Below are 144,179 nucleotides of genomic sequence, written 5' to 3' on the forward strand. Positions count from 1 at the left end.
TTACACGTCAACAATCAAGTCTACCTACCTTAAAACTGCTCAACCAAATCTAGTAGAAACAATAATTAATTAAATTTAGTAGGATAATCAATTTTAATAAAATAATATTTTATTATCATAAAAAGTAAAAATTAATCACACTAATGTATGATAAATTTTAAGGCACATATTATAAAATTTCATTATGTATTCTATAATTTAGGTATCATTATATTTTAAATTTTATTATTTCTTTTTTGACATATTTTTTAATTATCTAATATTTTATCAATCAAAATATGATATTACATCAAGTTCTTCCATTAATGCTAACTACCTCAATTTCTTTCAAATCAATAATTTACTTTGGACGACGTAATCAATGAGTTACCATCATAAAAAATCTATATAAATATATGGGTTAAGTATGTTTTTCGTCGCTGTACTATTATCATATTTTGGAAATGGTCCCTTCTAGAAACCTTAAACCATTTTGGTCCTCATGCTTTCAAAACTCATGGTTTCTGTCCTTATTTTTGGAAGGTGCTAATTATGTGACTTCGTGGCAAATGGCAATCCAGGTGGGCTCATAATTTTGTGACACGTGTACACGAGGATGCTGGCACGTGTAAAATTATTTTATTTTATTGATTTTTTTAATTGATTTATTTAATATATTTAATGTTAAAAATTAATTTTAACATGTGTTTTAAACTTAGCACGTTATCATTTGAAGTTATTTGAAGTGAGAGTGGTGTTAAAGAAAGTGGTGTTTCTAGATTTCGTTCTTTTGCGTGGTGAAAAGGAAAGATGAAGGCCATAGACATTGGCATTATTTGCATGGTGCGCAATATGTGATTGACATCGTGGTCGAGGTTACAAGACTAACATTGCAAGGAAATAGAGGTAAGGGCTTTCTTTCGTTTGATTTTTTTATTTAGGATTTTGATGGGTTTGATTTGAGGGAACATTAATTTTGTGTTTCCATTTTTTGTGTTAGTATTTTTTGGATTTATTATTGGTGTTTATGGATTTAGGATTTTGTGTTCATTGACGCACAAATGGGTTTCTAAATCGTGTTCCGTCACATGGGCAAGTTTGAAAGATTTAGGGGACACTAAAAGAAAAAATGGTTTTAACGGAGGTTTATTTTTACATTACCTAGGGTTAAAACCTCTGCTAAGTTCTTTACTCGGGGTTTCGATTTCTCCCGCTAAACCATATTGGAGAATGTGTTAGCCGAGGTTTTTACGAACCCCAAGAAGCACCAATCAATAATGGAGATTTTTTATCCTCTGGTATTTAATAGAGGTTTTAAAACCCCAGTTATGTTTTGTGGGTTTAAAACCCCCGGTTAATTACCATGAATTTTGAAACCTCCATAAAATATCGTGGATTTTGAAACCTCCGTAAAATACTATGGGTTTTAGAACCTCCATAAAATACCGTAGGTTTCAGAACCCCCAAAAAATACCATGGCTTTCAAAACCCCCTAAAATACAATGGACTTTAGAACCTCCATAAAATACTATAGGTTTCAAAACCTCCGTAAAGTACCATAAATATTTAAATTATTAATATTTTATTTTTTTACTCATTTATCATTTATGTATTCATATATATTTTTTTAATCATAATTATTTTCAATTATTATATTCTTTTAATATATATTTAATGAAGTTATACATAAATAAATATAAACTCATCAAATTGATAAATTATTTATAGATGACTAAATGTATATCAAAGTATAACAAATATACAAATTCAAATTCAAGTACATTATTAGTCAACAAAAACTATCATGAAGTACTGCAATGGTTCTCAAAATATAAAATGATTTAATTAACTTTAACATTATATTATATTCTTCAATTATCACATATGATTTTCCTCATGTCCATAACTTGTTGTATTATTTGGCACACTTCCTTGATCAGAAACCTATAGTATAAATGTGAATCATAATTAGAAATGTAAACTCTAAAAAATAAAAGAAGTTATGCAGTCTTAAACTTACCGGTGCAGGATTTCAGGGGGCAATTGAACTTGATAATTTTGAGAAAATAAGTTCATGATTGCATCAAGTCTTTTGTCACATTCTTCATTTCCTTTATTTTGATCATCCAAGTGTGACTTTAATGTAGTGACCTATATTAGAACACAATCTATTATTGAAATCGTAAAAAACACATAAAAATTATAAAACACTCAATCTATCAACAAAAATTATACTACATTTCTTACTCCTACTTATAGAAAACAATCCAAAGTAACACAACAACAACATTAATAATGTCCAATAATATTCAACACAACAACATTTACAACCTTGGCATGACAATCCAAAGCAAACAACATCATATTGCTACACATGAAAATGAATGTTCAATAACCTGATTTTACAATTCTGAATACGAAGGACAAGATGAGGATGTCCCAATCTCTCTTGCTCCATCATTCACAAATTTCCCATTAGCATGTTTATGTGTTGCTATCCAAACTTCTCCCCTACTAACTTTGCGACCAAGCTCTTACTCCTATAAAATTTAAGAAAATCATGAATCATATATGATATAACAAAACTGATTGAAGAATAAAGTTACCATCTCATCCTTCCTCCGTGCCAGCTCTTTGATCCACCTGTGTGAGGATCTGTTTGCTTCTTTCTATTATCCTTATTTTTTTGGGCAATTTCCTAAGCATATATGTAGAAAATTACTAAAAATAAGTAAAGTAACACTTAAAACAATATAAAAGATAGTTTTTATTACCTTAGTCATTGAATTTAAACGGTAGTCAACAAAAGAAGCCCATTGGTCTCTATTCATTCCTTCTAGACACATTGTAATAATTTCATCTCTTTTACATGTTCTATCATCTCTTTGTTGCCATAATTGTTGTCTATACTCACTCCATTTTATGTTAAGTGATTTGAAGATATATGTCACATGAGCATCAAATTCCACTAGAAACTTAGCCTTCAAAATTATTACACAACTAGTTTAACAACAATTGCAATCTAATAGGAATCAAAACATATAAAAAAATTATAGGTCAATTACTTGAATGGTTTTCTTAAGTATATCTTGTTTGTAATCATTGAGAATCTTCCTCCAACTTTGATAGCTAAGTGGAAAGGCATTAACATTTCTTGCAACACGACCTAAAAACCTATTCAACAATGCTCTGCTATCATCAATTGGTTGGTTGTCACTATTCCATTTCACAAGAATCCTTTCATTGGGAGATAAAAACCAAACATCATTCAATGTTAATTGTTTTCTAACTTGTGTGCCTTCATCATTTGTCAAAATACATGTGAAATATATTGTTGGTTTAAGACAAACATAAAACACAAATACTATATGGCTTTGACAATTACACATAAAAATCAATAAATTAACAATCTTACCAATGACATCAACAAGCCATGACCTTTTACGTGATACATGCTTTGATTGATTACTTTGCATCTCAATATCCACATTTTCTTCCCTTTCACTATCAGATTGTAACCTTGGTGTTGATTCAGAGGTAGAATCATGCACAAACTCATTTCTAGGTTAATTATTAAATTCAAATTCAAATTCTTGTGTATAATTGGTCTTGCTAGTGGAGAATAACCTCTTCTTCAAACATTCTACAAATTAACTAAATCACTAAATAAATAGATAATACATGAAATTTAAAAGCACCAAAATCATAGGCAAATGAGACATCTTACTAGATTTAGATGTTGAAAGCATTGAATTCATGTGAGGTGGGGGGGGGGGGGAGGTTGCTCATTATTATTCTCTATAGGATGGGAATTCATGTGACATGTTTTATAATAATTAGATTAATACACAAAAAAAGTAAGATACTTTTTAACATGGAAATATAATCATCATACCAAATTAAGATGCACATTGAGGTGTTATGTTGGACTGTGGTGGAAACGGAAGTTGAGGTGGATTACTAGGTCCTGGAGTATGAGTAGGTGAAACTTTTCAATTCTTACTGTAGGTGAAACCCGTGGTGAAACTTAGTCAACTTACTTGGGCAAGATGGATGAGGCGCATGTGGACACATTGTAGATGACGGTTGGCCACTTCTATTTTGGGTAGGGGTTGAAACTTGGTCATTAGTCTTCTCCATGTATATTTTCTTCATCATCATGAATTCTATAAACAATAACATTAATACAAGTCAATTCACATTCATTAAATTATGATTATCTAATATAATGCATGTATAAGTAATATGGATGATAATTTAAACAAAAACTAATATAGAAATGTTCAATTTCTCTATGACCTTGTTAATAGTATATTCCCTTCTCCATCTGGAAATAAAGTTTCCAAATTTTGTTATTCAAATGTTCACATTCATGGAAAGTGACATCATTATCTCCACCAATGTCATATAAGTCTCATGGCTTTAAATGTAGAGGAATGCTCCAATTTTTATCTAATTCATCCACTACATAATAAACCATTTGAGCTTCTGCAGCCTGAATGTATGGTTCATCATCATCATTATCACCAATGTGTATTAAACGTGTAAAGTTTACTAATCTAAATCCCAAGTCATCTATTATAATCCCTCTAGAAGTAGTTGTATTAGCCCACATACATTTGAACAAAGTAATAGAGAATCGACCATTATAGTTTATCTCAATTATGTCTACCAATTTTTCATAATAAGGCATACCCCCAAATTGCATTTGATTGTCAATGCTACTTGCATAGCTCCTTGTCCTAAAAGTACCAAATATTCCACTATTTTTGTGTTTTAGGTCCATCATCTCTCTCTAACGTACGAAACTTGAAGCCATTAACATTGTAAGCATTGTAGCGTTTTGCACAATCAATTGGACCCATAGCTAAGAACTATAAATCATCTGAGTAAGGTCCATTTAAGTCATTCTTTATCTAAAAAAAAGGAAAATATGATCAACATAATTGGATATCTTTAATATTATCAAATTTAAGAATGTAAATTAGACATTCCACAAATTCTCTATGAACCCTCTTATCTATCATAGAGGATGATCGTGTACGACTTCTTAATTGTCTTGGTACAATTTCTTTAAATTCTCTAATTTAAATAAATGAAATAATTACATGGTTAGTCCTCAATGTAGATGAATTATAAAAAGTTGTAAAGATAAAGTACTTACTGAAGAAAAAGGTTAACTTGGGCACAATTAGTCAATACATGACGATGTGCTTGTAACTTTTCCTTTGTTGATAAAGAGAAGTAAGTAAAACCCCCAACTGGTTTTTCAACTAGTGGAAACAAACCACTTGTACTAGATGCCATGGTGTCAGGTTCGTCATCAACATGACTTATTCAATTAAATATAGTCTCAATTCCATCTAATATCTAGAACAAAAGATTAAGGACTCTTTAGCTAGGTAGCCTTCAGCTATTGAGCCTTCTGCTTGATCCTTATTACGCACATAAGACTTCAATTTTCCCAAATATCTCTCAATGGGATACATCCACCTATATTGGACAAGTCTTCCAATCTTGGCATCTTCCACCAAATGCACAATCAAATGAACTATAACTGTAAAAATGCAGGAGGAAACAACATCTCCATGTGACATAATGTGAGAACAACTCTATTTTGCAATTGGTTGAGTTCATCCACTTTTAAAACTTTATTACACAAGTGCTTAAAAAAGGAACACAGATCAATCAAAATAGAGCACACTTCTTTAGGGAGCGTCTTCCTCATTACTAAAAGTAGAAGTTGCTCCATCAAAACATGAGAATCATGACTTTTCAATCCTCCAAGCTTAGATTGTTTGACATCAACACATCTACTAATGTTACTTGAGTAGCCATCTGGAATAGTGATGTTCTTCAATGTTTTTAAAAATATATGTTTATTTTATTTTGTCAATGTATATATAGTCGGAAGATATCTGTTATTTGCATCAGGCCGAAGATCGGTCTAACACCCCAATCTTTTAAGTCATTTTTGTGCCTTTAGGTTGTCCTTTGACTTTTTACCTTGGTTCAATAATGTATAGACCACATTATCACATACATTTTTTTCAATGTGCATAACATCTAGATTGTGGTGCAATAAATTGTTCACCCAATAAGGAAGTTCGAAAAATATACTCTTTTTTCTCCATTGTAGAAGGCCATCAATAGGGTGGTGACCTTTCTGTTGCCTTTTCCCCCGTTCCTCAACTTCCGGTTCTTTCCCAAATACAATATTAACATTTTGAAATTGTTGTAAGACACTTGTTCTTGATATTCTCAAAGGAGGATTTCTACTTTCAACACTTCCATCAAAATGACTACGACATAATCTAAATTTGTGCCCTACATTTAACGAACGCCGATAATTCGTGAAATAAAATTTACCATGAATCTTCTTAGGAGTTGTGTCAAAATTACACCTAGGGCAAGCCAACCCAGTATGTGTGTTCCACCCAGATAAGGTTCTAAGACCAGGAAAATCACTAATAGTCCATAATATAGCTGCATGCATATGAAACACTCTTTCTTATGTGAATCAAACATTTCAACCCTAGTGTTCCATAGCTCTTTTAATTCTTCTATTAATGGCCTTAAATATACATCAATATCATTTCTCAGTGCTCTTTTACCAAGAATGATCAAGGAAAGAATGAATGAACTTTGCTTCATACACATCCAAGGAGGAAGATTGTAAGGTATAAGTACAATAGGCCAAGTACTATGACATGTACTCAAATCACCAAATGGATTGAACCCATCAGTAGCCAAACCAAGTCTGACATTTCGAGGGTCTGAAGCAAATTGAGGATTCATTAGATCAAAGTTCTTCCATGCTTCAGAATCGCTTGGATGCCTTAATATGCCTTCATGTGTACTTCTTGATGCATGACATTGCATATGCTCAGCTATTTTAGAAGACATAAACATTCGTTGTAAACGTGGCTTCAATGGAAAATACCTTAAACCTTTAGCTGGAGTTTTCTTTTGTTTTTTAGTAGCACCAATAATACTATTGCTCTTCTTTGTTTTCTTCAATCTAGATTCATTGCATTTCATACAAAATTCCTTATCTTTATCTTCTCCATAGTATAACATGCAATCATTTGGGCAACCATCAATTTTGGTGTAATGAAGGCCAAGATTATTAATGATTTTCTTAGCTTCATAGAATGAAGATGAGATTTTAGCATAATCAAAAGCATCTGCTAACAACTCTAATATCATTGACAATGCCTTGTTAGTCATTCTACATAAACATTTGATATGGTACAATTTGAGCAAGAAAGAAAGTTTAGAATATTTGTCACATCCTTCATACAAACTTTCTTGTCCATCATGCATAAACTTCATATACTGAGCAATTTCATCAGGCATCATTTGGCTTGATTCAGGCCGCATATTCTCATGATTGTCCACATTCTGATTGTTTACAAAATTCCTGAATGCATCATTAACTATGCCACACATGGGATCATTAGCAAAACCTCTATCCTCATTCGATTGGAAAATTGGAGGTGTTGAGATCGTATGTTGTACATAATTTGTCTCACCATGTAGAAGCCAAAATGTATACCCTTTTGGAAAAGGATGATGAATTAAGTGTTCATATGTGGCTCCTCAAGTTGCCATTTCTTAAGATTGTATTTCAGACATGGACAAATTATCTTACCCTCAACGCTCTTATTAGCAAATGCAAAATCCAGAAATTTATTCAATCCATCCATGTATTGTTGTGTATTTTGAGACAAATCAATCCATCCAAATCCATTAAGAATACTCTATTTATGAGAACAAAAAAAAAATTAATAAAGAAAAAAAAATGTAACTAATGGTATAAGAATAGAAAAATGTATTGATTTTCCCACCCACGATCAAAGGAGAATAAGGGTCAAAATAATTTTACAGTGGATAATAAATAACAGATAATGTCTTCAATCACAGGACATAATAACAATTTTACTTTTTACCAAGATTAGATTTAATTTAATGGAGCAATCAGAGCAGGTTCTACCACGTGATGTGATTACTGATACATGTACGTTTGCTTTTTCCTAGAAGCAGGTTTTGTGAAAAAGATTATGGTGTTTTTATGAAAATGTTTTCATTTCATTTTTTTTCCCATGTAACATGTTCCCTTTTGATTCAAAATGACATTTTCTTGGAAAGGTTTGGTGTTCTTACAGGAATTGGACACTAACAACATTTGAGGGTAATGGTATTCCTTGAATAACTTCTGTCATTCAAATTCAAGCTTGGATGGTTTGAGATTATAAGGAGCAACTACAAGAGTTTCATCTGTTTTGAAAGATGGGGTCAATTGACTTTGAGCTCTTAGAGGCTTCATCATAGTTGTAATCTTATGAAGTGGAGCTTATCTGAGGTACATGTTGAAGTAAGATGATTGAGCAATTCATCAATTTCATTATTCGCCCCCCAAGTATTACATTTTTCAATTTGTAGTGGCATGTCATTAATGTATATGCATTGCAAGTTTGACTAATACGTAGCTTGTGTTGTCAACAAGGACTTGTGTGTTTAAGTTGGTAGATTCATCTTTTTATTTAATTGAAATTCGGTCTGCAATGTACTTATCAACCGAATGCCCCAATCATTTTAGACAAAGCTATTTAGACAACTTTCACTACATAATTAAATCGCTGCTGTTTTGAAATTTTTTCTAGTGTTCAACTACCTAAATGCCCTTGTGTCCAATGCTCAACCCGTGGTTTTTTTTTCTGTAGCTAATTGAATTACAGTATCAGTGTATCACTTTGTCAAATATACAAGGATGAATATGATCCAAAACAGTACCTATGGGAAAAGGAATTCACCTTTGCAAGAAGAACATGCCAACGACAGAATTTGGAGGCAAGTATGGACAATTTTTTTAGATTCAACTACTAGTGTCCATTTTTAAAAGTTAATTTACTATTACATTTACTGCACATTTTCTCTTCCTTGTGTTATATATTGCCATGAAGACCATGTTAGCCTTGGTTGGCATGAAGTAAGTTACCCATGTATTTATTTCTTTATTCCCAAATTATATGTTTATCCATCTAATTAAGTTTTCTCTTAAGTGTCTTTAAATTTTTTCTTTCACAAAATTAACAATGCAACAAATGTATACACTTGCATCAGTTTCCCATATTATGTTTTTGTAGCTCTTTGTTTTATAATTTATATATTTATGATTGAATGTTTGTCGCAAGAAAAATAATGTGAATAAAGGTAACAATGAATGGAAGCCACCACCAAAAATCTGGTACTAGGAAGTTAATTCCTACCATTATTTATTAAATATTAAGAATTATTTATAAAAATGTAGACCTTGCATAGTTTATCATTATTTATTAATTATAGAGAATTATATTAACAATTGTTATAATGTGTTAATAATCTAAAAGTTTGTATACTTACATTAAATACTTATCAACTGGTTTTTTAATTAAAACACATTAAAACAATTATTATTTATTTTATTTTTTTAATTAAAACACATTAAAACAATTATTATTTATTTTATTTTTTTAATTAAAACACATTAAAACAATTATTATTTATTTTATTTTTCTAATTAAAATACATTAAATACTTTCACTGCAAAAGCTAACCTAACGACCCTAGTTTTTTATTTTCTTCTACCCTGTAATGAAGGCCCACTTAGTTATGCTCCTTTCATCAGATATGAGACTTTTGTGTGTGTGGAAGAGAAGATTTTGACACTCCATCTCACTCTCTCAACGAAACACACCTTCAACTGTCCATCAATAATTCAAGAATAATGATCAAAATACAAAATAAAATTAATAATTTCCTTCAATTATCCGTCCTTTGTATAAACACTATACATTTTCTTTATTTCCTACTCATCCACACATTTTTGAATCAAAGATCAGAGAAACATTTCACGCCCATCCCTCTTTCTTATCTCCATCATATATTCATATTTTATGTAGTAACCAAAAAGAAATTTAACAAGCCCAACCCCAACCCCATTTCTTCAACCCAAGAAATAAACAAAATAATCCAACTTCATCCCCATCTTCATGTACAAGTTTTCCCGCCCTTAATCATACCGTCACCATGGCTCTATTTTTAAAACTAGGCCACAAAATAATCCCAACTACCGTGACCTTCAGTTAGCCACATCACTATATAGTGGCATTAACCAGTCAACTCCAAGATCATTGTAGGGTTTCAAAGGCCTTTTGGTGTATGAAAAGGATCATTTAGATTTTCTTAAATTTAATAAAGGCTTTTCCTTCCATCTCAATGCACTCAAAACTATTATCCTTAGTAGCAGAATTTGGCTCCATAGCTGCCATGACAGAGAATATAAAACTCTAATATCCACTTACATGTAGTGATTGTTTACCAAACTATTAATTTGCTCTTAGTCTATCTGTCAAGTATTACTAATAAATAACTAAAATTTTGCTTTGTCTAATTAAGGGTAGGCTAATAAGGGTGTATTTGATAAATTATGTTAGTTGACTGGAATAGAAAGTTAGAACAAACTACTTGCACTGTGACAAGAAAACATGATGTCATCTCGTGACTACTGAAGTACAATAATTCGTGTTTTATTCTTTCAGAGGAGAAACAATTTAATTTTAGATAGTGAATTACTTGCAATGTTTTCCCTAGTCACATTTCATCTACTAAGAGTAACCAATAATTTAAATCTAACTCCATCAAGCATGAGAGTGGGAAATCTCAAATTTTCATTATTCACTAGTAAGAAGACTTAAAGCACAAGGTTTTAATACCTCTTTAGAAGATACAATATACTATGGCCTCTAGATGCTGAACTCTTACAATGCTCCAGATATGTACAAGAATGTTTGATTTTATAGTTCATGTACCTGTAAAATAGAATTTACCCACATGGCTCAGTTTCACTATGAAAATACGAGATACACAATTCATCATTGTCACATATACTTGTAGACTTATGTAACAGAAGAAGCATATCTATATGTGTAATAAAATGACTTGTACATGAACTAGCTCTACAAGATAATGCTCTTCTACTAATCATCACGAGAACATTAAATCTATAAAATGTAATTTTCATTGAAGATGATCAGTCGAATAAAAAATGCACATAGTTACTAAACCATTCACACTCATAAATGCACGTATAATGTATATATTCTTTTGATTGGAAACTTGAATTGCAAATTGGTGTGCGAAATTGGAAAGTCATAGCTAACATATTGTAACTAGAAAAATGATTCAATCTTCAAAGAAATATATTGTGATTGCGTAGTTTAATGGTCTTGAGCCAAAATAACGTAGCTATATGACTTTTAAGATTCAATCTTTACACTCTACTAACCTAATTTTTAAGAGCTTTGGATGCACTTCCACGAAATGCAAGATCCAAAGCAAGCAAAGTGCATCAGGTTAGTAAAATTATCCCCTTTCAAAATTTTATCTAGCTCGATGCATTAGATGAGAAAAGTTATCCACTTTCAAAATTATTCATAAAGGCAAGATCAACCATTATCCTTTCTAAAATCTTATGATGATCCTTAACACAAAGTTCTTTTGCAAGATTTTAGAAATTTTGTATTGAACTTTTAATTTGCAAAAATTTCCTACTATCCACTTAGCCACCTCTAGTTATAGCACTAAAATATATAATATCACCTTTTTTTCCAAGTCTCACCACCACACGACTACAATTCTTTATGCATATTACAACATTACTTCCCCCTTTCACTAACTTTTACATTGTTAAAAGATACCAAAAAAGTTAACCTATAAAATTACCACAAGGATTGTTGTGTAAAGGATTAGAATATGTCTGTGAGAGAGTTACACAAAAAAGAAATACACTTAAACCACAACTGGAAATGAAAATCAAAGAAAAAGTGAGAAAACCTACGTGTGAAAATTGTAGAATCTCTGAAATGACAAAACACAAGAACCTGTAAAAAATAAAATGCTAGAACCATTTTGATAACATGTGAAAAACACAATAATAATGTGAATCACGGAGAGAACATATGAAAGGGGAGAGAGAGCAAGAAGAGAAAATGAAAGTGCAAACAAAAACTTAAAAGAGAGTGAACCACTAAGATAAAAATTCAAACCTATGTGCCAGGAGCGAAAGACTGAGAAGAATGATGTTGCCAGGAGCAAAGGAGAAAGCAAAATGTGTATGAAGATTATTGCTAGGAAGTGTGAAAAATATTGTGTCGTGCTCGTGTGAAGTAGTTGAAGAAGAAAAATGGACAACGTTTGACAGATGTGAGAGGAAGAATGTCTTATAATTTGAAAAATGGATCTTTAGTTTGCTGCAAATTAATTTTATTTATTATAAAATTACTTTCATATTTTTAAACTAAAAATTATGATAAAAATAAAACACCTTTTTCTTTAATTTGATAAGAATACTTAATTTAATTATTAAAAAAAATCATAATAAGTATAATTACTTTAGGACAATTTTATATAACAAAATCCACGTGAATTAATTGTGGAAGGTTTTTAAAAAAAAATAATCTACGTGTATTCTTTTAATAAATAATTTTTAAGGAACATTACATATATTTTCATTGAAATAAATTGGCAAAAAAGATTACACGTAATAATTATATACATTTCATGGAGTTTGAACTTGGAGTTTGAAAGAAACCTAGACTATTTCTTAGAGGTTTAAAAGGTTTTAACAAAGGTTTTAAAATCCTATGCTACTTTATAACACTAAACCTTTGTAATTTAAGGGAGGTTTTAAAAACCTATACTATTTTTTAGAGGTTTAAAGTTAAACCTTTGTAATGTAATAGAGGTTTTGAAAACCTACACTATTTTATAGAGGTTTAACACTAAACCTTTGAAATTTAACGGAGATTTTAAAAACCTTAGTTAGGTTAATCCATTGCTAAATAACCCCCGTTAAACGCAATATTTTTGTAGTGGGGAGGTTGTTGCATTACGAAGGTGGAGAAAAACATGTAGTGCAAGGAGTGGATCTAGATATGTGGTCCTACTTCGAAGCATTGGGTATAGTCAAGAAGGATTTTAAGTATGATGGATAGGTGTATATGTGGTGGAAGCCTAAGAAAGGGAGAATAGATAGAGATTTAAGGCCATTAACTAAAGATAGGCATGCTTTGCAGTTGGCAGAATACGCAGAAAACAAAAAAGAAGAGGTTGAGATATATGTGGATCATTTGGTTGATTATGCTAAAGTCATTGAACTTGTTGAAGGAGTGAATGAGGGGGCAAATGAAGAAAGCAGTAATGGTGGTGTTAATGAGAGAAATGAAGAAGGGGACAATGTTGGTGGGCAAATGAAGAAGGGGACAATGTTGTTGTTAATGTTGGTGGGGCAAATGAAGAAGGGGACAATGTTATTGTTAAGGTTGGTTGGGCAGATAAAGAAGATGGGAGTGCTGATTTTGTAGGAGAGGGAGGAATACAACAAGAGGGGGATGATGATGTTGTTCAGCAAATGGAAAATGATGAAGAGGTGACTAATTCTGGTGATGAATCTGGTGTTGATTCAGGGGATGAAGAAGTTGATGAATTGGATATGAGTGAGGATGAACGACACAAATATGATAATGATTGTTTTGGGATGGAAAATATGTCACGTAAAGATGTATCTCAAGTTTTAGACTGCTGGAAAAAATTCAAAGAAGGCTGAAAAAATAGGAAGAAGTCAAGAAATGAAGGTTTGGGTACTTTTGAGCCAAACCAAAGTGAAGGTATGAGTACTTTTAACACACAACAAACTATTGATAATCATGAAATAGATTCCACCTATAACACTAATGAGTTAGATAGTGATGTCGATATTGATGATGAGGAGGGTGTGAGGAGATACCCAATATTTAAGGGTGAAAAAATGTGCAAAGAATTCAAATTCAGATTTGGGATGGAGTTTTGTTCCTTGAAAAAATTCAAGCAAGCTCTGATGGAGCAGTCAATGTTGAATGGAAGAGAGATTAAATTTATCAAGAATGATAATGTCTGAGTGAGGGCCATTTACAAGAAGAAGTGTGGATTTCTAATTTTATGCAGCAAAGTTGGAGGAAGTCAGTCTTTTCGAGTCAAGACCTGGTTTAATAGACATAATTGTGGCAAAGTTTTTGGTAATAAAAATGCAAACAAGGAATGGGTTTCTAAAATTGTAGTAGAAAAGTTTAGAAATGTTGGAAGAATGACAGCGAACGAAATTATTGATGATGTGAGAAAATTAAACAGTGTTGAGATAACTCCTTGGAGGGCTTGTAAAGCAAAATAAATAGCCATGGACATTCTTGAGGGGGATGGGCAGAAGTAATACACATTGTTATATGATTATGCGACAGAGTTGAGGAGAGTGTCTACTCAAACAATAGTCAAGATTAAAATTAACCAACCTCAGCCCACATTGCAACCATGGTTTGGGTCCTTTTATTTATGTCTTGATGGGTGCAAGAAAGGGTTCGTCAATGGCTATAGATCATTTATAGGTGTAGATGGATGTCATCTAAAAACTAGTTATGGAGGCTAAGTATTAGTGGCGGTTGCAAGGGATCCAAATGACCATTATTTTCCACTAGCATTTACTGTTGTGGAGAAGGAGTGCAAGGTGACTTGGAAGTGGTTTCTAACTTTATTATTGGAGGACATTGGAGATATTCAAACCAAACACTGGGTATTTATTTCAGATTAACAAAAGGTAAATTAAAATTAGTATAATTAATTTTGAATAATGAAATATAGTCTGTTAATGACTAAGTCTTTGTGTACATTTGATAGGGATTGATGCAAGTATTTGATTGCATGGAGTTGAGCACTGTTTTTGTCTAGACATTTATACAACAACTACAAGAAGAAATTTGGTGGGGGGGGATATGTTTGAAGTCACACAAGGATTCACAATGGAAAAATTCATAGTTGACCTCACAAACCACACTTGTAGTTGTTATTTTTGGGACTTAGTTGGAATACCCTGTAGACATGTGGTGGCTACATAATTCTAGAGTAGAACAACCCTCTGATTATGTGCATGCATATTATAAAAGGGAGGCTTATCAACCTTGTTATGGGTCACAAATTTCACCCATTAATAGCCAGTAGTTATGGCCTAAAACAAATGCACCCTGAATCCTAACCTCAATATATAAGACTCCACCTGGTAGGCCACGAAAATTAAGAAGGAGAGAACCTGGTGAGCATATGAGTCACTCTAGATTGGGGAAGAAGAATCTTAGAATGAAATGTAGTAGTTGTGGACAATTTGATCACAACATCAAAGGCGGCAAGCAGGGAAAAACCAGTAAGGTACATCTTATTTATCATATTCACTTTATTTCTGATATAATTACAATGTTGAAGCTAATGAATGCATGTTATTAATAGGGAAAACAGAAAAAAAAGGTCTACAACAACTGCAAGTACTAGTGCATCTTGAAGGAAGACGAACTTGAGATCTGCTACCACCACCATGAGAAGGACAACTTCTAGGAAGGGAGGAAGGTCATCCAAGCCCCCAAGTGGGGCATCTATTTTAGGTTCTCAAGCAAGTTCAAGCAACCCACCCATTGGATAGCCTATGTGAAGAATATTGGGAGATGTGTTTTTTAGTTGTGGTGACAAAGCATATTTTGATTTAAATGTATTTTTCGGTTAGTTGTGATGAACTTTCTAGTAGTTGATGTTTTAACTTTAGAAGACCGAATTGGACCACTTGGACCACTTGGACAACCACTATCTTTATGACTAAATTATGGATATTGTATTAAGTATTACAACAGTGTTTACGAGTTTTTTTCCTTGCTTTACCACTTTTTGTAGGGTTGTGATAAAGGAATAATAAGTTCATGGAATTGCTAGTTTTTTTACTGTGATAGTGCAAAATTTTTTAATCAGCATCGACTAAGTGGAGGGATTCAAAAATTCTTCCATCAGTGCTAATTATGTTCATGGAATTGGGAAATATAAGTGTTTGAAAGAGTAGTCTACAATTACATCAGACTTCGTAATACTGCATAAATGTTATTCCTCAAATATTTTAACAATCCAACCACTCAAAATTCATTCACTTAACAAGTGGATTATGTCGCGTGAGATCTCCCCCTGTGGTAGTCAATAAATAAGTAGTATAAGAATTCAACATGATGTATAATGTTTAGTGCCAAATCATAACTTATATAGTTTTATAAGTACCATATAATAAGTTGTCAGCTATAATAAGTACCATATGGTAAGAGTAGCAACATCTCCTTGATCACATTCTTTCTTGTCCTAAGATTTACTGCATTAATCAGGTTCTTTGAATTTAAGACTCCAAAATGTAAACTATTACGAAAGCAAAAGTCAGCATCATCTTCAGGTTCTAGTAATAGGTTTGGAAATGCAAACACCACTGGATCACCTACCAGTTCACCTTCAAACATGTTAACTACACTAATGTTTCTCAAATAAGATGATGAATTTAGCCCAAGCCCATTTCAAGGCCCAATACCAAAATAAGGCCCAAACCCAAATAAAGGCCCAATCACCAAAGGAATGCTCAAGAAGATTCAAAATGCTAGTGATGGTCAAAATCCTTCAAGGCCCAATGGAATCAAGCTACTTTTCAAATGGGCTAGGAGGATATTAAAATCCAGATGAACATTTGAGTGCATGTGCAAATTCGACCAATGTAGTTGGGTCATCCTTTGTAAATATTTGTTACTTTGAATAATTGATCAAAAAATCACCAAAGCATTGTTTAATTAGGCTCATGGCCTCATTAAACAAGCTTTGGCTGAATAGGTGTCTAGAAAGCATGCCACACTTAACACATTGAGCACATGTTGCAATGTGGAAGGTGTGACTTGCCACATGGCACTTAATCCACAAAATAAGGACATCTAGATCTAGATTTAGAATGAATTCAACACATGTCATAAACTTAGCCTAGCTGAATTCTTTCTTCTCCTTAGGCTATATAAGAGAGCTCATATGCATTGTGTAAAGGTTACTCTTAATTTGAATGACAAATGCCTAGATGTTGATAGCAGTCCACACATTTCCTTATTGAGAGTCATGAGAGCTAGGAATCTCCTTAGATCTCCTCTAGGATAGCTTCTCCTTCCTAGAACTTCATCACCACACCATCCATTGCTCAAATGCCTTCAACCTTGCTTCCACTCCAAATTCCGCTACACTAATGAAGTTTCTCCTCTCCCAAAAACCGTGCAAGGAGCTTTATCAAGTGGTATCTAGAGCCACTCAAGCCTTGTTCATCCATTTGTCTCGGCTTGAGTAAGTGTTCTTAATCCATTTTCGTTTTTCCTTTGCTTTTCTGTGTGGTTCCACTCTCTTTTCATGTCTTCTTTATGTTTTCTTCTTTTTTTTGCACCAATTATCATTGAGTCTACATGGATCTTAATGGTTCAAATTATAGTTCTCCTTGAATCATTGGTATACAAGTGTTCTTAGGTTCCAAATTATTTTCCAGCACTATTTTTACGTTTTGTTGTTTTCTTTCATTTTTTTGGTGATTCTTCTTCTTCTTTTTGTGTTTAATTTTCAGTTTATCATCTTTTCATGTTGTCTAGTCATGTGTAATTGCTTTGCTTGTCATCAATTCTTAGTTTAAATGTTCCAATTGCATTTTGGAAGCTCAATCATGTTGCAACATCACACAATAAGCAATGATCATTTCAATGAAGCTTGTGGATGTTCATGCACGGATTCAGTCCATTTGCTTGCATTTTCGCCAATTGATTTATGTTTTCTAGAGTCTTAGATGTTCTTATATGGTTCATACTTGAAGTTAGATCACTTTCAAGTTCATACAAATTGATTTCTTTCAAGAATATCTATGATCTCCAAAAACTGCTTGGTGGCGATGAAGGTTGGTGAGGCGACTCATGTGATTCAACTCAGAATTGTTAGTTCTGCGTAGAACCGCCTGACAGCAAGGATGAACAGCTCGACGACACAAACATAAGTGGTTTGGGTGCTATAGTCTTTTTGGAGTTCTGTGATGTTTTTGTATGTAGTGTAAATGCCTATGATTATATGTGAATGCTTGTGAATGTAAATTATTGAAAAAGTGCTACTGTAGAGGGTAGTTGATGATTGAATAATTTTAGGAGTTGGTAAATTTCGACAAAGGAGGGGAATGACTGATACACCTGATTTCAGATTCTGATGATAGTAATTTGGTAAATTGAGACTGTTATGGGTTACGTAAGCATACTACACAATAGGATTGGATGGGTTCTTGTGTTAATTGGATGTGGAAGTCAAAATTTTGGTGATTTAGGGTTTGATTGTAGGGAAAGAATTTCTTTGTGAGAGACCATTATCAACCCCAAGACCACAATTGTTAGCTTGTCCACTTTCTTCTTCCTGCTACTGTTGTTACGCATTGTGGCTGTTAAAAAAATTCATATGCTTTACATTACTTATGTCAAACACCCAATTTCGTTTGGACGAATAACATTGTTTTTTAATATATATATATATATATATATATATATATATATATATATATATTCAAAAATAAGTGTTAAATAATAAAAAAGGATAAAAATAAATTGTTAAAAAAATAAAAAATTAATTAATAAAAGTTTCTTTAATTTATGTTTTTCAGAGTTCATTAAAATAATTTTTTTGTGTTTTAAAATAAAAAATAAAAAATAATAATATTACTAAGTATTTTTCATTTTTTTAATTAATAAATAAAATTCAGAAATTAAAAAATTGAAAATTGAAAATAAAAACGGTTTGCAAGATTAGAGGGAACAGTTTTTTATTCATATTTCAACTTCTACTTCAACTCCTACTCATGACTTCATTTACACATATTGGACATCGTGGTAAAAAGAAAAAAAACAGAAATTGCTTATCATCAAGTCTGCAAGTTCTTCTTCGTTCTTTTTGGGTTACATCTCTTCTAGCAAAAACAAAAAATTTGGGTTATCAAAACAAAAGAGAAAGAGATCTGCCATTTTCTACTTCGTTCACGCACTAGAGGAAAAGCGGATTCACTTTACCGTGTCAATAGCAACAATGGAAATGACACATGTTTTTTTCATAAACGGAGTGATATGCTGAAACCAAAGGAGCATACAGGAGATATTCAACTTTCATTCAGAATTAAGAGTAATTAAGGTACATATAGTTTTTAACTTTGCTATGATGCCCTTGTTCCTTATGTTATGGATGTATTAATTGTATGAATTATGGGAACAAAATCAACTTTCTTAATCTGATACTATAAGATGATTAACTAACCCACCACGTAAAACTAAAAAAAGTAACAGTAAATAAGAACTGGGTTTAGGAATTCAAGTAAAATTGAGGCGAATGCTACGACAGATAGAATGGTGTTTTGGGTGACCTTACGGTGCTGGCGTTTAATAGTAGACAAAATCTTAGTGTGTTTTGGGACTCTCTGCTTGAACATTTGGGAATCCTAGTGTGAACTTGAAAGGAGAAACGGTGGCTAGCATTGTCGTTGGTGGTGGCACAATGATGGTGGCTGACATTGTCCACGTCGTTGGCAATCGTGATTATATGCTAAGTTGGCATTTTGCGTGGCTTGTGACATAATGATGAATAAAGAAGATGGCTCCTTTGTGCGTGTAAGAAAAGTGTCGATGACGGTGGCCTAAATGGGTATCGAGTAATGGCAAGCATTGTCGTTGGTGGTGGCGCGACGATGAAGGTCGGCGCCATTGTTGATCGCGTCGTTGTCGGTGGTCTGGTTGTAGGTCTCAAGTAGGGGCAACAATGGTGTTTTGTGGAAGGAAGAAGATGAAGTTTAAGGGTTAGGTCTCAAGTGATGTGTTTTGTTAATTAGGGCAGATTTAACTTTTTCTTTACGCATCTCCATAATTTAATTCTCGCACCCCTGCTTTTAATTAGGGTTGACAGATTCATTTTTCTTCATGCACCTCCATAATTTAATTCGCGCACCCCTATTTTTAATTTGGGTTCTGGTTATTTATTTACTTCATGCACTCCCCCAATGTAATAACCTCATACCCCTTACATTAAGTTCTATTTTACCTTATGTACCTGCATTTTCACTAAGCACACACCCCACTCCTTTAATTTCCTTTTCTAAACTTGGATGCATTTACTTTATGCACCACACATTTTCTCTTTATGCACCCCGTTTTCATATGTGTAGTTTTTCTCATTGCACTCACATACTCACTTATGCACTCCCATTTTTATTTTATTTTATTTTATTTTTTCTTTAGGGGACCGACTCCCGGACCCTAAATTTGGTTTTCACTGACTTTATTTTATTTTTATGGTTTTCCATAGTTTTCTAGAATAAACTATGGTGGTGACTTCTAATCTTTTTTTCAAATTAATTTATTTTTAAGTTCGTCGTCCCGTCACGATTTAGGTTGTGACAACTTAATTTTCATATTTTCAAATGGCTTATATACCATGATTGTTTGTATAACTTCAATGTTGATAACATAAATGGTAAAAGTTAGTATAAGTTGTAGATGCAATTTTAGGTGTGTGAACCTTGATATTATTATGTTTTGGACTACTCTACTTTACGATCAACATTCCATTATTGTTTGAGGGTTTTTTTTGTTCAACATTTTTGTTGAATCATTTCCTTTCTCTTAATCTTCTTTAACTCAAACTCCTTTTTATAGAGGAATAATGTGACCATTTTTTAGAAGAAGGTAACAGCGAGGAATGGAGGCACAGGTAGCCCCCAAAGCCAACTTTCTCTATTATATAAAAATTGGCAGAAGTGAAAAAGAGAGAAAGAGATGGAAGAGAATGTTGGATAGCTAAAAATTGCTAACTTTTATTATCATGTTTTATTTTTGTCTATTTTTATCTTTAAATGTTATTTTATTATTATCTTTTTAGATATTTTATATTTTATTTAATAAAATTGGAAAAGATAAGTATTTGGTTTACATATTTAGTATTTTGCAGAAAGTTGGAATATCAAATAAATTAAGAAGAATATCAATAAAGTTGGCTACTCTAATACAAAATAAAGTACAAAGTTGCAAGCTCGCTCCAATTTGAAAAATCTATATATAAGTGTTACATAGATGTCAAAAGGAACAACCCTTCGGGAAGGAAAAAAAAATCCTTTTGGAGACAAAACCCTCTTTAGGGGAGAGAGGGAAAAATAAATATTTTTGGGGAAAAAGAAACTTGACCTAAAAGGAGAGAAGGTATATGTGCATTTTGAAGGCTGCATGCATTCATCTTCATCATTATTCTAGTATTCAAAATATGAAGGAGTAGCTAACTCCATCATTCACGGGGCTAGGTGTAATTTATTCTTGACTTTTTTTGTGAATTCACTCTTCAATCACTAGTACAAAAATTATGTTTTACATCGATTTTTTATGGCTTATTATATCGATTTTAGACCCGATGTAATAATTACCGATGTAATAAATTTGACACTCTTTACATCGGTTATGGAACAACCGATGTAACACATGATATTAAAAAAAATACAAATATTCGAGTGCTCCAGTTATAGCAATCTTCATTGAAAAAGAACAAAAACTTATACAACATCCACTTTAGCAAATCACAATGGAACTGTGGGTACTTAATACAAATATATTCATATTAAATAGAATAACAATCCAGCTAGTTCGAGCCAAGATCCATCCAAATATTCTCGACATGAATTCATAAGAAAACATTTACAAAGGACACTCTTTAGCAAAAGATAATCAAATCAAATGTTTAAAATTTAACTAATATTTTAATTAACAGTTATGATGAACAGAGACACAACAACTTTCACTCAGTCTTTTAACATGAAAAAATACCTATGTCAAACTAACAATGAACCAAGAATCAATGATGTTGAACTAAGAAGCCTCGACGTCGAACGGAACAGCAGCTGCATCGAACAGAGCAGTGGCGGTGAGTGGAGCAGCAGCGGCAAGCGGAGTAGCGGTGGCGAGCGGAGCTGCAACGACGCTCGGAGCAGAACCAGCGACAATGATGACGAACGAAGCAGTTCCAATGACGACAACAAAGATGAGCAGAGCAGATCTAGTCGCGATGGTGACGAGCATAGTAGATCCAACAATAACAACGACGAGCGAAGCAGATCCACCAGCAACGACAATGAAAATAGTAGATCTAGCAACGACGACAATGAGCGGAACAAATCTAGCAGAAGCGGGGTCAAGCAAAATAGATCCAGCAACTTAAACGATGAGCGTAGTAGAGCGAAGCACCACTAGCACCAAGCAAACCACTATCAGAGTGAAGTTGAAGAGGAATATGATGAGGAAGGATGTTTCATTGCGGGAGAAGATTTAGGGCTTTGATGGGAGAGAAAATATTTGAAGAAGAAAGAAATAGTGATTGCGTTTGCGTGAGAGTGTTTTTTATATTTTTAATTCAATATTACATTAGTTTTAATTACAACCGATGTAATATGCGATTCTTTAATTATAAAATTGCCACCGCATTTTTATTACATCATTTTTAACTAAACTGATGTAATATATTGTTGTTAAAAGGTAATTTTGCACTAGTGAATATAACTCTTTTTCATAATCTTTTGTATTCTACTCTTATTTTAATTGCATACTCTATATATTGTTGAAAGGGGGAGCCTTTCATCCATAAATGAAGAACAATTTTGATGATGTCTACTGATCTGGGATAAAACATAGCTTGGTCCAGTTAGGATATGCATTAGGATATTAGCTTCTCTTTATCAATTGTATTTCAGGCTTGCTGTGTAACTCTGTATATGATTAGCTCCTTGACTAATTGATTAGCTGTGAGTATTGTACTAAGTAAGTGAAAATATACTCACGATAATCGATTAGGTAAATGGCTAATTGAATTAGTGACAGCAAAAACCTTTGTATAAAAGCTGTTTTGTAATCTGTTTTGGGTCTGGAATTTTTGAGAGAGATCACGCAGTCTTCATCTGAGAAAGAGCAATCTGAGAGACAGAAGAGCTTCAGAAGATTCTGCAATAACCCAAGCACAGATCCAAGAATGATTGATGGTTGACTCTACCATGAAGGATCTTGCTTGATTCAAGGAGCATCAAGTCAAATCTGCACAACTTAGGTGTTTTCGTTTCTTGTTTTGTTTTCTGTGTCTTTGATTACAGTAGCTTCAGTGGTTGAAGTGTGGACCTAGGTGCAATTGTGTGGATGCATTGCTCCTAGGGGAAGTTCTTGATTGTTGAATCAAGTTCTTGGGTTTTGGGGGTTAGAATTACATAGGTGTGCTTGTAATTCTTGGAACCTTTCTGTTTAGTGGAATCCTCCTAAGTGTGTTACTTAGGAGAAGACTGGATGTAGATTCTTTTTGAATCGAACCAGTATAAATTGTGTGTCTTGCTTCTTTCTTCTCTCTTTTAATTCTCCTTGATTGTTTTAAAACAGTCCATTAACCCAGAACTGTGTGATTGATTAACTAAGCTTTAAACCTTAAAGACTCCTTCAAGATACACTTTAAACAAGTGAGAAACTCATTAATCAACACAGATCCCTTTGTGGTTAAGAGTATTAGACAGATCTCATTTAACAATTGGCACCAGAGCTGGCTAATCGCACGATAATCGATTAGAAAGATCCTGATATGTCTAATACATCTCAAACCTTTGCTGAAGGGGCATCCATCAACAGGCCACCTTTGTTTGCTGGTGAAAACTACCCTTTTTGGAAAATTAGAATGAAAATTTTTCTTGAATCAGTGGACAAAGGGGTCTGGGATGCTGTAGTTAATGGACCTTTTCAACCCATTAAAGTTGTGGAAGGCAAAACTGTTCTTAAAGAATTCTCATAATGGACTCTTGATGAAAATAAAAGGGCACACTATGATGTTAGAGCCAAAAATATTATATCCTCTGCACTAACTTTGGATGAATTTTACAGGGTATCTGTGTGTGAATCCGCCAAAGAGATGTGGGATGTTTTGGAGGTCACCCATGAGGGCACGAATGAAGTCAAAAGGGCAAGGAAGAATACTCTCATTCAAGAGTATGAGATGTTCAGAATGAAGGCTGGAGAAAGCATTTGTGATGTGCAAAAAAGATTTACACATATAGTAAATCACCTTCTAGCTCTTGGCAAGATCTTTGACAAAGAAGAATTGAATATCAAAATCTTGAAGAGCTTAAACAGGACATGGCAGCCCAAAGTCACTGCAATTTCAGAATCCAAAGACCTCACTAGCATGAACATAGCTACACTCTTTGGAAAGCTAAGAGAACACGAACTAGAGCTTGGAAGACTCAAGGAAGAAGAGGATGGAGAAAAGAGGCACACAATAGCCTTGAAGAGTGCTGTAAAATCTGCAGCAAAACTGAAGAAAGCAGAAATTGTAGATGAATCTAATGATGATTACAACTCTGACAGTGAAGCCTTGAGACTAATGGTAAAGGGGTTCTCAAAATTTATAAAATACAAGAACAAAGCTACCAGTAATTCTGCAGAAATTAAAAGATCCTCTAGGAAGCAAGAAAAACATGTTCCAACTTGCTATGAGTGTGGAAAAATGGGACACATCAAACCTGAATGCCCTGTCCTCAAGCTGAAGCAAAAATTAGAAGAGAAAGGTGAGACAGACAAGCACAAGAAGAAAAGGAAAGCTTACAATAGTGACTCCAGCTCATCTAGTGAATCTGATGGAAGCATTGAGGAAGAGACCAACCTCTGTCTTATGGCTGGAACAAGCTCTTCTAAGAGTAGTGTGAGTAGTTTCAACTCCAATGATGATGAAAATAATTACTATGAATTACTTGATGCTTTTAATGAATTGCATAAGGAAGCTACAAAATTGCAAAAGTCAAATAATAAGCGTAGAGGAGAAATTAAATGGCTTGAAGGTAGAGTAAAGCAACTAGAAGAGGAAAATGAAAATCTGATAACAAGTCTTGAAAAACTAGAGAAATCTAAGAAACACTCTAGGTCCAAAGATGACACAAGCTCTCCCCAATGTGAAAAATGCCTAGGACAGCTAGAAAAGATAGATTATCTAATGAAAACTCTCTCAAAATTCACTTTGGGAAGATCAAATCTTGATGCAGTGTTAGGATCTCAAAGGAGTGTGCTTAATAAAGAGGGAATAGGTTACAGTGGCAAATCTAATCCATTAGGCACCAGAAGTTTTCTAGATATGAGTAAACCAACATCTGTCATTTGCTCCTACTGTTCTGAACCTGGCCATTTTTCTAATTCCTGCTACTTTAAAAATTGTGGGGTTCCTAAAGGAGAGTACAGATGGGTACCTAAAGGAACACCTCAAACCACTAACATGAAAGGACCCAAGTTCAATTGGGTACCTGCATCTTCTCTTTAATCTTTGTTTCAGGTGTGTCTTGATGCAAGGAAAACAATGTAGCTTTTATATAATGGATGCTCAAGACACATGAAAGGAGATGTGAAGAAGTTCTGCAAGATATCTTACAAAGCCAATTATTGGTCATGTTACAAGAGGTGTTAATAACAAAGGTCAAATTTTAGGCATTGCCAAGGTGAAAAGTTCCTCTTCTATTGTGATATTGCAACTGATTATGGCTGTCTGCACTCTGATGTTAACCTGCGCTACTGATTTCACCTGCTGCGTTGGTAGTATTGTCATACATTGTATGCCTATTGTGTTCAAACTGTGTAGCTGCTTGCCTAACCTTGGCCTTAATCCATTATCGTGCTCTATCTGAAGCCTAGTCTGTGTTAAGTTCTGCATCACATAGTTGCTACTTAATTTCTCAAAAGGAGCCCGCTAATCCATTATGCGAAATTGCTATGCATTCTGGTTGTTATCCTGGTTGTTATGCATTATCTACTGCTGCATCTTTTACTTTGCTGCGCTATTTAGTTGTTTTTTTTTTCTGTCCCATCTTGAATATGTCTTTTTGCTACTGTCCAAAAAGGGGGAGAATTATTTTGCCACTGCATTGATAGGCTATACTGATAGGGGGAGCATAAAATTAAAGTGATATCTGTTATATGCCTATGCTGTTGTTTGCCTTGTGTGCTTGTACTGCTGTTGTGTTTGCTTAATGTGCTGCAGGCAGGCTTATCATAGTCCATGTTTTGGACATCATCAAAAAGGGGGAGATTGTTGAAAGGGGGAGCCTTATATCCATAAATGAAGAACAATTTTGATGATGTCTACTGATCTGGGATAAAACATAGCTTGGTCCAGTTAGGATATGCATTAGGATATTAGCTTCTCTTTATCAATTGTATTTCAGGCTTGCTGTGTAACTCTGTATATGATTAGCTCCTTGACTAATTGATTAGCTGTGAGTATTGTACTAAGTAAGTGAAAATATACTCACGATAATCGATTAGGTAAATGGCTAATTGAATTAGTGACAGCAAAAACCTTTGTATAAAAGCTGTTTTGTAATCTGTTTTGGGTCTGGAATTTTTGAGAGAGATCACGCAGTCTTCATCTGAGAAAGAGCAATCTGAGAGACAGAAGAGCTTCAGAAGATTCTGCAATAACCCAAGCACAGATCCAAGAATGATTGATGGTTGACTCTACCATGAAGGATCTTGCTTGATTCAAGGAGCATCAAGTCAAATCTGCACAACTTAGGTGTTTTCGTTTCTTGTTTTGTTTTCTGTGTCTTTGATTACAGTAGCTTCAGTGGTTGAAGTGTGGACCTAGGTGCAATTGTGTGGATGCATTGCTCCTAGGGGAAGTTCTTGATTGTTGAATCAAGTTCTTGGGTTTTGGGGGTTAGAATTACATAGGTGTGCTTGTAATTCTTGGAACCTTTCTGTTTAGTGGAATCCTCCTAAGTGTGTTACTTAGGAGAAGACTGGATGTAGATTCTTTTTGAATCGAACCAGTATAAATTGTGTGTCTTGCTTCTTTCTTCTCTCTTTTAATTCTCCTTGATTGTTTTAAAACAGTCCATTAACCCAGAACTGTGTGATTGATTAACTAAGCTTTAAACCTTAAAGACTCCTTCAAGATACACTTTAAACAAGTGAGAAACTCATTAATCAACACAGATCCCTTTGTGGTTAAGAGTATTAGACAGATCTCATTTAACATATATATTGCACATGTAGAAGTACCTATTGATACAAAAGATAGTTTGGGAAACCTGATTAGGGTAGAACAGCTAATGGATTTCACATGCTAGACATAGATGTGGAGCATTGGTAATTCATATCATTAGAATATTGGTTATTGATGCGAACTTATAATAAAAATTGATAGACATAGGGTTTTTATTATTCAAGTTTAGATTTGTCGGTAATGCATCATAGTTTGTTATAAAAGGTGTGAATGCTAGATAAGGAATTGGTGTTTTCACTTTGGACTAAATCCTGAAACCCAATCTTAGTGAATCCTTTATCATATATTTTTGCATACCATATGTTTGATAAAAATACAAAAAGTGTTTTATTTTTGTTTTTGTGAAATTTGTTGTCTAATTGAGTTATGAATTGCAAGAGTTGCCAAGTATTTCACAAGTATTTTAGGAAATGATATTTGGACTTTCCACTTTATTACTTGTGTGATTTGGTACACTTGCCAATCCCGTAACAAGTTTTTGGCGTTGTTGCTAGTGACTTTTGTTTAAACACAAAGCAATTTGGGCATCTCTATCTCTTTTAGACTTTGTTATGTGTTTTTTTTGTGTTTTCTTTTATGCAGTTGTTCTATAGATGTTTATGATTTCCATTTATTTGATTTGTGCTTAATGCTTGTCTCAAGGTACGCCTTAGAACATAATCTAGTTGTGGGAGGGTCCTAGACAAGGGATTTAACAACCTAACTAATCAAATCAAACATAATATTGCAATTCACTAGAAGTGGAAAGCATGCTCTGGTTCTTAATACAAGTTTTGATGCATGCTTAGTCCAAGAGATTTGGTAAGGTATGTCAGACTTAGATGGACATTACAAGAGACATCTACATGTCTAATCTTAGAGAATAGGGAAAGTAGTATTCATCATAAATGAGAGTACTGAGTAATTTTGCAACAAGAGACATTTGAGTAAGGTTGCTTAGGAAATTTGTTTAATCATTATGCATATTGGAATTATTGTTTGGTTGTTGTGCTTATGTTTTGAGAAAAAAAATCTTTGTTTCTTATTTTTACTTGTTTCTATAGTTTTACTTGTTTTGTTGTTATTCTTATGTTTATTTCAAATTCTTAACTTTTTTATATAAAAATTGGTATAACTTGTTTGTTTGAGTACCTTTTGTGTTCTTATGAGTGCAAGGTATTGATGAAAATGAAGATAAGACACAAAGAAGCATATGATATTGGTTCAACAAGCGACCACCACAAAAGAAAAAAAAAACTCACAATGAATATCATGCTTCAAACTAAAAGACGTTAGACAAGAGTTTGTAGGGAGGCAACTCATTATTTTTAGTAAATTTTTTCTTTAAAACATTTTTCAGCATCACTCGCTCGGCGAATTCTCTCGCTCAGCTACCATATCGTCACACATTTTTATTCACTAGCGAAGTTTGCTCGTCCAGCGACTACTTGACCTCACATTTTCATTCGCTACGCCAGTTTGCTCGCCCAACGAACATACTGATGCTCACTCAACGAATATTTTTATAGTTTATCTCTAAACATGCATATTTATTAAATTCTCTTTGATTTGTTCTAATCATGTCCTCAAACTATATGAATTGAATGTTTGGATGGTCAACTGAGTTAGAATATGTTTGAGCAATGATTTTCTTGTCTTATAATTATGCATATAGCTGAGATAACTTGTGACATACATTCATTGTAAGATAGTTTGATATGTTTATATTTAGTTAGTCCTTAATCAATGTGAGAGTATGACCATGTTTTTTTGGGATATTTAGTGTGGAAACATTTGAGTGTTGAAAGCATATGAGTGTTATGAGCTTGAGAGTAGAGAGTTTTAAGGAAAGCATTTATTCACATGGAAGTGTTTTTTGCCTAATTCTTATTAATATAATCACATAATTTGTTAGAAAGGATAAAGACATTTGTTTGATATGTTTAAGCTACTTACCCAAATAGTCAACCCTGGTATATGTTAATTGTTTATTGTTACCCTTTTTGAGCCTAACTATTTTATTCTTTTACTCTTAACCTTTAAAGAAAATATATCTTGTCCTACACCTTAGCCAAATAGAATAGGTACATGTTGAGTAAACTAAAGGTATGAGATCATATTAGTTTGGGGTAGACTATAAACATCGTACCAGGGTATGGGATTGAATGAGTTTGGGGTAGGCTTTTGTAAAAATCCTACCCCAGGAAAAAGAAAAACTGAAAGAAGAGAAAAGACAACAAATCTCATGTGATAAAGAAAGGGTTGTATTATGAGAAATATATTAAATTTTTTAGGAAAACTATTTTGTAGAGAATACCAGGATACCATGAGTTATTTACATTTAGTTGTTCTCTTGGGTTCAGTGGTGTTTTTAAATTCCTAAAAAACCATATTTCTTCTAGCTAAACATCATTACAACCTTTGAAAGACCTTTTTGATCTAACCAAATGTGTGCATTGTGTAAATTAGATGATGGGCAAAATTTGATGGAGTGGTTTTATAACATGTTGATTATGAGTGATCATTTATAAACACTTGTGTACAGAGTGAAACACTAATTTATGTAAACTTTTTGATTCAATAGTCTGGTTATTATCTCTTATACTATTTTTAAGATTGAATTGCTTAAACAAAATCATGCCATTTGATCTTAAGGTTTAAAGCCACAAAGTGAAATTCTCTTCTATTGCATGATTAGGATTGATTAAGAAGTCATTTGTTCATATGATATTATGATGGGTAGACCTGAGTTTTTCTTACTTTATAGTTTTAAGTTTTCATGAGGACATGAAAAAGTTTAAAGTTTTGGGTATTGATAATTCACATTCTCTTGTTTCATTTTTTGTTTATTTTTATCTTTTATTGTTATTTTATTATTATCTTTTTAGATATTTTGGGTTTATTTAATAAAAATGGAAAAGATAAGTATTTGGTTTACATATTTAATATTTTGCAGATAAGTGCAAATATTAAAGAAATTAAGAAGAATATCAACAAAATTTAATTATCAAAGTTATCAGCAAGAGGAGATATTGATAAAGTTGGTTACTCCAATGCAAAATCAAGTACAAAGTTGCATGTCTAGTCCGATTTGAAAAATCTATAAATAAGGAGCTTGACAAAGGTCAAAAGGAACAACCCTTCAAGCAGAAAACCTTTTAAGGAAAAAACCCCCTTTTTGGGGAGAGAGGGAAAAATAAATACTTTTGGGGAAAATGACATTTGACCTAAAAGGAAAAAAGGTAGAGGTGCATTTTGAAGGGTACAAGCATTCATCTTCATCATTATTCTAGTATTCAGAATGTTAAAGAGTAGCTAACTCCCTCATTCAAAGGAGTCGGGTGTAATGTATTCTTAACTCTTGGTGAATTCATTCTTCAATATAATTATTTTCCATAATCTTTTGTGTTCTACTCTTGTTTTAATTGCATAGTCGAGATATATTGCACATACGAGAGTACTTACTGATCAAAAAAATAGTTTTGGGAAATCTGATTGGGGTTGAACAACTAATGGATTTCACATGTTAGATATAGATGTGGAACATTGGTCATTCATAATATAAAAATATTAGTTATTAATGCGAATTTATAATAAAAATTGTTAGACGTAGGGTTTTTATTATTCAAGTTTACATTTGTCGGCAAGACATTACGACTTGTTACAAAAGGTATGAATGCTAGATAAGTAATTAGAAGTATATTGTTTGGTGTTTTTACTTTGAATTGAATCATGAAACCCAATCCTTGTGAAGCCTTTAGCATATATTGTTGCACACCATATGTTTGATAAAAATACAAAAAGAGTTTAATTTTTGTTTTTGTGAAATTTGTTGTCTAATTGAATTGTGAATTGCAAGAGTTGCTAATTGTTTCACAAGGCTCTAGGAAAATGATACTTGGACTTTCCACTTTATTATTTGTGCAATTTGGTAGACTTACCAATCCCATAACAAAAATCACTTAACAGAATAGAAGGCAAACACATGTAAGGGGCAAGTGGGACATTTGCTCGAAAAACAAAGGAGGGTCCACAAACCATAAGCCACGTGCATAATATAAGCTAAATGCATTAAGCAATATCATTACTCTCCCATGCGTGCATGAAGAAGAAGTAGAATGACGTGTCGACAATGCAGATGTGGGCTTTGGATGTGACTAACATCATCGTCAATGGTTGGATAAAGGAGGTGTATGGATGAAGATGAAGAATAGATAAAAAGAGAGGAATAAAAAATGGAACGTAAAAAAGAAAAAAAATGTAAAAGAAAATAAAACAAAACCAAAACCAAATATTTTTTAAAAAAATTACACGTGTCAGCCATGTGTCAGTCATGTGTTCACATCATCTTCATTGTTATACGACTCATCAATAAATTAGCATCATTGAAAATGAAGGATGTATTCCACACATTTCAAAGGTATATGAATGAATTTTATATATTTGACACAAAGAAAAATTATAATATCGTATATAAGTACAAGGCCAAAAGCATATTAATCCTTAATAATTTTACTATGCATTATTTCAAAGTTATTAATTATATTGATTTATATTAAATTATTTTTATTTTATTATTATTTTCAATTTATTTCATTATTTAACCATAAAAAAAAAATATAAATATGAACTCTTCTGTAATCAAATTCTTGATATCTTGGACCACTTGAAATACATGTCCATGTGTGCATTAATTTTTTAGAATTAACTATGTTTTTAGTCTTTATACTTATATGTGAAATTGAAATTCGTTTATTTTTCAAAGTTCATATAAAATTTATTCATGTACTTTCGAAATGCGTGGAATACATCTTCATTTTGAACGACGTTAATTTTTTTGAGTTGTGTAACACCAAAAATGATGGGGATGCTTGGCTAACATGTGGTTTACATGTGTAATTTAAATTTTTTTTTTAATTTTCTTTTACAACTTTTTTTCTTTTTCATTTCCCTTTCTTCATTCTTCGTATGGTTAATTGTTTTTAAATATTGTTAATTATTTTTTGCATTATGTGTGTATCTATTGACAATTTGTAAGTTAAAACTGGAATTAGTATTGTATTTATTTTTTACGAGATTCATTCTGCACAAAATTCTTACATTTTACTTAAACAATGATTGTGAATATACATTTAATTTTAATATAATATATAATTCAAAGTTTAATTATACATTTTAATCATATAATAATATTGTTTTACTACATATAATTAATAATATATTATTATTATTATTATTTCATCATTATTATTAATATGTCTAATTATTTAACTACTATTTATTTATTTATTTATTTATTATTATTATTATATTAGTTTTGATATTATTAATATTATATATTAGTATTATTAGTAGTATATTCTAGTATTATTATTAGTATTGATATAATAATTAGTTCTATTTATTATAATATATTATTTAAATATAACAAAACAAATATTAAAATCATATTATTTATTTTTAATAATATTAAAATAAATATTTATAATTATATATAATTGTAATACTTAGATATAAATATATCAATAAATTATTTATTTAAATAATATAATAACTGAATAAATATTTTGTATACAAATTAAAAAAATAGAACATAACACACACTGTCTGCAACTAGTTCTAATTATAAAAAAAGAAAAATTAAAGAGAGAAAAAAAGTAGGAGAAAAGGTTGGAATGCTCTGAGACAAAAGTGCCCACAGATTAAAAAATATTCCAGGGTGCGCACTGCACTAGTGCATTAGATGTTTTCAATAAATCGGTGAAAAACTCGACAAGTACTGAGATGAGTTTAACAATTTATTATAATTAATTAAAATTTATTACATTAATCATTTTCCGGCTTGAAGCTGTGGCAATTTTGTCTTTATGTTTTAAAAAAAATTAAAGATGTGTAATTAAATTTATTACGCTTGAATACGATATATGAGTATGACATGATATGTATCTAATATATTAATATGTTTGTTTTGGAAACAAGAAGATACTAACACGATATATTTATAATAAAAACATATACAAACTTTTTTAAAAATATGATAAATATATAATTATTATTATTATTATTTGAATCTAAATTATTATCATTACAAGCATCCGATGTAGAAACATGATCCAATGCATCATAAAATTAAATATTTTTTTTACTTAGATTTATGATGGAAATGGTTGACCTGCATAATTTGTAATTTTCTTTTATCATATTTTAATTTTTAAGGTAGACAACACTATTTTATTTCATTTTGTTATTCTTTTACTCTATGTTTCAATTCTAAGCTAATTTTCTTACTTGAATTTATTGATTAGGCCATAATTTTTATGAGAGAGACCACAAAAACTAGTCTATAATTTTCGTTAAGTGGACCGAAACCAAAACGGAGATCATCTTCTTGTCATCTACTTTTATTTCGACTAAGACATATTGAACATTTCATAATCTAATTATTTATTATTATATTTTTCAATTGCCATACATTTTATCAATTAAAATTCTAAATCTGCAACAAAAAATCAGTAAAATATAAAACAAGAGAAATTATAAAAAAAAAAAAAACGAATGTAACTATTTTTTTCAATAATCAATTTTATATATCCGTCCCTTCCTTCAATACCAAAGTGTGAGACATTGTAAGAATCACTCCTCCAATGGCACGTATATAACCACAAACATTCTGGATTAAGACGCATTATCACAACGCACTGCACTGCTCCATTCGCTTTCACCTCTCTGTTTTTCCATCTCAGCGAAAATGCCAGGTCTCACAGCACCCTCTGATTACTCTCAGGAGCCTCCGCGTCACCCTTCTCTTCTTATTAACGCCAAGGCAAGCCAATTCACTATCCCTTTCTCTTTCTCTCTCTCTCTGTTCCCCAATTTTTCGAAACGCTAAGCACAAATCGCCGCCGCGTTTTTCCCTTTTCCGTTTCAGACGCCATTCAATGCGGAGCCACCGCGTTCTGCCTTGGTCGCCTCCTACGTCACCCCTTCCGATTTCTTTTACAAGAGGAATCACGGTCCCATACCCATCGTTGAGGACATAAACAGGTTCCTCCATCGCTGTGCCTTAACTTTCTAGCTTTTAGTTTATCTTGCTTTGTGACGCGTTTGGTTCTGAGGAGCAGATACTCCGTCTTCGTGTCCGGTTTGCTGGAGCGTCCCAGACAGATCATGATGAAAGATATCTGGTTAGTGTGTGTTTGGTTTACTTAATGTTTGAACTCGTGCATTGAATATCGTATTTCGGCTAGGATTTGCCATGCACGATTTGAGGGTGAATGTTGGGTAATATGTCAAATTAATCACTTAATTTTATAGTGTTGGTCGAATTAGTCCTTGCATGTTGTGAACTATGCCTAAGGATTTTTACTGATGACCATGGTTTTGAATTAGAGTCTCGGTTGTGGTTTGGTTGCATACCTTATAATTCAGCTAGGATTTGCTCTGGCACGATTGGAGGGTGAATGTTGGCTAATATGTCAAATTGATCATTTAATTTTACAGTGTTAGTCGAATTAGTCCTTGCATGTTGTGAACTATGCCTAAGGATTTCGATTGATGGCCATGGTTTTTAATTAGAGTCTCGGTTGTGGTTTGGTTGCATACCTTATAGTTCAGCTAGGATTTGCTGTGGCACGATTGGAGGGGGAATGTTGGCTAATATGTCAAATTGATCATTTAATTTTACAGTGTTGGTCGAATTAGTCCTTACATGTTGTGAACTATGCCTAAGGATTTTTATTGATGACCATGGTTTTGAATTAGAGTCTCGGTTGTGGTTTGGTTGCTTACCTTATAGTTTGGGAACTTACAAACAAATGCGGTCGATGCAGCCACAGTTGTAATCTTGTTGCATTCCTTGCACTGGGGAATTAGGAACAAATGCAGCCGATGCAGCCACAATTATGGTTGTGTAGAGGTCACTAAAACTCCAAAAATTGACATTGTGGCCATAAGTGTGGCTGTGGACCGCTTTTAAAGTCTTTTTGGTGGCTAAAATGCATATTCAGATGCCACAGGTGTAATTTATATCTTTCAAGACTGATGTGAGTCCATGTCACGAATATGAATCATAAAATTCATCAATTTGATTTTTTTGTTATTTTTTTTCTTCTGTTCAAGGCTGTTTTGTATAAAAATGTTGAAAAGTTAGACTAGCTTAAAATGTTAAAAGAAAAGGAGAGGAAGTAGTCGTGTTGAACGTACCCTATTTGATTATTCAAATGCTATATTTTCATTTTTCTTATACGTTTTATACTGTCACCTTTATTCCATGCACTACATTCGGCTGTTCCATTGTTCTGTTATGTCTTCAGAAATGGAGTTCATGCCCTTAGTCATGACTTGATGTTTTATTTCACGAACCTTGTATATTGTCAATTTCTGGTTTTAAATGTTACTATGTTACTAAACATTATTTTTATGATATATTTCAATCTATATTTTTTTCTGTGACTAAGTTTTATGTTTTGATATCATTTATGAATCACAATTAAAAATTTAGTTGGGTAGGCGATATTCAATAACCTTGCTTTCAAGAATTATTTGATTATATCAGTAAAAAATTGTACAAGTCACATTGATAGTGACATTTCATTTATCTAAGAGTTATGGACAACACGAACGTGTTCTGGGAAAATAATTCTGTTTTTTTAATATTTGTCATGTTTACAATGAAGTGACCATGTTATTTGGTGACAGGATGCTCCCAAAGTATAATGTCACTGCTACATTACAGGTGTGTGCTCTTTTGCAAAACATGGATTGAATTGGAGCCATGGATTTTGTGCTGTTGATAAGATAGTTACATCCTGCAAATGATTTATCTCAGTGTGCAGGTAATAGAAGGACTGCTATGAGCAAGACCAAAACAGTGAGGGGAGTTGGCTGGGATGTTTCTGCTATTGGAAATGGTTAGTATTGTCAGCTTTCTTGGAATAATGTGATGAAAATTGACATGATGAAGGATTGAAGGAGCTGTTTTTTTTGGTGGGTGGGGGTTAAGAAGGAAATCTAAGGCCTGCAATGGAAGGGGGAGGAGGGGGTAGACCAAAGTGTAAATGACCTAGCTTATGACTGAGTGATTGTTTGGAATCCCATTCAATACGCACATGAAAACTCATGTCAAATCGAAGCTTTTATATTAAAGCTATAATGTCTAGCCTCTGGTCCAAAGCTCATAAAGCTTTTATAAAGGTGGAAACAAAAACACGTTGAACTCTTGATTAATTAATTTCCAAAGCAACTTGGATGGCTCTTGAGTACTTAGCTACAAACTAAAGCTCGTAATAGATATCATATTCTAATCACTGTTTCCTTTCTCAGCTACATGGGGTGGTGCCAAATTGTCTGATGTTCTGGAACTCGTTGGAATTCCAAAGTTGACTAGTGTAACTCAATTTGGTGGAAGACATGTGGAGTTTGTAAGCGTTGATAAGTGCAAGGTGATGACTACGGCTATGTCTACTCCAGATACTTTGACTTCATTTTGATTATTTGTACTAACTCAGTTGAAATGTTCTATTGATTTTTTTCAATAAAATTACAAAAACTGATAGGAGGAAAATGGAGGCCCATACAAGGCTTCAATACCACTTAGTCAGGCCACAAATCCCGAAGCAGATGTTCTGCTAGCTTATGAAATGAATGGTGAAGTAAGTAGCTTTGACTATACTATCTTCTTGCAGCACTAAAGTTTTCAAGACTTTTATTATGAGATTTCATTATATTGTTGAAGAAACAAATATAAAAGGGTTCCCTGTTCATGCCACACTGTAGGTCTCTGATATTTTTACTAGAAGTTTTTCTCTGTAGGTTTCATTGTTTAATTTGTTTGTGAGATGTTGAACGAATATAGTGCATGTTTGTCACATGAATGGTTTCCTTTTTCTGTTTTTTGTATGTTTTGGTCATTGAGAACACGATTTCTCCTTTCTTTCACCTAATTCATTATATATGCTGCCAATCTATTGTTTTAAGGTTGTCAAACCTTAGAGTTTACCTAAACTCGTAAGAGCTCTCCCAATTTGTAAGAGTTTACTACGTATAAAAGCAAATATTAAATGCCTATCAATATTATAATAAATCAACATGTCAATCCCACGATGAAGTAAAATAATAAACCTCAGTAAGGAAATAATGAAGTCCAGTAGCACATTGCTACACTATAAGTTCAAACTGCACCAAATAAAACACAAGTTCATACAACACAAATAAAACACAAGTTCTTGACATGATAACTTTTCAATAACTAAATAAAGACAAATGTCTTCAAAAGTCCATGTCTCATCCTCCAATATCATCATCATCATTGTCACCATATCCATTTCTTGTCAGCATCATCACCATCTCCACCATGTCCATCACCATCAAGCTCCTCGTCATATGAAAAAATGTGCACCATCAACGTTGACATCCAAAACTATATTAAGAAGATCAAATGAAAGAACAATTAAACTCTAGCAGGGAAGGCTTTGAATGGCTATTTGTTAGAATAGGTCGTCTTAAATAGACTTTATTGAAACAGTGCTATATGCTTTGTGTTGTACCTAGTTTCTAGATATGACCTTTCTTATTCTTTTCTCTTTCCTCTCATTCATTGTTTTTGAACTTTTAATGTCATTATAAATATAAGAACCTAAGAGAGGGGAATAAATCTCTAACTTATTCTCTATTCTTTTGTATTCATTTCAAGTCTATTAGAACACTTTTGTAAAACCGTTCACAAATAGCCTATCAGACTTTGTACAGGAACGTTTGATGGTTTTACAAAATACATTCGCAAGCCTTTTGAAAGGGACAACTAATAAGTAATGTAATGTGTGATAGAAAGATTAAATATAGTGAAACTAGGTTTGGGATTAATCTCTCTTGTGTAGAAAATACACATAGGGACTGTATTTATAATAAAGAAAATGTGGGTTAAGTCTAAAATACATACGAAGAATGATAATAATAGAAATTGAAAATAAGATAGAGATAAGATATTAATGATATCTTAACAAGTACAATTCATCATAGGCTTTGACATTGAATCATAAATATTTTTAATGTATCTTTCCTTTGTAATGCAATTATTATACATTATACTTTCAGTGTGAATTGACTTCTTGGAGTTTTCTTTTGGCTTTGGGTGGTAATGTATATTATGTTATTGTTATTTTAGTTAGTGTTTTCAGCTTAGTTTAATATCACTTTCATTAGCCTCTTAACAGGGATCATGGATATCCATTACGTGTGGTTGTTCCTGGTGTCATTGGAGCCCGGTCTGTTAAATGGCTGGAAGAGATCAATATCATCGCAGAAGAATGCCAGGTCTAATATATTATTTAGAGTTGTATCGATATATCAAAATATTCCCGTTCGAAATGCCCTATAACTTAACATTATCATGTATCAGGGTTTTTTCATGCAAAAGGACTACAAAATGTTTCCACCATCAGTAAATTGGGATAATATTGATTGGTCCACCCGCAGACCCCAAATGGATTTCCCAGTTCAGGTATTTTGATTATTTTACTGTTTCTGCTTTCCTTTTTAAGTAAAAAACCTCAGTATTTCTTAAACCATGTTTACATATAATTTGTTACATGTTGAGTAATCAGGTCATGCTGAACCAAGCAGAGTAAGTTTATGATTGTTTTACCAAACCTCTTTGAAAGTATTGAAATGGTGACAGGACCCAAAACAAGTGGGGACGACCTTCACAGGTCTATCATAGAAGAAAAAGTTGTAATTAGTTGTAGCCGGGTAGTTAGTATGTGTTTTGCCCTGGTAAATATGTCCTTTGTTGTAGCGGAGTATTTTTCAGCTCATGTTATTACATTGATGTACTGGGCATTTCTAGTGTGAAAAAGACAGTGCTTCCTTTGTGAGGGCGGTTGGGTGTGGAGGAGTGGTGTAATTTGTTTACCCAGGTGTGTGTTGCTACAAGGTTGTGAAGGAATACAAACTCTTAATGTTACTCTTTTTGTAGCAGAGTAGGCGTTGTGTATTAGGATTTCCGTTTCTTGGTTTCCTAACAAAAACTAATACTTATTATTTTTGTGGCAGTGTGTTATATGTTCTCTAGAAGATGTGAGCACAATAAAGCCTGGGAAGGTTAGTTTATTTAATCAAGTGTATACCTGTTTGGATGGGCTTCTCCATAAGTTCCTTTTAGGAGAGAAAAATTGAAATTGGCTTATTCATAAGCTAATTTGTAGAAGCTCTCTCTCATATGGCTTCTCTAATTTTATCTTATTGCCAAATCAAAGTCGTTTTTTTCTTATTTTTCTTCCCTAGTAGAGTTTACTGAGAAACTCATCCAAACATGCCTATAATGGGCTATTCATGCATGAAAACATGGGAAGCATTAATTCTCCTTTGTTTTTTTTATAAGTTACATGAATGTGTTTTTATTAGTAGCTATGAAGTTCCACAACATATAAATTTGCTTTGTTTTTTCTTTATCTTGATCTCATTAAACATGGCATGCACCTTTGGAACTTTGACTAGAATTTTCTAGTGTTCAATTATCATCACTGTATTTTACTTTTTGCTTCAAAACATATTGTTCATGTTCCTTAATTGATTCCTGAAAACAAAATTTCCTCTAAAATAAATTCAAATTATATTTTTATTTGAAGTTTCCTGAAAATGAAAACACGTACACATCCTTTCTTTGGCCAAATGAATTTTCAATACGCACTTATCCATCCATCTAAACTCAAACTTTGGCATATCTTCCATTTCATGAGTTTTAGCTATTTTTTTTGTACATTTTTCGTCCTTGTCGTAATTGACTGAAATCTTAATTCTTGCACATCGTGTGCAGGTAAAAATTAGTGGATATGCGGCCTCAGGAGGTGGCAGAGGCATTGAGAGAGTAGATGTGTCTATTGATGGAGGCAAAACATGGCTGGAAGCTTCAAGATTTCAGAAAAGTGGTGTCCCCTATATATCAGATCATGCCAACAGTGACAAATGGGCATGGGTATTCTTTGAAGTCACAGCTGATATTCGTCAGAGCACTGAGATTATTGCAAAAGCGGTATGTCGTCCCATTGTTGTGATGCTATCATCTTTTTTAATGTACCTAATGGGTCTGTACATTTGTTAACTTGTATAGATATATCATGTACGACCATGAGGGGATAATGGTCATTCGATTCAAATTATAAGTGGTTAAAAGTCATGTATAGTTGGGGTTAGCGATAAACCCGGTTAAAGTAGTGAAAACTAGGTATAAGATTAATTCTCCTTGTGTAGAAAATACATATAGGATGATATATTCATAATGAAGAAAATATGGGCTAAGTCTATATGCACGTAATATTGTAACATAAGATATTGTAACTAACAATATCTAACAATCCCCAACCTTTGTACCAATTTACTGGATACAAAGTTGCGACTTGTTCCATTGTCAGTCAATACACTGTAACTTCGTTTTTAGTCTTTGATTGTTTCAGTGTTTTTACTGTATGGATTAGTGTTGATTGTAGGGTAAGCTGATAGGCAAGGGAAAAAGGATGGTTCTTTTCAGTAAAAAAATATTACTCTTCTTTCTCTTTTCAGTTCTTGGTACCTAAAAATATTACTCTTCTTTCTCTTTTCAATTCTTGGTACCTAACAAAAACCGTGAGTTTATTCTAGGTGAAATGCAAGGATTTGGATGGATGATTTATTGTAAACTGGATTCGCTCTTCAAATGCCAGAATTCTAGTGAAATTTTGTGACACTTTACCTTTGTTCTAATTTGCAGGTGGATTCTGCTGCTAATGTCCAGCCTGAAAAGGTTGAAGACATCTGGAACCTGAGAGGGATTTTAAACACTTCATGGCACCGAGTAAAAGTCCAAGCGAGTCACTCAAACCTCTAAAAGTAGCACCAATATTTGATGTTTGGCACCTCTTTTTGCACTTACCTTTGAGCACTCGAAACATTGAACAAGGCACCAAGGCATCGGAATAAGCTGTGTAGTCTTTATACAAATAAGCTATAGGAAAGGTGTTATATATAACTAATGGCTTTACCCTAGTTTCGCAGAGTTTTTCATGGAATATCTACTCCTCCTTCTCTTCAAGGAAATAATTTGAGATCTTAATTATGATGCTCTTGCTTTTCACTCATTTTATCATTTTCCCCGCACCTTAAATTCTGTCACATCTACGCTTTTTATTTATTGTTATCCTAGTACATTATCATTCTGCACTTTGAAAAATAGAATTAGTGTTTTTGAAACAGTTATTAGAGCAGTAAAAAGTAGTCTAACTAACAAAACAAATATATTAAAGTATATTACATTATTCATCCACCACCGAATAAGCAAATCATGATCCTCTACCGCGTTTTTGATGAAGAAAAAAGATCCTCTATCATGTGTCACACCTAGCACATAAAGAAATTTGCTACAACGTTATAGAAAATAGTCATGTCAGTTTTGTCACGATTCTTTTCTTCTGTATGCAAATGAAACACGTATTCAAAACGTGAATGATTTCACTAGATTTCTTCTAATGGTATGATTGGATAAGACAATTTAAAAGAGTAATTTATTTATTTGGAGAATTTGAATTTTTTTTGAAATAAAATAACTTGTTTGGATGAGAACATTAAGAGAAAATTCAAATTGAAGAATTTTACGAAAGTATTTCAAATAATTAAAATAGTAGAATTTAAAATTCACTCAAAAAAGAAGAAAGTTAAAATTTCACAATTTGTGGAATTTCTCATTGTTCAAGATAAATAAAAGTTGGGGTCGACTTTGCCGACAATTAACCAGGATTGACTCGGTCGAATTTAGTCAAATTTCAATTGGTGCAGAACTTGGCCGAAATTTGGTCCGGACTGACACGGCCGAATTCAGCCAAATTTTGGTTAGGACCGATTCAACCAAATATATGATTAGGGCTAACCCAACCGAATTCGATCATGACCATCTTAGCCAAGTACGGCCAAATTTTGGTTTGGGACGACTTGACCTAATTTGGCCTCGACCGAAATTTTGCCAAATATGAAGTAGTCGACCTCGAGATAAATTCAGCCGATATGACTCCATTCGAAATTTGGCCGAGTTGACCCAGACCGAAATTTGACAAAATTTGGTCAAGTTAACACCAACACAAATTTGGCTAAGTATGACCAAGTTGACCCTGGCCAAAATTTGACCGAATATTAAAATGAAAGTTTATCTAATTTAATTATTTTATCCAAACAAGAATTAAATATAAGGTATTACAATTGCTTTATTCAAACATATTATTTAGAAAATGAAGAGAATTTAATTGCAAGAATTTCAAAGAGAACCAAAAAAAATATAAAAAATAAGAGAAAAAGAAAAAGGTAAATCTTCCACCAAAGTTTGATTTGTCCATAAAAAGAGAATCCCAAAGCAAGTTGACCACTTTTCTTTTCATTCTCCCTTCTCTCTCCAAACCAAAAAGGAGAAGCATATGCCTCTAACACAAAGAAAGGGGGGATAAATTTTCCAAAACTAGGAGATTCAAGAGTAAAGGTTGGGAAAAACCTCATCGGAAAAGGGAGAAATTACTTCCTCAAATGAAGTTAAACTCAACCAAGAGCTTCAAGAATTTGTGGTCAAATCCCAAGAAGGAGATAATGATGAGCCCCTAACCCCTACCAAGGATGGAGACACATGATTTGAAAGAATAAATATCTCTAGAAGGGAAGCATCTTCATCTTCTCTCTTTTATAGGGGTTTAGTTTTGTGCTAACTTTTTTTATGTTGACTTGAGTTAAGTTAACTTGACTTGGGTTGTTTGTTTTGTAGGTCAAGTTAGTGCCAATTTTGTAACATCCCGTCAGGATATTACTAATTTAAATAAATAAAACAATTAAAACATAAAGCTGTCGCATTTATGAATAAACCTCATTTCCCAAAAACACGGGAAATTTAAATTTTATTAACCTCCAAGGAGAAAAGCAAAATCCATAGTTAATAAAACTGAAATAACACAATAAAACCTCTCATAAAAGTTTACAAAATAGTCCAACTCGGAATATTACAAAAATATATAAAACTCCCAAGCTTTTCCCACGCTCCGTGGCTAAGCCTCACCGGCTCCACCTGCATCAACATCCTCTGCTCACGTGTACCGCGTACACGATCATCGCCAAACACAAGTAGATAGGGTGAGCTTATGAAAACAACATACACCATAACAATAGTCAAATAACCAATTATACAACAGTAAACTCTACAAAGAACCAAGATACCATCTCTTACTCAATTCTCTAACGTCTGGCCACAACTAGACCATTCGTGTTCTACCTCTCCTAGTGATTTTCCCAAGATAATTTGCTGCCAAACCTATCGGCCACAACCGACAGAGCACGTGCGGGAACCAATGCCACGGATCATACACCGTAACACCAGGTGGAGTTCCCAATTACGAACATAGTCCGTAATTTCCCAAGACTACCAAACTCATCAGCCAACAACTGAGGAGGGCAATCTATCTGGACCCATTTGTATTGGCCACAACCAACACACTCGCACCGGCAACACTCGCCAACCCAAGCTCAACTCAAGGGTTCCTCGTGTTCATCCGCCATCCCGAGCTCAACTCGAGGGATGCCATTCTGAGCTCAACTCGAGGAATGTACGTGCTTAACCCCTATCCCGAGCTCAACTCAAGGGATACGTTCCGAGCTCAACTCAAGAAACCCAGCAATCTTACCTTGGAGGCATCACCAAAAGCCTTGTAGATCACCCTACAAAGTCCAATACTTAGGACTTACAGCAGCCAAATCGCCTAGCGGAGGACACGTACCGCTAGGCGCCTATCCGCTTCCAGACCGCCTGGCGGGGGACACGTACCGCCAGGCGCCAAGCGCCTCAGAATCGCAAATTCATTAACCACCGCCAGGCAGACGTGCTCCAGGAGACCCCTGATTTCGTCGCCATCGCCTAGCGAGACACTCCCCTCCGCCAGGCGCCACCAATTCCAGAACCCCACTGTTTTCTTGCCACCGCCTGGCAGGTGTGACCCCACCGCTAGGCGCCACACCAGTAATGAACTCTTACTGGTTTGTTCGTGACTTTGATTCAAGTTTCTCACATTAGTCTTGCATAATCATGCATTCAGATAGTTGAACCTTCCTCATTTCATGTATATACACTCTTATCCACAACCCTTCTCAATCTTAACTTACCAAGTAAAAACACCTAACTTCCCTTTTGTATACCATCAATCTAGTTTATCAAATTAGTCATGCATAAGCTCAACTATTCCAATAATCTATATGGCACTCTAAACTCATTCCACTTTAAGTTTTATTAATTACTCAGATTACTGTTCAGGTCTCCATCACTTTATATGTACTTTAACAATTGTCTTACCCATAATTTACACACTCTCTACAAATTCGCAATTCCGATTTTTCCTATAAGCTTACGTAACTGTAGACATCGTCTAGGACCACTAATACCAGAATAATCTGGACCATTGGTTTCTCACCCACTCTGATATTTTCACTCGACTTTACCGGTATTTTCTTTCCTCTCCCAACACTTAAAATCAACCCTAATCCTTACCTATTATCATTCATACTCGCATGACATTACTCATTTCAACTGTTCCCGTAGCATGAACATGACTCCCTTCACCCAGTGCCGCCTGCAACACTCTCCACACGTAAAGACTCCAATTTCTAATACGGCGCCTGGTTCTCAGAACTTCCAGCAGCCATGAAATCCACCTCTCGTTCTCTAGTACTTCTCTCTGTTTCCCCTGATGGTTTTCACCCTCAAAACACTTAACCTTGACCCACACTCGAACTTTATCTATCCATGTCTAAAATGTGAGTACACCCAAGACACCATTACCATTGGTTCATTCAAAACGCCCAATTATAACCCTAAAATCATATTCACACTGTTTCATCAAGTTTACCTATTAATTATACTGTTTTTCAATAAATTACGACGTTAGATCATCTCTAAATCACCGACTCATGGTTTCCCTCCGATCAAAATCTTGTCAAAACACCTCAGAATGACAAAACTCCAAATCCCAACCCCGTGTCGCCTGGCGGAAGTTCATCGCCGCCAGGCAGTGCATCAAGAAAACCCAGAATGGTGTAAAACTTTAAGCATCGCCTGGCGGCTGGGAGTGTGCCGCCAGGCGGTTCCTCTTCCAGGAACCCCAAATCACGTATAATTGCATGCGCCGCCTGGCGGCTATGAACAGCCCGCCAGGCGGTTTCTGGGAATTTTCCAGAAACACAAAGATTCAACCAGACACAAACAGCAATCAACAATTATACATATATTCAGCAATTCAAATACACTTATAAAAATTCTAACGTATAAACTCCCCTAACCTGGATCCTTTAGCTTAAACTTGAAAATTGAGAAATTCTCCTTTGAACACCAACCCTCCTTGGCTCCTCTCTATTTAGCCCCTCAAGTCTCACTCCAAACTCACAGAATTCCAGATTTTCGTGCTCTCTCTCTCTCTGGTGTATTTTTCAACTTGCCAAAACCCTTCCCTTTACCTCACTTTGGCCTTTTAAAGGTGTCCTAAAAACTATGTAATAATATAAAACGAACCTAAGACTTAATGGTGATGTTTATTACCATTCATGGACCCCTTTATGATCTGTTTCCAGCCTCTCCCCCCTTGGCTGCCATTTCTCTAGGGTTTACGTTAACCCTTCACCTTCATGCCAAAACCAAAAATGACAAAAAATGTTCAATTTAGGTTCACCAAGATTTGAACCCCTTACCATGTCAAAGCTAAATCAATACCAAACCACCAAGCCAATTCATATTTCATGCTAACAATTATAATTCAATTATCATATTATTTCGCAACATGATTATCATATATTTAAAATAACAATGAATAGTAACACAAAATGGCATACATGGGACTCGAACCCAAGTCCTCTCATAATTTAATGTCATAATTAATTCTCCTACCCGCATTTATTAATTAATTATTTATTTAATTAATTAAATTTCACAGGTCTTACAAATTTGGAGGAGGATAATACTACATGGAATCGAGGGGAGCCTCACCCTTGGAGCCAATCATTCATAGTGCCTATTTTGGAGAGTATTGGAAGGCATGGTTGACCTTATCTTCTAAAAGGTCAATGCACCACATGTGAAGTCTTGGAGATCAAGCTATGATTCTCTCCTTTTAAAGACACCTCCTTTTGACCTAACTTCTAAAATATTAGTTTGTCTTTTTATGTATGCACCCTTTGTCTTGTTTTAATTTTTCATTAAATGGTTTCTCTTCTTTTCTTGAACTCTTGGACGTGCACCTAAATATCTAGATAACAATCATTGGCAGAACATTATAGGGACAAGGGGAGCTATGGCTCCCCCAAAATTTTTGGAATTTTATTTTAATATATATTTATATCTTTTTTTAAATTATAATTGTATATTATTTATATTAAGTTTATATTATGGAAAATAATAATAAAAAATAAAATGAAAAATTTAATGGAAATATTAATTTATGAAAGAGATTAGGGTTTTTTTCACGCTATAAGATCTTTTCACCATGTAAGTTATTATGAAAGTGTATGAGGAGAAAAAAATAGAAAGAGATAAATTGAGAAACAAATGTTGGAGAACACATAGATTGATATTGAAATATACATTTTTGCATGATCTCTCCCAGATCAAGTTAGTATCTTATAATGATTTATGTATGTTAAATTTATGATTCTTCTTAAGATGTTTATTCCAAATTAGTACAAACCCTAATTATGATTTTAGGGATTTTTTTATGAAATTTGTATGAACCCTAATCATAATTTTTCCCAAATTAGTATGACCCTTTATTATGAAATTTAGGGATTTTGTGTTTTCCTGCGAATGATAAATTTTTTAAAGTTTCAAATTTATACAGTGTTGCTTATTTAATTAAAGTGGTATGAGTTTTGTTATGTTTTGCAATGTAATAATTGTGATTTGTGAATATAAATTTTATCTTTTTCTAAATAGGTGAGAAGTGATAAATTTATACTAGTAAGAGGAAATAAAAAAACAAATCTTTAAAGTTCCTAGAGTTACATATAATGAATTTAAAATCCATTAGAACGTGATCCAGGAAAAGCAAATCAAATTTGACAATACCCACAAAATAAAATTGATGAGGTACGAAGAGGTTATGTAAAATGGTATTCATGGTTTGGTATCATGATATAATAGGGAATGGTAATCATATTTTTTGAATTCTATTATTATGTGTGTTTGTTTTAAGTAGAGGGAATGAAGAGCTTTTCTTTTTAACTAAAAAAAAAATTATATATAAAAATCTAATTTAACATCCCTAAATTTTTTGTCCAAGTTCCGTCATTACTAACAATATTATCTTAATGTCCTCTAAAAATATTTTTAGAATTTTCTTAATCACCAAAACATCATATATTGCTATTTCTAAAATGGGTCTTTACCAGTTGGGAGAGGAGGTTCCACATGTAGTTGTTTTAGGTCTTTCCTGAACAAAATCAGTTTTGTATTTTTTAAAAAGGGTTTTACAAATATTATAACATACAATTTATCCCAAGAATTTAAAAAAGAAACACTAGGATCATTATTCACATTCATATAATGAATCTAAACACAATTTAACTATCACCTACGCAATGGATTTTGGAACTCTATCCTATTGAATCATGAATAGCACAATAAAAAAAAAAAACTATTTGTGTGGTAAACTTATAAAACCCTAAAATTGTGTACACAAATACACAAGGGATACATATTTTATATTTTAAGAAATTAAAAAAAATGATATTTAAATTGTTTGTAATTGAAACTCTTTTTTAAATATTTTGTTTAAATAAAATAATTAAAATATCTTATATTTTATATTTTTGTATAAACTAATATGATCTTTTTTAAACATTTTATTTTTCTGATCTAAACAACTAATTTTTCTTCAAAAAGTTTTAAATTCACCCAATAAAAAAATTGTCCTCTTAAATCCGCATCCGACACTAGATTTTTGTAACTCATAGTGTAATACTCATGTTTTCTATTTATATGCTAATTTTGAAATTCTCAAAGTTCATCCATCTCCAATTTGATTTTCCTTTTCATGTTTAACTTCTGCTCTTGTATATTTGAATAACGGTTTTCATGTATTTTCTTTTTGTAGAAAAGGATGATCATTATATTCATGGTTCAAGAACATATGAACTTCAACACTTAAAAGACAATTCTTTTAAGTAATTCCTGAACAACTAAAATCAATCCACAAGGATAAAAGGTAAACTAATTAGAAATGAATGAGTACCACACCAAGTCAACTTAACAAAATAATGATAAAACGATCACCATACCAAAACATTCGAGTAACCGGCCAAAATCGGTAACCTAGACGTCTAGAGGAACAACCTCCCTAAGATGGCACACGAGCAACACAGACCGCCAAGGGAAGTAGTCAGTTTAGGCCGACAACTTCAATATACTTAGTAAAATGGAAGCCCCCCGTGTTCAATAGGTCTTAAGGACCTGGGTTTGGGCCCAGACCCACTTTCAACCCAAGCTAGAGCCCAAGCCAAGGCCCGGCCCATGGGATAACCAGACATAATTAATGCTTTATAAATACGCGTGCACCCCAATAATTAAAGGTACGCATTCATTAATCACATATTTGACCTTTTTGAGAGTTTTGACTCACTTGAGCTTCAGAGTACCTTCTGTAGGTAACTCCTCCAGGGTCCAAACCGACATGTACCAACCGGGAAGAGGCCAACTGAGGAGATAGCGGACTACATGGGTAAGGTGACGTTTGTGCCTAACTTATCTTGTTTGTTCTCTGCAGGAACAATTAGCGCCCACCGTGGGGCACGAGACGAACACCTTTAGTACCCGTTTTCTCCGAAGATGGTTTCCACCCGTAGCAAAGCTGGAGTGAACAAGCAAGAGGATGCTGGTCCCTCAGGACCTACTGGAATCACCCTTGACCTGGCCGCCATCCTGGACGGCCAAGCGAAGATGCAACAAGAGCTGGCAGATCTGAAGAAACGCAGTGTTGATGAGATGGAGGCGCTGCGACAAGAGAACTCTTGCCTTAGGCGAAAGATCGAAACTTATCCCACCCTGAAGGGAAAGGCCAAGGAAGCCTCTGAAGCTGCAAGGTCCCCGGCCTTCCAGCCCACAGAGGAGGAAAGCGAATACAACCCCACCCCTCACACCTTCACCACCACCCAACAAACACCCATTCATTTCACTCATTCCACTCACTTCCCATCCACTCAACCAGGGCATACCGCAGCCCCAACCCCTGCCGCTACCCTCCCTACCACCCAGATCCCCTACAACATACCCACCACCCTACACACCACACATGTTCCACCATACAACCCGCAATACCTTCCAACAACACGCATCCCCCCTCACAACCTTACCTCCACCTTCCCTGCTATGATCAATCATCCCATCCCACCCCTTCTGCTCCCTCCCCACCAGTCCAGACGTCGTCACCCCTTCACCGACTTTATCGCCAACACTCATCTTCTTGCCCAATGGGAACCCTTCACCCTGGACCGCTATACTGGCGAAACCGACCCTGACGAGCACCTTAAAGTCTACATCACCCATGTCGCCTTGTACACGTCCTAAGACACAGTCTGCAAAGCCTTCCTTACCACCCTCAAGGGCCCTGCCCTGGAATGGTTCACAACCCATCCGCCTTACTCCATCGACAGCTTCGACCTTCTTTCCCACATGTTCTCCACCCACTTTGCTGGCAGCCGTCCACACCAAACTACCACAATCTCCCTCCTGGGCATTAGGCAAGAACAAGGCGAACCACTCAGAGCGTTCATAGATCACTTCAGTAAGGCAGCTCTTCGCACCCCACACCTCAACCAGGAAATGATCCTCCAGTGCATGGCACTTACCCTACAACCCGGCCCTTTCGCCAACAACGTCTACCTCCACCCACCTACCTCTATGCACGAACTCAAATTGTGTGCAACCGACTATGTCCGCATGGAGGAGATGCAAACCCTCCACACCAAATTCTGTAATGACTATGCAGCCACCACCGCCAACCCTACCCCGCAACCTCCCCGCCCTGATGCCCGCCTATGCAAGCCCCGCCAACCTTGCTTCACCAGATATGCCCCTCTTACCGTAGCCCGCTCCCGCATCCTCGATGAGGCTCTACAAGCTGACCTAATCCCTCCACCACGTAAGACAACCACACCTCCTAACGCTGATATGACCAAATATTGCCGCTACCATCGCAACCATGGCCACACTACAGAAGAATGCAAAGCACTCCAGGATAAAATATAAGAACTGGTCCGTGCTGGTCACTTTCGTCGTTTCATCCGTAGAGATGACCATTCCTCTCTATCCCGCCACCCCCCTCGATCCGACCATAGACGCCTTCCACATGACTCTCGTCACGACAGACGCCCCACCCAACCCACCAACCAAGAACTCGAACCGGCCCGCACCGACGTCATTCCTACCGACCCTCCCCTACGTGTAGAGATGGCAAATAAACTTGTCCCCGTGGGTATTGTCCGAACCCGTCCCCGTTTTGACGGGGAATCCCCGCATTGACTGGGTATGGGTATGGGTATGGGGAATCCCCGACTTTTTCAGTTGGGTATGGGGATGGGTATGGGGATGTACATATACCCGCCATAATACCCGTCCCCGCCATATCTCCATTCTCGTTTAAATTATTAAAATATTCACAATTAATCAAGTAACTCCTATATATATATATATTTTTTTTTCTATTTTTTTTTCTTTTAATTATTTCATTTGTCATGAAACTCATTCTTATCTCCAATATATTTTTTATCTTATCATAACATTTATGTAATTATGTTAAAATGATGTATGTTAATAAAAAAAAATATTATGCCTCACATTTGAATATTTATATTATTTTTTAATATTTTTATTTATTATAAATTTTCCTTTCACATGAGAATGTTTATACTCTCAATTTAAGGTAATATAAAAAAAAATTTTTACTTATTATTATTATTATTAATTTTTATTTAATTTGAAGAACTCTTTTGTTTCATTAAAATAATTTTCGTTATTTTTCAACCATTAAGTATATATGTTGATATTTGAAAAGTTTTCTTAGTTCTCTAAGATATTTTTCGTCTTATCATACCTTAGTTATACATTTGATTTCCTTTGTGTGATTTTTTTCGATAGTCTCTCAAATTATTTCTAAAACACACATTTGTTAGTTTTTTAATATTTTTATTTATTGTTTTTATTTTTATCATGTAGAATAATATTTCGATATATTCTATCTAATTATTTTTTATTTTATAACTCATTATTAATCATAATGTAATTTTTTCACTTTAAATTATGTTTGAAGTGGTTAAAATTATATATATATATATATATATATATATATATAATGATATTTAGGAATAGTATATGATAATTCACTACAAGAAAAACATGAAATGGTGACTGATTTAGTTAGTAACCCATATCAGTCATTATTTTTCGTCATTGGTGGTAGTAGTTGATTTATTGTCTGAATCAATGACTAAATTAGTGACTGATTCAATGATCGAATCGATACTTGATTTAGTGACCAATTTAATTACTAATTTATTTGTAATTTAATGACAAATTTTTTTGTCACTAATGATATTTCTATTTAATTTTAACCACTTCAAACGTAATTTAATAATTAGTTCTCTAAGGTATTTTTCATTTTATCATACCTTAATTATACATTTGATTTCCTTTGTGCGATTTCTTTCGATAGTCTCTCAAATTATTTCTAAAACACACATTTGTTAGTTTTTTAATAATTTTATTTATTGTTTTTTTTCATCATGTAGAATAATATTTCAATATATTCTATCTAATTATTTGTTATTTTATAACTCACTATTAATCATACTGTAATTTTTTTCACTTTAATTGTATAAATAACTTTTATTTACTACAATATAAAAATTTAATGTAATTGCTATGAATATTTTTTCGTCACTATCCAACATATATTGAAGTTCAAAAGATACAAAATCTATGTCAAAATTTTATTATTATGTTTATTATTTGTTCTTTGTGTTATTTTGATCAAGTGATGTATTATAACTTTTATTAATGTATAAAAAAGAGATTTATTATAATTTAAAAAAATTGAAGTAAACAAACATTTAAAATATATTTTAATTTGAATATTTGTTTTTCTTTTATTATTATGTTTATTATTTGTTCTTTGTGTCATTTTGATCAAGTGATATATTATAACTTTTATTAGTGTATAAAAAAGAGATTCATTAGAATTTAAAAAAATTGAAGTAAACAAACATTTAAAATATATTTTAATTTGAATATTTGTTTTCCTTTTATATTTTTTTTGAAATATTTTTTAATTTTATCAACTAAGTTCATAAATGTTGTAGTTTGCAAATTTAATAAATGTTTTGGTTCACATGAAATTTTATTTGGTATTCTAATATAAAATGTAAACAATTATAATTTATTTTAAGGTATTTGGCATCGAAGAAAATCCTCCTAATATTGAATATTTCATAATATTATGTTTTCTTTACCGTAATTTTTTTTCTTTTATAAAAATTAATATTGAAGTAGTTAGAACACGGGTACGGGTATGGGTACGAGATTATACCCGTTACCCGGTGGGGATGGGGATGAGAAAAAAGTTTGATACCCGTTGGGTTTGGGTATGGGGATGGGGATGAATTTTTTATGCGGGGATGGGTATGGGATAGTGAAACCCGTCCCCGCCCCGTCCCGTTGCCATCCCTACCTACGTGGCACCATCAACACCATCTTTAGTGGCTTCGCTAGTGGAGGATCCACCTCTTCTGCCAGAAAGAGACACCTCCGCCATATCCAATCCATTAACCATATCACCCATTCCCACCACAAACGCCGCATGCCTCCCATCATCTTAACGGATGACGACTTTCATGGCCTCGACCATCAACAAGATGACCCCATGGTCATCACTGTTGAAATCGAAAACTACGCCGTTAAGAAAGTCCTTGTCGATCAGGGCAGCTCCGTTGACATCCTCTACTGGGCCACCTACCAAAAACTCCAACTTCCGGACACCGCCATGGTCTCGTATGACGAGCCGATATATGGCTTCTCTGATGAACAAGTATCCACCCGTGGCTACATCGACCTCCACACCATCTTTCGTGAAGGGACCCAAACCAAAACCATCTCAATCCGCTTCCTCATCGTCGACGCGCCAACATCCTACAATATCCTCCTGGGTCGTCCTTCCCTCAACACCCTTGGCGCTGTCGTCTCCACCCCCCACTTGGCCATGAAGTTCCCTTCCCCTTCCGGTGACATCCTCACCATCCACTGCGACCAACGCTTGGCACGCAAATGCTACATGGCCAGCCTACGCCCACAACTCCCAATTCAACAAACCAACCACATTGAGCGACCTCCCGGCTCCGACATCGCCTTGTCAGGCGAAGATCTAGACCCCGGAGTAGGCCGGGATGTTCGTCTCGAACCAGTTGAGGAGACCTCCCCCCTAGAACTTCCCAACGGCCACTCTATCAACCTAGGCACTGGTTTGAAATCTGACGAGCGTGCCATCATCACACCCATCCTCACCAGCAACACAGACCTTTTCGCCTGGTCAGCCGCTGATCTACTTGGGGTGGACCCTCTAGTGGCATCTCACAAGTTATCCATCTACAAAGAATCCCGCTATGTATCCCAGAAAAAACGTAAACTTGGCGAAGAGCGCCGACTAGCAGCTAAGGTTGAAGTCGACAAGTTACTGAACGTAGGATTCATAGAAGAAGCTCAGTACACCACTTGGCTCTCTAACGTAGTCTTGGTAAAAAAAGCCAATGGAAAATGGCGGATGTGTGTAGACTACACTGATCTGAACAAAGCTTGCCCTCGCGATGCCTATCCCTTACCCAATATCGATCGACTTGTTGACGGCGCGGCAGGGAATAAGGTGCTTAGTTTTTTGGATGCATATTCCGGGTACAACCAAATCCCTATGGTCGTATCTGACATGAACAAAACCGCCTTCATCACGGACGATGCCAACTACTTCTATAAGGTTATACCCTTTGGTCTCAAGAACGCCAGAGCGACCTACCAATGGCTAATGGACAAGGTTTTCAACCATCTAATGGGACAATGTGTCGAAGTATATGTTGACGACATGGTTGTCAAGTCTCCAAGCCATCACCAGCATGCAGAGGATCTCTCAGCGGTCTTCTCTGCGCTACGCCAGTACAACCTCCGCCTCAACCCAGACAAGTGTGTATTCGGTGTCGACCAGGGTAAATTCCTTGGTTTTATGTTAACCCAGCGCGGCATAGAAGCCAATCCCGAAAAATGCAAGGCCATTATCGAGATGCACAGTCCCACTACCATCAAGGAGGTCCAACGTCTCATAGGCCGTCTCACGGCCATTTCCCGCTTCCTACCCAAATTGGCTGAGCAAACCCAACCCATAGTCCAACTCCTAAAGAAATCCACCCGGTTCACGTAGACTGACGATTGTGAACAAATCTTTCAAAAACTGAAAACCACCTTCACCTCACCACCTATCCTCCACATACCAGACACCCGTCAACCCTTCCTCGTATACATCACAGCCACCGACTACACCGCCAGCGCCGCGCTTGTCCAAGAAATAGAAGGCACGCAGCATCCTGTCTACTTCGTTAGCAGAACACTGCAGGATCCCGAAACCAGATATCAAATGGTGGAAAAATTGGCCCTATCTTTAGTCCACGCAGCTCGCCGCTTACGCCCACACTTCCAAAACCACAGCATCACCATCAAAACCGACTGCCCAATCCAAAAAATTCTGCAAAAACCAGATCTAGCCGGACGGATGTCATCCTGGGCCGTCGAGCTGTCGGAATTTAACATTCGCTACGAACCCCATGGCCCCATTAAAGCTCAATGTCTCTTAGATTTTGTCAATGACCTCCAGTACACACCCACAGAGGACCAGTGGACACTTCATGTAGATAGTTCCTCAAATCCAAAAGGTGTCGGTGCTGGCATTGTGTTAGAAGGACCCAACGACATCCTCATCGAAAAATCCCTTCACTTTGCCTTCAAAACATCGAACAAGCAATCCGAATACGAAGCTATCATCGCCGGCCTTTCCCTTGCCCGCGAAGTAGGTGTCAGGACGCTAACATGCAAAACCGACTCCAAGCTTACTGTAGGATACCTAAATGACGAATTCCAGATTAAAGACCCCATCCTTCTACAATATTACCATCTGGTCCGAACAGTCATTCAATCCGCCTTTGAGCGAGTCCACATCGAACACATCCCAAGAACCGACAACATCAGAGCCGACATCCTCTCCAAATTAGCCAGCACTAAATTTAAAAGCCGCCACCGATCCCTGTTACAACAAACACTATCTACACCCTCCATAACACATACTTGTCAAAACCTAACCCATGCCCCAACAGACAACACCGCTCCTCCCCAAAGCCATAACTGGACCACCCCCTATGTCCAATACCTAAAAACCGGCAACCCCCCACAAGATGCGGACAAAACTTGGTTGGCTAAGGCTGTCAGGTATACCATGATAGGCGATGACCTTTACAAACGCGGGTACAACCAACCCCTCCTCAAATGTGTCACGGCAGAGCAAACACAGTATATTATTAAAGAGCTACACGAAGGCATTTGCGGCTACCATTCCGGTGCACGCATCATGGCCACTAGAGTACTTAAAGCCGGGTACTTCTGGCCGACCATAGAAGCAGACTGCCAGGACTATGTCAGAAAGTGCAAACCATGCCAAAAACATGGTAACCTCATCCACCAGAAGCAGGAACAACTCCATCACATAATATCCCCATGGCCCTTCGCAAAATGGGGAATGGACATCCTTAGCCCCTTCTCACCCGACAAGGGACAAGTGAAATTTCTTATTGTAGCCGTCGACTACTTCACCAAATGGATAGAAGCCAAACCACTAACCACTATCACGGCCCAACAGGTTGAATAGTTTGTTTGGAAGGATATTGTATGCAGATATGGCGTCCCACACACCATCATCACCGACAATGGCCGACAATTTATAGATAAGGAGCTAGCCAAATTTTACACTGGCCTGGATATCAAACACATCACAAGTTCTGTAGAACACCCATAAACTAATGGACAAGCAGAGGCGACCAACAAGGTTATCCTAATGGAATTGCGCAAACGATTAGATAGCGCCAAAGGCCGATGGCCCGAAGAGTTAGTAGAAGTGCTATGGGCTTACAAGTGCACCCCTCAATCAGCAACAAAGGAATTCCCTTTCAACCTAGTTTACGGTGCAAACGCCATGATACGAGTTGAAATTGGCAAACCATCCCTGCGCCGAGAACTGTACGACCCAACCCATAACCAGCAAAACATGGCCACCCATCTCGACCTCCTACCCGAACTCAGAGAAAAAGCCCAGATACGAAACTTAGCTGCCAAACAAAAAGTTGCCAGAAAGTATAACGCAAGCCTATGTCCACGATCATTCGCCATCGGGGACTTAGTATGGAGAATGGCCAGTAGTGCTAGAAAGAAGGATGGCAAGTTCTCTGCCAATTGGGACGGCCCATACCGCATACGCGAAGACGTAGAAAGAGGAGCTTATCGCCTGGAACACTTATCTAGGGAAGAGATTCCCAACACTTGGAATGTATCTCACCTCAAATTCTACTTTAGCTGAATGTATACTGTAGTTGAACCAATACTTGTAACCATGGGTGTACTCTTTTTCCTCACCTAGTCTTTTTTTCCTAAGGAGGGTTTTGGCCAGGGAGGTTTTAACGAGGCACCCCATATTCAATAAATATAACGAAGGGTTCTCAACTATACAACTTTCCTACGTTTTTACTCTAATATTCGTTTAAGTTCCCCACCCTTACCACAAGTAAGCGGCCTGGGTCGAACACCCTTAACTTGTGCTTAATTCGTTTAAGTTCCCCACCCTTACCACAAGTAAGCGGCTTGGGTCGAACACCCTTAACTTGTGCTTAATTTGTTTAAGTTCCCCACCCTTACCACAAGTAAGCGGCTTGGGTTGAACACCCTTAACTTGTGCTTAATTCGTTTAAGTTCCCCACCCTTACCACAAGTAAGCGACCTGGGTCGAACACCCTTAACTTGTGCTTAATTCGTTTAAGTTCCCCACCCTTACCACAAGCAAGCGGCCTGGGTCGAACACCCTTAACTTGTGCTTAATTCGTTTAAGTTCCCCACCCTTACCACAAGTAAGCGGCCTGGGTCGAACACCCTTAAGTTGTGCTTAATTCGTTTAAGTTCCCCACCCTTACCACAAGTAAGCGGCCTGGGCCGAACACCCTTAACTTGTGCTTAATTCGTTTAAGTTCCCTACCCTTACCACAAGTAAGCGGCCTGGGTCGAACACCCTTAACTTGTGCTTAATTCGTTTAAATTCCCCACCCTTACCACAAGTAAGCGGATTGGGTCGAACACCCCTAACATACAATCGATCGCGTCACACATACACCACATATCACCAAAACCTGACATACACAATAACATACAAAACATCAATCGTATTAACCATAAACGCAAAGTATACCAACGTAACATAATGTATCAAATATTACAGACATAGGCTCAATAATATTTTCAAATCAATAAAGATTAAAGTCCTATTCTGCCGCATCAGGAGCCACCTCCTCAGCATCACCCGCCTCCTTCGCCTCTTCAGCCGCCTCCTTCTCCTCCTCTTCATCCAGACTGCTCTCATCTTCCTTGACGAGCTTACCATCAATAACATCCTTGTTCACATCAAACTTTAAGTCCGTAATGTCGACCTCCTGATGGAAAAAGGCTGCTTGACGTAATCCCTTCTCAAAGCCGTTGATGTGCTCTTGTATGATGCAGTTCTTTAAGTCATCAAGCTCACCTGTAGCACCTTCATACTTGTCTTTTAACTCGTCATAATCTTCCTCCAACTCTTCTATTTTCTTCTTCAACTTTCCCTCTGAGTCCAAACAGCGAACCCTCCAAGTTGCCAACCTTTTTCTCTCTTCCTCCGAACCCTTCCTTTCCTTCTTCCACGCAGCCCTCTCTTTCTTAAACTTGTCGACTTTTCCCTGTAACTCCTCCACCTTTTCCCGACCTCCCTTCTTCAACTCCCTCCGATATAAAGACCCTACACGGCGGCTTAATATCAAGGCTTTGCTTCCAAACTCCACCATCGTCCTCACAATATGGTCCGCCTCCATACTATCAATAGAATTTATAATGGTATCTGGGAGGTGGATCGCAATATCCTTCCTCACAAATACTTCTGGCAACTCAATTAAACCAGACTCCGGCCCTTTCTCCCCACTAGCCGACCCTGCCCCACTGGCTGATCCCGCCCCGAGCAAGACCGCCCTCACCTTCTTCATGTCCTTTCCCTTGCCGGGACGAGGCGGCAACTCGACTTTCCTTTTCGTCCCACCATGAACATGTACTTCCACCACAGACTCTTGCAAATTAGGAATGTCAACTTTTGCCGCTGCCTTAGCCTTAGCAGCAATCTCCTTCCTCAACGACTGGAAGAGCTACAATGATATATTAAACCTCGGATTAAAACAACTTAGAATCATTAACACAATTTAAGTAACAAACAGATACCTTCAATATCTATAATCAGATGCACCGAATTATAAACTCTAACTAAGCCCTTAGTGGGCAACTTATCAACAAACTTCATTAAGATCTCCACCACCTCCTTATCCCCCGCCGATAACTCATCCATCCTCATATCCTTGTACCGAGAAGGGGTACCCGTCCAGCTAAATGGGAATTTTGTACTCCCATCTGCGTTCAAGAAATAACGCTTGCCTTCTCCCTTCACCACCACTTTGAAGTACCCGTCCTTGAAGTGCTTGAAAGACTGGGAAAATGCGTCCAGTCTGCTGATACTAGGACGACTTATCAAAGACAGCCAAGTAGTCGGCTGCCGGGGTCTGGTGTCATAGAAGTATAGGAAGGCGTAAGGAGAATGCTCCAAGTATAGAGATTGGCACAAGATGCGAAAGGCTTGCAAGTAAGCCCAACTATTCGGGTGCAACTGTGTAGGTGCCACGTTCAATGCGCGCAACACACCCATAGTGAAATCATCTAACGGTAGTCGTACATGTAGCTGCGAAAAGTGACACATGTACATATAGAAGAACTTCTCCGCGACCCCCTCCTGCCCGTGACACACACGGTCAACAACGCTAACCCTCTCCAGGGAAACGATATCACCGCTTACACCCTTCGAGATGACAGGCGTACAATTCAGCCAGGAGTTCAATAAACGAGACCACCGGAACAAAGATGATTGATTACGGACATCGGCAGCCACCCACCCATAACCGCCTTTGGCCGGCCAGTCACTCTCGGCCAACTCTTCAGGGGGATCTTCTCGAACCTCCCTCACCGTCTCCATGGGAATCCCACTTATCATACCTCCAGAACTAGTACCCTCTTCATCTACTTGCCTATCTCTACTCCTCTCCGACCCCATACTCTCACTGGTAGATGTGGACAATGATATACTATCGCTACTAGACATACCTTTTTCGTGTTTACGGAAAGATGTCGGCTGAAATTGGGAACTAGTCGGACAGTAAAATGCACACAAGACCTCTGAATACAAAACTCTCGCAAATGAAACAAGTAACCCCTCACTCATTTTGAAATCCATATTTATAGGCCAGAATCCCAAACGGCGAAAACCCCTTCCCGCCAAAACAATAACTCATACCAATCGACACCATCATTACAAGAGACGTGACTCTTAAAAATGACGGCGCCAGAACTTCTTGATTTGACCCCTGACACCCCTTCACCTACCTTCAAACTGTTACCACTTTTTAGCCTTAACACTGTTCATCACACTTAAAGGTTGGGGGACTGGTGTATCACACCTAGCCGGTTCCGCTAGCATATCAACACATATCACCCTTAACCGACACCTATGTCGGTCAAGGCTGGGGGACTAGTGTACCACACCAAGGCAACTTAACAAAATAATGATAAAACGATCACCATACCAAAGCATTCGAGTAACCAGCCAAAACCGGTGACCTAAACGTCTAGAGGAACAACCTCCCTAAGACGGCACACGAGCAACATAGACCGCCAAGGGAAGTAGTCGGTTTAGGCCGACAACTTCAATATACTTAGTAAAATGGAAGCCCCCCGTGTTCAATAGGTCTTAAGGGCCTGGGTTAGGGCCCAGGCCCACTTTCAGCCCAAGCTAGAGCCCAAGCTAAGGCCCGGCCCATGGGATAACCAGACATAATTAATGCTCTATAAATATGTGTGGATCCTAGCAATTAAAGGTACGCATTCATTAATCACAGATTTGACCTTTTTGAAAGTTTTGACTCACTTGAGCTTCGGAGTCCCTTCTGCAGGTAACCCCTCCTGGGTCCAAACCGACATGTACCAACCGGGAAGAGGCCAACTGAAGAGATAGCGGACTACATGGATAAGGTGACGCTTGTGCCTAACTTATCTTGTTTTTTCTCTACAGGAACGGAATGAATTCATAGAATATCATAGATTTTTCATTAGTTAAAGATAGAATCAAATTATAATATATATAATTAATTGTAACCTTTATTAAGATAGTTGATGAAGTTGAGTTACAATTAAACTTCATTTTTTAAGATGAACAAAGAAGCATGTAATACTAAGATACCAATTCATCTATATTTCAATATAAAATCATGTTATGTACTTTTGTACATATTTAATAAATTTGTATTAATTTATTTTTCTATATTTATATGTTTTTTGAGAGAAATACTTGACAAGGAAAACACCGGAAACATATTAAATTTAAAAAAAAAAACATGTCACAGATAAATTTACATTTGATCTAGAAAATATATTCTACATTGGAGAAATATTACAAATACTCTTTTTCCTTAGTTGAAAGTTTTTAAAAATCTCATTCTTAATAATTCTCTCATCTCTTTGTCAAAATCACTATTATGTAATTATAATTATGAAAATTTCGCAATTCGCATTTGTTTTCTTGGGCTCAATTGATTTGAACGTTCAAAGTAGGTGGGCCTTTTGGGAATAGTAATGGGCCAATCTGGCACCCAAAACAAATTCCACTGCCCTGAACTTGCTTTTGTGCGCTCCTTCTCGCTGCACTGCTTCCCCAATCTTCTTCCAGGTGATCAAGGAATCAAAATCGAAACAGGTAATTTCGCAAAAAGCATAACCTTTTTACGTACCCATTTTCGTTTTTGTTTTCAAAGTTCCTTCAATTACATTTCCATTCACAAAAGACTTGTTTGTTAATTTATGCTTGATATACAAAAATGAATTGAGTGGTGTCTATGACCTTGTCTTTGTTGTTTGTAACTTTTCATTTTATGGTTTGGAAATAGCAGGCGTGTTGTGGAAGATGACTTGCATTGTTAGGGCTGCATTGAGATCCAATTGCAGTTCAAGTGTTTGTGCATTTGTTCAGAGAAGTCTTGGCCACCCAGTGAGGTGTTTCTCCACTGAAGCTGAACAGCCACCTCTGAATTCAACTACCCCTCCTCCATTCTTTGACGTTGAGCATTCTGGTACCACCTTATTTATGCACTTATTTTCCCATTTCTATCGCTCTTAGACTTGCTTTAGCTTTTACGAAAAAACTGTTCTACTGCAGCTCGAGGTTATAAATTCCTTGACGTTGTGGCTGATGCAGCCACAAAAATGTCATAGACTCCATAAACCTTGACATTGTGGCCAAAATTGTGGTCACAGTTGCTGGGTAATAGCTAAAACCTTGTTGCTGCTGTTACTTTTAGGACTCGCTCGGTGGCTAGGATATGATATAATCGGATAATATAACTATAAAATAATAGCCGTTCTAATCAGTTGTTTGGTTTTGTGGTACAGGGTAATTATTTCTATCATAGCAACTATCACTAGCACTACATGGTCACTACTACCATTAGTGTCACTACATCTGTCATAAAAAATGCCACCCTTATTGTCATATAAGGATTACCACTCTCACCATTGTTGCTATCACTCTCTATCATCGACCTTGTTAGGAATTCAATGTGAGTTCAAGTCCTACATTAGGTCAAAATGAGTAAAATGACTAGTATATAAGTTGAAAGAACCATAAATCTATTAACTTAATGTTTTATGCTAGAAGTGGTGTCCTTGTCTCTTATTTGAGCTTATTCACGACTCAATGGTGATGATTCTTTCGGGTCTTCCCTTAGAAAAACCTCACAGTTGTCACCATCATTCCTTTATTATACTGTCATCATTGTTACTATCGTGATTATCACTTCCATCTTTGTCATCGTGCTTACCATCTCATTATTATGTTGTTGTCACTGTAACCATTTGCAGTGACATCACCACTAACGCAACCTATTATTATTTGGTCCTTATCATGGTATGCACCAAATATCATATATGATTAGTGCTTTTCTTGCTCTTATTTTATCATGTTCCTATCCTACTTTTGTATCTCATCCTACCATATCCTGACCACCAAACAAGTCCAGAGTAGTAGTATGTTGTTATCGTTCTTATTTGGAGTAGGAGGAGGTTCTTGTTTCTATGAGAGTATCAATACCTTTAGGCTATGTTGGGAGTTGGGTTTTGGAGAAGAGTGGGAGGGGTAAACTAAACAAAAGACTAGCATTAAGTGTTTTTATTCTATTGGGTTTGAAGGAGAAGAAAGGGTGATATTTTACTTTAAATTAAGAGACTTGTGCAATTTTTGTAACAATAAACAAAAGATTAATATATTAAGTATGTTAATACATTAATTTATTTCTTTTGTTGATAAAATTATCAAATTAGAGATTGTTTATTAGAAAGAAAAAATTTGTCACTCCATTCTTTCCCATCCTAAACCTAACTCCCAAACACGGTATGTTAGGATGGAAAATTTGGAAGAAAAGAAAAAAGGTGGGCTTATCATTCATTTTTAAGTAATAATGATTTATTCAAATGAGGAACGCTGTGTTAGATTATCTTGTAACCTTCTAATTACTGTGTATATAGTTCTTTAAAGTTTACTTGGGTCCTACATGAGGCCCATGGTAGGGGAGAGGAGATAAGAGTGAGAAAGGAGGAGTGCATCCCTTTCTCTCTAATTGTTAATTTCAAATAGGTTGCTGTATATTTTTCAAATAATTGGGATGCCAGGCAAAATCCTCCTTCTCCATGTTGTCATCATCATTATTGTCATTGTTTTAAGTTTTTGCTCAATCCTCATGTCTATTCATGTGTATTACTAACATTCAAAAGCCAAATAGTTTTCGGATTTGAGAATGTGAAAATAAAAAATGCATAAAATTATAGAAATTTGACATACAGTAAATATCATTGATGCCAGTGACTATATTTTTGCATACGTTTGGATTTTGAAAATAAGATGTTAGGTTTCTAACCAATTCACTGCTAGCTATGTTATTTAAATAATACCTTTCAACACTTTACAGTTCTTTTATTTTAAATAATTTCCATCCAAGGTAATGACTGTTTTCCTTTCTCTTTCTTTCTTTAGGAGTGACATATGGTAGGCTGTTTGGTATTCGTAAACATGTACTGAAAACAGATATCATCAACTTCCTTGAAGGTTGTAATTTGACTCTGGAGGATGTTAAATTGGATTACAACCGTAGCCTTATTCCAGTTTCAACGTAATGTATTCCATCTTTTGTCTTGCTTTGGGGTTATTGTGAAAGTTATTTTTGTCATAGAAATTTAATCAGTGCATTTTCATGCCTATCACAGGGAATTGCATTTTCTTTTCTTTTTCTTTTCGGAAAACAAAAGAGAAAGTTCAATTTAATTATATACTTGTTTGTTACATGTCATGCTCACAGAATTTGGACTTTCAATCCCTAAAATCCTATAAAACAACCAACTTGTCAGGAGAGGATTGTCCAAGATATATATAAGTTCTATTTAAGTCATACTTTTAGTCACTGTGAAACTAAACACCATAAAAAAAGCACCATTTTGAACTGTAATTAAGGTGTCGTTCCAAAATATGGAGTGCTAGATTTTTTCATACTCGTCCTGTTATATGAACCCATGGATTTCATTAAAGACAAGTAGAAATAGTCCCAATTGCTGAGGTAAAATCAGAATACAGGAAAAGTGAATAGATAAAGAGTAGCTTTTTGAGGGTGTGCTGCCTTCCTTTCCAATCCTTATCCAATTATTGCATACCTATTTCTTCATTCTTCCCTTTTTTTCTAACTGATTTACTTATCTTTTTCTTCCTCAATTGCTACAATTAGCATTTTGTTATTACCTCGATTCATCTACATGACTCTCCGTAATCATCTAGCATAGCTAACATCCTGAAAGTGAATTATCATTGTGTTTTTCTAAATGGGCCTCATCTTAGATTCTATACTTGAAATTATCATTTAAATGTTTTGGGTATAATCAGGTTGTTGCAATTCCCTTCTCGTTCTTCGTATGACAACGCTATAAGGGTGATTGTAAGGAACGGACGCTTGTACAAATTGGATAGGGTATGCTGCTCTGCTCACATGTCTTTTTTCTAAAATCAAATAGCTTTTTATGTTTGTTTATAGTTGGAAACTGTTTGATATTTGTTCCTTTTTCTAATATCAGGCTGATCGATCCCAATGGGACATAGTAAAGCCATATGATGGAAAAACTGTCAGTACAGATTCTTACCTATATTTGCTTATCTTGTTTTTTGAATAGTAATTAATTTTTGATGGTTTGTAATATATTTAAAGTGCCCAAATGCTGAAACTGTTAGATGTTGTGTTTAGAAAATTTTGATCGAGTAAAATAGAGAGCATGATGTAAGTCAGTTATTTCCCATAATCATAAGGTTCTCTAATTGTTCGATTTTTAAGTTCTGAGCGGATCACACCAATTTGGAGGTAAATTCTTAAAAGTTGTAGTCTTTTATATATTACTACGTCTTTATTCTTTGTTAAGAGTGCAAATTATTGTTTTTCTGTTTTCCTTGGTAAATGAAAAATTTAGAACATTGGTCCATTTTGTTGACTTGTATAATTAAGGAATGTTAATTGAGCACATTTTACAAGAATTACTTGATATTAAAGTACCAAGGATAACGGAGAAGGATCCGAGAAATGTAATTCTGTTGTATGAGGAACAATAGGAGAATAAAAATTATTCATGAATGTCTAAAAATCTGAAGCTTGAACCATCTCAAATAAAAAGTTTATTCCCTTAAATTTTGAAAGTCTAGGGTGTTGTTATAGTCAGGATCAAGCAACGCAATGCAATCTCATGTTATTGTTTTTTGTTTAAAAAATAGAGTATGAAAAAGCATCACTGTAAAACATGATCCCATCCATGTTGGCATCCTATGTTATATCAATTATTTGCAGCTTATGAAAAAAAGTATAAAATTAAAGGAAATAAATACAAAATAGTAGGGGGTCTATACCAAAAACTACTCAAGAAACAAATCTATAGTAAGGTTGAGAACACCTATTTCTAAATAAATCTTATTTAAGAAAATCCAAAATGTCATCCTACCAATGACTATATCTTTCAATTGCATTGGAGCATGCAAGTTTATCAGCTTAATGATTCCCTTCCCTTCCTTTCCCTATAAATATGAGAAACATGAAGTCTCATGTTTACATTTAAACTTCATATTTGGCCATCAAGAGCGAAGATACCAAGGAACAGTATGACCATTCTGAAAAGCCTATACAACTGGCATTGAATCACTCTCTAGCCACAAGCTATGCCAACCTTATATCAAGTGCATGAATGACTTTCATGATTTTAGCATGAATGGAAGATTGAACTTCAAGAAAAACCAAAAAGAAACCAAAAATAGAAGCTGCTTATGAACATAGACAATGAAGAGAGAAAGCTGAGAAACTGAAAAGATCACCGAGACATTTTTGTCTTTCTTATTGAAGAAAGGGTACAACTAGAGAATTTATATAGATGGCGACAAGCCATGATTGATGAAATGCATGTACTTGAACACAATGGTACTTGGAAGCTTGCTCCCCCTACTCTTAGTAAGAAGCCTATGATTGTAAGTGGGTTCATGCAATTAACTTGGTCCTATTGGTGACGTAGATAGTCTCGAAGCTCACTTAGTAGCTGTAGAAGTAATTAGTATATCTAGGTAATCATGATGTGTAAGCTAGGAGGTTGAGTGTTGGATAACCTCTAACCTAGCACCTAGTTTGTAGCCTTTAATGTTTCAACTTCTTTGTATCTCCTTCATCATTTATATAAATATCAGGAACAATAGAGGGGACTAATCAAGCCCTCAAACATATCTTTGTCTATTTTAATCTAAACTTGGTATCAGAGCGGGTCGATCCCGCTCTAGTTTCCGTCTGGTCTGTCCACCGACACTTGTTGCCATCGTCTGCGGCTGTCCGCCGCCATCCGCCACTGTTAATCACTGTCTGCAGCTGTCCACTGCCATAAAACACTATCCAAAGCTACCCACCATCACTGTTCACAAAATCGTCACTGTCTGCTGCCGTCCGCCACTGTTTGCCGCCGGTTGCTGTCTTCGGGCACCTCAGTTTTCACTGGAGACCACTGGATCTGAAGCGCCTCTCCGAGCGACAGCCACCCCGCCGGAACCAGCCTCCCGTCCACGCGCCGCATCTTCTCCGCTGCGAACAGGCGCGTCGTCTCCGGCCACCTCAGTTTTCGCCGGCGACCACTGGATCTGGAGCGCCTCTCCGAGCGACAACCACCCCCACCAGTGCCGGAACCAGCCTCCCGTCCACGCGCCGCATCTTCTCCGCTGCGAATAGGCGCGTGCAGCCCACGCGCCGCCTTCTGCTGATCGGAACGTCACGGCACCACCTCCGTAGCTCTCGTCGGAGCCTTCTGCTGCTGTTCTAACCCTCAAAACTCCGATTCAGTGAGGTCCAGACGTCACCCTTGTGGACATCTCCCTAGGTCGTTTAAAAATCTGCATTGTTTTTTGCGTTTATGCGTTTCTGCTCTCTGTTTTTGTTCCCTTGATCAGAAATGGCCTCTGGAAGTGTTATTTCATTTTCTAGAAGTCCTTCCATTACTTCCCAGAAGCTAGATGGACAAAATTACCTCTCCTGGTCCACTGCCGTCGAGATGTGGTTCCTTGGTCAAGGACATCATGACCACCTTGAGAAAGACGGAAGCCATGTGCCTCAAGAAAAAGCCGAACAGTGGAAGCAAGCAGATTTTCAATTGTGTGCCTTGTTGTGGCAATCCGTGGAGTCGAGACTGTTAATGTCTCTTAGGGCATTCAAAACATGTCACTCGTTTAAGAAGAGGACTCAGAATATCTATGCCAATGATATCCAACGCCCATATGATTCGGCGGACAAGTTGGCATCTCTGAAAATGACCAATCATGACATGATCTCCTTCATGAATGAAGCACAATTAGCCATGGAAGACCTGCGGATGTTTCTCAAAGTCGACACTTCAGATGAAATGAAGAAGTTGGATAAATACTATATGGTGATGATTCTTCGCGCCATTCATCCAGACTTCAATCACATTAGAGATCAACTTTTGACCTCTCATGAGGTCCCTTCCATGGACTCCCTAATCCAATGTATGATTCGTGTCCCGAAAGTCCCAACACTTGAAATTCCAGAATCTCATGCTCGAGTAGAATCATCTGTTATGGCCGCAACTTGAGGAAGAGGAGGACGTGGACCTAGAGGAGGTGGACGTGGAGGCCGCGGACGTCCTCAATGCACGTATTGCAAGAGGATGGGTCACACTCAGGAAAATTGTTACTCCTTACATGGTTTTCCTTCTAAGACTGCCAATGTCTCTCAGGCTGACACTACTGAGTCCAAGTTCACTGAGGACGAGTATCAAGAGTACCTACGTCTCAAGTCCAACAGCCTGACACAATCATCTCAAGCCCCGAGTACTTCAAAAGCTTGCATTTCTCAATCTATTGAAAGTCACAATTCATGGGTAATTGATTCCAGTGCTTCTGACCACATCTCTGGTAATACCTCTTTGTTCTCAACCATTTCATTTCAATACAAACCTCATTTTATAACCCTTGCCAATGGCTCTAAAACTTCCTCAAAGGGAGTCGGTCGAGTCATCCTGTCTCCCTCCCTAACTCTAAAATCTGTCCTTTTTGTCCCTAATTGTCCCTTCAATTTAATTTCCTTAAGCCAGTTAACCAAATTGTTCAACTGTTCAGTAACCTTTGATCACAAATCTTTTGTTATACAGGAGCGTGGTTCGGGGAGACAAATTGGAGAAGGATATGAAGCCGGCGGTTTATATCATTTTGGATCTCGTCCACGAGTGTCATGTGTTACAGTTCCTAGTCCTAAATTGTTACATGATTGGCTTGGTCACCCTCATCTGTCCAAGTTAAAAAAAATGTGTCTTGAACTTAGTGGTCTCCAAACCTTAGAATGTGAATCATGTCATCTAGGCAAACATGTTAGATCTGCTTTTCCTAAAAAGTCTCTATCACAATGTAAATCTAGTTTCTCCATCATTCATTCCGATATTTGGGGACCTAGTCGTATTCCGTCTTTTGGTTTTAGGTATTTTGTTACTTTCATTGATGAATTTTCACGATGTACTTGGGTTTATCTTATGAAAGATCGTTCTGAATTGTTATCCATCTTCACATCTTTTTTACACGAAATCAAGAATCAATTTGGTCGAGTAATCAAAATCTTAAGAAGTTATAATGCCAAAGAGTACTTCTCCTCTGCTTTGTCTGCAGTTTTAAGTTCACATGGTATCTTGCATCAGTCCACTTGTCCACACACACCACAACAAAACGGTATAGCAGAAAGAATAAATCGACACTTGGTTGAAACTGCTCGTACACTTTTGCTTGGTGCACATATTCCTGTCCATCATTGGGGAGATGCCCTCTTAACTGCATGTTTTCTTATTAACCGGATGCCCTCCTCCTCTCTCAATCATAAAGTCCCTGTCTCCATCTTGTTTCCAGATAACCCTCTTTTTCACATTCCTCCTCGGGTTTTTGGTTGTGTATGTTTTGTTCATGACCTGTCTCCAGGTCTAGATAAGATTTCTGCTCGTGCTCTCAAATGTGTCTTCTTGGGCTATTCCCGTCTTCAAAAAGGGTATCGGTGTTACTCTCCTGAAACCAAGAAATACTACATGTCTGCCAATGTCACATTCTTTGAACAAACCCCTTATTTCTCTTCCTCTGTTCAAGACACTCATGTCATACAGCAAGTCCTCCCTCTTCCTGTGGTTGAGTCCCTTATTTCAGATGTCTCTGTCAACCCGAGTCCTAATCAACGTCCTCCCGAGCCCCCATCCCCACCTATTGATACCTTCCTTAGTCCCGACCTCCAACACAGGACTCTGACGGATAGTCCAATTATCCAAGAATATGGTGAATCCTCGACTTCAGATCCTTCTCCTTCGTCTCTTGCTCCCATGCCTCCTGATGAAGGTAATTCCGGTTGGCCCATTGCTCTCAGAAAAGGTATTTGTTCCACTCGGAACCCCCATCCCATTTATAATTTTCTTAGTTATCATAGATTGTCGCCTTTCTATTGTTCTCTTTTATCTTCAGTGTCTTCTGTTCCTATTCCCAAAAATGTGAAGGAAGCACTTGATCATCCTGGATGGCGACAAGCAATGATTGTAGAAATGCAAGCTCTTGAACACAACCATACTTGGGAGCTCATGCCCCTCCCACCAGGCAAGAAGGCGGTTGGTGGTCGATGGGTATATGCAGTTAAGGTTGGCTCTGACGGTCAGGTTGATAGGCTCAAAGCCCGATTAGTTGCCAAAGGGTACACTCAGATTTATGGCCTTGACTATTGTGACACTTTCTCTCCTGTGGCGAAAATGATTGCTATTCGACTCTTCTTTGCAATGGCCGCCATTCGTCATTGGCCACTTCATCAATTGGATATCAAGAATGCTTTCCTTCATGGTGATCTTGAGGAGGAAGTCTACATGGAGCAACCTCCTGGATTTGTTGCTCAGGGGGAGTCTAGTATGGTGTGCAAATTGCATCGCTCTTTATATGGCCTCAAACAATCACCATGTGCCTGGTTTGGAAAATTCAGCTCCATTGTTCAAAGTTTTGGGTTAAGACGCAGTGAGGCAGATCACTCGGTCTTTTACTCGCATACTTTTCCTGGGAAATGTATCTACCTAATAATATATGTTGATGATATAGTCATTACAGGAAATGATATTGTTGGCATATCTCAATTAAAGGAGCACTTGTGTAGGCATTTTCAAACCAAGGATTTGGGAAGCCTCAAATACTTCTTGGGCATTGAAGTGGCACAGTCTAAACATGGCATTGTAATCTCTCAAAGGAAGTATGCTCTTGATATCCTACAAGAAACTGGTATGATTGATTGTAAACCAGTAGAGAGTCCTATGGACCCAAATCAAAAGTTAACAACTGAAGAAGGTGAATTATTCTCTGACCCTGAAAGATACAGGAGGCTGGTTGGAAAACTAATTTACCTCACCATTACAAGGCCAGATCTATCCTTTGCAGTTGGAGTGGTTAGTCAGTTTATGCAGTCTCCATGTGTTGGCCATTGGAATTCTATCATCCGCATTCTAAGGTACCTAAAAAAGGCTCCCGGGCAAGGGTTGTTATATGAAGATAGAGGAAGCTTTCATGTCTCTAGATATTGTGATGCGGATTGGGCAGGATCTCCTATGGACAAACGATCTACTATTGGATACTGTGTATTCCTTGGAGGTAATATTATTTCATGGAAAAGTAAGAAGCAGAAGCTAGATCGACAGCTGAAGCTGAATATAGAGCCATGGCATCACTAACATGTGAACTTATATAGGTGAAGCAATTTCTTCAAGAACTTAATTTTTGTGACATCAAGACTATGAAGATGTATTGCGATAATCAAGCTGCTCTCCACATTGCTTCAAATCCAGTGTTTCACGAGAGAACAAAACATATAGAAATAGATTGTCATTTTGTTCGTGAAAAGTTGTTGGCAAAGGAAATATGTACTGAGTTTGTGGGATCGAATGACCAACTCGCAGACATGTTGACCAAGTCATTAAGGGGACCTCAAATTGAGTTTATTTGTTCCAAGCTAGGTACATACAATTTGTATGCTCCAGCTTGAGGGGGAGTGTAGAAGTAATTAGTATATCTAGGCAATCATGATGTGTAAGCTAGGAGGTTGAGTGTTGGATAACCTCTAACCTAGCACCTAGTTTGTAGCCTTTAATGTTTCAACTTCTTTGTATCTCCTTCATCATTTATATAAATATCAGGAACAGTAGAGGGGACTAATCAATCAAGCCCTCAAACATATCTTTGTCTGTTTTAATCTCAACTGTAGCTAAGGAATACACTCAGATTTATGGTCTAGAATATTTTGTGATACTTTTTCTCCTATGCTGAGTTTAATTATGTCCATATTTTCCTTACCTTGACTGCCATTTCCAACCGGGCTCTTCTCCAACATGACATTAAAAATGTATTTTTCATGGTGCTTTGGAGTTACATGGAGCAACTTCTTAGTCTTTTTGGTTTAGTTTGGAAATTACATCTAGCTCTATGGCATGAAGCAATCACCTTGAGCTTGTTTTGGTAAATTTAAGTGAATTTTGTTGATTTTTGGATTGAAACGCAGTGAGGCAAATCATTTAGTGTTTTACTATCATACTTATCCTGGGAAGTGTGTTTATCTTGTGCTCTTTGTTGATATATTGTTATTACACAAATAGATATCACTAGAATTGTTCAATTCAAAAAGCATTTTTTCCGCCATTTGCAGACCAAAGATTTGGACTAACTAAAATATTTTCTTATTATTGAAGTGACACAATCAAGAGGTGTTATCATTTCACAAAGAAAATATGCTCTTGATATTTTGTAGGAGACAAACTTAGCAAATTGTAGGCCCATTGATAGTCCTATGGACTCAACTCTAAAGTTAATGAGAAACCACTTAAATTTTCTCAAACCTATAGAGATATAGCAGGTTGGTGGGAAAACTCATTTATCTCACAATAACATGACCTGATCTTTTTTATCCATTGTGAGTTATGAGTCAGTTTATGCATAACCCTTACATTGATTACTAGACTATTGTGATTCACATTCTCATATATGTATAAGGGATCATGGGATAGGGATTGTTGTATGAGAACATGGGCAATGCTCAAGCCTTAGGGTATTGTAATGCAAATTGGGTATTGTGATGCAGATTGGGCTGATTGGCCCATTGATAAGAGATCTACCATAGGATGTCTGTGTATTCCTTGGAGGGAAGTCTTTTATCATGGAAAAGTAAGAAACAAAGTTTTGTTCCTTGGAGGGAAGTCTTTTATTATGGAAAAGTAAGAAACAAAGTGTTGTTACCTGATCTAATGTAGGAATTTAATATAGATCCATGACTCTAGTAACATGTGAACTTGTGTTGATTAAACAACTCCTTCAAGAGTTGAAATTTTGTGAAAATGAACCAATAAAGTTGTATTGTGACAATTAGGCAACTTTTCATATAACCTCCAAACCAATATTTCATGAGAGAGCTAAATATATAGAAATTATTTGTCATTTTTTTAGGGAGGAGTTGTCCAAAGATCTTATTACTAAGTTTGCCAGTCCTAACAAACTACTCAAACATTGTAACTAAATCTCTAGGAGGACCTAAAATTTAGTTTGTATGTTCCAAGTTTGGTACATATGACCTACATGCTCTGTGGAGTGTTAAAATGTAATGTTATTTTATTATTTTTTTTGGTGTATATACCCAGCTTTACGGTTAGAGTCCAAAAAAAGAGCCTTACCTTTGGTAACTCCTATGTGTACATCAATAAAAAGCACAACCATGTAGGTGGAATACACTGATTTTCCTCTATCTTATTTGTTCAAGTAAATGAATAAGAAGATTCTAAATATATTTTTCTTTTAGTTACTATAAAGATATTAAAAATATTTTTATCCTAATAATCCTTTATTTACAACAAGCTACGACATCAAATTTATTCAGTTTATTTATGCATGACTTATTGAATGCATTACGATCGCTTGAATTCTCGGTGTGGAAGTACGAAGATTGTGGTGAGAATTCCATAAAGATTTGGTATTTAGTTTTGTGCTTCCATTTACCACTGTTGTGGATATGCTGGCTAAAACGGACTTTACATTTAGAATCAGATTTTAAACTGAAGGCTACTAGTTAAAGTGTTGTACTTTTTGTTTCGTGCAAACATTACTGTGGAAACAACACGTTTACCTAAAAGTGTCTAATTTTTTTTATAGATTTTGATTCAAGGAATGCCTCGAGCTGCTACATATGAAGATTTAGTGCGAACCCTGTCCGGTTGTGAATATGATTCCTCCTCCGTCAACTTGTTTTTGAGGTTAGCATCAAATATACTTCAAATTTTATATTTTATTTTTGAGTTAACATGTTTTTAGTCTTTGTAAAAAGGGCAGTTTTTAGTTTGGTTAAGAATGTGTTTCTAAACTTCTTCATGCATACTTCTAGGAGAAGATAAAATTAAAAATAAGTGAAAAAACTTCTACAAATTACTACTTTACGCTTTAGTTAAAAATCTTATTTTTTGAGAAACTAACGAGAGAACTTCTTCTAAATGAATAAATCAAATTTAGTTTATGGAAAAGTTTAGTGCATTTATTATTTTCTTCTCTTACAAGTGCTTTTAGTCACATTTATGGAAATGTATCATGTGTGATCACCATTTTCACAAGAGGCCTAAAAGAGAAAAACTTCAGTGGTGGACAAGGGTCACACTTGACAAGAGACCTAAACCCTAAACTCTAAACTAATGGATCTGATGCCATAATTTTAGTTTTAGGGTCTCAAGGTGAACAGTTCTGCATTGAGAAGGACTAAAATAATGTTTAACCCTGAGAGTTGTTTTAAGGTATGCAACTGTATTCTTAGAAAGAGATGCTTGGAATACACTCTTAACATTCTGAAAACACTCATTTATTGAAATTTACTGAAATTAACAAAATTTGGCAGGTCTCACTTTATCTAAGGATCTCTCTCAATTTTGTACTCTAATAAATTGTACCTATCTTCCCAACCCTCCTCTTCTCCAGAATCACATTCTCGGGAACATTATTCCCGATAAATGCTGGTAGTATATAAAAAAATTAGAGTTTATTTTGTTCTAATGGGAATACAAAATACTTGCATAATGGAGTAAGGAGTAACACAAATGCGTAATTTATATTCCTTTTCATGAACCAATCCTGAGAATATGTTTACAAAACATGTCTCAAACATGAGAATGCCATATTCTCAAGATCACTTTCTCGATACCTTGAAACAAATGGCTGCTTGATTATATGATTCTCGAAATGTTGATTCTTTTCTTATTTTCAGGCCAGGAGAAGGGGGGACTGCAGAACCTATTAAGTTGGCCACTGTACGTTTCCATTCAAGGACTCAAGCAATGAATGCCTACATAGCAAAAAATGGAACCTTTTGCCAAAACAGTCGCATTTCGATACAAGTTTTGCAGTAATTCATGCCCCTCACTACTACTTTAACAAAGCTTAGAATATTTAGAAAGTTTTTTTTTTTTTTTTTTCATTCCATGGTTATTTGGGGGTTCATAATGCCTCTGGTTTAAGGTGATGCAAGGAAATGTTAAAAGTATGGCAAAATGTCTACCTTGAGTGGCAACACTTGACGAATTAGTTGATCGGTTAGTGATGAAGAGGTTGGTTTTTCTTTATATTGAAATGCGTTTTTATGTAACCAATTATTCAAGGTTTTTCAATGACTTGAAATCGTGGTGTTGATTGTATGAGAATTTGACTTTTCAAATTCTATATATCAATATGTCTTGGTATTTGCATGCTGATATAAAACTAGCAACTTTTCAGTTATTAATTATATGTTAGCGTATTCTAGGTTTTGAATAAATATATTTATGTGGATATTTTGTGGGAAAGTTATGTAAATATGTTAGCAAACACATACATGTGCGGAAGACGTTATTGCCAAACATGAATTTGGTTAAGAATGTGATGAAGTTCCCAGAGAGAGGAAGAGTTAAATTCAAAAAAGAATATTGAAGAAAAAAAAATATTAGACACTCGTAAAAGAATTATTTTCTCATTTATATCCTACTGAGAATAATATATTCATTTGAGCCAAAATTATGGCTAGTGTTGTACGACGACTCATCTATGGTGAAAAAAGCACACTTAGGTTGAAGTACAGTAACGACAGTAAATTACAAAAGATTTTGAAGTTGCCAATTATTTGTCCCTGCTGATAATTTGGTCTCTATTCTAAAAGGTTGACTTTTGACTTTCTTTGATTACCTTTGTCTCTATTTTAGTCTAGTTAGTTAATGTTAGAATTGAATTAATTCTTTATGTGCACGTTATTTTCATCTTAAATTGAAGAGTTTAGGTTTTGGAATTATTTGATTTATCCAAAAACTCGACTAAAATACCAGTACTAAGTCAAAACTTCAAAATAACGTAATATTTGCTTGAAAATTTCAAAACAGCACTTTTTATCATAACTTAAACAATTAAATTATATTTGATCATTTTATCTTTAAATAACATGACTTTAGAAAATTTATCATGCTTACATCTCATCATGCTTGTTTTTGTAACTTGTATTGTTCACAATATTTTGTACATGTAGTTAAAATTGTGTATAGTGATAAAGGACCAAGTCTCATTCTCGTTCATTGCATATCCATTTGATCCTCGTATTCATAGACATTTCATGTACTTAAAAGAGCTTAAAAATAATTTATCCATTCATTTAGGTAGTATTATTCATAGTTTAGATTTTACCCTTCTATTACATAGTTTTGTTCCATTATATTTTAAATAATGACGTCCTAACATTGTGCTAAATCATGGGACTTTTAAGATTTATTGCATGTAATGTTAACCATCAAACTGTTAGAGCAAAAGTTTAACATCCTATACTTTGATTAAACACTTAAATATAACAACATAGAGCTTAAAAATATGAAGAAATTGTGTTTTGATACATATTGATAAAAATATCCGCTCATGTGCTTCGTTTGACTAATGATAGAGTACCATGTCAAATTTCAGTTTGTTTGATAAGTAAATGATATTCAATTAGACAATAAGTACAAAATAAAACTGACTTGACATGAACTTGAAAAATGTTCTAAAGTTTAAATTTGTGCACTAGAGATATAAGTATTGTCACCAATCAAAGAAGTTGCATACAAAAAAAGAAGAACAATTAATGATACATGGAAGGCGTTCAATGCTTCCCTACGTCAAAGATCGATAAACAATAAAATAAAGAAGAAGAGATTAAATGACTTCAAAGTTGTTCAATTGGAAAAGAGTGTGTTACAAGCCTATATAAAGACCTTTTTTGAAGAAAAATCTTTTGCAAGTGTCAAGACTCAGCCAAAATTTCTCCTTGTTGTTTAAGATTTTTTTAAGAACCTTGCTTGTGTTCAATCAAACAAATTATGATATCTTGATCACTCAAACTCTATGTTTGTATAAGTTAGAAGTGAGTTGTTAAAACAATATTTACTTAAGTTAAAAGCGACTTATGAAAAGAATACTTAAACGGTGTCACTTAAGAGTGGTTAGGAGCCAAAACAATATGCAGGTTAAGTTAGAAGTGACTTGTTAAAAGAATATTTGGTTGAGACAAAAGTAACTTGGTAAATGAATACTCAAACAGGGTCAACCAAAAGAGACAGAGTCAAAAGAATACTTGATGTATTTCATAATATTAGCATGCTTGGTAGAACTTAATTGGTTAAGAAGTGGACTTAATTTGTATGATCAAACGAACTAGTATAAAAAGACTCAGTATCTTTTCTTTCCTTGATATTTATATGACTTATTACAATTGTTTCAACTAACTAAAAAGGAATAAATAGTTAAAACTAAACTTGCAAAAACATTTAATATATTATCTTACATTTATTTACGTATATCGACTAATAATGCTTACACAAGTGATACAAAAAAAAGGCTGTGAAATTTTTAAAACGTAATTAAACTTCCCCTTCTTGTGTTATTTTTGGCTTTTCACACAAACTCTACACATTCCATATCTAGAGGTAAAGGCTTCATTTATGCTTAAAACTTGCCTCATACACTTGTTTCTTAGATTTATGGTCTTGCATATCTCTTCCATACAAACATCTCAAAGAATTCCATATTGTTCTTCATGTGACACTTCATGGAGTTTTGAAGAACATGTCAAGCTTAAATGATTTCTCTTCTCCCTGCAATATACTCCTAAAAATTGATTAAGCTAAATTTTGCAAGTAATTAATTCTCTAATTTTGTCCTTGGTTCATTGTGTATCACTAATTTCTAAGTTTATTTATAATCACAAAATAATACCTGTGAGTTTCTAAAATTATAATTCTAAATAACTAGTAAGATTGATCAAGTGAGTTTGATTCAAACAAGAGTGAATAAAATCTAAAGAGAAACAATCATATAGAACTGAATTCAATTCAAGGTGTAATTGAAAATGTTTAATCAAACAAATCCAATTGCACATCAATAATATTGAAATCTAAATGTTTAGAATGATAGAAAACCAAAACTTAACTAATGAATCAAAAATAAAATTAGAAAATTAACCTAGAAAATTAAAAATCAATTAAATGTAAAATAAGTTATTTATGGTATTTTGTAATTATAAAGCATTTATTGAGCAAACATGTTCGCGTCAAGTAAATTGATAGTTAAATAAGTTATTACAAGTTTTAAACATTCATTGGAAAAAATTGTAGTTTTCTTGGAAAATTCTCTCTAATTCCAATGTTTATTGCTCATATTTTTGTCTCTATCCACCTAGAATAAGAAGATTAACCAAAATTAGTGAAAAATACACAGAATATTAATGACTAATTCCACTTTTAAGACTCATTAACCACACCTAATCAAAATATCACTTAAGCACAAAAAATGTGTGGTAAACAATATAAATTACCGAGCTAAAAAGTGTGCAAAAAAAAAATGTGTTGATCTATACGAAGCTTTTGTGCTTCCAAGCAAATATGATATTGGCAATGCAAGGCTAAAAATGTAATAGTGGATAAGATAATTAATAAGTACAATAAAAAAACAAAAAAAAATATTGTTTGACTAATAAATTTTAACAACTTTCTCTTATAACCTTAGGTGTCATTTTCTAAATAGTTTTCCATTTTTTTCATTTTCTCATTCTCAATATTCCAAAATTATTTAAAAAATGTCACCTCATATTGTAAGAAAAAATTGTCAAAATTTAGTAGTCAAAATATCATTGTGAAAAAAACAAACATAAAGTTAATCTTTGAACTATGGTTCATACTTGCATCAAACGTTTTATTCAATTAAAAACAACAAAGTAAGTCTAACAACATTTACCTATTCACCAGTGAACTCAAGATTAATAATGAGATCAATTCAATCAAGATCAATCATCAAACACTTAAGTAAAAATGTTACAACTCACATTTTAACTAATAATTCTAGTAATCAAGATCAATCATATGTCATTTAAGTAGAACTATTGATCAATTATTTCACTCAATCTCTTAAGTGTATAGGATGGTGTTTACTCTCAACTTACATTATAAAAATGAAAATGACAATAGGTTGGACAAAATACAATTAAAATATCAATAAAAGAATATCAATACTCTTGCAATATGTATCTTATTAAGTTATTATGAGGTCAGCATAAAAGTATGATAAATACAGGAGATACAAGGCTTCAAATCAACATGATTAATAAAAGAATTGAGGAGTGAACATTAAATATGTACAAGACCAATCACAAACAATTTTTTCCATGCCCTTTCCTTCATTTTCTATTATTTTTTTTCTCTTTGAAACAAATTCAAATTTTCACAATGTGCTGCAAATTCATTGATCAAATTTTATTCACTCAACAAATTATGCAAGTTTTTTATTTTCCATTCTCTGGTTTAATTTTTACATAATTGTCTCATCAAATTTGGATTTTTTTGAGCAAATAACATTTGTTGTACAATTATATTTTTGGTTCCAAATATGTCATCAAAATGCACCAAAAAATTATTTCTATGACCATCCAAAAACAATAAATGATTTGTAACTTAAATGAGCACTTCTAAAACGACAAAAATAGTAAAATAAACATAAATAGGGCAAGAGTGTCTAAGTGAAAGATAAAATTTCCTACTCAACACTTGTGATCAATGTAAACTACTAAGGAAAATATAATAAAAAACAACGAAAATATAAACAAAGTTAGCTGCATATTAGTTTAGACAATTAAAAATTGCAACAAAATGATATTCAAAACGTCACTAGTAGAAAAATAGGATTTTATGACAACATATTATGACCGTTTCAATTCACTCATCATAATAAGTGATAGAATGACATTTCTATAATAAATTACAAATTTATTATATTGGTTGCAATAAAAAATGAGTTTATAAATAGTTATTGTAACTAACATAGTACATCTCGATTATACAATTTGATTTTTAATTTGTTCCTCTATCTATGTGGCACTCCTCCTCCACTCTCATTCTCATGCTATTCCCTTAACACTACTTTCACCATATTCTTTGTCCCCCACACTCCTTATTATTCTCTTTTTTTTCATCTTCTTAAACATTGGTTCATCCTTCCTCACCAAACTGTCCCCGCTTACCAAAGTCCCCATTAGTGCCACCTTCTTCAAGTACCATCTCCCCTGCTAGGATTATGACGCTCTCATCTCCATCACCAACAACAATGACCTCCACAATATGGTGCTTGAGTTTGATTGTGGTGGACAATTTCTTCCTAGACTTGAGCTCCTCTGACATGGAAATGCATTGGGCTTCTCTTGCTAGAGGTGAATCAGATCTACCATCTCGCACGTCTAAAAGTCCAATGTAAATCTTATATTAACTAAATATTTCACGGTCCAATTTATAGGTAAGAAGGTTGTATATGCTTTAAGTGAAAGTCTTGGTGTGATAGCATGTATTGAGCAACTGTTAAAAGAAAGAGAGAAGTTAGGAAGACTTTTGATGTTTGTTTCCAGCAAATGAAGGCTTTTGCAAGAAAATATTTATATTTATTATTTTATCTTCAATTTTTATGCACTATCAGTATCTATTTTTATACCAGTAACCTGTCATTATAGGTATTATAAAACATATGAAATTTACCAACAAAAATTCTTACAGTATCGATACATGGATTATGTACTATTCTTAATCCATTTGAAAGTCAATTTGTTTTATGCGGAGAAAAGAATAAGAGGAAGAGGTGATTGTTATGGTATATTATTTTAGGATGTACGTATTTGCAAATCTTAACATAATTTATGTCCTTCTTTTGTAGTATAATAACTACTACAATAATTGGTTAATTTAACATCTTGATTCTTGTTATTATGTTAAATGAAATTATGCAAATAGCTATGTTAAATTGAATAATAATTGTTCCTACAACACCCAATAATTTCACATCACTTAGAAGTCGAGGTCTAAGGCGATTTAGATACCCCTTTATCCTCCCACCCTTTAAGACACTTTTTAAGGATAAAAAAATGACGGAGCACATGCCTTAAAGCAGACAATATCTCGGATGCATGGTAGTTGACCCTAATGATGACAATCAACGAACTTGGGATCGAAACATTGACATCCACTATAGGGTTGATAACGAAACATTGGTCCCTTAAGCCCTCATTGAGGTTGATCCATCATTCTTCTTGGACCTCGACTGAGGCACTTATGTTCCTACTACACCTGCTTAGAAGTCGAGGCCTAAGGCGGTTTAAATACCCATTTTCTCCTTCCACCCTCTAAGGCATCTTTTAAGGACAACCATGATGAAGCACAAACTCAAAAGCGAACAATACCTTGGACGCATGGAGATTGACCTTAACGATGACAATCAACGAACTTGGGATCAGAACATTAGTGCCTACCATGGGACGATAACGAAACCATTGATCGATCCTTAAGCCCTCTATTACGGTTGATCTGTTGTCATTTCCCTTATACCTTGACTAAGGGCTTATGTTTCTACCAGGCCCAATAGTCCCACATAACTTAGAGGTCAAGGCTTAAGGTGGTTCAAATACCCCTTCCTCCTTCCATCCTTTGAGGTGTCTTTTAAGGAAAAAACTATGACGGAGCACACGCTCCAAAGCGAACAATACCTCAGATGCAAGGTGATTGACAATGATTCTATCATCAGACTTGGGATTGGAACAATAACCTTTTTTATTCTGTATGTATCCTAGTAAATGGTAGACATTCAAATTCGCATCACTTTCTGATTCACTAAACCCTTGGGAGTTATAAATGTTAGGTATATCATTTGATATATGTTGTTTTCTTCAATAGACTTTGATTTTCTTTTTAAAGAACCTGAAAGAAATAATTAGAGTGATGTGGTATTATGACAATGATGAACATGCTTCAATATTTGGGGTTAGGTAAGTTTTGCATTACCTAGTTCAAGTGTTCTATGTTATCCATTGAGTCTCTATTTGTACTTCTGAGTTGGATTTTATATTTATGTAAATTCATTATTTTTCAAAACTAGAGATTTCTAGATATATGTTTGAATTGTGTAGTCCAATTAATTGTGATGATTTATTTTCTCTCATTATAGCCTATCTATTCCTATGGAAGGCTTAAGTCTTGAGACTATGGAAGGCTTACTTGGATTAGGTATGCAATGATCTAGATGTCAAGATGAGATTTTTAGAATTTATGTTATTATCCAAATTTATTCTATGATGATTAATTAGAAATGAGATTATTGGTTAAAGACTAATTAAATATGTTAAAGAAATACATGTAACACAACACTAGTTATTAGGCATTCTTCCTTCTTCATGAAATGAGACTTTTTGGACTCACATTCAATGAAAAAATAAGTTTTAATATTGAAGCAATCACTACAAGAAAAAGAGGTATTACCTACTATGAAAGTCTATAGGTAACAAAATTCACATGTAAGATTGATTTACCTACGGATTATTGATGGACAAAAATTTGTAGGTAAATTGGTCGTAACTAAATTACTTATGGATATATAGGAATATATTCATAACTAGGGATATATCCTTGGTGAATGGAGATTAGGACACGACAGTTGTTCGAGCATGAGAGATGTGAATCAAGAATAGGGCATGAGAGATGACAAACGAAAAATGACGACAATTAACGAAGGACGAGGGCAATACACGAGGAACAAGGACTAAGAGACGACGAAGAGGGGATGAGGGTTGTGAATGCATGAAGGGACAAGAGTTGTGAAAAGAGAAAATGGGCTTAGGTCAATGTGAATGGAGGTTGTGAGTGAGAGTTGTGAAAAGGGTTTTAGGTCAAACGGACTAAAGTGGCATGATAGAGAAGAGAAAAAAGGGTGTTCCAAATTAAAGGGGTATGATAGGAGAAAAATTGTAATTTTCAAAGATCTGTATATAACATTTGTAGATAATTTCCTATTATATTTATCTAAGAATCTAAATAGAGCTACCTACGAATAAAATCCTTCGAAATTTAATGAGACCAACTTTTTATTTTTTCTTTACATTTGAAAAAATTCATATATAATGTTCCATTTACCTAAATATATATAAATATATATATATATATATATATATATATATATATATATATATATAATATCCGTTTGTAAAACTATCTATATATTTTAATCCATAAGTAATAATCAGTAGATAAATCAACATTTTCTTACGGTGAATCGATTAAAAAAATCTTTATATTTTAAGATTATAAGTGTATTTCATTTACTTTTAGTGATTTGATAATTTTAATCATTGTAAAATAAGTTTAAGCTTTTATGAGTATTATATTCGGGTCTTATTTTCTAACCCTGATGTCTATACTTTTCTTTTTCTTTTTTCTGCACATGCCGGTCTTGATTAAGTTTTCATTATTCATAATAAGTAGTTATTCATGAATCTCTTTCCCATTGAATAAAAATATTTTTGCCTCATAATCCAAGATAATAATAAATTTAATATTCAAAATTATTTATCAATTCTTTTATGATCAAGCAATATAGAGTGATCCATTCCATTTTAACTCAGAATGGATGAATGAAAAATACTTTTTTAATGTTGTTGATCGTACTAATTAAATTATTTGATATATGACCATTTTGAGAAAAGAAAGGTTAATATCACATAATAATTATCTTTTTTCTTTCCATTTTTAATTTTTTTTAAAATAAATTTATTTATGATTCATTTTATGAAGATAATCTTGCAATATACAAGAGAGTCTCATCTTAAAATCATTAAATATTTTATATTTCATTAAAGTTTTGCATCTGTGAAGTTCGCATGAAAATTTCTAGAAAACTTACTTTTCACAAATTTTGATAGAAAACTTGGAAAACAATAAGAAATATATATATATATATATATATATATATATATATATATATATATAATACATTTAGAAGTTGAGAAACTTTTGGCATCAACATGGTTAAATTAAGATGTATAAATATTCATGTTAAATATTAAAATTTTAATTTCATGTTAAATATTTAATTATATAAATATCTAATAAACTATCTCTAAGGATGAAAAGTTACAAGAAATTTAAGAGGAGTGAACGTCATTGTTTTCAAGTATTTAATGTAAATGATTATGTTAGGACTTACAAATTTGTATAATTAATAATTTTGGGTGTAATAAAACATGTTAACTTGGAGTACAATTTATAATTTTTTTATGCAATACATCATTAAAGATTATAAGTGTAACATTAATCATCAAAGAAAGTAACACATTCTATGATGGTTAAAACTCCACGATAACTACAAAAGTTTACAACGCATAAGACGACGATAACTACAAAATATCATGTACACAAAGTATTAAAAAAGATAGGGTTAATTATGTTTTTCGTCCCTTTGAACAATTTTGGTTTTCGTCCCTCATTTAAAAGATGCGCTATTTAAGTTCCTCGCGTTCTGAAACGCATGAAATTAGTCCTCATTTTTTAACTCCGTTAATTTTATTACAAAGCTGATAGACGGAGTGCCACGTCAGGATCCCATTTTTAACTTTCACTCAAGCTACAATAAACACGTGTTTTAAAAGGGGGTCTAAGGTTAATTTTTGAAACCCTATATTTTGAATTGTGAGATAGGATCCTTAGTGAGGATCTTGAGGAGATCATTTTGATGCAGGGGAAACGTAGGTGATAGCGTTTGTGTACAACATTCTGTAGTGATGAAGAGTGGTAGCTCTGGAATTGATTGTAGGCAAAGGAAAAGTGGTTCAAAAATTCGCAAAGCTTAGCGTCGTGTTCAGAAATAGCATCGAAAGTGTATGAGTGTGGGAACGATTGTTGCTCCTAAAGGTAGGTACTGTGAAGAACAAGGGCAGGTTATTTTGAAGATGTAGAAATTGGGCGGTAAGTGATAAATTGCATTTGTTTTACTCGAGCTTTTTTTGGTGTCTGTTATAATGGTTTCAATTTTTTGCAGTCCAATTCACATTGTAATTATTTTCAATGGGTTAATGAAGAGGAATGTAGAGGTGAAGGTGAAGAATCTAAATTTGAAGCTGGCGTAGGAAAAAGAGTTGAAGAACACGAAGTTTGTTTGGAAATGGAGAAACTAATACTCGACTTGATTATAAAAAACTAGAAGTTGAAGAGGAAATTGGAAAAAGAGAAAAGATTTGGCGCTGCAACTTTTATTTGTACTGTCGTGGACTTTTTCAATTGTATTTGTGGTTATGTTTTTGTTCAAGTTTAACTGTAATTAGTTTTCATAGTAGTATTTGGGAAATTCCTTCAATTGGTAGGTCTTGCAGAGATTGTTTATGTATTTCTGGGGAATTATTTTGTAATGATGAAAATGGTATTACTAATGATATGAGTATTGCATGCCATTCATTTGCCCAATGCCTTATGTTTTACGTTTTCTTAGTGGTTGATTCTGCTTTCTAATCTTGACTTTGCCATAACCAATGGGATCCAAAATATTTTTTAGGCTCGTTAATGTAGAGGAAAATTGATATCATTGAAAAACTGATGTCTTTTTCTTTAAACATTTTGTATTTAAAGGGTTCAAATTACAATCAATGGCTTATATTTGCCATAACCAATTCAATCTTTTACTGCCGCAAATTAGGACTGAATTAAGTTCTATAATTTATCCACCTATCCGGCCAATCTTTCCACGACTTGAATTGTTGTCCATCCCAAATCCATCATCATCATCAGTCATCCTTTCTTCTTCATTATCATCTAGTCTATCTTTAGGTAGATCTTCTTCCTCTTCAGCCTGTACTTGTTCATCAACCACATCCTCTTCACCATTCACTTCTGCCTCCCTAACCACATCCTCTTCACCAATCACAGCCTCTTCACCATTCACTTCTGCCTCCCTAACCACATCTTGTTCACCAATCACAACCTCCTTAACTACCACTTCCTCTTCAGCGATAACTTCCTTCTCACCTAAACCTTCATCCTCACACACAACTTCATCCACTCCACCAATGAAGTGAACTATTTCAGGCTGACTAGGAACATGTTGCACATAGATATCAACTTCCTCTTTACTCTCCTCTGTAAAGTTAGCTAACGCTATAGCTTCCTTATCATCACTAAGTAGTCTAAGGTTGTTTAACAAACTTTGTTTTGAACCCTTCCACCAAAGTTTCACATCACCACCGTATTTGAACTCTTTCACTATACCCAATGCTTCAAAGAACAACCAAAAATCCGGATCAATCCCCTTAACAACATGAATTTCACCCCCAACATACTTCAGTCCCCTGTTTCTTTCGAACCTACCCATATGATGAAAGCTACATCGAACCTCATTCCCAACCCTACATTTCAAATAAACACACAGACCACATTAATCGAACCATAAACGGAATCAACAAACAACCAAAGCAAACCCTATACAATCGAATAGGGAAGAACAACTAACCTGCTTTCCATAATTGGAATGTCGTAGATGACAACACTATTTTCTTCATTGAAATCTCTCAACTTCTTATTGGTTCTCTAATTTCGTTGTCCCTCTTGATGATTCTCCTTCACGGTCGAATCTGAATCTTTGTCGAATCCCTTTTCTCGTTACCAAAAGCCCCTTCTTTCTAATTTTAACCTAAACCCTAATCTCTGATACATTAAACATTACAATTAAATTGTTCTACCACGTGCTTAATAATACAAATGCAATGCTTTCTTTACCACGTGTCAATCATAACTTAAACATTGTTAAAAATGGGATCCTGGCGTGACACTCTGTTTGCCAGCTTTGTAATAAAACTAATGGTGTTTTAAAATGAGGACCAATTCCATGCGTTTCAGAACGTGAGGGACTTAAATAGCGCATCTTTTGAATGAGGGACAAAAATAAAAAACGCCCAATACTTGAGGGACGAAAAACATAATTAACCCGAAAAGACACAAGACATGATGTAGTTAAAGACTCAAAATGCAATACACAATCCTTATACACATCATACACGAGTTCAACACAAGAAGCATTGAAAAATGTGAGACATCTAAAATGTTACAAAAGATTGCTCCAAAACACATCTCATGGATATTTTAACACAATATACCTATGCTCACAATGATGTTGTCAAACCAATAGAAGTAAAAATGAAAAATATTTTCCTTTTACAAAACTTCGAGAGCTACAACAAAAAGCTTCAACCAAAAGTCAAATATGTTCTAAGAAAACACTAACACAAAAACAAGTAACATATCCTAAGTAAAATTAATATTATAGAAGGAACATTTATTGAAAGCTCTAATATAAACACCAAATAACATTTTTGTTTTAAATCTTGAGGAAATGTTTTGTACTCATTGCTCAATTTCACAAGAAGATTAGTAGATACCAATAGTAACTTTATGTACTCTTTGCAAATTGTATAATTAACTCTGCTTTATTATTTAAAAGCTATGATACATCAATACTTCAATTTGAGTCACTTACATATGTCTGTCCGAAATACTTTAAGATACTTTTCTAATACTTAATAATAAAGTATCTAACCTATAAAGTAATAATATTTTTATGATGATAGTAACTTATAATTTTTTATGTTAAAAAATTTAATACATATAATTTTAATTTGAAATTACAGAATAACAATTGTATATTTATCATGTTTTTAAAAATTATTATACATTTTTCATTATACATATAAAACATATCATATCCTATTATTTTCAAAATAAATATATTGAAGTTTCAAATAAATGTTATATCCAATCCATGTATCGTATTTGTATTTCATAACTTAAAAAATAATATCACTTAGTTTTGATATTTCAAACTATAATAATTTTTTGCTAAACAATATTTACCTATATAAACAATGGTATTTATATACACCTACTTCATAACTTAAAAGTAATATCATTTATTTCTGCTTTTCTTAAAAGTAACATCACTTATTTTTGCTTTTTCAAAGCATAATTTTTCCTAAACAATATTTGCCCATATAAAAAACGGTGTTTGTATAAACCATGCCATATTATTTGCTCCCGTGATAACTTGTGTTAGTCAACAGTTATGTTAAGCATCAAACAACTTATGTTAGGCTACAGTTACGTTATGCTGCAAACAAACGTATTGGAGATGACCTAAACGATTTCACACCATTAGAACCTTATGTTGCTATGATAACTAAAATGAAACTATGTTCAACAAATTATACTAGAATAAATCAGATTATTGAGTATACTTTTCATGTATAATCATTATAAATTATCAACTAATCCAATAACCATTATTTGTAAAGTGTACGCCATGGTTATGCCTGTTGCATAGTGTTGCATTGTTTGAAGTTAAGTTGAAGTAAAAGAACAGCAACCAAATTTTACTGTTACAGAATTATTTATGTACCACTAACACTAACATTCATACTGAGCAAGTAACAGTCCAAAAATCAATGTGAACAGAACCTATAGATGGATGAAATAGGAGCCATGGGGTGCAACATTTGTTCTTTCTCGTGTTGTCGCATGACAACTGAAGATACTGTACACCAATCAAATCCTTCCTAATACAATTTTCCATAACGACAAGCATCTTGGGCGGAGAAATGAACTGTGAGGTTACCAAAGAATTCACCACAGTTGACTACAACTAGACGTGAAACTGTGGTACCATTTATCCTAACAAACAATTATCAGCACTGCAACTAGTTGTGCTCATACTACCCATACAACAACATATTGTATATATTAATTACCATGGAGCAGCATTCCTTCCCGCCACTAATAAAGCATGGAAGTCGGAAAACTAGCTACTTCAGAAATTCTCGTAGTATATATCTTCAAATACATCGCCAAAAGGGATGAATTACTGAGTATGAGGCTCTCGAATTCCTGGTGTCATGTGCTTCCTGGAGCATCACTTCCCACAGCTGGTTTGCGATTCAGATATCGAATAACAGCATCTTCAACCCTGTTCAAGTTGTCAAACAAGATCAAATTTCACAATGATTGTAACTGACGTGCATTTGTATAAACATTGAAGAAAAAGCACATAAACACTGATCAAGTCTACCTTTTACTTGGCACAAACACTAACAAACTACTGAGACTTAAAACTGATGTGAATATAAAAAAAGGAAGAGGGTAAAGTGCAATCTTGAGAAGCCTCAGGGGTGTCAATATGATTTGCTCAGAGGAAAAACATGTTATGCACGTTTAGTCACTTCTGAATTTTGAAATGAAATCCTTCCGTGGATATGAATTGGTGAAAGTGCATCAGTCAACTTAATTAGAATCCAAAGAATATCATACATCACCCTAAACAAAGGCAACATATCCAAGTAACTATTAATCTCTAAACTATAAAGCTAGATTTTAAATTATTCTCATTAGATCAATGATAGCAATGCTGACAGTATAATGAACAAAAAATAAGGTAAATGTTAAATCTTACCATGGTTGGTTGAAGAAATCTGATCGACGCTCTTTTTCTGCATTGCGACTGGGTTCTCCGGAAACAATTTTCAGATCCCTGCTTTGAGATTCAATCAATGCATTAATAAATTCTACTGGCGATTGACTGAAACCAAGAAAGAATGACCGTCTCCTTCTGTGCTCATGAATTTTTCTAATGATTCCACATATTGCTTCATCACATGTCTCAATCTCTTTATTCTTTTCCACATTAGCCAATAAAGCAGACAACTCCCTCTGAATTGGGAAAGGAACATCAACCAACACATCATAACAAGCAGTTCCAACTGGACTGTTTCCCGATAGCTTGATCTTGTGTTCCAAAAGTATAGGCTGTGGAGGGAACAAATGTGAAGATATTTTCTGCGAAACCATTGTAAACTTCATCTTTTCTTCTCCAAATACTTTCTGAAGAGGCTGATCACAGTGAAAGAAAGAAGGGTCATTAGGATTTTGCAACTTCCTGGCCTTTACATAGTGCCAGATCGCAGCAACAATCCTTGGGCGGGTATCAACCTCAATACCAAGAACCTCTGTCAAAGCAGGTGAAAGCTTAAACTTCTCTGGCACGTAATTCATTTCCAGACGTATATTCACTGCAAACTCTTTATCCCCTTTCCGCTTTACTTCAAAACCTTCATGTGGAGCAGGTGATCGAGCATTCTCCCACATAATAATGTGATTATCTGGATATAGTCTCTGATCTAAAGAAATGGTTACTCTTTTGAAGAAAGCTGAAAACTTCGGATACAAAGGAGTGGACTTCTGAACCACTCCTGGCTGATCAGGGTCTACACCATCTTCCAATATCCTTCCAACTATCTTCAGCGTCCAGGTTGGAGGCTCTGCAGTTGGCTTCTTTGGAATTGTGCGAATTTGATTAGCAAAAGTGTTAAATACATAGATGCGAAGAGTTTTCTGAATACAGGGTGGGTTTTTGAGCGCTTCCTGGATGTCAGCCTTCTTTCTAGCAAGTGCTGCATCAACACGAGACTCAAACTCTAGAAGCTGTGTGTACAGTGCAGACTCAGGTAGTATAGCGGCCACTTTATCTTGCAGCTGTTTCTCGGGAAGCTTCTGCTTCTTCCTCCGCGAAGCAGGCGTGAGCTCCATCGGTCTCAAAGGGGAGAAGCTGTTAGGAGGGGAAAATCCCACTGGCCGAATTGGGGGTTTTAGAGGGATCCGTTTCCCACTTGCATTACCCGGTGTGGAAATAGCCGACGACAGCCCCAAACTCCCCAAACCACCACCTTGGTTCTGATTAAGACTCAACCCCTGTGCTTGCAAATGAGCCTGGATTTGAGCATGGGCTGCAGCTGCTGCTTGGGCATGGGCCTGAGCCTGAGCCTGGGCCTTGGACTGAGCTTGGACAATAGCATGAGCCTGGGAAAGTGGAAACTGCCCTTGAAAACCAACGGGAATCTGGCCTTGTCCTTGGGACTGTGAAAAACCATGGTTTGCAGGTATAGAATTGGAGGGTATTCCAGCATTGCCAAACGATGAGGAAGAGGCCCCAATGCCCTTAGAAGGGTTATTATTGTTCACAGACATCACTATCCAAACCTAATCCACTAGTCAACAAGAAATGGGCAAAACAAAAAACAAAAACAAAAACCTCAATACCAAAATGAAAATATCCTATCTTTTAACTCTCGATCTTAACCAGTGAACCAAGTGGGAAAACAACCAACAAATTCAAGCGTCCAAATTCAGAACTCTCGTGAGTCGCCACCAACTACGAATTTGCATTGCCCCGGAAAATTACAGAAAACCGAATATGAAAAACCACTGAATCGACTAGGGTTTACCTCGATCTGGCTTTGGAAGGATCCGCGTAACTCCAGGTGGTTAGAAGAACACGAGATTAGCTTCGGCGCGTGGGGCTTGGGTTGGAGAGAGGGATGGATTGGAAGGATCTGGAATTTGAGGAGAGAGTGGGCTAAATTAGAGAAATGGGAAAGAGTGAGAAAAATTGGGGATGGTTCTTTTGTGGAAGGTGGACGATGATGGCGGTGAAGCGTGGCTAGGGTTAGGAAAATGGCCCAATTTTGGGAGGTCAAACCTCAAAGTTTAGTCACTGAATGAGTATGCGTTCCCTTCTAAAGCTTTCCAGCAAAACGGCGTCGTTCGTGTTGCGTCATTCTTCCTATAAACTCATATTTTCCAAAAATACTTTAATAATAAGTATGATTACTTTCTTTTTATTTTCATTATTAATTTATTCTATTCATTTTAATTTCATTATGAATGATTGCTAGTTGTTATCTCATCCTATGTGTGTGAACTAATCATATATATATATATATATATATATATATATATATAGTTTGACTATTATATAAAATACTAAAATTAGGGACATTTTTATTCACATTTTTGAGAAACATAGTTCAAATAACTTTTATATATTTATGTTTGTTTTACATTAAATATATCTTTGAAAATGTGACCTTTGAAAGATTAGATAAGGAAAAATGTAATCATAAATGGAGAAACATATATATTTTGGTAAGACTTTAAAAATATAATCAATTTTTAATATTAGGAAGAAAATAAACTTTGATATCCGAGTTATGATTTCAAAAGCTTAACTAGACCAACCGTTTTAACTGCAATGGAATTAATTTACTAACTAGTCTGGACTCTTTAAAGTACAATTTTTCCAAAATTGGTAAGTAGTCAAGAATCAGTCAAACTTTGGTGCATTCAACTCATTTGAACAGAAAATCATTGAATTTGTTTTTTTTTAATTTAATAAAACACGATAGATAATTGGTTGATTTTGGAATAAAGTGAATTGTTTCAGTGATTAAAATTCAAAAGAAATAGATTAGAATAAAATCATTTTTAAATTAAGTTTTTAGTACTTTTAACCTATTAAAATGAGATTTTAATGTGTTAAATGCATTGCTAGAGTTTTGAAAACAAAAATATATGCTGTTATTAATAAAGTAAATTAACTTTTTAATCAATTAAAACTACTAAAAATTCCATATTAACCCATTTTAATGAACTAAAAGGGTTTTTAATATATTAGAAAAAAATAAATATTCTGTATTCACGAAAATTAAATAAAAACTAAAATTATGCAGTAATCAAAGATCTTTAACTTTAAATCAAAACCAATACATTAATTAAAACTGAAACAAAAGTGCAATGTGACGATGAAAATAGAAAAACAAAAAGGTTCAATGAACTAAAGTTATAACGGACTTCTTAAAGATTTTTTATAGTTGATTTTTTTTTTCTTTCTTCTGAAATTATTCAACTCAAACTTTATTTAGAATTGCATTTCTAGAACTAGAGCATTACACCGGAAGAGTCTTACCGACTTGAAATTTTTGATACATGTGAACCTTCTCTTCTTGATAATTTATTTTGGATAGTTTAATTTTAATCGTCAAATAAAGTTTCAAATTCTATATATTTTATCATAACAAATAATATTTAATTGTATTGAATAATTGATTTCATTTGTCTAACACAAATAATTTCAATTTCGTAGGAATTCTTCAAATTTATTTATGCTTTACTTCATAACCGCGTTTCTTGTGAGTTGAACTATTAAGCTTCTTTCAAAACTTCTTATAGATTTTTTATTGTCATTAGATCATATCCAACAAGTAACATAATGCACCTCGAAAGTGTTATAATTCATTATTGTGATGATCATGAGAATGTCAAGGAAAATAACATGTCGTAGATAAAAAAATTTTACTTAACTCTATGATCTTGTAAATGTTATATTTCATTATTATGATGATCATCAGAATGTCAAGGAAAATAACATGTCACGAACAAAAAAAATTTACTCAATTTTATGACATGCTCTCGAGATGGTTCTTGAAAAAAAATTCAGAAATATTGCAAAAGAAAATAGTGTTGAAAGAGAAATCCATGTATTATTATCACTTTTGGTATATTAAGGAGTATTCCAAAAGGCATAGGACAACAAAACGAAAAGAAATCAAAATTACTCTCTAGTTAGGGAAGAAGGGAATTTCAAATAACAGAAAGGAGAGATGTCATGCAATATTCCACACTCCTATAGCCCTTTCTTTCAAAACAAATACTCTCACTCACTTACTCAATCGTAATGGAATCTTTTTACTCCTACTACTTCTCCTAACAAACTTCTACATCGTTTCATCCTTCTCTAAATCTATTGCCATATGTTCCCTTGATGTTTCACCACTTGTATTCTTTATCATAACATTACCCTCTCCATCAAGAGTGACCTAGAAATTGATCTTGATATAAGAAACAAATTCCCAAGTGTAGTCACTAGTACCCTCCCATTGGATCGAAATTTGAGAAACCCACATGTCACAAATTTGAATTTTGAGGGTGTTGAGAATAGCTAGAGGCTGCAACTAAGGTCCTTTTATAATTGTAGTAAGCAATAGAGGAATGTATTGAGAATCTGGAACACCCTTACACATTTTCAACAAGGAAACATGGAAGACAAGATGGATTTTAGCCTATGTAGGGAGTTCCAATCTATATGCAACATTACTAATGCGATCCAAAATTTTGAAAGGACCAAAATAAAGCATGGACAATTTTTGATTATGTTGCAGGCGCAAAGAATGTTGGCAGTATGGTTACTCGCAAAGAAAAAATCATCAACATTAAATGCAACTTGAAAGTGCTTTTTATCATCATTAAGTTTCAAGTGGGATTAAGCATGGGATAAATTATGCTTAAGTTGAGCTAGTAGACGATCCCTTTGCACTAACTAGGCATATGTGTAACATCCTGCCCGGATATTACGATTTTAAATAATAAAATAAAAATATAATAATAATACTTTATTACACCGATAAAACCAACTCAAATCCAATTTTTATAAACACAATACATTTTCAAAATCAGAGTCATTATAAAGTCAAGTTCTATAATTCCAATGATTACAAGAAATCCTTAAAACTCATAAAAATGATGAAACGTTGCCACAAAGTTTCCCAACTAGCCCGCGCTCGGGATCTACGCTCCACCAGAACCACCTGCAATATCATCTGCTCCCGTGTACCATGTACACGATCATCACCAAATGCAAGCAGCACCATTCAACATCTCCATTTGGTCTCGTCTGTCTCCATTTGGTCACGCTGCCATAACCTCCATTGACGCACCACTCGAGCTCGTCGGACAGTTCAACATCTCCAGCAGCACCTGTACCAACACCTCCACATCCTCCCGTGTGATATGCCATACACGATGCCAGAACCGCAGCTTCGTGTTCACACATCGAACCACCCCGCTGCACCAAGCTCAACACCTTCATGGTAACGCCACCATCGAAGCCATGGAAGCCACCGCGAGTTCGCCATGGAAGCCACCACGAGTTCGCACCTGCACCGTAGCAGTACTTCACCAACACAAATCTATCCTCCCTCTCACACTGCCATCACGCATACGAAGAGACGAAGCCATTCACGCATCTACACCGAGTTCTAATCGTCACAGATCTGCACCAGTTCGAACCAGACTGAACACCACCACGCTGTCGCCGTGAGCCTCATCGAAAGTACATTCTGTGTCATCGCAAACCCCTTACGGCAGCCCGCCGCCATGAGGAAACCCTAACCATGGAAGGACTCATGAGGAAACCCTAATTCTGGAAAGAGAAAGCGCTGCCACATGTCCGCTTCTCAATGGACAGTCCAAAAAGTCAAACTGGTCAACCAGTCAAATCTGAGCAAGGATTGGTCAACCGTGGTCAATTTGTCTATTTTATGTTATACTTGGCAAGTGGTTCCTCTGCAAGAACCCTAAATGGCCTAACAAGGAAAAGATAGTCTGGCGGCAATTCACCACCAACCAGACTAATTCTCTGGAAATTTCCCAAAATCACCAACTTTAAAAATGGAATATAACAATTCATACAAAATCATACCAAATTCAGCATATCAATCAAAATTAAATTAATTGACGCATGAAATTACCCTATTTAGCATGTCAATCAAATTAAAATTAAAGTTAACGTGTAAAGCTCCCCTAACCTGGTCTCCTTTGCTTAGAACTTTGAAAATTCTCCCTTGATCACCAATGGCCCTCTTTGGTTCCTCTCAACACTCTCAATCCTCACAAACATTAAATTTTTGTTCTCCCTTCTGCAACCACAATAACAGCCCACCAAAACCCTAATTGGTTGTCTTATGATGGTTTTCCAGCCCTCTTTGACTGTTAGGGTTTTCCTCTACCCTTTCATATTCAATCCAAAACTAAGTTTGGCAAAAATATAGTTTAATTTGGGTTCTCCAAGACTTGAACCCACAACCATGCCAATACCAAATCAATGCTAAACCATCAAACCAATTCATGTTTCTTGCTAATTCATATAATTCACATATTATATTATTTCACAACATAATTACACATATTATTAAAACAACAATAATTAATTAATACATAAATAGCATACATAAGACTTGAACCCAAGTCCTCTCACACAACTAAAGCACTCTCAACCACTTGAGCTAGTACTTTTCCACATTATTCAAATCAGAATTAAATACCATCAATGTTCTTCCTACCCGCATTTATTAATTAATTAATTAATCATTTATTTATTTAATTTTCACGGGTCTTACACCATCCCTTCTTTGCCTTCACATGTTTCGTTTTGTATTGGAGTAGATCTAAGCACCACCAGCAACCAGTGCCCTCCAGTTCCGTCCATATTTCATCCACACTCCAACATCAAATCCAGTTAAGTTTTTCTCAACCATTGATTCATATTTTCTTTGATTTTTCGTGAATGATGAACCTGATTCATAAACTTGAATGTTGTTGTGTGCAATGTGTGCCATAGATCCATGTTTTAATCACTTTAATCCACAACCCATTTACTTTAAAGACCCATTTTATTTTTCCGTTAAATTTGCAAAGTGGATGTCGACATCCGCTTCAGAGATCTCTACTGCGGATGTCAACATCCATTTCACTCTTTTTTTTTGTTTTCTGCTCATTGCGGAAGTCGACATCCGCTTCAGATATTTTTGTTGCGGATGTCGACATCCATTTCGTTTTTTTACTTTTTATTTTTTACCATATCGGATGTCGACATTCGCTTTGCGAATTTCAATTGCGGATGTCGACATCCGTTTCCTTTTTTTTACCATTGCAGATGTCGACATTCGTTTCATTTTTTTTACCATTGTGGATGTCCACATCCGCTTTGCAAATTTTAGTTGCGGATGTCAACATCTGTTTCCTTTTTTTGGTTTTTTGTCATTGTGGATGTCGACATTCGCTTCAGAGATCAAAATTGCGGATGTCGACATCTGTTTCGTATTTGTTTTTCTTTTTTTAGTTTAAATATTTTCCCCAAAATATATATATATATATATATATATATATATATATATATATATATATATATATATATATGCATGATGTACGTAATTTTGTTCTTCTTTTATCTTACAAACAAATTGATTTCTGTTGTAGGGGTTTAGGGTGTTTGTGCATTTCCTTGTTCCTAGTTGTCTGTTTGTGCATCATACCCTCTAAGGTGGTAGATTTGTTCAATACTAATTGTTACTTGGATTTTCTCAGAAACGCTATGTGATGTTGTCTTGCATGTGATTTATTGTAGCAATCTGTTCTTTAGTTAAAATCTAGAATCATAAAACCTAGAATTTAGTCTTATTTTAGTTGAATGCTACGGTTTGCTTCAAACGAAGTTGAATGCTACTCTTTAAAGTAAAAGTTACCCTTCAAAAAAAATTTAAATTGGAAGATGATTAGAATTTAGTCTTGTTTTATGATTTATGTTTGATTGTAGTGTTTGAAACTTTCAATTTGTTAGATATAGTTTGGACACAAGGTAATTTTTGTAGACATGGTTCACACGATGCACCCGAGAGTTCTGCATAGGGTGCTGCACGGAGGAGACTGACCGCTTCATCTCGTAGAAAGGGGTCAGCACGAGGTTGATGTTGTTGAGGATGATGTTGTTGAGCATGAGGCTTCTGATGTTGCTCAGGACGAGGAGCATGGGATTGGTAACGATGGTGCAGGATTTCCAGGTGGTCCCTCTGATACATCTTTATTGACTCGGTACTAGGATCATGTTGCACGTATCATATGAGAAGGTGATAATGTAGATTTTTACCATTATCTTGGCTATCTTTTGCTAAAAAAATCAACTCCTCCTGAGCTTTTAACCCACTTAATCCTCACTTTTACTTTGTTTTTGTGAATAAATACAATATAGGTTATATAGATCTAATTATACCACTAATCCTCATTTTTATGTCCAATTTAATGATAGGAAGCTTTTTGTCTTAAGCTAAAGAAGTGGTCAACCAGAGAAGAAAGAAGAAAAAAAAAGCCAAATTTGAAGATATGAACTTAGCATTTCAAGGCTAAGCAATAGAATTCAAGGTTGAGCCCCATTCCTCTCGCATTTTTCAGCGCTGAGCGCTAGAATTCAAGGCTGAGCGTCATTCTTCTCGCATTTTTGGGCGCTGAGCGCCAGATAGCCAACACTAAGCGCTAATTGGCTCACAATTTTTGACGTTGAGCGGTGCAGGGACAACGTTGAGCGGTGCGGGGACAACGCTGAGCGGCACCTGTGCTGATGTGGTAATTTTACCATATTTCTTCTAGTTTGCTCGAAAGGAATGCATCTTTGGTAGTTTGGGACGCAATTTTTCACTCTTGGAGAGCTTGAAGGTGCGCTAGGGCTTATGGGAACTATCCTTTGCTCCTCCTTGTATCTTCATCTTCTTCCATCTTCCATTTTGTAAGTTTGGGCTCTCCATGACAATGGAGAGCTAAACCAATTTTGTTGGTGGTATACGTAACCACTAAACTCTCGTGTATTTTGCAAATGCTTTGAATATATTATATGCCTATTCCATTAAATGCTAGTATTCTTGTTTCCTTGCTTAATGCTTTCTTAGTTTGATCACCCATTGCATGATACTTGGTTCATTCGGTATTGGAAAATATCTTTTGAAACCTAGAAATGAAACAAGATACCTAATGAAGGTTGTGTCTAGGAATGGAACTTGACCCATTGGTTGTCTTAAACCCTAGTTTATAAAGCGGGTTTGTTTGTTAAGAGTTCAAGGGATTAATTTTTAATAAGGAAACCTAGGCTCATTCTATTAAGGGATTAGAGTTTGAGTAGACTTGTGGGTTGACATTAGTATATTGATGGAAGGGGTGTGCTTTCTTTTACATGCATGGGAGTGAGGTCGGTGAAATCTAACCCCAACAATACCATTCCATATCAATTCTTGTCTTTTCCACCGTCTAAGCGTTTTAACCGCCAAAGTTCACCTTTTATTTTTTTATGCACAAATTTACTTTCTTGCATGAAACTCAAAATATGGATTCATTCTTTAGTTTAAATTAGTCACTAATTACGCCATTATTTAGTATACACGAGTGTCTTGGGAAATGATATCCCTGTCTTACCGGTTACTACTTGCTGGAGTCAATAACAGAGGGTCAAGTTAGTAAGAAGTTTTTATAAATGTTTTATTTTATTGTTGTTATGTATTCTTGCCTCATAGTTGTCACATTACACTCATCTTTTTCTTTGAGAGTGAGAAGTATATTTGCAGGTTTTACTTGACTTTTAGTCATATCAACAAGCAACGAGTGTTCATTGGACTTCAACCTACCCGCATAAGGGTGACCAACTAGAGTAGATGAGATGTCGTGATTATGGAAACCACATTTTACGTTCAACATCCATCCCTCCCCTTGAGAGATGGGTTTGCCTCTCAATCTAAAGGGACACTCACATTTTCTTGTCCCAGATAAACTCGGTTCTGCATCACATTTGTATTTTATATATTTTCCACCTCTTTCACAACCTAATAATACATGGGTCTTTCTTCCTGGTTGTCCATTATATTTATCTGATCTTAGAATAATAACAACAAATCCAAGATTAAAAGCAACCTCTCTAACCCACTTAATTAAATCTTCACATGTTGGAAAGATATCATCAATTGTAAAGTGAGAGGTATAATCTTGTTCGTATATATCAGGAACGAAAGCAGAAAAGTCTGACATCAGACTAGAATTTACTTGAGAATCCAAGAAACTCAAATAACTAAAATGATGATCATCCATAATTATAATAATGACCTATAATAAAAGAAAATATTATTTAGGAGAGATATAAAACTTAAATGGGTGAGATATAAACACGAGCATATATACGTACGTAGTAGATCTTAAAAGAAACAACATAACACAAAGTTTAGTGGCATGTATATTATCCCACTTTGCTTCACCATTTTTGGTGACATATCATTCTAGTTGACTGCAACATGCTTAAACTCATTAAATCTCTTTAACCAATCACTTTACTCATTTCAACTACTTACTTACTTGCCAAACCCATTTTGTTCCAACACCATGAAACCCAAATAATTATTTTCAAAAGGGTCTTAATACTACAGCCATGTTATTCAGAATAAGGTTAAAAAATCGTGTCTGGTGGTTGAGGTGCAAGATTGGATTAGAAAGAGTGTGAGGAGGTAGATGTGGAAAATGAAGAAAATGGTAGTTTTGGGAGGGAGGTCCTACAAAATTAAGATTAAGGATGTTAGTGTATGAAGCGGATGTCCCATCATACCAAAAAAAAAGATACGAAACGGATGTCGACATCTGCAACGCAACTGTCTGAAGCGGATGTTGACATTCATAATACATAAAAAAAAATATGAAACTGATGTCGACATCCTCAATGCAATTGTCTGAAGCGGATGTCGACACCCATAATACCAAAAAACAAAAAAAAATACGAAACGGATGTCGACATCTGCAACGCAACTGTCTGAAGCAGATGTCGACATCCGTAATACAAAAAAGAAAATATAATTGCGAAATGGATGTCGATATCTGCAACTCAAATGTCTGAAGTGGATGTCGACATCTGTAACACCAGGGACCACTTGGACCACTGGTGGGAGCTTGAATCAGAGAGACACTAGGACCACTAAAGCTTGAATCAAAGAGACACTGACTAGAGGGAGTGAAGAAAAATATTGGGAGGAAACAAAGAGAGTGAAGAAAACGGAACGTGGGAGGAAAGTTGGGGGTGCAGGCTGAAGCAGAGATAAAAAGAAGAGGACTGGTAGCGTAATAAATTTTCGTTTCATTATTTTCAACCACCAAAGGAAGGTAAAATTTATGAGGGAGAAAAACGTAATTATTGGGGGTACATGAGAAAGGTTGGGGGTGTAGGGAGAAGCCCCCTAAATTAACTTCACACTCGGTCCAATTTGTTTGACAAAAATATTCTTGCCAGAAACAATACACTCCAGAAGCTGAAGAAGAAATTGTCCAAACTTTGTTATAATTGAATTAATACACTCCAAAAATAATCTAAAAGGAATACATATGTCATTATCGTTAAAGTGTATAAACAACATATTTTATTGTTATTAACTTATATCAATAAAGTAATTACACAAAAAGTCAATAATATTTTTTTATTTAAAAAAATTATTTTATTTGGATTTATCAATTTTTTTTATGAATCAAAAAGCTTAATTCCCAATATAAGGCTCAATTATTTTCTACTCTTATTTTTAAGGGTTGCTCCTAATCAGTTGGGCCTAAAGGCTGGCCCAAAGGGTGCCAAGGCCCATAAAGCAGTCAAGGTCCCTCATTCTGCACTCACTTGCCAAAATCGGTGCTCTCATTCTTCCCTTTTCTCTCCATAGAAGCTCTTGCTAGGGTTTGGGTCTTACCCTTCTTCACGTTAGCTCAACTCCATTCTTCAGTCCATGTAAGTTGATTCTCCACCGTACCTTTTTCATTCCCAGCTCTGTCATCATGATTCTAACTGGGGTTCACCATGGTAACCCATTTTGAATCTATTCCACTGTTTTACAGCTTGTGAATCTGCCTCGTGGTCGGTAGTACTCACTTGCTTGGGTGTCTGAATATTCTGCTAGCTTTTTCCAGGTAAGGGAAGCTAGGATTTATGTTTTTAAAGTTATTTTGCCGATTTTTGGTCTGTTTGTATGGTTGTGATGCTTGAATGAGATTGTTGGTCGAATAAAAATATATGGTGTGCGAGTATGTTTGATTGATGTGACACTACTCTTTTTTTTTTTGCATTGCACTACTCTTGATTCAATCATATTTAATTTGAATATAAATACAAAATTTTAGAGCTTTACACAAGCTGCAATTTTATTTCTAAAATCCCAAAATCGTTTGCATAATGTGTTGTTAAGTTGGATTGCTATATTAAAGCATGAAATGAGTGAATATGCATGAGTAAAATGGCGTATGGGTTGTGAATGATGAGTTTGGCATGATCTTGGCATGTAATGAGTATGGGATGGTTGGTTATAAAATTGACATGGAATTGGTATGAACAATAATGTTATATCGATTGATGGAACATGATGTTAGTGTGGTCAGGACGTAATTCCACGATAGTTTCTTGGTGGTGCCTCATTGGTCAAGGCATAATTCCATGGAACTCTAGGTGAGATCTCCTGATGGTGCCTCATTGGTCAGAACGTAATTCCATGTTGGTTGCATGGTGGTGCCTCATTGGTCAGGACGTATTTCCATGACCCTGTTAGTGGGAGTTTCGTGGTGGTGCCTCATTATATAATTTAGTAAGGATTCAAGGTAAGGATTGCATCATGACACTCTAAAGAGTCAGTTAGTCTCACGTAGAGCGTACTGGCTCAAGTGGTGAGAGTAGCAGGAGGCCTAAGACACTTTAAGGCTAACCTTATGTGTGGTAGGATGAGACTCTTTGACAATTAGCTCGATAGAGCAATAGAGGCCACCACAAGTGCAAACATCCGGTGAATCCGACTAATTATATGTATCCGGATAAGTTGTGTCTTGAGTCTTAGTGTATTGTTTGCGAGTCATCACATGATTGGTCAATGTATGTATCTTTAACTATGAAAATGTATGAATTGTATGATAAAACATTTTTCTACGCTAGCTTACCCTTTCTGCTTGTTTGTACGTTCTGTGTATGGTTTTCTCTTTTTGCGATGATCATCAATTGATTGATGTGAGCAGATGCAAGAACTCCTCGTGGTCAACAGGATATTGGAGATTCCGTTGCCTAGTTCATTTTGGATCAGATCCTACTTGTCTGAATTCTCTTTAGGGTTGTAGCCCATGTATTTGTCTGCTTCTTGGACAATTATTTTAAATATTGTTGACCCTTGAATTCTATTTTGTATTGACATCGTGGTGTGCCTCAGTATCTCATTTTTTTATACCTTGTATATTTGTAAGTTGTGATGTTATACTCCTTGACTCAACTTTCATTTAATTATTTTATTAATTAAATGGGACCTTACACCAAAGTAAAATTAATCACTATATAATTTAATAATTAGACTAAAATACAAATTAGTTTAATTACCCGGAATTGACATATTTAATACATATCCCTTTCCACTAGTTCTTAGAAGAAGAATACGTTAAATTTTAAGTCAGTTATCAAAATAACTCCTAATACCTACATACTTTTCTAGCAATTAAATTTTCCTGTCATCTTTGTACATAAAAAACACTGATTTGATTTGATTTACCAATGTGGATATTTCCTTCTTTTATCCTTCTTTTATAAAATTTTGGATGCTCGATATATTTTTTTTCTAACCTTTTTCACCAAAAAATATGACATCTCTATATAAATTAGGCAATTGTCTTGCCTCGTGTGTTTTGCCTCGTGTATTAGAGAGTAAAATTCTGGAACCTCTCTGTTCTCTCTGCAAGGGCAATTGTTCCTTCCTATTCGTTTCCCCTCATTGATCAATGAGTTTCTGTATCAGTGAGTGATAATCTGATTGATTTTTTTTAGAAACCAAGTGATGGAAACGAGTGAGGGTTTTTCGAGATTGATACTATCTTGGTCTCTTGAGGATGTAGTCAACAATGATCTTTACATAGACAAGGTCAGGTTACTGATGTCCTAGCTTTATTAAGTGGTCATTTGTTCCTCTATGACGTTTTTTTTTCCTGAGCTCACCATAGTTAGTTTTAGGTTAAATTACGCTGTAAATTCTCACTTTAAAACTTTGAGTGTTTTTGTTACTACTGTCTAGTTAGGCTAGTAGGCTTTACGCAACAAACTTGCTGCCTGTCGTATGCGTTGGGTTTTGTTTGGTATTTACAAAGTTCCTTAGTGTTGGTGTAATAATTCAATTTTCCTCTTTACATTGTTTCTTAGTGTAGGATTGAATCAATTTGTTTGACAACATAGGTGGACTGTCTGATTCTGGATCATTTGATTTGAGCCCAATATATAGTGATTTCTAGAGGGGAATATGTGTCACATATCCATATCCTGTACTCTAACATTTGGCAGGACTTATTGATGAAGTATCTTATATATGAAGCACTAATTCTTTTATGATGATGATAGGTTATAGTTTTTCTTACAATGTCTGAGAAATGTGTTTTTACTTGCATTCACGCAATTGCAATTAGATATACATTATGTTTTTAGAATTTTTATACACTTTAGATATGTAAGTGTCACATATAGTAACCTGGCAATTTAAAAATAAACATATCGTATCACCCTATCGGATAGTATTTGATACAGTTATTGTATCCATGCATCATAAATTTATAAGTAGGTGTGATCACCCTGATCACGCATACAAGGGCTACCTGGGGTTTCTTTAGTACATAACAGGCTTGAGGATTCTTCATTGAGTATGTTCTTTGATGTGAAAAAATATTGTTTTTCCTTCTTTTTTATATATTGATTTTTGTACGGATTAATGAGTTATGTCATGTGTAAACGAAAATAATTCTTACAGGCTGCATGCAGTTATTGGTTAGGACTGAGGATTTATATCTTTCTAATATGTTGATAAATATCTGATTGTGTAGTCAACATTCATTGCATACTAGAAGCTCCTTACCTTTTTTGCATATAATTAGATTCTAAAGCTGTTATGTCTGTACGTTTTAATAGGTGAGGCAAATTCCAAAGACATTCTTGTCCGTAGCTCACTATTTGAAATCATTTACTTTTCCTCTTATTGAGGAAACTCGTACAGATTTATGCTCAAGCATGAAGATGTTGTCAGAGGCTCCGGTGTATGAAATAACCGACATTGCTTTTTCTGAAAATTATAAACCACCTCAGGATTTGTTATACCAGATAGAAATGAAAACAGTGGTAGATAGTGATAGAAAAGGAGATATATGTGAGCCTGAGATTGGACAACTTTTTACTTTGACTAATACAAGGCCAGAATGCATAGATGATTTGAACAAGCATGGAAATTCCTATCTTATTGGTTTAATTGGGAAGGTTAGAAAGAAAAAAGACGAGGAAGATGTTTATGAGGTTCAAATACTAGCTTCAAATCCCATTAAATTGGAAATGTACTGGCAGGAGGATGGCAGATATCTATATGGCATATATGGTTTTGCTGCCTATCTTATCAATATAACAACAAATAGGCGTATATGGAATGCACTGAACTCGGATCCAGAAGGTCCAGATATCCATGTAATCAAACAACTGCTCCAACCTGATCCTGCTGTAAGAGCAATGGTTTATTCTCTGCCTTTTACCATAGATATATATGCCTTGCAATGTCTAGTTCATGGTATAACTGTACAACTGGTTAGCAGATGAAGCTAGATCTTTTGTATATACCCTCTAATTTTGTTCCATTACCTTGTCAAGATAACCTTATTGATTGGATAGATGATTAAGTACTTCAAATGTTGCATCTTCTGACAGGTTGGGGGAAATTGTGCTCAATGTTTCTCTAGTGAAAGGTGCACTATTGATGTGTCAAATATTGGTGCTGTTATTCGATCATTCGATTTGAACAAAGCTCAAGAAGAGGGAGTTTTAAGTTGTTTAGCTGCAAGGGAGTGCTCTCACAAAATTATTGTGAAATTGATTTGGGGCCCACAGGGACAGGGAAAACAAAAACAAAAACAGTTGGCTCATTACTATTTGCCCTCCTCAAGCGGAAATGCAGAACACTTACTGGTGCCCCAACTAATGTGGCTGTGCTGGAAGTGACTTCCAGGTTTCTTAGGCTAGTGATGGACTCCATTGATTATCACACTTATGGTCTTGGCGACATAGTGTTATTTGGCAACAGAAAGCGGATGAGTATTGACGATCGAGATGATCTTCTTGATATATTTCTTGATTACCGTGTAAATATTCTTGCCAGGTGCTTTGCACCCTTGTCTGGTTGGAAACATCATTTAGAACTGGTAGTTGCTGTACTTGGCAGGCTAAGTTGGGTATAACCAGGAAAGAATGCCTTAAAATACTGAAATCTCTTGTAAATATCTTCGTTCTTCCTGATTTTACTGATGAATATTCAATCAAAAGCTTTTGTCTCAGAAGATCTCGCATGCTTTTTTGTACTGCTGCGAGCTCTGCTAGATTGCATGCAGTAGAACACTGTAGACTAGAAATGTTAGTTATTGATGAAGCTGCTCAACTCAAAGAATGTGAGTCAAATATACCTTTACAACTTCCTGGTCTTCGTCATGTTGTGCTTATTGGAGACGAGAAACAGTTGCCTGCCCTAGTCAAAAGTGAGGTGTGTTCCAGTCTTGTTATTTCCTGTTTTCCTGACTGTGCAAGCATGTTCGTTATTATGTCTCACTTTTTTAGCTCTATTATGAAATTCATGGAAAAAATATTTCAACATATAGAAATTTTTATGAATATACAGATTTCCAGCAAGGCAGGGTTCGGAAGAAGTTTGTTTGAAAGACTGGTCCTCTTGGGTCATGAAAAACAGCTTCTCAATATTCAGTATAGAATGCATCCATCCATTAGCTTGTTTCCAAATATGGAATTCTATGACAAACAGATTTTGGATTCTCCAAGGGTCAAAGAAAGAAGCTATGAGAAGCATTTTCTATGTGGTGATATGTTTAAGTTCTACTCTTTCATAAATGTTACTTATGGACAAGATGAATTAGATGAAGGGAATAGCCGGAAAAATAGGGTGGAAGTAGCTGTGGTATCTGAGATTGTTTTTGAGCTCTACAAAGGTAATTTTATTATGTGATCTATAATATGACTACGGGTAAAAGTAACCAACTGAACTCTAAATGTTTGTGATAAGTTCTTCATCATGTAATTTATGAATGGTAACTTTTGTTGTAATGTTTGGATTTTAATTATCATCTATTGACTCTTTACAGAATCAGTTTCTAGAACACGGACTGTTAGTGTTGGTGTTATATCTCCATATAAAGCTCAGGTTATTGCCATACAAGATGCTATTGGAAAAAGGATTGGAAGTGATGTTGATCATAACTTTTCCGTGAAGGTTTGCACTGCTGATGATGTCCAAGGTGGTGAAGAGGATGTGATAATAATATCCACTGTAAGATATAATAACATGGGATTTGTGGGTTTTATTTCTAATCTTCCAAGAACTAATGTTGCCTTAACAAGAGCAAGGTATGATATGTTCCCATTTATTATACACGCTATTTGTTCTACATTTTGTTGTAATCATGAATGTCCTGTTCCTTATCTATACAGGTATTGTCTTTGGATAGTAGGTAATGGGGAAACTTTGATGAATAGTGGCTCTATTTGGGAGAGAATAGTCCTTGGTGCTAGGTCTCGAGGGTGTTATCATAATGCTGACGAAGATGATAGGTTATCTCATGCTATTACAACTTCCATTATTGATCTTGGTCAAGTTGGTGATCTACTGCATTTGAGTTCTCCACTCTTCAGGAAAGCAAGGTGGAAGGTAACGGACCTTAGAATCGTTCTCGAGACTCTACTTTTAATACTGAAAAAGACATTAGAATTCAAGTTAACCCCTTAAAGCATACATAACAAGAGACAGAGAACATTTCCAACTAAAACAAAAAGTTTCTCACATCATAAATGCATACCAGATCGGTTATTGTCCTAGTCTTCTGACAATTCTTAAACTGCTTTACCTTTTTCATGAACTCCCGTGACTTTATTATAGGTTTGTTTCAATCAAAGTTTTCTAATCTCTATGGCAAGAATTAAGAGCACTGAGATTTGCCAGAAAATATGTTCCCTGCTGAGGCAATTTTCAAGTGGTTGGCGTCAGCCTAAACGGGAAATAAATCTTGGAGTTGTGGATGATATTTCTTCCCAACTATTGGAGCTGTACAAGGTCAATGAGTCACTTTATCTTGTTTGGACCGTCGATGTTATAAAGGAGAACTCAAATTATGTTCAAATTTTGAAGATTTGGGATGTTTTTCCATTGTCTGAGGTAACCAATTTGGCAAGGAATATTGACATTTCATACAGGAGTTATTCCGTTGATATTCTTAGATGCTGCAAAACCAGATGTTATGATGGGTATAACTCCTATACTAACTCTGTTTAGCTTCACATGGTCAAAAATAGTGGAAAATTTATTTCAAATAGAATCATTAACATATTAGTTACTGCAGGAAATTTGACATTCCAGGGACATGGCTTGCTAGTTCGAATCATCTGACAAATAATAGTCTTCCAGATCCTATGCAAGTTCTATGCAACCAATTTTCTTCACTTGGACCGAGGAAAAACTAGAATCAACAGTATATTACTCTCACCTCCCGTGAATTTTATTTGTTACCTACCCCTCACCTTTGTTTTGAAAAAAATATATAAAAAAAATCAAAAAGAGGTTTGTTATTCGATGGCCATTTTTTTAAGGTGTTTAAACGCAGAAGAGGTTAGTGTGGTGCAAGTAAAATACAGAAGGGGTCAGAGTAATATACTCAATTTCAACCAGTTAGAAGTTATAGGTAAGTTTTTCTTCTTTTGCCTTATTGGGACTTCATTGTCAGGCCATGCCTTATTTTAGATTGTGGTAGTTCTTCTAAATTCTAAAGTAATCCTTTCCTTTGGTTAGTCCAAATAAGATATTGATCTTGGTTTCTCACTTTGTATGTCCATCTTTAAACTTATTTAAGAAATAAGTATCATCAGGGTCTCTCTACACTTTTGAAAGTAAGGACAATTTTGTTTCTGATCTTTCCAATGTGGTTTCTTCATGAGATTTCATATTGTTTATTTAATTTATTTTATTGATGAGGCAGAGATGATGATTCTTTCTTTTCTTTTTTTTTCTTGTTTTTCAGAAATATTAGATTTTGGAATCTTTGGTTGGAGAGCAATATTGAATTTTTTGGGAAAGTATCGGCTTCAACAGCGAGGTCAATAGCAATTGTGTATATATACATATAGAAGAGTATATTCTCTGTGCATACAGTCATAGGTTATATAAAAAATAATCCTTCTTTTGGGTTTGCTTTGGCTATATTTCTGACATGATAAGGACGAAGTATGGTTTGTGACTCAAAGACAAGTTATATTCTTCTACAGGAATTGAACTCTGGTGGAGTAAGCTTTCACTTTAGAGAGAAAGTAAAAAAATCTCAATAATCATCGATGAAAAAGATCAACAGTTCATATTACTCGAACATGTCCAACAAGCCATACATTTGTCAAAATCTTGTCTTAATTTTGTCATTAATGATCGAAATGTCTCACATCTCCTTTGTGTTGCAAACAAAAGAGTAAATTCCTTTCCGAAACATGAATATTTGAGTAGTCTGATTGTATGTGTAAATCAGGCATGAGAAGGGTGTAAGAGATGTCCTTTCTGTTACATTACACGCTGAATATTTCTGATGTATAGTTTCTTTGTGATTTGTGTTTTTTTTTCTTGATTTTTCTGTTTTTAGTTAACTTGCACTTATAAAATCAAGATGAACCAACAAAAGTGAATGTAAGAAAGTTTTAGATGGTTAATCAGATTTAGGCGATTATGCTATGTATTTTTAGTCAGTAGGGTGGTTGTTAGTTGTGAGAGGATTTAAGATGTCTATCTGTGCCAATGCTCTTCCAACTTTCAGATTGTAAAGTTCAGTAATTTGTATTTGTATAAAAATAAAGCATTTGATTTGATGGAAAAATAAATAAAAATTAATCGGTCGAATATGTTATTCAGTTTTGGGCTATTTCTTCCTCCACAACTATGATTTCTTCATGCATCTTCGTATGGGTGGTAGAAAAGTGTAAAATGTCATATTTTAAAATTCAAATCACACAATTAAAAAAATATGTTTTAAATTATCCTATCCGAAATATATTTTCACATTTTATAACTTAAATTTCAAATTATATAATTTAGAATATTTTTTTAGACTCAAATTTATTTTGAATTATGTATTTTAAAAATGCGTTTTATATTGTTTAATCTATAATATATTTTTGAAGTATACAATCTATAAACATATTCAAAACTTTAAATCGTATGTTCTGAAATATATTTTTAAGGTGAAATAAATTTTTGAATTTTAAATTGTACAATTCAAAACAAATTTATGAATTCCACAATTGAAAATGTTTTCGACTAATGGATGATTTGAATTTTTTTCATACTCATAAAAATTACTGAAAGGAAGTATTGAATGCTAAAAAATTTTGCTTGAGTTTGGTTGTGCTTTATAACTAAATTTACATTTGTGCATAATAGAGTTGAATATGAAAAAAATGGCTAAACCTAATTCTAAGCTAAACTTATGATGAGATGGAAATCTTAAATAAATGAAATGGATCTTTCAAATTTTGGATATATATATATATATATATATATATATATATATATATATATATATATATGTATATATATATATATATATGTATATATATATATATATATATATATATGTATATATTTACATAATAAGAAACTATAGTCCACTATTTTTATATTTTTGTTTATTTATATTTATATACAAATTCTTTATTTATACCACGTCAATTATAATTATAATAGTAAACTTATTATCCAATTGACATCTTTATATTTTTAAATATTTTAGTCATGTGTTTTATATTTAACTACTAAGTTGGGTGGAGTTAGATTACAACTTCTTATAGTTTTTTAGTCTTGTTCATCTTTAGGCTAAGTGAATTATAATAGTAGACTTCTTCATTTGTTGATCAACAATATTTTTGTGTGTGTACATATTTTAGTCATTTACATATATTTTGTAGGTAGCTACTAGTATTGAGAATATTACTTAATATCTTTTTTTATTTAAATTAGTTTTGGAAAATATTTCAGTTTTAGAGACATGTGTTAGTTTTAGAAATTTGTTATTATTTTAGATTAGGAGTGAGATATTCTAAATATTTTATACTTGATATTTGTTATATTTTGCTCTATATATAGAGTATATCAATAAAATAAAAAAACATGTTCCTCCGTATAACATATCACATATATCTCTCATATATCTTTTATATCTCTCATATTATCAAAAGCCCTAAAAATCCTAACAACTGGTATCAGAGTCATTGTTCTTACTACCGATAGAATGGAAGGAAATATGTCACACGTCGCTATTCCACTCTTTGGTGGTGAAAGCTATGATCTATGGGCGGTAAGGATGCAAACATATCTAGAGGGGCTAGATCTATGGGAAGTTGTGGAGGAAGATGATGTTCCCTTGTCTGAAAATCCCACCGCGGCTCAAATTAAAGCACATAAAGAAAAGAAAACGAGAAAGGCAAAGGCAAAATCATGCTTGTTCGCAGGTGTTTCACAAATGATTATGACCAGGATCATGACTCTAAAGTCTCCCAAAGAAATCTGGGAATACTTGAAAGCAGAATATGAAGGGAACGAGAAGATTCGAGGCATGAAAGTTTTGAACTTGATAAGGGAGTTCGAGATGCAAAGAATGAAAGAGTCAGAGACGATTAAAGAATACTCAAAAAAATTGTTGGGTATTGTCAACAAGATAAAATTGTTGGGAAAGGAGTTTCCAGATTCTAGACTTGTTGAGAAAATTCTGGTGACGGTGCTGGAAAGATATGAGGCATCTATTGCTTCCTTAGAAAATACAAAAGATTTGTCTACAATCTCCTTTACAGAGGTGATACATGCCTTGCAAGCACAAGAACAACGAAGATTGATGAGAGAAGATCATGAGGCGGTTGAAGGTAATTTAAATTACACGGAAGATAATGCTCTCATAGTCAAGAAAAATAGAAGGAGCAAATACAATAACACACAGGTTTTTCCATCTTGTCCCCATTGCAAGAGAAAAGGTCATCAACCTAACTGGTGTTGGTGGAGGCCAGATGTCAAATGTCACAAATGTGGTCAATTGGGACATGTGGAAAAGGTATGCAAATCTAAAGATTCTCAAGAAGATGTTCAGATTGTGGAGAATAAATCAGATGAGGATAAATCAGAGGAAGATCTACTTTTTACAACATCATGTGTCACAACCAACGAATCTTCAAAAGATTGGATTATAGATAGTGGTTGCACAAACCATATGACTCATGATAGAGAAATTTTCAAGGAGCTGAAGAAATCAAATATTTCCAAGGTAAGAATTGGGAATGGAGAACAACTTGCTGTGAAAGGACAGGAACAGTTTCAATTAAAACTCATTCAGGTATCAAATTAATTTTTGATGTCTTATATGTTCCTGAAATTACCCAGAATTTGTTAAGTGTTGCTCAATTGTTAGAGAAAGGTTATAAGGTCTCCTTTGAAAATAAAGTATGTGTGATAAAAAATGCTAACAACATAGAGGTATTCAAAGTCCACATGAAAGACAAAAGATTTGTGCTGGATTTTATTAAGGAGGAATTTGATACAAAGAAAGTGAACATGAAAGAAGGATCAAAATTAGAAAATAAATATCTTTGGAAGAAAGTAGATGTCCAAGTGAAGAAAGGAGATGGAGGTTCACATTTTAATATTCACAAAAGGTCCAATGCCACTCCAATGAAATCCACATCGGACAAAGAAAAAGAAGATGATCTTGATATAAGAAGAAATATGAAGGATGATGCCAAATTGAAGAAAGATGTGATGCCATGGAAAAAGGAGAAAAACAAATATTGCAAGCACAAAAAGAGGAGAAAATCAAGCATCAAAAGATGGAGAATCAAATCCGAAGATATAAAATAAACAGATATTAAGCAAGGAGGAATATTGAGAATATTACTTAATATCTTTTTTATTTAAATTAGTTTTGGAAAATATTTCAGTTTTAGAGATATGTGTCAGTTTTAGAAATTTGTTATTATTTTAGATTAGGAGTGAGATATTCTAAATATTTTATACTTGATATTTGTTATATTTTGCTCTATATATAGAGTATATCAATAAAATACAAAAACATGTTCCTCCGTATAACATATCACATATATCTCTCATATATCTTTTATATCTCTCATATTATCAAAAGCCCTAAATATCCCAACAACTAGATCAGCAGAGATTAACTTACAAATTTTTAATTTTTACTATTTCCTCTTTTTTTCTTTTTTTTTCTATCTTTGCATTGAGTGAGTGAAATTAGGATTATAACTTGTAGTTTATACTCAACTTATTTCTACTATTTTCATTCTCTCTATATTTTTCTATTTGTTTCGCTTGAGAACCTATTGGATCCTTACAATTTAAAAACTCTCCATTGACTATATTGTGCCATATTTGTTTTTTTTTTCTCTTCTGAAATTTACTATTTTTATTTACTTTTTCGTTTTTGTTCTCATGTTACGTAGAAATGTACCTAACATGTCAATAACTTCATGTATTCAATTTTTAATTGTATTGTTTCTATTACGGGTAGATAAATTAGACTTTTTTATCATTCTATTTGGAATAAATTATATTTTTAATATTCTCTTTATGATATCTTATTATAGGTTGTGAGTTTTCTCATTAAATTTATATGTTAATGTATATTTTTTTGGCACTTGACCTATAGGCTCAATAAGAAAGATAAATTATAATTGGATTATTTTTTTCTTTAATCATTTGAAAAATATTTTTTTTAGTCGACTATGAAATCTATATAATACATTAACCATATAAAAATAAAAGAAATATAATATTTATAAGATATATGATATATAATAATAACATAACTGATAACATTTATAGGTTAATATACACTTAACATTCAAATACCTAAAAAAGATATAAATATATGTCATTATAAAAATTCTATAATCATCTCATAATTACTTTTAATCATAAATACTCACTACAAATTTCTTAGGTTGAAAAAAATCTCTGCAGGGTGGACTATCCACACCTTTGGCCATCACGTAGGAAACTACTCTGCCACACTTGGTAAGTACACCATGTTTGTTTCAAATTTTCAATATGGGAGACAATTTTGAATATTATTTTTTATTTTAATTTATTGAAAATATCCATTAACTGCTTAATATTGTAAATTTTAAATGTTATCATTTAGAAGAAAATCTTAGTTTGTTTCAAACTCTCCACTGTTTGCATTACCAAAAAATTGGAGTGCTTCCTTCATTCCCAAGGCTTGGGGTGAGGGAAGTGCCTACGCCAACCTAGGTTAGGTTTCATTAAGAGCCCCTCCAATTGAACTTTCTAACACTATTTCAATACTATTAAAAAAAATGTTAATATCACTTTTTATTTTACTTTTTTTAGCAATTAAATGTTGTCTCCCGCTATTAAAATGTTGCTTCCAAATCATTGGAAAATTTTCTTATACAAATTGTTGGAATTCTTTTTACTGAAATAGATTAGACCGGAGAAATTTTCCACCTATGAATTATTTTCTTATAAGAGACTCAACATCGTATTCAATATAAAATTTTAAAGTTAAATGTTTATAATTTTCTTTTTTTTTATATACATCATTAAATTTTCTCATTTCTATTTTCTATTAAATTGAAGTCATATTTAGGTTCCTACCGAAAATTTTCTTCCCACTTCAAAAATTCTGTCACCCATTACAAGCTTTTGTAGTGAAAATTGGAATTAGTCATTCTTGAAAATTTTGAACCAATATAGTCATCTATCTTTTGAAATGTGTAAATTTAGTCATTTAAACCAAATTTTTTAAGTTTATTTGATGTTTCAAATGCGTTTTTCAACTAACATTGATAAATCAATACTTTCATCATCACTTTCTTCGTCGTCGTCAGAAATAACCTTCATAGGTATCATTGGATTTTCATTAGTTGTGGATTGAACTAAGTCATTTCTGTGCAATGAAAAATCATGCTCGTGTGACACATTAGATATCAATAAGATTAAGCTAATGTCTTCATTTTCTTGACACACCTCATTTGTAGATTCCATTGGCATACCATACCAATCTCGTGGTTTTGTTTTTACTACTACTAGCCAATTGGGATCTTTGGTGTCTTTAACATAATACACTTGTTGAGCTTGACTAGCTAAGACATATGGCTCATTGGTCCTCAATTTACGCTTACTATTAATGAGTATAAATCCATATTTGTCTTCCTTGTATCCTCTCCCCTTAGAATGCACATCCCACCAATCACATTTAAATAAAATGACATTATTTCCATTTAAGTAACTAAATGCAATAATATTCGTCAAGACACTAAAGTAGTCTAAATTACTAGTATTCTCGTCACCTCTAACTAAAATTCCACTATTTTGTGATTTCAATGACATGTCTCGATCTTTGACATTGAACCTCCAGTCATTTATCAAATAACTTGTATATCGAAAAACACGTGAATTTGATCCACAAGCCAAGTGGAATAACGACTCATTCATTCTTATGTCATATTCTCTTTTCAAAAGTGCAACCTGTGAAAAAAAATAGTAAAATGTGCTCAATCTATGTAATAATAGTAAACATATATTTAATTAATTCTTACATATTTTTTGAACCATTCGAAAAATTCTCTTTGATGCCTTTGTTCCACATTTTGTGAATTTGCTTTCTCCAATTCTTGTTTGTGTAATTTGATAATAAATACATTGTTATAATGAATTATATATAACTAAAATAATAGGAATATGTAATTTAATAAAATCACTTACTCAAGGAAAGGTGAGACTTCATCACAATTTTGGAGAACATAATTTCTTGCTTGCTCTTGTTCAACTACATTTAACTCTGTTGGTATCGCACAGCGGAATGTTTGGTGTTTAGACAAAAACCAAGAGGGAGGGTGAATTGGGTTCGTAATAAAAATTGTGCTTTTAAAATTTTCCCTTTTAATATCAAAGATCAATTAAAATTCTTTCCTTTATTTTAATAAACACAATAAAATAAAAAGAGTAGAGTAGAGAAAATAGCACAAAGAATTTATACTGGTTCGGATCAAAAGACCCTACGTTCAGTTGTTAATCTCTCAAAAACGAGATTAACTCAATCACTAAAATAAACCAAACTTGCAATCAATGATAAGAAAGATTAGGTTTAGAAAACACATCTCTTGAATCACACAAGAGATGAAGACACCTCCCTTGAAATCCACAAGGGATGAAAACACCTTCCTTGAATCACACAAAGAATGAACACCTCCTTTGAATCATACAAAGGATGACTGTCTTCTCCTAGCAACAGCAGCAACACTCAATCACTCAAGATCCCACTTGATGAAAGTTATCGCTTTACCCACACTAGGTTTTTCAAAGCCTTCCCATAGAGAGTTCTCAAGTACTCAGACTTCTCTAACTTCTGTGTTTGATAATGAAAGCCTACCACTCTATTTATAGAAGCCTATTCAGGAATTAGGTTAAGAATATAAAAAGTTAAGTCACAACTGCCATAGATAATTGATTATCATAAGTGATAATCGATTATCACAAAAACTTTTATGAAAATATTTTTCTTGCTGTGATAATCTATTATAAGCAGTTGATAATCGATTATCAGCAGTGATAATCAATTATTCTAGAGGCTTTTCTCAAAAATCAGTTTTAACTAAGATAATCGATTATCACTAAGAATAATCGATTATTCCAGTGAGTTTTGCAAATAAATAAAATTCTCTTAATGCTCTACTACTTGAGTTTTGCCTTTTGACTCTTGACATGCTAATTTAACTATTTTGATGTCCATCCTTCTTCATAAGTCATCATCATCATCATTAAAAGTCCTTATTGGAGGAAGATGTCCATCTTTTTCTTTTTGTCAACAATCTCCCTTTTTTGATGATGATCAAAAATTACTGAAGACTTATGATATGTCCTGTTCTTAATAAACAACTTAAGAGAAAATAATAGTTAATCCAAATAAAAATAATTAATTTTTCTATCCTTTTTAAAACATAAGGTATTACAAGATATCAATAAACACATATCTTCCCTTTAAATAGGTACCACTTATCACAAGATAATAACATAAATATATCTCCCCCTTTTTTATCATAATCAAAAATGAATTCTTTAGACAACTCCCCCTAAAGTAGATAACTTAAGTTCCCCTTAAAAAAATTGTTTAAGATATAAAACTCCTCCTACATGTAATATTTCTCCTTTTTGATACAAACATTTCAAGAACAAATACTCCCCCTTAATCAAAGACTAATCCCCCTAAATGAAAGAGAGACTAAAGATTAAAAAATATGGGTTTAAAGAAGGAAATGTTATATTAACAAAATGAACTCCAACGTACTAATTTGCATTTATGAAGTACCTAGTTGTTGCTCATGGTCTAAATTTTTGAAAAGCTCACTTAAATGGTAAAAAAATTGAAAATATGCATCCTACTATGCAAGATAATCTATTATCAGCTTAAGATAATCGATTATTGTTTCATAACCAAGCACAAAAGTTTCCAAATTTATTGATAATCAATTATTGGTTCATACCCACGAACAAAAGTTTCTAGATTTGCTGATAATCGATTATCACTAGAGATGGCAAATAAACCCGACCCCATGGGTATTGCTCGAATCCGTCCCCGTTTTGACAGGAAATCCCCGCATTGACTGGGTATGGGTATGGGTATGGGTATGGGGAATCCCTATGGGGATGGGTATGGGGATATACATATCCCCGCCAGAATACTTGTCCCTGCCATACTTCCATCCCATTTAAATTATTAAAATATTCACAATTAATTAAGTAACCTTATATATATATGTATATATATATATATATATATATATATATATATATATATATGTTCCTGCAGAGGACAAATAAGATAAGTTAGGCACAAGTGTCACCTTACCATGTAGTCCGTTATCTCTTTAGTTGGCCTCTTCCCGGTTGATAGATGTCAGATTGAACCCAGGAGGGGTTACCTTCAGAAGAGTCTCCGAAGCTCAAGTAAGTCAAAGCTCTCAGAGAGTCAAATCAGTGATTAATGAATGCGTACCTTTAATTATTGGGGTCCACGTGCATTTATAGAGCATTAATGATGTCTGATTACCTCATGGGCGGGCCTTAACTTGGGCTATGGCTTGGGCCATGAGTGGGCTTGGGCCCCAACCCAGGCCCTTAAGACCTATTGAATGCAGGGGCTTCTATTTTCACTAAGTTTATTGGAGTTGTCGGCCTGGACTCTAATCTTATCGGGTCTGCTGTCCGTTGGAGTAGCCGGCTTGGACCGATTACTTACCTTGACGACTTACATTAGTTATACGAGGTGTAGGTTATTCTTCTATATATATAAGTTGAAACCGGTATAAGTTAGGCTGACTCGGCCTAGGCTGAATACTTGGCTGCCTTGATATATGCATTGTTCGCTTATATGGTCGAGTTTGGCTAGGTGTGGTACACCAGTCCCCCAGCCTTGTCCGATATGAGATGTCGGTCAAGGATGATATATGTTGGTATGCTAGCGGAACCGGCTAGGTGTGATACACCAGTCCCCCAGCCTTTAAGTGTGGTGAAAATTGTTAAAGCTAAAAAGTGGTAACCGTCAGAAGGTAGGTGAAGGGGCGTTAGTGGTCAAATCGAAAAAGTTTTGGCGCCGTCGTTTTGAAGTGTCATATCCTTCGCAATGATGGTGTCGATTGGTCTGGGGTATTATTTTGGCGGGAAGAGTTTCGTCGTTAGGGATCGTGAACTATAAATATGGGTTTGAAAACAGATGAGGGGTTACTTGTTTCATTTGCGAGAGTTCTGAATTCAGAGATCTTGTGCGCGTAATACTGTTTGACTAATCCTCAATATCGGCCGACATCTTCTTGTAAAAAATGAAACCAGGTATGTCTAGTAGTGGTAGCGTGTCTACGTCTAGTAGTAGTGAAAGTACCGAGTCAGATAGAAGTAAGGATAGGCAACTTGGCGGAGAAGGTACGAGTTCTGGAGTTGTTACGAGCGGGATGCCAATGGAGGTTGTGAGGGAGGTTCGAGAGGATCCTCTCGAAGAGTTGGAGGAGAGCAACTGGCCGGCGAAAGGCGGCTATGGGTGGGCTGCTGCTGACGTTCGTGACCAATCATCTTTATTCAGATGGTCCCGTCTGCTGAATTCTTGGCTAAACTGCATACCTGTCATCTCCAAGGGTGTCAGTGGAGACATTGTTTCGCTAGAGAGGGTGAGTGCTGTCGACCGGGTATGCCATGGGCAGGAGGGGGCTACCGAGAAGTTCTTCTACATGTATATGTGCCACTTTTCTCAGCTTCATGTGCGATTGCCCTTAGACGATTTCACTATGGGTGTGTTGTGATCGTTGAATGTGGCACCTACCCAGCTACATCTGAATAGTTGGGCCTACTTGCAGGCTTTCCACTTTCCGCATGCTTTCTTGTATTTTTACGACACCAGACCTCGACGACCGGCTACTTGGCTCTCTTTGATTAACCGCCCCAGCATCAGCAGACTGGATGCTTTCTCCCAGTCTTTCAAGCATTTCAAGGATGGGTACTTCAAGGTCGTCGTCAAGGAAGGAGGAAAAGCTTATTTTTTGAACGCAGATGGAAGTCCCAAGTTCCCTTTGAGTTGGACAAACAATCCTTCTCGGTATAAGGACATGGGGATGGATGAATTGTCGGTTGGTGATAAGGAGGTTGTGGAGACCTTGTTGAAGTTTGTCGATAAGTTGCCCACTAAGGGCCTAGTTAGAGTTTATAATTCGGTGCACCCGATAATAGATATCGAAGGTATCTGTTTATTACTTAAGTTGTGTTAATAATGCTAAGTTGTTTTGATCCGAGTTGTGATGTGTTATTGTAGGGTATATGACGTAGTTTGGAAAGAAGAATCTGGCGCTTTTTCAGACGTTGAGGAAAGAAATGGCCGCTAAGGCCAAGGCGGATGGGAAGACTGATGTTCCCAACTTACAAGAATCAGTGGTGGAGGTACACGTCCACGACGGGACAAAGAGGAAGGCTAAGCTTCCGCCTCGACCCGAGAAGGGAAAAGATGTGAAGAAAGTAAGGGCAGCCCTGCTTGGAACGGGGTCGGCTAGCGGGGAGAAGGGGCCGGAAGCTGGGCTGATCGAGTTGCCGGAGATATCCGTGAGGGAGGATATCTCGATTACCCTCCCAGAGACTATCGTAAACTCTATTGACAACATGGATGCGGAGCACATTGTGAGAACAATGGTGGAATTTGGGAGCAAGGCTTTAGTTTTGAGCCGGCGTGTTGGGTCGCTTTATAGGAGGGAAGTGAAGGAGGGTGGTCGGGAAAAAGTGGAGGAATTGCAGGGGAAGGTGGATAAGCTGGAGGAGGAGAAGGTTGCATTGGAAAAGACAAAAGAAGGTTGGGAAGCGGAGAGGAAAAGGTTGGCAACATGGAGAGTGCGTTGCTTGGACTCTGAGGAAAAGCTGAATAAACGTATAGGGGAATTGGAGGAGGACTACGATGATTTGAAGGACAAGTATGATGGAGCTGTCGGTGAGCTTGATGATCTGAAGAACAACATCATACAGGAGCACATCAATGGTTTTGAGAAGGGATTGCGGCAGACGGGTTTTTTCCATCAAGATGTGGACGTGACGGACTCAAGGTTTGATGTAAATAAGGATGTTATTGATGGGAAGTTGGTCCAGGAGGATGAGGAGAGTGGGAATGAGGAGGCGCAAGAGAAGGCGGTAGAAGACGAGAAGAAGGCGGGTGATGCCGAGGAGGTGGCACCTGATGCAGCAAAATAGGATCTCAGTTTTAATTGATTTGAAAATATTTGAGCCTATGTCTGTAATAGTCGGTACATTATGTTATGTTGGTATACTTGCGTTTATGTTTAATGTGATTAATGTTCTGTATGTTATGTGTATGATGAGTTTCGATGATATGTGATGTATGTGCGACACGATGAATTGTATGTTAAGGGTGTTCGACCCAGGCCGCTTACTTGGGATAAGGGTGAGGAATTTAAACGAATTAACCACAAGTAGAGGGTGTTCGACCTAGGCCGCTTACTTGGGGTAAGGGTAGGGAATTTAAACGAATTAACCACGAGTAGAGGGTGTTCAACCCAAGCCGCTTACTTGGGGTAAGGGTGGGGAACTTAAACGAATTAAGCACAAATTATGGGTGTTCGACCCAGGTCGCTTACTTGTGGTAAGGGTGGGGAACTTAAACGAATTAAGCACAAATTAAGGGTGTTCGACCCAGGTCGCTTACTTGTGGTAAGGGTGGGAAACTTAAACGAATTAAGCACAAATTAAGGGTGTTCGACCCATGCTGCTTACTTGTGGTAAGGGTGGGGAACTTAAACGAATTAACCACGAGTAGAGGATGTTCGACCTAGGCCGCTTACTTGGGGTAAGGGTGGGGAATTTAAACGAATTAAGCACAGATTAAGGGTGCTCGACCCAGGCCGCTTACTTGGAGTAAGGGTGAGGAATTTAAACGAATTAACTACGAGTAGAGGGTGTTCGACCCAGGCCGCTTACTTGTGGTAAGGGTGGGGAACTTAAACGAATTTGAACGAATTAAAGTGAAAAACACATAGAAAGTCGTATAGTTGGGAACCCTTCTTTTTTATTTATTGAATAGGGGTGCCTTGTTAAAACCTCCTTGGCTAAAACCCTCCTTAGGGAAAAAAGACCAAGTGAGGAAAAAGAGTACACCCAGGGTTACAAGTATTGGTTCGATTACAATACAGATTCAGCTGAAGTAGAACTTGAGGTGGGATACATTCCAAGTGTTGGGAATCACTTCCCTAGATAATTGTTCTAGGCGATAAACTCCTTCTCCTGCATCTTCTCGTATGCGGTACGGGCCATTCCAATTGGCGGAGAACTTGCCATCCTTCTTTCTAGCACTGCTGGCCATTCTCCATACTAGGTCCCCGATGACGAATGATCGCGGGTGTAGTTTTGCATTATATTTCCTGGCAGCTCGCTGTTTGGTAGCTAAATTGCGTATCTGGGCTTTTTCTCTGAGTTCGGGTAGAAGGTCGAGATGTAAGGCCATGTTTTGGTGGTTGTGGGTTGGGTCGTATAGTTCTCGGCGCAGGGATGGTTCGCCAATTTCTACTGGTATCATGGCGTCTGCGCCGTAGACTAGGCTAAATGGGGATTCGTTTGTTGATGATTGGGGGGGTGCATCTGTAAGCCCATAGTACTTCTATTAACTCTTAGGGCCATCGGCCTTTGGCGATATCCAATCTCTTGCGAAGCTCTATGAGGATGACTTTATTTGTCGCCTCCGCTTGCCCATTGGTTTGTGGATGTTCTACAGAACTTGTGATGTGCTTGATGCCTAGGCCAGTATAGAATTTGGCTAACTCCTTGTCGATAAATTGTCGGCCTTTGTCTGTGATGATGGTATGTGGTACGCCATATCTACATATAATGTCTTTCCATACGAATTGCTGGACTTGCTGGGCCGTGATGGTAGTTAGGGGCTTGGCTTCGATCCATTTAGTGAAATAATCGACGGCTACGATTATGAATTTTACCTGCCCCTTGTCGGGTGAAAAGGGGCCGAGGATGTACCTAGCGGCCTTAGCCAGCCAAGTTTTGTCCGCGTTGAGGGGGGGTTTACCGGTTTTAAGGTATTGAATGTAGGGGGTGGTCCAGTTTTGGCTTTGGGAGGGGGTGACGTTGTTGGCTGGGGTGTGGGTTAAATTTAGGCAAGTGTGTGTGATGGAAGGTGTGGATAGTGTTTGCTGTAGTAAGGATCAGTTACGGTTTTTGAGCTTGGTGCTGGCCAATTTAGAAAGGATGTCGGTCCTGACGTTGTCGGTTCTTGTGATGTGTTCGATGCGGACTTGTTCGAAGGCGGATTGAATAACTGCACGGACCAGATGGTAATATTGTAGAAGGATGGGGTCTTTGATTTGAAACTCGTCATTTAGATGACCTACAGTGAGTTTGGAGTCGGTTTTGCACGTTAACTTCTTGACGCCTACTTCACGGGCTAGGGAAAGGCCAACGAGGATGGCTTTGTATTCGGCTTGGTTATTTGACGTTTTAAAAGCAAAGTGAAGGGATTTTTCGATGAGGATGTCGTTGGGGCCTTCTAAGACGATGCCAGCGCCAACACCCCTTGGATTTGAGGAACCATCTACATGAAGTGTCCACTGGTCCTCAATGGGTGTTTGTTGTAGGTCGTTGACGAAGTCTAAAAGACACTAGGCTTTGATGGGGCCGTGGGGTTCATAGCGGATGTTGAATTCTAACAGTTCCACGGCCCAAGATGACATGCGTCCGGCTAGATCTGGTTTTTGTAATATTTTTTGGATTGGGTAGTCGGTCTTAACGGTTATGGTATGGTTTTGGAAATACGAGCGAAGGCGGCGTGCCGCGTGGACCAAAGATAGGGCTAGTTTTTCTATCATCTGATATCTGGTTTCAGGATCTTGCAGTGTTCTACTCACAAAATACACAAGATGTTGTATGCCTTCTATTTCTTGAACAAGCGCGGCGCTGACGGTATAGTCGGTGGCCGTGATGTATACCAGCAGGGGTTGGCTGATGTCCGGCTTGTGGAGGATAGGTGGGGAGGTTAAGGTTGTTTTGAGTTTTTGGAAGATTTGTTCACAATCATCAGTCCACGTGAATCGGGTGGATTTCTTTAGGAGTTGGATTATGGGTTGGGTTTGTTTGGCTAGTTTGGGTAGGAAGCGAGAGATGGCTGTGAGACGGCTGATGAGATGTTGGACCTCCTTGACAGTAGTGGGGCTGCGCATCTCGATGATAGCCTTGCATTTTTCAGGGTTAGCTACTATGCCGCGTTGGGTTAACATAAAACCAAGGAATTTGTCCCGGTCAACGCCGAATACGCATTTGTCGGGATTGAGGCGAAGGTTATATTGGCGCAGCGCGGAGAACATTGCTGACAGGTCTTCAGCGTGTTGGTGATGACTTGGGGACTTGACAACCATGTCATCGACGTATACTTCGACACAGTGTCCTGTTAGGTGGCTGAACACTTTGTCCATTAGTCGTTGGTAAGTTGCCCCAGCATTTTTGAGGCCAAAGGGCATGACCTTATAGAAGTAGGTGGCATCGTCCGTGATGAAGGCGGTTTTGTGCATATCTGGTGCGACCATGGGGATTTGGTTATACCCCGAATATGCATCCAAAAAGCTAAGTACCTTGTTTCCTACCGCGCTATCGACGAGTCAATCAATGTTGGGTAAGGGGTAGGTGTCGCGAGGGCAAGCCTTGTTCAAGTCCGTGTAGTCTACGCACATCCGCCATTTGCCATTGGCTTTCTTCACCAAGACAACGTTAGAAAGCCAAATGGTGTATTAAGCTTCTTCTATAAATCCTGCGCTTAGTAGCTTGTCGGCTTCGACCTTGGCTGCTTGCCGACGTTCTTCACCAAGCTTGCGTTTTTTTTGGGATACATAGCGGGCTTCTTTATATATGGATAGTTTATGGGATGCCACCTGGGGGTCTACTCCAGGGAGGTCGGCGGCCGACCAGGCGAAAAGATCTGTGTTGTTGATGAGGATAGGTGTGATGGTGGCACGCTCGTCAGAGTTTAAACCGGTGCCTAGGTTAATAGAGTGACCATTGGGAAGCTCTAGAGGAGTGGTGTTCTCAACTGGTTCGAGGCGGACATCCCGACCTATTCTGGGGTCAAGGTCTTCGCCGGATAGGGCTATGCTAGAACTAGGGGGTCGTTCGATATGGTTGGTTTGTTGGATTGGGAGTTGTGGTCGCAAGCTTACCATGTAGCATTCGCGTGCCAAGCGCTGGTCGTAGTGTATGGTCAGGATGTCGTCGGATGGGGCAGGGAATTTCATGGCCAATTGAAGGGTAGAGACGACTGCGCCAAGGGTATTGAGGGAAGGACAGTCCAGGAGGATGTTGTAAGATGTTGGCGTATCGACAATAAGGAAGCGGATGGGGATGGTTTTGGTTTGGGTTCCATCCCAAAAGACGGTGTGGAGGTCTATATAGCCCCGGGTGGATACCTATTCGCCGTAAAAGCCATATATTGGCTCGTCATATGGGACCATGGCGGTGTCAGGAAGTTGGAGTTTTTGGTAAGTGGCCCAATAGAGGATATCAACAGAGCTGCCCTGATCAACAAGGACTTTCTGAATAGCATAATTCTCGATTTCGACAGTGATGACCATGGGGTCATCTTATTGGTGGTCGAGGCCGTGGAAGTCATCTTCTGTGAATACAATAGGAGGCATACGACGTCTATGGTGGGAATGGGTGATGTGGTTGATGGATTATATAAGGCGGAGGTGTCTTTTTCTGGCAGAAGAGGTGGAGCCTCCGCTTGCGAAGCCACCAGAGATGGTGTTAATGGTGCCTCGTAAGGGGGGGTCGGCGGGGTGATGTTGGTGCGGGCGGGCTCTGGGTGCTGATTGTTGGGTTGGGCGGGGTGGTTGTTGTGATGGGAGTCATTTGGTGGACGTCTGTGGTCAGGTCGCGGGGGGTGACAGGATCAAAAGGAGGAGGAATGGTCGTCTCTACGGATGAAGCGGCGAAAGTGGCCAGCACAGACCAGTTCTTCTATTTTATCCTGGAGTGCTTTGCATTCTTCTGTAGTGTGGCCATGGTTGCGGTGGTAACCGAAATATTTGGTCATGTCGGCGTTGGGGGGTGTGGTTGTCTTGCGTGGTGGAGGGATTAGATCGACTTGGAGGGCTTCGTGCAGAATGTGGGAACGGGCTACTGTAAGGGGGGCGTATCTGGTGAAGCGAGGTTGGCGGGGTTCGCGTGGGCGGGTATTAGGGCGTGGGTTAGGTTGCAGGGTGGGGTTGGCGGTGGTGGCTGCGTAGTCGTTGTAGAATTTGGTGTGAAGTGTCTGCATTTCCTCCATGCGGACATAGTCGGCTGCACGCAACTTGAGTTCGTGCATGGAGGCAGGTGGGTGGAGATAGACGTTGTTGGCGAAGGGGCCGTGTTGTAGGGTAAGAGTCATGCACTGGAGAATCATCTCCTGATTGAGGTGTGGTGTACGAAGGGTGGCTTTACTGAAGCGATCGATGAACGCTCTGAGTGGTTCGTTAGGTTCTTGTCTGATGCCCAGTAGGGATATGGTGGTGGTTTGATGGGGACGACTTCCGACGAAGTGGGTGGAAAACATGTGGGAAAAGATGTCGAAACTGTCGATTGAGTAGGGCGGAAGAGTTGTGAACCATTCTAGGGTAGGGCCTTTGAGTGTGGTGGGAAAAGCTTTGCAAAAGACTGCGTCTTGAGATGTGTACAAGGCGACATGGGTGATGTAGACTTTCAGGTGCTCGTCAGGGTCGGTTTCGCCAGTATAGCGATCCAGGGTGAAAGGTTCCCACTGGGCTGGGAGAGGGGTGTTGGCGATAAAGTCCGTGAATGGGTGACGGCGTCTGAGCTGGTGAGGAGGGAGCATGTGAGGTGGAATGGGGTGGTTGATCATAGCAGGAAAGGTGGAGGTGATGTTGTGAGGGGGAATGTGGGTTATGGGAAGATATTGTGGGTTATAGGGTGGAATATGTGTGATGTGTAGGGTGGTGGGTATGTTGTAGGGGATCTGGGTGGTAGGAAGGGTGGCGACGGGGGTTGGGGGTGCGGTAAGCCCCGGTTGACCAGATGGAAGGTGATGGGGATGGGTAGAGGTAACGGGTGTCTATTGGGTGGTGGTGAAGGTGTGGGGGGTGGGATTGTATTCACTTTCTTCCTCTGTAGGCTGGAAAGCCGGAGACTTCACAGCTTCAGAGGTTTCTTTGGCTTTTCCCTTCAGGTTGGGATCAACCTCGATCCTTCGCCTGAGGTGAGAGTTTTCTTGTCTCAATGCCTCCATTTCTTCAGCACTGCGTTTCTTCAGATCCGCGAGTTCCTGTTGCATCTTTGCTTGGCCGTCTAGGATGGCGGCCAGATCAGGGGTGATGCCAGGAGGTCCAGAGGGACCAGCATCCGCTTGCTTGTTCGCTCCAGCTTTGCTACGGGTGGAAACCATCTTCAGAGAAAAACGGGTACTAAAGGTGTTCGTTTTGTGCCCACGGTGGGCACCAATTGTTCCTGTAGAGGACAAATAAGATAAGTTAGGCACAAGTGTCACCTTACCATGTAATCCGTTATCTCTTCAGTTGGCCTCTTCCCGGTTGATACATGTCAGCTTGAACCCAGGAGGGGTTATCTGCAGAAGTGTCTCCGAAGCTCAAGTAAGTTAAAGGTCTCAGAGAGTCAAATCAGTGATTAATGAATGCGTACCTTTAATTATTGGGGTCCACGCGCATTTATAGAGCATTAATGATGTCTGATTACCTCATAGGCCGGGCCTTAACTTGGGCTATGGCTTGGGCCATGAGTGGGCTTGGGCCCCAACCCAGGCCCTTAAGACCTATTGAATGCGGGGGCTTCTATTTTCACTAAGTTTATTGGAGTTGTCGGCTTGGACTCTAATCTTATCGGGTCTGCTGTCCGCTGGAGTAGCCGACTTGGACCGATTACTTACCTTGACGACTTACATTGGTTATACGAGGTGTAGGTTATTCTTCTATATATATAAGTTGAAACCGGTATAAGTTAGGTTGACTCGGCCTAGGCTGAATACTTGGCTGCCTTGATATATGCATTGTTCGCTTATATGGTCGAGTTTGGCTAGGTGTGGTACAATATATATATATATATATATATATATATATATATATATATATATATACTTTCTATTTTATATTTTTTTCATTATTTGGTTTGTCATGAAACTCATTTGCATCTCTATTATATTTTTCATCTTATCATAACCTTTATGTAATTATGTTAAAAAAAAATTATGTCTCACATTTGAATATTTCTATTCCTTTTTAATATTTTTTTTATTGTATATTTTTCTTTCATATCAGAATATTTAATACTCTCAATTTAAGTGTTTAACAACATAAACATTTCATTTAATAAGTAATATAAAAAATATATATTTACTTATTATTAATAATTTTTGTTTCATTTGAATAACTCTTTTGTTTCGCTAAAACAATTTTCGTTATTTCTCAATCATTGAGTATATATGTTGATATTTGAAAAGTTTTCTTAGATCTCTATGGTATTTTTCGTCTTATCATACTCTTAATTATACATTTGTTTTGCTTTGTGAGATTTCTTTTAATAATCTCTCAAATTGTTTCTAAGACACACATTTTTTAATTTTTTAATATTTTTATTTATTGTTTATTTTCATCATGTAGAATACTATTTTAATATATTTTATCTAATTATTTTTTATTTTCTAACTCACTATCAATCATACTGTAATCTTTTCACTATAATTGTATAAATAACTTTTATTTACTTTTACTACAATATAAAAATTTAATGTATTTTTCGTGAATATTTTTTATCACCATGGAACATATATTGGAGTTCAAAAGATACAAGATCTAAGTCAAAATTTTATTATTATGTTTATCATTTGTTCTTTGTGTCATTTTGATCAAGTGATGTATTATAACTTTTATTAGTGTATAAAAAAGATATTCATTAGAATTTAAAAAATTATAGTAAACAAACATTTAAAATATATTTTAATTTGAATATTTTTTTTCTTTTATATATTTTTTAAAATATTTTTATATTTTATCAACTAGGTTTCATTAATGTTTGTAAATTTAATAAATGGTTTTGGTTCTCATGAAATTTTATTTGGTATTCTAATTTAAAATGTAAACAATTATAATTTATTTAAGAGTATTTGATATCGAAAAAACAATCATCCTCCTAATATTGAATGAAAATTATTTTATAAAAATTAATTAAAATTAATATTGAAGTAGTAAAACGGGTACGGGTATGGGTACGAGATTATACCCGTTACCCGGTGGGGATGGGGATGGGACAAAAGTTTGATACCCGTTGGGTTTGGGTATGGGGATGAAAATGAATTTTTTTACGGGGATGGGTATGGGATAGCGAAACCCGTCCCCGCCCCGCCCCGCCCCGCCCCGTTGCCATCCCTAATTATCACCTAAGATAATTGATTATCCCAGCGGAGTTTCTCGGAAAATACTGAAATTAAAGATTTTTACCACTTTTACACATATATAATATTCTCAAACCCCTTATAAAATCATAGAACTTACCAAGATACCAAAAGTTTGATGAATATACTAGTTATTAAACATTCAAAGAGACTTTCTTATTTTGATATAACCTGCGAGATAGAGAACAATAACATTTTGGTCCCCAATAAACTTATTTGGGTCCTTTGAGGTTAGAGACATGTTACTTTATAATAGGAATCCAAGCACATCTTCCATTAGGGACATCAAAATGTTTAATTCTACATTTATTTGAAGTGTGTCCCTTTTGCATACAATAAAAACTTGTTACACAATTTATATTCCTAGAATAAGGCTTACCTTTTTCTACCCATACCCTATGGGCTCTTTTATTCTTATTCTTAGGAGTTTGCTTGTTGTTACTTAAATCATTTTTCTTTAAATCAAGCTTTTTAACTTTTATTTTCTAATGCATCTTCAAGTTGTTTTTCTAGAATATTTAAATTAAACATATAACTTTTACAAGATGCACATTCAATAATTTAAGTCTCTTTATTTTCTAAAATTGAAATTTTATTTTTCAAGACTTCTTCTTCTTCCTCAAGAGACTTTTCAAACTTACTTTGTAACTCCTTAAAATCAAATTTTAATTTCTTGTGAGCAACATCTAATTTACTAGATTTAAAGAGCAATTGTTGAAATGCATCATATAGAGCATCATAATCATTTTCACCACAATAGTTACCTCGCTGTCAGAAGAGTCATGGTCAGCAATCAAACACATATTTGCTTCCTCATCAAATTCACTAGAGTTGGATGAGATTGAAGAAGAACTTGAATCGATATCCTCCCATTTATTTTTCTTGAAAACCTTTTTGCCCTTCTTCTCTTTACCCTTTTTAGCATTTGGACAGTCTGCTTTTACGTGACATGTTTCACCACATCCATAACAATTGAAATTTGAAACAAAGTTTTGGTTTTCGTTTTCATACCTTTTGTGATGACCTAATTGTTTTACACATATAATATTGAACTTTGTGACATGACCTTTAAATTAATATTGAAGAATGTAAAACAAAAATATGTTACTTATTTTAATTTTATTAAATTTTTTACTCAATTATTTAATTTTTTTTTCATTTGTGTGATCTTGTAGAAATTTTTACTTTGAAAATCAAACAAGTGCATATATTAAAAACAAGAATACATAAAACTTTCTCAATGGTGACTGTTATAAAATAGTAATTATTAAGGAAATTTGTTAATTGAATAAAATGTGAGTTATGTTAAACTTCTTAATATGCTTTACATTTCTTTATATAAAAACATGTAAAACATAAGAAAATCGATTAAAATTATTTTATTATATTCTCTAAAATGGGATAACAGAAAGTAAAGAAAAGTTAGTTGTTGATAATTTTTTTGACAAACTTAACAAAATTTTTATAAATAGAATTAAGGAAGATTAATTTTGTATTAAAAAAAAATAATAGTATTTTTTTTAATAATTTATCAAAATTTATTAAAAAAACTTTATTATCAATTTTCAAAAAGTAAAAGTATACAAATCAATTTAACAACCTAAAAAAGCTGAAGCTGATGATTGCACATAGCGAGCAGCTAAGTTTTACTGCTATTGGTACGTGTTTTAACCATTCTACGTTCTGTGCGTGAGATCAACATTATCCAAAAATTTATTTTTATTATTTATTTTCTGTTAAAATAAAAATGTGGAACAGTTTGATAGGCAAAGTCTGGATAAATTTTTATTAACTTTTTAAAATATTGTTTATTGTGATGTATCAAATAAAATTAAATAATTTTATTTATTATTTTAATTGTAATATATATTAAAAAAAGTATAATTTTCAAGTATATTTATAATTTGCTCTAATATATTTTTTATGACATTCTTTTAAAATAAATCATTAATTTTTAAAAATATTTTGTAACTGTTATTTTTATGTGATTGTTTTGTAAATTTTCAATCTCAAATTTAAGAACTTGCTATGTTAGTATTATGGTGCTTGATTTAGTCCCATGTCGCTTAGAATTGTGAGATGTGGTTCTCTATTTTATTATATAAGAGACCCTATGTAAAGCTTTGAGATACACACCAGAAATAAATATACTTCCTAGTGTAGTCGTGAACATAGGCATACACATTGTACGCCAAACCACGTTAAATTCTCTATGTCTATTTTTCTCTCCTTTATTTGCCTTGTTCCTAACAATTGGTATCAAGAGCCATTTTTCTTAGTATGCTATGTGGTTGCAACATTGTCTGATCTTCCACATCAGAAAAGATTTGGTTTCTATTTTTCTTCTTGGGAATCTCAGTTTAGAGAAGTAGTGGGAGCTTTGGTCAAAAGCAGCAGGAGCTTTGGGCAAAGGCAACATGAGCTTTGGGTAAATGCAGCAGGAGCTTTTGGTCAAAGGCAGCAAGAGCTTTCGTCAAAAGCAGCAAGAGCAATGGCATTGGAAGAAGGGAATGTGAGGATTGAGAAGTTTGATGGCAGTGACTCCGGGTTTTGGAAGATGCAGATAAAGGACTACCTGTATCAAAAGAAGTTGTATCTACCCTTAACAGAGCAGAAGCCAACCGATATGGAGCAGACATAATGTGATTTGTTAGATCGGCAGACACTCGATGTGATCCGGTTGACATTAGCCAAGAATGTTGCGTTCAACATCATGAACGATAACACAACCGTAGATTGGATGAAGGCGTTGTCAAATATGTATGAGAAGCCATCTGTAACTAATAAAGTGTATTTGATTCACAGACTAGTCAACCTAAAAATGGGTGAAGGTAACTCGATTACTAATCATATTAGTGAATTTAATGCAATTATTGCGCATTTAACATTAGTGCAGATAACATTTGATGATGAGGTGAAAGCATTAATTTTATTATCATCTCTTCCGGAAAGTTGGAGTGCAACTGTTACTGCAGTTAGTAATTCTACAAGTAATAGTAAGTTGAAGCTTGATAACATCCGTGACTTGATCTTAAGCAAAGATGTTCGCAGGAAAAGTTCAGGGGAATCTTTCAGTTCTAGTTCTGGTTCAGCATTGAGTATTGAAACTAGAGGAAGAAGTAGCCAGAAAGGTTGTAATCAAGGCCGAGGCAAATCAAAGTCTAGAGGGAAATCACAACCAAAATTTTGGAATGATATCACTTGTTGGAATTGTCAGAAAAGGGGTCACTTTACAAATCAATGTAGGGCTCCAAGGAAGAACAACAACAAGAAGCAAGATAATGATCAATCAGCAAATGCAGCAACTAATGAAATTGAAGATGCACTACTATGTAGTTTAGATAATTCTATTGACTCATGGATTATGGACTCAGGTGCGTCATTCCATACTACACCTTCCTTATAACTATTATCTAACTATGTTCCAGGAAATTTTGGGAAGGTCTACCTTGCAGATTAGAAATCTCTTGATATTATAGGAAAATGTGATATTAATATCAGAACTTCTAATGGAAGTGTGTGGACTTTGAATAATGTTAGAGATATTCCTGCCTTAAAGAGAAACTTAATATCTATAAGGCAGTTGGATTATGAGAGGCATTACACCACCTTTGGAGATGGACATTGGAAGGTAATGAAAGGTAATCTTGTTGTTGCTTGTGGAAAGAAGCAAGAATCTCTTTACATGATTGCAGATGAGGATATGATATCAATTGCAGAAGTTGGCAACAGTTCCTCTTTGTGGCATCAGAGGCTTGAACATATGAGTGAGAAAGGAATGAAGCTCATGGTCTCAAAAGGTAAAATACCCAACTTAAAGCATGTTGACGTTGGACCTTGTGAACATTGTATCTTTGGAAAGCAGAAAAAGGTTAGCTTCTCCAAAACAAATAAGTCGTCTAAAGTTGAAAGACTAGAACTAGTGCATACAGATGTTTGGGGGCCAGCTCTAGTGAAATCCCTTGAAGGTTCACAATATTACATAACCTTCATTGATGACTCTACAAGAAAGGTATGAGTTTATTTTCTTATAAATAAGTCTGATGTGTTTTTTGTGTTTAAAAGGTGGAAAAAGGAGGCTGAGACTCAAACAGGTTTAAAGATTAAATGTTTAAAGTCTGATAATGGTGGAGAATTTGATAGTAGTCAATTCAAGGAGCTTTGTTCAGAGAACGAGATCAGACTGATCAAGATGGTTCCAGGAACACCAGAGCAAAATGGTGTGGCAGAAAGAATGAACAAAACCTTAAGTGAGAGAGCAAGATGTATGAGAATCCAGTCAGGACTACCCAATGTTTTTTGGGCAGACGCAATAAGCACAACAACCTATCTCATAAACAGAGGACCATCAGTTCCTTTAGGCTATCAGTTACCTGAAGAAGTATGGTCTGGAAATGAGGTAAACCTTTCACATCTGAAAGTTTTTTGTTGTTCTTCATATATTTTGTTGAACTCTAATAGTAGAGATAAAGAGGACCCTAAGGCAAAGCGATGCTATTTCATTGGTTATGGATTTGACATGTATGGCTATAGGTTTTGGGATGACCAAAACAATAAAATTATCGAAAGTAGAAATGTTACTTTTAATGAAAACATGTTCTATAAAGACATGACTGCAGAATTTGCAAATGCAAATAAAAGGCCAGAACATGTATCATTAGAAGAAATTTTAGAAAGTGATGTAGTCAACAGAAGGCAAAATACAGAAGTATAGCCTGAGTTAGAGCCTGAGTCAGAGTCTGATTCAAAACCTGAACAGTTAGTAGAGTCAGTAACTCCTGAATTACCGAGTAGAAGGTCTAGCAAAACAATTGTATCACCATAAAGGTATTCTACTGCATTGCATTACTTGTTGTTGACTGATGCTAGTGAGCCAGAGCATTTTGCTGAGGCTATGCAGAGAGATGAATCTATTAAGTGAGAGCTAGCACTGAAAGATGAGATAAAGTCTCTTCATAAGAATAAGACATGGTCTTTAACCAAGCTTCCAGAAGGAAAGAAGGTTTTGCAAAACAGGTGGGTCTATCGGTTAAAAGAAGAACCAAATGGCAGCAAACGATATAAGGCTAGACTCGTAGTGAAAGGGTTGCAATAGAGACAGAGAATTGACTTCACAGAAATTTTCTCTTCTGTTGTCAAGATGACTACCATCAGAGTTATCTTAAGTATAGTAGCTGTAGAAAATCTTCATCTGGAGTAGTTATATGTGAAAACTGCATTCTTACATGGAGATCTTGAGGAAGAAATCTTTATGGCACAACCAAAAGGTTTTGAAGTACAAGGCAAAGAGAATCTTGTATGCAAGCTTCATAAAAGTTTGTATAGATTGAAACAAGCACTGAGACAATGGTACAAGAAGTTTAATGAGTTTATGAGAAACTCAAGATTTCACATATGTGAAGAAGATCATTGTTGTTACGTGAAGAAATATGTTAATAGCTATATCATTCTTGCCTTGTATGTTGACGACATGTTGATTGCTTGTGCTAATATGGCAGAAATTGACAGGTTGAAGAAACAATTGTCAGAATATTTTGAAATGAAGGATCTTGGTCCAGCCAAGCAAATTCTTGGTATGAGAATCTTCAGGGATAGATCTGAAGGTATTCTGAACTTATCTCAGGAAAAATATATAGAAAAATTGCTTAGCAGGTTTAATGTTGGAAATGCTAAAATCAGGAATACACCTTTGGGAACTCACTTAAAGTTCTAAAAAAGGCAATCTTCTCAGACAGAGGAAGAAGAAAGTCACATGTCTAAAGTGCCATAGGGAGCTTGATGTATGTAATGGTTTGCACCAGACCTTATTGTTGACAAAAAAAGAAGATGGACATATTCCTCCATTAAGGAGTTTAGATGATGATGATGATGATGATTGTAACACCCCATTTAATTTAAATATACGAAATTAAAGGAAGCGTTACAAAAAGATAACATAATAGCGCAGTCCTAGAGTTTAAAACTCAACTCCGTACAATCCAAAGCACACCATGATGCCCAAAAGAAAACTGAATAAAAAGTTTACCAAGAAAATATGTAGATCCAAGGACAAACAAGTACATGGGCCTTAGCCCTAAAGAAAAGCCCAATAAAGAAACTAAAAACCAGCCCACACGGACTATGCGGCAGAACCATCACCTCCCTGTTGCCCACGGGTGTTCCTCGCATATGCTCACACCAACAAGTTGATGATCATCGTAAAGGAGAGTACCACACAGCAGAACACACAACAAAGAAAGTAGGGTAAACTAGAGCACCAAATATTTCATCCATCAAATCAGATATAATTTCACCAAATCATACACCCAAATCAACCAAGCATGTTATGACTTTCAGGCAATACACTACGACACGACTCGACTCATCCGGATACGTATAACCTGGTCGGATTTAGCGGATGCTTGCACTTGTAGTGGACACCTCTGCTCACCCCCGAGCTATGTGTTACAAGTGTTACAATGAATTTCAGGGCTTCTGCTACCCTCACCACAAGAGTTAGTCCGCTCTAGGTGATACTAACCAACTCCTTAGAGTGTCAGGATGCAACCTTACCTTGAATCGTTACCTAGTTATACAGATGGGGCACCACCATGGGCACCCACTAACAGGGGCCATGGAATTACGTCCCGACCACTGAAGCACGACCTTGAAAAGTCTCACCTAGAGACTCCAAGGAATTACGCACTGACACGAACTATATCAAAATCAATCAACAAGGGAATACTCATCATGCATATAACGTCAGGTCAACCTTTGTAAATCATACTCATTCATATACCCCAGCGGAATCAATATCATCTCACTCCTCCTGGAGCACGATTACAGATTTGTATCATCACACCACAACCATTTCCTTTTAGTACCAACCATCTCGTTTGAGTTTCATACCCATCTCATACCAAAATCCTACATACAGTTCGATATCTATAGATTTCCATGCTCTTTACAAGTCTCATACTTTAATTAGGGCAGAATCATACCATACACAGTTCACAACCACCCAACAGAGAAAAATAGCGTGCCCCGCAACGGGTCTCGCTCAAGCCAGAGACCTTCGCTCAGGCGAGGGGTGTAACATCCCGTCAGAATATTACGGATTTATAAATAAATAAAAGAAATAAATAAAAATAGCGCATTTAATAATACCTCATTTTCCCAAAACGCGGGAAAATTTAAAACTTTATTTAAATGAGCGGATAAAGTTTATAATGCCCATTACAAAATAAAAAATCAATATATTATCAAGTCACCCATCAGGGTTTACAAATGGTTTCAAAAACAATAGATAAACATAAGAGTTCCCTAAGTCGAACCCCTCTCCGTGACTAAGCTGCACCAGAGCCACCTGCATCATCAACATCTACTCCCGTGTACCGCGTACACGATCATCGCCACACACACGCAGATAGGGTGAGCTTAGCAGATAAATCATATATATACAATGTTATAAACATATATATCAATATGCATACATATCACAACACTTAACTTAACATCCCACATTGCCTTATAATTTTTATTCCTGCAATCCGACCCCCAATCAGATTATTTGTGTTCTATATCGTCTAATGATTACTTCAAGATGACTTGCTGCCATACCTATCGGCCACAACCGATAGAGCACGTGCGGGAAAACATGCTACGGATCATACATCGTAATGCCAGGTAGAGTTCCCATATACGAACATAGTCTGTATCGTCCCAAGACTACCAAACTCGTCAGCCAACAACTGAGGAGGGCAATCTATCTGGACCCATCCGTACTGGCCACAACCAGCACAATCACACCAGCAACACTCGCCAACCCGAGCCACAACTCAAGAGATGCTATTCCGAGCCACAACTCAAGGAATACCACGTACTTAACCCCTATCCCGAGCCATAACTTAAGGGATACGTTCCGAGCCACAACTCCAGGAACACCAGCAATCCCACCCTTAAAGCATCACTAGACGCACTGTAGATCACAAATTCATAATCAAAACTCAAAGTTGCAGCAATATAAATCGCCTGGCAGGGGACACGTGCCGCTAGGCACTGCCAGCTCCCAGACCGCCTGGCGGGTGTCACATACCGCCAGGCGCACAGTGCCTCAAATACCCAACTTGCTCCAGGTACCGCCTGGTGGTATTACTCCTACCGCTAGGCGCCTCCGCAACAGTGGCTTCCTATTTGTTGTATATCGCCTGGTGCCACAGGCTCTTCCGCCAGGTGTTGCACTAACAGGCACTCATTGTCTTCCCTCTATCGCCTGGCGGAATCGTTCCCTCCCGCCAGGCGCCGTACCAGTACAGCCATCCCTTCTGGTTTATGTTCTCTATCTCAAACTTCTTCCTCAACACTACTAGATTTCTGGTACCAATTATACAACATATACCCATAACACATTATTTCCTAAGAATTAGGCCACCCACAATGTACTCCAACTAATTACGTTCCCTATTCCAACTGTCCCTATTCTAAGACTTTATTTCAAGCAGTATCATGAACCCAAGCTAACCCAATTACTAATGTCCATATCAGAAAATTTAGTTCAACACCTCAAGCCTTACTTGAGCTCGTTGATTCATAGAAACCTACCCAACATACTTGACCACAATCAAAGTAGAAAAACAGTTCATGACCCATGGATTTCCCAACCCTAATTCCACCATACTGAACCAATTCCTTCCAGAACAACCCCCAACCCTTCAGCATTTGTTTCATCAAACCTGGGTATAATATGTCTCCGTCAGCGCCTGGCGGCAAACCCCGTGCCGCCAGATGGTGCATACCATCTGGGTATTTCCAGATTCTTCCCAGCACCTCTAACTTCACCATTCTTCCTTCTATGCAAATCTCCCTCAGTCTCCACTCATATACCAACACATTCAGGACAGTTCAGACTCAAATATAATGATCAATTAATCCCACTGCGATTTCCCAGTATCCAATTTCGAATCATAACTATTGGTATCCCACATTCAACCCTAGAGTTCATGTACACTGTTCCATCAATTTACGACTTCAATTACGCTACAAAATCAATATAACACATGCCATATCACCCCCTAACGCTTACCACTACATTTTCGTCCCGTTATACTCACCCCTGAACCCAGAATATACCAAAACGGCAAACATTTACTCGCGTCGCCTGGCGGTTGCTCAACACCGCCAAGCAGTTGATAATAAAATTCCAGAATTAGTGAAATTAACATGTGTCGTTTGGCAGTCGAGTATGTACCGCCAGGCGGTTCCTTCCCAGGAACCCAGAATAGGCGAACTCTGCATGCGCCGCCTGGTGGCTTATGAACAGCCCGCCAGGCGGTTTCTGGAAAATTTCCAGAACTCAACATTTTCAATCCAATAATACAAATTCAGCAAAACACACATACTTCCAATCATATAATTATGAAATAAATGATATAAGACGAGGTTTAACTCCCCTAACCTGGATCCTTTAGCTTAAATTTGAACAATTGGGGAAGCTCTCCCTTAATCACCAATGGCCACCCTTGAATTTCCTGAATTTCGCCTCCAAACTCACTCACGCCAGACCCCTCTCACTCACCTTTGTCTCTGTTTTCTAGGTCTAAGTTCAGCCTTGCCAAAACCTTGCCTAAACTCTAACTTTTGCCTTTTAAACTAGTACTTTAGGTTACCCCAAGCATTAAAAACGAAATTCAGCTTATTAACTTTTAATAACCATTCATCTCTCATCATGAATGGTGAGTGCAGCTCCCTCCTTGGTCGTACTGATCCCGATAGGTTTCTGTTAACCTTTCCAATTCCATCTAAAGTTACCATTAGCAAAAATAAAAATAAACATAAGTTCCATTTAGAATTTCCAAGGTTTGAACCCATGACCCCTTTGTCACCACTCAAGTGCATAACCAATTCAACCAATCATGTTTCATGCTAACAATCATAATTCAGACATCATATCATAACAGAACATGTTTTCATAGATTGAAATAATAAAATAATAACACAAAAGTTAGGATACATAGGACTCAAACCCAAGTCCTTTCACACAAATCAAAGTACTCTCAACCACTTGAGCTAGTACTTTTCCACGTCATACCAACCATAATTTAATGTCATAATTATTTCCCCTCCCGCATTTATTAATTAATTAATTATTTAATTAATTAAATTCTACGGGTCTTACAAAGGGAATGCCCTCGCTCAAGCAACAGGCTCTCGCTTAGGCGAGACTGCGTCAAGGAACATGGGAGCTTCGCGAAGTCTCGCTTAGGAGAGGTCATCTCGCCTGAGCGAGATGAACTTTCGCTCAAAACACCATCCACTCGCCTAGGCGAGTATTCGAGAGAAAACTTATGGGCGAGGACCTGTAAATCTCGCTCAGGCGAGTTGAGCTCGCTTGGGCAAAAATAACAGGTTCCTCCCACTGTTTGACATTGACAACTCCAAATACAGCACACTCCCATGCCAATCATACAAAAACGAGTCCATATACATTCAATAATATCTTAAGCACGCACATATAAACAAACCACACGTTTTATCATGCACAAATGAATAGTCTAACTTCCCGTACCTGGGCAAGGCTAGCTGGAAACCTGGACACCCAAACTATGGAGCACAAACAACTTCTAGGAACGGACTCGGAGCTAGAAAACAGTGTAAGAGTGGGTCATTACGAAACCCTAACAACAACTACGAAAACAGGCCAAAGAAGGAAACTACGAGTCGAAGAGCACTTACGTGAGTTAAGGACGGGGCTAAACTGAAAGCGAACTAAAAACACAGTGGAACCCTAACAAGGAAAGTGGCTGCGGCTCTAAGCACCAAGGTAGCAGAAATCTAAATAGTGTGGAATTAGGTCAGACTTGGGTGACTTTATCTTTTGGGCCAGCCCTAAGGCCCAATAGCTCAAGGGCAGCCCTTAAAGCGTTAGGGCAGGAAAACTAGGCCTTACAAATGATGACTTATGAATAAGTATGGAAGACTTGATGATGATGCATGGAAAAATATTGAACTCTTAAAAAAATGTTTCGATTCAAGAGATACATTGAAGACTTAGGGGTTTAGTTATTTAGGTCTTGTAATATGTGTATGTTATTTGAAATAGTTAAATTAGTATGTCAAGAGTCAAAAGGCAAAACCCAAGTAGTATAGCACCAAGAGAATTTTATTTATTTGTAAAACTCACTGGAATAATCGATTATCTTAATTAAAACTAATTTTTGAGAAAAAGCCTGTAGAATAATTGATTATCATTGTTGATAATCGATTATCACCTACTAATAATAGATTATCCTGACTGATAATAGACTATCACAACAAGAAAATTATTTTCATAAAAGTTTTTGTGATTATTGATTATCACTTATGATGATCGATTATAGTGATAATCGATTATCTATGGTAGTTGCGACTTAACCTTTCATATTCTTAACCTAATTTTCTAAATAGGCTTCTATAAATAGAGTGGCAGGCTTTCATTATCAAAATACAGAAGTTAGAGAAGTCCGAGTAATTTCTAAATTCGGACAAAATGTATTTTTTTGATTGAATACGGACATTAGATTTAATCCAATTATTTTGTTGTATACAGATTAATAAAAATTCAATCCATTTTATATAAAAAAAGTATGACCTATTATCCAACCAATAAAACTACTTGTTAAAAATAGCAATTTATTGTTACATCGAAACAAATAATTTACGCACATCGTCAATCATCTTTCTGGGTTAGGTAAAATTTTTGATATTGATGAGTTAAATATAAAAAATTCTAAAATCTTTGAACAGGATATGAAGCCAAAGGTTACGACGATCACTGAATCTCAAAATCTTGCAACAATGTCCATTGTGGCTCTTTTTGGTAAGTTGAGAGAGCATGAACTTGAACTTAGGCGTTTAAACGAAGAAGAGGACCAAGGAAGGAAAAAGAACATAGCTTTCAAATCTGGGATTGTAAAAAGCAAAAGCCCCAAAGAAGATGATGACTCTGACGATGAGAATATGAGTCTCATGATAAAGAAATTCGCAAAAATAAAGGTCATCACAAAAGGTATAAAAATGGAAACCAAAACTTTGTTTCAAATTTCAATTGTTATGGATGTGGTGAAAAAGATCACGTAAAAGCGGACTGCCCAAATGCTAAAAAGGGTAAAAAGAAGAAGGGCGAAAAGGTTTTCAAGAAAAAGAAATGGGAGGATAACAATTCAAGTTCTTCTTCAAGCTCATCCAACTCTAGTGAATCTGATGAGGAAGCAAATATGTGTTTGATTGCTGACCATGACTCTTCTGACAGTGAAGTAAGCTCTTGTGGTGAAAATGATTATGATGCTCTATATGATGCATTTCAACAATTGCTTTTTAAATCTAGTAAATTAGATGCTACTCACAAGAAATTAAAATTTAATTTTAAAGAGTTACAAAGTAAGTTTGAAAAGTCTCTTGAGGAAGAAGTCTTGAAAAATAAAATTTCAATTTTAGAAAATAAAGAGACTGAAATTATTGAATGTGCATCTTATAAAAGTCATATGTTTGATTTAAATATTCTAGAAAAACAACTTGAAGATGCATTAGAAAATAAAAGTGTTAAAAAGCCTAATTTTAAGAAACATAATTTAAGTAACAACAAGCAAGATCCTAAGAATAAGAATAAAAGAGTCCATAGGGTACGGGTAGAAAAAGGTAAGCCTTATTCTAGGAATATAAATTGTGTAACATGTTTTTATTGTATGCAAAAGGGGCACACTGCAAATAAATGTAGAATCGAACATTTTGATGTCCCTAATGGAAGATGTGCTTGGATTCCTATTATAAACCAACATGTCTGTAACCTCAAAGGACCCAAATAAGTTTATTGGGGACCAAAATGTTATTGTTCTCTATCTCGCAGGTTATATCAAAATCAAGAAAGTCTTTTTGAATGTTCAATAACTAGTATATTCATCAAACTTTTGGTATCCTGGTAATTTCTACGATTTTATAAGGGGTTTGGGAATATTATATATGTGTAAAAGTGGTAAAAATCTTTAATTTCAGTATTTTCCGAAAAACTCTGCTAGGATAATCAATTATCAGCAAATCTGGAAATTTTTGTTCATGGGTATGAACCAATAATCAATTATCTTAAGCTGATAATCGATTATTTTGCATAGTAGGATGCATATTTTCAAATTTTTTACCGATTGAGTGAGCTTTTCGAAAATTTAGAACATAAGCAACAACTAGGTACTTCATAAATGCAAATTAGTACATTGGAGTTCATTTTGTTAATATAACATTTCCTTCTTTAAAACCATATTTTTTAATCTTTAGAGTCTCTCTTTCATTTAGGGGGAGTCTTTGATTAAGGGGGAGTATTTGTTCTTGAAATGTTTGTATCTAAAAGGAGAAAAATTACATGTAGGAGGAGTTTTATGTCTTAAACAATTTTTTTTAAGGGGAACTTAAGTTATCTGATTTAGGGGGAGTTGTCTAAAGAATTCATTTTTTATTATGATCAAAAATGGGGAGATATATTTGTGTTATTATCTTGTGATAAGTGGTACCTATTTAAAGGGAAGATATGTGTTTATTGATATCTTGTAATATCTTATGTTTTAAAAAGGATAGAAAAATTAATTATCTTTTATTTGGATTAACTACTCTTTTCTCTTAAGTTGTTTATTAAGAACAAGACATATCACAAGTCTTCAGTAATTTTTTATCATCATCAAAAAGGGGGAGATTGCTGACAAAAAGAAGAAGATGGACATCTTCCTCCATTAAGGAGTTTTGATGATGATGACTTATGAAGAAGTATGTAAGACTTGTTGATGATGCATGGAAAAGTGTTTAAGACTTAAAAGAATGCTCTGATTCAAGAGATACATTGAAGACTTAGGGGTTTAGTTATTTAGGTCTTGTAATATGTGTATGTTATTTGAAATAGTTAAATTAGTATGTCAAGAGTCAAAAGGCAAAACCCAAGTAGTAGAGCACCAAGAGAATTTTATTTATTTGCAAAACTCATTGAAATAATCGATTATTCTTAGTGATAATCGATTATCTCAATTAAAATAATTTTTGAGAGAAAGTCTCTCGAATAATCGATTATCAACTGCTGATAATAGATTATCACAGCGAGAAAAATATTTTCATAAAAGTTTATGTGATAATCGATTATCACTTATGATAATCGATTACCTACGGTAGTTGCGACTTAACTGTTCATATTCTTAACGTAATTTCTAAATAGGCTTCTATAAATAGAGTGGTAGGCTTTCATTATCAAAATACAGAAGTTAGAGATGTTCGAGTACTTGAGAACTCTCTGTGGGAAGGCTTTGAAAAACCTAGTGTGGGTATAGCGATAACTTTCATCAAGTGGGATCTTGAGTGATTGAGTGTTACTGTTGTTGCTAGGAGAAGCCGATCATCCTTTGTGTGATTCAAAGGAGGTGTTCATTTCTTGTGTGATTCAAGGAAAGTGTTTTCATCCTTTGTGGATTTCAATGGAGGTGTCTTCATCTCTTGTGTGATTCAATATAGGTGTTTTCTAAACCCTAATATTTCTTATCATTGATTGTAAGTTTGGTTTATTTTAGTGATTTAGTTAATCTCATTTTTTAGTGATTAACAATTGGACGTAGGATCTTTTGATCCGAACCAGTATAAATACTTTGTGCAATTTTCTCTTCTCTACTCTCTTTATTTTATTGTGTTTATTAAAATAAAGGAAATAATTTTAATTGATCTTTGATATTAAAAGGGAAAATTTTAAAAGCACATTTTTTATTAAGAACCCAATTCACCCTCCCTCTTGGTTTTTGTCCAAACGCCAAACATTTCGCTGCGCGATACCAACACTGATATAGCACATGAAGTGGGAGTTGTGAGCAGGTTTCTATCAAATCCCGAAAATGAGCATTGGGAAGGCGTTAAGTGGATATTGAGATATTTGAAGGGCATATCAAATATGCATTTGTCTTTTAGAAGAAGTAATCTCACTTTACAGGAGTTTTCTGATGCAGATTTGGGAGGTGATTTTGATGGTAGAAAGAGCACAACAGATTACATTTTTACGTTGGGTGGTATAGTTATCAGTTGGAAGTCTAAACTTCAAGGTAGAGTCTCCCTTTCAACCACTGAAGCTGAATATGTAGCTATCTCAAAAGCAGCAAAAGAGATGATATGGTTGAAGAGTCTTCTAAAAGAATTAGGAAAACGGCAAGATGAATCTCCATTGTTCAGTGATAGTCAAAGTGCCATTTGTCTTGCTAAAAATCCAATTCTTCACTCCAGATGCAGGCACCTTGAATTGAAGTATCATTTTATTAGAAACTTGATAAATGATGGAGACTTGTTTTAGTTGAAGATTCCAGGTGCAGAGAATCCAACTAATATGTTGATCAAGACTGTCACAACAACTAAGTTGAGGTTTTGCATTGTCTCAACTGGCCTTCGAGAAAATTGATGATGAAGACACTACAGTAGGTGGTAGTTGAAGATTTCAGGTGCAGAGAATCCAGCTGATATGTTGATCAAGACTGTCACAACAACTAAGTTGAGGTTTTGCATTGTCTCAACTGGCCTTCGAGAAAATTGATGATGAAGACACTACAGTAGGTGGTAATGTAAATCAAACCCCAAGTGGGAGAATTGTTAGTATTATGGTGCTTGATTTAGTCCCACGTCACTTAGAATTGTGAGATGTGATTCTCTATTTCACTATATAAGAGACCGTATGTAAAGCTTTGAGATACACACCAGAAATAAAAATACTTCCTAGTGTAGTCGTGGACGTAGGCATACACATTGTACGCCGAACCACGTTAAATTCTCTGTGTCTATTTATCTCTCCTTATTCTTTCCTTTATTTGCTTTATTCCTAACACGCTTATCTTATATCACTAACTCTCTTCAATTAATTTTATCGTAATATATTTTATTATAATCCATGCATTTATGTTATATCTTAATATAAATCAATGTTATTTTACTTTAATACAATTCTATACATTCTGAATTTTAAATTATATATACAGTAACATACTTTTATCATAACTCTATTAATAAAACTTAATAATTGTTATAATCATAATGTTAAAAATAGTTTTAATAAGTAATATATTTTTTTTCTACAAATTCCGATTAATTTAAATATAATATTTTGAATTTTAACTTTTTATTTTGTAATTTAAAATACCAACTTTAATTTTAATTTAACATAATTTCAATAATTTTTATTTTAATTAATATT

General features: G+C 35.5%; 4 protein-coding genes, 1 long non-coding RNA gene and 1 pseudogene across 7 annotated transcripts; 4 read left to right on the forward strand and 2 right to left on the reverse strand.

The window, feature by feature from the left end:
- Nucleotides 1–13,022: 13,022 nt before the first annotated feature.
- Nucleotides 13,023–13,627, forward strand: LOC114180494. Its single transcript, XM_028066807.1, has 2 exons — nt 13,023–13,263; nt 13,323–13,627. Exons 1-2 carry the CDS (start codon nt 13,023–13,025, stop codon nt 13,625–13,627), a joined length of 546 nt encoding a protein of 181 aa, XP_027922608.1.
- Nucleotides 13,628–33,724: 20,097 nt separating this feature from the next.
- LOC114182372 (sulfite oxidase) lies at nt 33,725–41,084 on the forward strand. Its single transcript, XM_028069242.1, has 12 exons — nt 33,725–33,799; nt 33,905–34,020; nt 34,098–34,160; nt 35,674–35,710; nt 35,804–35,885; nt 36,298–36,416; nt 36,531–36,626; nt 38,176–38,286; nt 38,372–38,473; nt 39,025–39,072; nt 39,788–40,003; nt 40,718–41,084. Exons 1-12 carry the CDS (start codon nt 33,725–33,727, stop codon nt 40,832–40,834), a joined length of 1,182 nt encoding a protein of 393 aa, XP_027925043.1. The 3' UTR covers nt 40,835–41,084.
- Nucleotides 37,080–40,930, reverse strand: LOC114182373. Its single transcript, XR_003604076.1, has 2 exons — nt 40,700–40,930; nt 37,080–37,393 (listed from the first exon to the last, which is right to left on the reverse strand). It is a non-coding gene; the product is annotated as an uncharacterized LOC114182373 (long non-coding RNA).
- A 19,917-nt stretch (nt 41,085–61,001) lies between the features above and the next one.
- On the forward strand, nt 61,002–74,792 carry LOC114182701. 2 transcript variants are annotated; one of them, XM_028069626.1, is made up of 7 exons: nt 61,002–61,160; nt 61,351–61,533; nt 63,489–63,624; nt 64,386–64,470; nt 64,574–64,621; nt 73,215–73,315; nt 74,311–74,792. In XM_028069626.1, the coding sequence occupies exons 1-7, from the start codon at nt 61,040–61,042 to the stop codon at nt 74,450–74,452; spliced, it is 816 nt and encodes a 271-aa protein (XP_027925427.1). In that variant the 5' UTR covers nt 61,002–61,039; the 3' UTR covers nt 74,453–74,792. The 2 variants fall into 2 exon arrangements, with proteins under 2 accessions (XP_027925427.1, XP_027925428.1); XM_028069627.1 differs by having other exon boundaries at nt 61,354–61,533.
- A 13,067-nt stretch (nt 74,793–87,859) lies between these two features.
- LOC114181894 (SWI/SNF complex component SNF12 homolog) lies at nt 87,860–91,009 on the reverse strand. Of its 2 annotated transcripts, XM_028068544.1 has the most exons (3): nt 90,706–91,009; nt 88,878–90,468; nt 87,860–88,394 (listed from the first exon to the last, which is right to left on the reverse strand). In XM_028068544.1, exons 2-3 carry the CDS (start codon nt 90,446–90,448, stop codon nt 88,322–88,324), a joined length of 1,644 nt encoding a protein of 547 aa, XP_027924345.1. In that variant the 5' UTR covers nt 90,449–90,468; nt 90,706–91,009; the 3' UTR covers nt 87,860–88,321. The 2 variants fall into 2 exon arrangements, with proteins under 2 accessions (XP_027924345.1, XP_027924343.1); XM_028068542.1 differs by having other exon boundaries at nt 88,878–91,008.
- An 11,574-nt stretch (nt 91,010–102,583) lies between these two features.
- LOC114181009 lies at nt 102,584–108,586 on the forward strand (annotated as a pseudogene).
- Nucleotides 108,587–144,179: the final 35,593 nt, after the last annotated feature.

This window comes from Vigna unguiculata, chromosome 4 (assembly GCF_004118075.2).
Source record: "Vigna unguiculata cultivar IT97K-499-35 chromosome 4, ASM411807v1, whole genome shotgun sequence".
NCBI lineage: Eukaryota > Viridiplantae > Streptophyta > Magnoliopsida > Fabales > Fabaceae > Vigna > Vigna unguiculata.

Coding starts and splice junctions, on each gene's coding strand:
- LOC114180494 (XM_028066807.1), top strand. CDS start 13,023: ATGTGGTGGAAGCCTAAGAAAGGGAGAATAGATAGAGATTTAAGGCCA. Junction 13,264..13,322: donor TGAAGAAGGGGACAATGTTG/GTGGGCAAATGA, acceptor CAAATGAAGAAG/GGGACAATGTTATTGTTAAG.
- LOC114182372 (XM_028069242.1), top strand. CDS start 33,725: ATGCCAGGTCTCACAGCACCCTCTGATTACTCTCAGGAGCCTCCGCGT. Junction 36,417..36,530: donor TAAGCGTTGATAAGTGCAAG/GTGATGACTACG, acceptor AAAAACTGATAG/GAGGAAAATGGAGGCCCATA. Junction 39,073..39,787: donor GCACAATAAAGCCTGGGAAG/GTTAGTTTATTT, acceptor CATCGTGTGCAG/GTAAAAATTAGTGGATATGC.
- LOC114182701 (XM_028069626.1), top strand. CDS start 61,040: ATGGGCCAATCTGGCACCCAAAACAAATTCCACTGCCCTGAACTTGCT. Junction 64,471..64,573: donor GCTTGTACAAATTGGATAGG/GTATGCTGCTCT, acceptor TTCTAATATCAG/GCTGATCGATCCCAATGGGA. Junction 64,622..73,214: donor AGCCATATGATGGAAAAACT/GTCAGTACAGAT, acceptor TTTTTTTTATAG/ATTTTGATTCAAGGAATGCC.
- LOC114181894 (XM_028068544.1), bottom strand. CDS start 90,448: ATGTCTGTGAACAATAATAACCCTTCTAAGGGCATTGGGGCCTCTTCC. Junction 88,395..88,877: donor GATTTCTTCAACCAACCATG/GTAAGATTTAAC, acceptor CAACTTGAACAG/GGTTGAAGATGCTGTTATTC.